Source organism: Xiphias gladius, chromosome 5, assembly GCF_016859285.1.
Source record: "Xiphias gladius isolate SHS-SW01 ecotype Sanya breed wild chromosome 5, ASM1685928v1, whole genome shotgun sequence".
In the NCBI taxonomy this organism is placed as follows: domain Eukaryota; kingdom Metazoa; phylum Chordata; class Actinopteri; order Istiophoriformes; family Xiphiidae; genus Xiphias; species Xiphias gladius.
In genome coordinates this window covers 7291709-7435887 of record NC_053404.1, presented here as the reverse complement: position 1 = coordinate 7435887, position 144179 = coordinate 7291709, and the positions used below count along the sequence as shown (strand labels likewise).

Sequence of the window (144179 nt, the reverse complement as noted above, 5' to 3'; positions counted from 1 at the left end):
AGTGATCACTAAGGGTAGAGACAAGCAATTTAAAACAGAAAGTCTGCATTTTAAAACTTGGGGAATGGGCTTTAAAAGATATAGGTGGTCACCGGGCATGGATGGTCTAATGAAAAGACGCTACTGAGTTGCATTATGGGAAGTGTTTGATCCAGAGTTTTTGACCCATACTGGGGACTAAAAGTAGGGACATCTTGGCTTCTGCTGCAAAGATTTTTTCCATTTTTTTAAGTCTGTCTCTTGTGAGTCTCCCAACTTCATAGAAGTGCAGTACTAAATTGCTGTAGTACCCCCATAATTACGTACAGTATTTCTGCTTGAAGGTTGAAAAATGTCTTTTTAGTAATGTTTTTATTCTTACAACTAAATTATACTGAATCAGCAGGTGTAAGTGACATTGAACAAATCTAGTTACTATTATCTCTTTCAGTGTTTGAAATTGTTCTCATTTTTGGTGACAATGTCACACTGTCAACAAATGTTTTGAGGTATTTGCTGATCCTGCAATATCACTGTTATTTGTTGTTTGTATAACATTTGGGCTGATATGAATCTCTTCTGCTCAAGATGCCCTTTCGTCCTGAGTATAGTATGTCACAAAAATGCTGCTGTTTCCTACAGCAGAAAGATGATAAGTGAACTAATCAGTTAATTCATTTAATTGAGTTCACCAAAAATGAATTTTCTCACTCTCCTTCCATGAGCTGACAAAAACTTCTTTCACTTGCATTATCATGTAGCGGTAATATAATTGTAACAGGAAATAAAGTAAAATGTGATGTTCACTGTGATGGATCACCTATCTAAAGCATGTTTCAAGTCTATGCATGTGTCTGTATTTTCTGACTGTATTGAAATGTGTAAAAAGCAATGGCTGCCTGGCTGTAATACAATAACAAACATTTTAGAGAGCCTGTTTACTACTCTATATCATGCCAATTAATTCATCAGCCATAGAATTTCATTCACATCACATATTCCTGGTCTTTGATAAAATCCAGTCTTGGTATGACTGCAGTGATGTCATTACAATGAGAGATCAATTTCAAGTGAACAACAATATTTTATTAAGGTTAGTGACAGAAAAGACTTATATGAAGGCAGGCGATAGGACAGGATCTCACAGATTCTAGACTCTGGTAGTGGTGGAGTAGAGCCTGGTGGATGATGGAAACTTTCAGCTGAATCTCCATGGACATCCTGGAGGTCATTGTGATGATGGAGAGGTGGTGGGTTATTCAATGGAATGACGGAATAGCAATTATACTTAAAGAACAGCATTCAGAAACTAATTTGCTTGAGGAATGCAGGTAGACAGATCACTGGCCAAATATGGTGACATCAGAATTGTGAATGAAGACACATCTATGCAAGTGTCACATATGCATTTTCTGCTCTGTCTCCTTCAATTCTTATGCCATATGGCAGGTGGCCAACCCAGTGTGTACCTTTACATGGGATCCCACACTAATTATGGAGTGTGAGTGAAAATGTTCAGTGAATGTGTCAACACAAAAAGAACACATTTATTTTCACTGTTTTCCATTTGGTAGTTGAGTGAAAAGTAAATAGAATGTGAAAAGAATAAAAATTCAATAGGAGTTCAGTAAATACATTTGAAGTTGTGATCACTGCACTGCATTTGAAGTGTTACAACACAGTTGGAAGGAAGCAAGGCATTTGAACAATGGGGGAAAAAATTGTAATGAAATTGTGAGCAAGGCATTAACGTGCAAACAATTTGTAGTCACATGAAAGGACTGCATTGCATCTCAAATGATTAAAATATAATTTCTCTTTAACTAAACCACAACCAGCTCAGAGATTGGACCAAAACTGTATAACCAGTCCCCCCTTAGAAAATCAGCTTGGTGGAAAAACTCAGTGATAATTTTTACACAATGTCAACATAGACAAAAATACGGCATTTGTATAAAAGTGAGACATGAACATGAAGAATGACATTTTTACAGACCGGTAGAATCACTTCACTTTCCATGATTATCATACTTTATTTGTATATAGTATTATAATTATATATTGACAGTAAGAGATGTTTATAGCACAATCATCATATACCATATTACCATACCACATACCATATTAAATGTGCACCTGGGGTGTATGTTAATAATTTACAATTATCCTAAACTTGGACTTATCTGATCTCAGTGACTTTGACCATGGCATGATTGTTGGTGCCAGACAGGCTGGTATGAGTATTTCTGAAACTGCTGATCTCCTGGGATTTTCACGCACAACCGTCTCTAGAGTATACTCAGAAGGGTGCGAAAAACAAAAAACATCCAGTGAGTGGCAGTTCTGTGGATGGAAATGCCTTGTTGATGGGAGAGGTCAGAGGTGAATGGCCAGACTGTTTGGAGCTGACAGAAAGTCTGTGGTATCTCAGTTAACTCTTTACAATTGTGGTGACCAGAAAAGCATTTTAGTATGCACAACACATTGCACCTTGAGAAAGATGGGCTGCAGCAGCAGGAGACCACGCTGAGTTCCACTCCTGTCAACCAAGAACAGAAATCTGAGGCTGCAGTGGGCAGAGGCTCACCAACACTGGACAGTTGAAGACCTAGTAGACTTCAGTTAATTATTTGCTAGGTTGAACTTAATGGTAAAACTGTGTGGTGTGGAGGACCAAGCCTAACTGGCCCTTCTGTGGGTTTCCTCTTCTCACCTCACTACTTACAGCATGATAATGGACCATGTCACAAAGCAAAGGTTGTCTCAAACTGGTTACATGAAGATGACTATGAGGTCAGTGTACTTCAGTGGCCAGTCACTAGATCTGAATCCAATACACCACCTTTGGAATGCAGTAGAACGGGAGATTGGAAGCATGAATGTGCAGCTGACAAATCTGCAGAAATTATGGCATGCAATCAAATCAGGCTGTTTTGAGAGCAAAGGGAGGCCCTACCCAATATTACAATGATGTTCCTAATAAACTGCTCGGTGAGTGTACTACAATCATGTCTACCCACAATTCCCTCTCTCAAACACAAAATCAGCCAGTAAAAGGCCTCCAGAACATGACGTGTCATGGCTGCAATGCATCAATGTGTGTACATGTTCTGTTGGGTCTCAGTTCCCAAATAATTTCAGAGAGCTTCAGGGGTGTCCTAAATCAATTAGAAGTGACCAGGAGGTGGCTGTGTTATACCACAAAGTCAGAGGATTCACACTTTTTTACCAAATATCCAATGATAAGTTGATAAAGAGATACGAGGTCTGTCTCAAAACCAACACAGCACGAATAAGATGAAATCGTCCAATACTTGACATGATGGATTCAGCATTAATACAATAAAAATGTTGACATCTAAGTTTGATTCTTCCTAATGTTTAACATAACCACATCAATATAAATTCTAAAGTTTGAGAATATTTGGTGAATATTTGTATTGTTTGTACTGTATTGGCTGTAAAACGAGAAGTAAGATGCCTCTAAATATATAAACTTCCCAATAAATATTTTCTTAAAGTGTAATCATTTTTAGGTTGACCCTTGTGTTTTTTTTTTTTTTTTAAAGGAAAAACAAAAAACAAACAAACACAAAAACAATAATATTTATGAGGCCTGTTCCAAGAAGCAAGTTAATTGAATTGTCTGGATAACTTTGCTAAGTTAAATCTGGGGCAGGTATCTTTTTTTATTTATTTTTTTTTTTTTTTTTTAAAACATCAGTCGTTTTTCTAGATAGGGCAGAGCTCTGGGTTTTGCTCTGCAAAGTTTATCCAGATAGCTCTGTCAAACTGCTTCTTCGAACAAACGCCTAGTTTTTATGTGCTTGTTTACTGCCTGTCACTGTGATCCCACAATCCAAATGCAGATCAGGTTCAGTAAAAACTCTGAAATGCATTTTTGTAAGTTTGTTTGTGTCTATACAATTTAGCCCTATGACAAAATGGTGACATGTCAAAATGATGTGAAGAAGAGCTGAGAAGCAAAACACATATAGTATAAAAATAATTTTAATGAAAACCCATCACACTTAAATCTCATATTACAATCATCATGGAAAATAACACCCAATTCACAACATACTTTGGATTCCATAAGAAGAATAAAAATGGCCAAAACAAAGTCAGAACTTTCACAGTAAGCTTAGTAGGGCTGTTTTGAGTTGACTAGTGAAATTACGATGAGTTAACAGTGCAGGACTTTTTTTGATTAATTCAGAGGGATCAGTATTATATTATGCTGGCAAACTGTACAGTTTAACCAGTAGTGAATCTAAAATGTAGTTTTACCATGTCTTTTTTTCTTTCAAGGAGTCAAGAACTTCCGCCAAAGGGGTGAATAGCACATCTACCCAAACTAATTTGTTTTCTTGATACTACTGGAGTTATCCGCCTTTTCTCAAGACCCTAAAAGCAAATTACTCAAACAATTCAATCTGCATTTAGAAAAAAAGTGTATCAGCCTGTTGGTAGACTGTCTCCCTTGTTTTTGCGCAAGTAATAGCTACTTTAAAACTAAATTCGAGAATAATGAGGATTTTTACGTGTAGCAGTGTAGTGACTTCGTTTCAGAGGACTTATAACAATATTTCACTCAATTATAGGGCATTTTAGAGATGCCTTCCTCAGCGGCACAATTAAGCCTTACACCACTAAGAATACAACTGTACAGTGTCATTGCTTAATCATTAGGAACCACTTCAATTAGGCACATAATTACTAACACTCTGTACAACACACAATACATTTCACTTGAAACTATTTGCAACCAAAAATGCATTAATCCAGGCAGAATAAGCCATGAAAAAAATCAACTGTTTTTATTACAATAGTACTTCGTAAATGCTTTACATGTGCCGAATTGAAAGGTAACCTATATCCTTTATGATAATCCAGCAATTTAAATTTCGCGAGGCACTATTTTATTATAAACAAGAAGGCAGTTAAATTGTATACTTTTTAAAAGGGATTTGGCACAAAGGTGACAATTTTTTTGACAATGGGTACTCGACCGATTCGTCCTGAAGGACAGCACCTACTAAAACGTTCCTAAAACTTGTCCATTTTATAAAACCAACAGCTGCCAGTACACGTGCACCACATATAATATAAACTCATATCTGGGAGCGCAGCTGCTCCAGGTGAGGCAGCAGTTCCTGGGCACTGGGTCTGCAGCGGGCCTCTCCACTCCAGCACAGGCTTAGCAGAGTCCTACAAAGACGTCCTTGCTTCGACAGGAACACCGGATGATCCTGAACAGACGGCCGCAGATTGTGCGCCACAACCGCGTAGAGCACGTGCTGCCTTTCGCCGGTGTAGGGCTGATCTCGGGTGATCAACTGCCAAAACGTAATCCCGAAAGAGAAGATATCCACTTTAGGAGACACCCCCTCGCCCTTCAGCAGCTCAGGGGCTCTGTGCGTGTAAGTACCGCCTATGTGGCTCAGATGGGGGCTGATAGCGCTCGCTTCACACCCACAGTCTAGTTTCAAAGAACAGCCGAAATCGACAATTTTGCAGACGTCGTCACAGGACACCAACACGTTGGCTGGTTTTATGTCCAGATGCACAACGCTGTGGGAGTGAAGGAACTGCAAACCTTGCACAATGTCTGTGGAGTACCTGAGCCACCTGTCCTCCCCCAGAAGCTCTGTACATCCGTAGATGATCTGTTGCAGATTTCTACTCCCAACAAATTCCATCAGTATCGTTCCGATGCTACCTTCATCTCCAAAATCCGCCGGTACACAGGTGGTAGCTGCAATGACTCGCACGATGTTTCTGTGGCGCAGGTGTGCTGCGTTCAGCTCGGCCCAGAAGCTCTGCCGGGACGCCAGCTTGTTCTTGGTGCACTTCTTGACTTTCTTCAGCGCAACGATCTCCCCGAGATACTCTGCCTTGTAGACAGAGCCGAATCCGCCGGAGCCCACAGGCTGCACGGATCGCAGCTCCTTCCAATGGATCACAGAGGACCAGAGCCGGCTGGCGACTCTGCCGTGGAGCCGCTGAACTGGGACTTGTAAGGTGGAGCCGTGGGAGTATTTGGTGAGCGGGCTGCTGCAGGTCCAAATGTCCAGATAGGGGTAGATGTCTTTGGGCAGTAGGCGGGTCACAGGGATCGGAGAAGGCATTGTGCATGTTAGAGACAGTCCGTGCAGCCAGAAGTCTGCCGCTGACAAAGCCTCAAAGTTTTTCAGCATGCACACACACAAAGCCACACTGCCACTTAGTGTTGTGGAGTATGTAATGCTTTCTGTTTGGGTTGAGTGGGTTCATCCTGATGGTTCAACTCAGTTTATGCTATCTACAGTAGGGGAACACGGGTAATATGAGCCACTTTTTGCATTGTTTGAGGTGAAGCACAATAATATTTATTTGTGTCAAAAAGTAAACTACAGCGTGTATGCATGTCATGTGCTAACTAATCAGCAGCTTGCTGGACAATTTTGTGTAGTGCACAGTTTTAGAAGTGGACACAAACTTGATATTGTTTAGCATGAGGCTGGGGGAGGGAGGTCCACTGAGGAACATGTTAACAGCTCAGAGCTTTTGTTTGTCCTTATTGATCTTTTCACTGAGACTTTTCCAGCATGCAGGAATAAATAATTACATTCTAAAAACGACTTAAGTGTAAGACAGGGATGATAACATAGGACAGGACACAATGTGCTGCATCATCTGTCAGTCGGTTCATGATATCACTCTTCTCCTCTGTTCCTTTGCGAATGATCAGTTGACATCCTTGACTGATCCTTGGAACTTCAAAATAAGATTTGAGATTACCATGCATTGTCTCTGTCTAGGACTAAGCTTGTGGCCGGTTGTGTTTAAATTCTAAATTTTCCAAAACTCCACAAATATATGGGGACTTAAAACAGACAGACACCCTGATTGGGTGAGAGAAGCATGAATCAGAAGGCATAGAGACAACAGTGAGAGCAGGAAGGAGAATTACAATAGTTAGCCTACTGAGTAAAATACAGCTTGGCTCAGTTTAAATTTAACGTGGACACGGCTAACTAAGGCTTTGTACACATTAACTGTCAGTCTGGTGACCTGTAATGCTGGACTCCAGACCTCGTTAACTGTGAACAGTGGGTTAGAGTATGAATGGAAATTGTCTCTCCATTTTGATGGGTTTGTTTACCAGTAAATCAAATAAACTAATTACATCAATTTATGAAACGAACATCACAAGAGAATTACTAACTCCAATCCTGTTTTACCTACAACATATTTAAGATGTATCATTCTGAACACTTCCCCAGCACTATTAATATGGCATAGATGTATACAGTATGTGCCAAAGATGTTAATATCATGCTCTTTCTTGTAGGATAGTAAAGAAAACTTAAGACAAAAGCCTGTCACATTAAGGTTGCCTTCCTCACAATGGCAAGTATCCAGTATGAGGTATTCATTATATTTCACACAAGTTATGTTGTCTTATGATCCACCCAGTCTAGAAATATGCATGCTTAATTCATTAATAAACGATTCAGTGAAATCAAGACTTTTTGGATTGGTTCATCTCATATTTCCAAAAACCTCTTCAACTAAAAAACACAAGCTAGGAAAGGAGTCTGTGTGAGTTCCAAATTGTAGAAAAGTGAAGATTTAAATACAGCTTGGTGGATAATGTATGCTACATTCTGATGAGGAAAATTAAATTTAAATGGAAGGATTTTTTAAATTAAGTCTGGTATAATATCTTATAGGTATATAGTATATGGATATATGGTTAAGAGAAACAATGTGCACCTTCAGTCCTTGCAAATTACTTAAATGGTAAGACCTTTTTTATGCTCCATTTTTGTCCAGGCACTATTTAAAACACTTAAATGAGCCACACTGTTGCACTGTGTGACATGTTCCTTCATTACCATGTTTATTTGGACTCAGTCACACATACACCATCCTGCACCAATGACCAATAGCTCGTTTCAGCTTTATGAGTTTTAGCACAGCAGAATTCACTGTCCTTGCAGTGCTCAAGGCTGTAGACATTTTGTTTAAATAGTTTTAGCCAGAAAATCAGAACTAATGTTATGAGTACATTAAATGTTGCATTTACTGACATATTATATCCATTATGTCATATACCTTATAATATTAAAAGTGAGCCCATTTGGCCTGATGTGAATGGAAAGGCTCCAGCGAACCACTGACTTAGACAGAAGCACAGATGCAGACAAAATCATAATAAATTACACATTTTATGGAATGACCAAACAGACAGGCAGTTGCATCCTTCTCTTATGTTTATTAAATGTTCATTGCATTGTGTAAAAACACTGGAGTTGACGACTGCAGCTCTTCTCTCTCATAGCAGCAAGGTATGTAAATCAAATCAGGTTACTCTGCCAAACAATAAATAATCTGCCTCTTTGGATGATGTCAATGTTTAAAAAGCAACGAATAAAAGCTGCAGCATTCATTTTTATTTTACACAACCTATAAACATATACATTTAATTATATATATATGTTTAAGTGAAATACTTTGCCTATATTTATAAAAAAAATATAACAGTAGTTTGTAAAATAGATTTGAAGTAAAATATTGAAAATTAGCAATGAGTCCATCATTGTCACAGGATGGCATTATTGAAATGCAACAGATAACAAAACCAACATGGCTGGAATGCAGTTCATCTCTGAACTTCCTCAGCTCATTTTGAATGGCATCACATGGATTCGTTTTTCTCAGCATCAGGACCAATGTCTTCATCTCTGCTGAGTAACTTCACTCAGCACAATATCCCACCATGATTCAGTTTCCAAATATCAAAACACACAGATGGGGAGGGGGTTGGGGAGCATGTGGGGGACATTACAGGCAAGTCTGTAAAAAGACTAAAAAAGTCACAGTACAATAAAATATATGTAGGTATATAGTACAACCAGGCACACACATGCCAACTGTTCAGCTAAACTGGATACTTTGTTTGTACAAATGATACATTTAAAAACTAGAAAAGAGGTCTGTAGCACCTTAAGGAGCTTTAGAAGTATGTTAGCAGCTTGATCCAATACCAAAATATATTGCAGTATTGCAGTGTTTCTTACATACACATTCAATAAAGTTCACTGGTACCAATGAAGCTTATAAAAAAGTTTGACATGATTTGCTAAAGGTCTGTGCCTCTCACCGAAGAGCATCTCCTGTCTCTAGTCACCACATGACTATGGGACACATTCTGTTTTTCCTATGTCTTTGTCCAGGACAGTTTAGATTTTCTTTAGAATTATGAACTTGACTCTGATACCAGACTCCAAATCTGGTTATACCTGTCCAATGTATAGAGCTTTTTTTCTTTCAATGTTGATCCACAGTTTTTTACTTTTATTCTCCCCTATCAAATCTCTGGATTCTGTCACACAGTTCATGTAAGTCGTACATCAAGTTAAAACTGCAGTTAGCTGACTGTAAAATGTGTGTTCATGCGACAGCTTTGAGACAGAAACCACTTTTTCTTAATGTTACACTGAGGTCAATGGATGATAGAAGAGGACAAAATCAAAAATGGGAGTTACTGAACATATATCTTTTTTCTCTTTTAAACAATTAATTAATTTAAGCCATGACAATATAATTAAGTGCTATATAACTGTCCATTTAAGCTTCATTAATGCCTGTGCTCTCACCTAACCCAGCGGTTGAAAAGTCAAAGAAGGCCCTCTAAAGAGCTATACCCACAAAAATCTGTGTTTACAGTTACATCCTTTGATAAAAGCCCCCTCAGAGAGATACACAGAACACTTGTGCAAGTATAGCAAAAATGACACTTTGATAGGAAAAACACTGTCAACATTGTACCTGTAAAAATAAAACATTTATATTGTATTTACATGTTATTGTTCTCTGAAAGAGCTAAATATATCATCTATAATGTAATAAAGGTTTTAAACAAAACGTATTGTAGGAAATTAAGGCATTCAATCAACAAAGTGCTATTATTACTATATATATATACACATATATACATACATGTATGTGTGTATATATACTGTGTATATATGTGTGTGTGCGTGTATGTATATATATATATATATACACACACACACACACACACCCACACACATAGGGTTAAGAGACACAAAGAGAGAGAGAGGCTTGCTAATTATCTCTTGTAAAGCCCCAAGACTTCACAAGATAAAGTTTCATAAATGCTTTGAAAAATTACACATTCAACTCTAAATTTCACACAACCCAGAAAAATATACTTCTGTTTATGTCTCATCAAGTCCTGTCATTCAGGAAGGAAAGAGAGGAACTTAAGGGGAACTTAACACTTCTTGTTCATCATTATTTTTAAATCCCGGAGCACAAAAAACAAGATGAGTATGTGAGGTAAATGATAACACTATTGGGTTAAATATGCATCAAAAATTTCATGTAACTAAGATGCGCCATCTGTTAACTGCTGTGGTGGAAGGGAAAAGGTGACAAAATTTATGTAAGATGTGAAGTTCACATTTATAGTGTGCAATCCAATGTCTCTTGAATGTATAAAAAGGACAAGTGTCCAAACTTCTGTCTGTTCTACACATAAAATATGCAGTCTTTGTTTTATAGAACAATGTACATAACCTAGTACTAGCTTTGTGTCTTTTTATCCTTCAGTAATGTTGTTGTAGGGCTGGGTATTGAATGAAATGTGTCAATATGATACAAGAGTTTTGATATTGATTCTAAAAATAATACCATTTTTATACAATACTCACTAAGAAATATAAATCTAGTTTTACTACAAAATGTTTTCTTTAACTAAAGGTCTACTTACTATATTTTATATATAATTGTGCACTATTTTAAACAGTATCTCACAGCCTTCATCAGCATATTGAGTTTGCTCAGTTCTTACGGAGTTTGCTCACTTGTTATCATGTGACCAAAGTATGGAACTTTGGTCACATGATAAATTTTAGATGTCAAATGTTGTCCAAAACTCAGCAAAATACAATTAGCTGAAGAAGGCAGTTTGCCAAAACTATATTATGACTGCGCACCTTTCCCATTCTTTTTTTATGTGTGCCTGCAAGCCTGCACCTCACTAAAATAGCTGTGCATTTTCTCTCAGTTTTTATTACAAGTTTGATTTAAATCAGGGACTAGGTCAAATAATAAGTCAACAATATTATATGCTACAAACACATTTCAGTGGATACCGAGGTCCACTTTGCTGGCTAGTGATTGCTAGCACAATACAGTCATAGTCCCATAGCTAGCAACAGCTAGAAAACACAGTAAATGGAATAGGACTGTCAACTAACCCAAACATTTGTGACCTCAGCATTCTGTATATTACTGCATGACTTGGAGCTTTGCTTATTTCCAACAACAGACTACCTCTTTAAATGTATTTTGATGTATTTTCCCAATGGGGTATAAACAAACAAACAAACAAACAAACCAAAACAAAAAATCACAGTGATTTACAGAGTGCTGAGGTCACAAATACGGGTAAACCAAACTATGCCACTTTATATGACCAACACCAGCTGTAGTAACTATTCAATGCAACATTACAGCTGTTAGAAAATCTAAATCGAAACACAGTCAACAGAGGTAATGGCAGTTGCAAATGAAATGTCAAAGCAATGCATCAGTGCTAACTGTAGTTCCCTAATTGATTCAGTTTGGATTTTGTTAGCAAAAATATCTGTTGAAACTTTTCAACTCAATAAATCTGCTTTTTTCAACAAATCATTGAAGGTGTATAATGTTTATACACTCTTAATAAACAATATTCAAAACCAAGACCCTATTTTTAATGGCCATCCAAAAATTCTAGATGTCTTGTGCAACATTCCAGCATATACCTTTGGAAATGTTGGAATCATTACCAAAATCTAGAGGTAATGTTAGAGGATGTTATTGTAATGTTAACCTGTGGAAAACAATGTAAATATATATGTGATGTGCATCTGTTCCAACACAGCCATTATTTGTGCCATTTAAAAAAAAAAAAAAAAGGCCCTTTTGTGTTTCCCACCGATTTTAAATGACAGCAAAGAGCTGATATGGTAAAGTATTTAATTAAAATTAGGGCACAACATCTGCTTACAATGTACACCGATCAGCCACAACATTGCAACTAGTTATCGGTTTTAATGTTGTGGTTGAAAGGTGTATGATTTGAATAAGACTGTGTCCATACTGATCACTGAGCAGTGGAGCAACTGACTTAATTTTGAAAGAAGACAAGTTGAAATGTGCATCTGTGTCTGTATGGACTGATTCGGGCACTTAAGACTGTGCACTGACTGCCCATCTGGGGTGAAATGCAGCTACTGCTCATTTCTTTTCTTCGCTACGTATGACCAAACCACTGTTTCATTAGCAGTAAATGCCATGTTTGGTAGAGTGCAGCTACATACAGTTCAACTTTACCCTAATTTTCTCAGTTAACAAAAGCTTCAGACAATGCTAAGAAGCACTCCTCTTGATAGTTTGTTTGGAGGTAGAAACCCTGACTGAGTGCAGAAAATAGCTAAAATACCATCTTGAGAATTTAAATAAGAATAACAGATTTGTTCATACCAAAACATAATGTCCTTTTAAAAGGTAAATTTGTATTATTAGAATTAAAGTTGTAGTTCACCTAAATCATAAAAAACATATTTTCTCTTCCCTCTAGTGGTATCTATCCGTGTAGATGGTTCTGTTTTTAATTTGCCCAGGTTTTGAGACTTCTACCACCATAGTAGTACAATGATGTTAAATACAATTTTGTTCATGCAGCTTAAAGCATCTAAAATTTTGAAATCATTTGAGAAATTCAACACCAACATGTTTTTCTAGTAAAATGGACCCTGTTACTGAAGATTGTTCACAGAATACACTGTCAGCTGTTTTCACTGATAACTATGACAGCCAGATTTGAAAATGAAAACTGTTCACAGTATTACGATATTGTGTAATGCACAACATCGTACTGTAACCACTTTTCACTTTGTGTGATAGATTACTTTTTTATATGTAATTTTCCAACCCTATCACCAGAAACAACCTTTGATATTATACAATTCTGCAAATCCCCATATTACATTCAATGACCTTTTTTTTTTGTTTTTTTTTACATCTAATACTAACATTTTTAAAATTCTTGCTTTCTACAATCTTTGTGCCAACTTAAGTATGGTTAAGGTTGGGGAAGATCATAGTCACACTTGATTAAAAGGCAAATGTATTTGCAGGTCTGTGACAGAAGGCAAACTCCTGTATCCTGTATGTACGTCTGACACGCCACGTGCCCATCCACTCACTAGACTTCTACACCCATACTTTCTACCTCTCAACATACAAGGCACACTGCTTCCTGCATTGACAATGAATGTAAAATGTGACATGTGGAATCTTCCAATATGTGCAGAGTTCCTATTTGAACAGGTTCCTGGGCTGAATTTTTCAGTGCTTTGAGTCCCTTTCAACTTCCATGTATTGGAGTGGAGGCACAAGTCTCAGAGGCAGATATCTCAAAAACTATGCAAAACACACCCAAAGTATCTACATGGGTAGATACACTACCACTATAGGGGCAGCTGTGAAAACCTGTTTATGTGATTTGTCAGTGAGTGCATGAAGGTGTGTATGTGTGTGTGTGTTTTACTATTCCCAAAGATGTTGAAACTTTCTCCACCAACACATTTAACTGCATTGGAAACTAGAATAGCAGTCAGTAGAGTGCATACCTCCGCCAGTGCTAAATATTGATGAAAATGTCGAAAAATGCCCTCTCTCACAATGTTAAGGAATGTGTTAAAAAAATTCCTGGATCTGCCCCTTTAACCTACCGCACACCATAACTTAATGGGTTCTTCCCTGGGCCATGCCCCATCCCTCCACCAAGTTTGGTGCAGTACTTTTTGTGTAATCCTGCTGAAAAACAAACAAACAAACAGACACGGGTGAAAACATAATCTCCTTTGCGGAGGTAATTATAGTCCTTTAAGGTTTTAAGTAGGAAAGACTACCTAGACAGTTGATCTAAACCTAGTATTCTTTGGCCTAATGAATTTTATTTTTCTTTTATCCAGGGAAGGTTAGCTGTGAACCTCATCCCTTTTCCAGTACTGTCTTGCTTCACATTCATTCAGTTCTACATATTTATACCCGGGAGATACCCATGCGCCACTACAGTCCCTTATTGCCTGTTGGTAAGCTCGTACAGCTACATGCCTTGCTAGAGGGCACCAGAAGCAGTTAAAGGATGGCACAAAGTTGACTGTTTGTGGTCAGGAACACTCCATAAATAGCAGACTCTTTGATTGTATGCTTAGTAGGATTACACTAAAATTAGGCATTTTCACCATATTATCTAACATAATATATTCCTGAAAGGTTTTTAGCTTGTTAGCTCGCACAGCAACATTTTGATCTTAAAAGACCAATTGGGAACTGAATATTTGACTGTAAGGTTCCTTTATATCTTATTAACTGTTAACATAAACATTTCTTTTCATGGAAAATATTTTACAATACGTTATAAGTAAAGTAACACTGGAAGCTACTGAATATGTGAATAGCCCACGTTACAAAACTCAGATGAACCTTATGATTAAGCTTATGATATGATGTTATATTTACTGTAAGGTTGTTGGATATGTAAGTATCATTTTTCAGCCATATAAGTTTTAACATTTGTCTAACCTAGTGTGAGATGGAAATTTTTCATTGTTGTTATCATTAAAGACCAATTACACAAAATCTGTATTTAGATTTGCATGAAAACTAGAATATTACTTAACTATTTCCTTTGTACTCATAATCAGTATTTCAATTACTATTTCAATTATTGTGAAAATGGAAGCGGAGGCACTGTGTCTCCCAGCTCCTTCATGATTTTAGCTTTAAGAAAGTTCATGTTCACAGATTTAATGAGAGTAGTCAAAACCTGTAAGACTAGCATGTGTTTTCTCTTTTAAGGGGTGACTTCCATTTTAATCTAAACATGAAGTAAAGTTGAGCCATGCCAGAGTAAGTAAGAATATGTGGCTGTGGATATTTATTTTCATCATCAAACTGCTGAACTGATTCTGAACAGTAAGATATGTTGGAATTTAGTGGAGCTTACATTATACAGTATGTAATTTATTTCTGCCACCTTTGAAAAACCTTCTACGATACATAAAATACAATGGTACTTGGTACCATATATAAACACTCATGACTCAGATGTAAAATAAACTTTCTGCATCTTTCGCATCTCTTCCCTAGCTAAAAATTTAGTTGCTGTCAAACATTCACAAACAAGGCAGTTCTAAGAAAGCAGTACACTTCTTAGAATCTCCTACTAAATGCACAGGTGCTTGACTACAGACAGGAAGAAAATGATGGACATACTTTGTATATGATTATGTATTTTGCATTAATAACTTCCATCATTATTTAGGGGTGCTTGCTTTCTGGTCTGATATTTTTTTCAATTACTTTGAATAATTAGGACACAAACTAACCTTAGATACATGGAGGATCTTACCTCTCTAACTAGGGATGCTGTGTTTGTGGCGGAGTGGGTATTTTTAGAGGAAACAATTGGAGAAAGGCAGCCCTTTGTGTCAACTCATTCTCTCTGTTGAAAAAGACTGATGATATTTGTGAGATAGATCTTTTTTGAGCTACCTGAACAGTCTAAAGTAATTTCAGCAGCTAGCAGCCAGCTCTGTCTGTGTTTGTTTGGGATAAATAAGAAACAATACAAAAGACACATTTCAGCTTTTATGAAAATATCCCCACTTTTGGAGAATTAAGATAAAACTTGACCAGAAAATCTACCAAATACCAAAATGATATCTAAAATTGTAATACTGTTGCTCAGTAGTTCCTGCTCAGTACCTTGTCTATAATAATGTGGATTAATTTCTGTTTTATGGATTGATCAAAAGGACCAGGCTGATGTTTTTTGCATGTTTTGGCCTATTTACTACTTATCACGCATACTTTAACCTTCTGCTAAAAATCCTTTAGAGCACATTTGAAATGTTTTGATTGAGTTTTGCCACCTTCCAGGAAGCTGTTGGTTTCCTACAATTTCACTTCATATTGGAAATTAACTTTGAAACTGGGTTGTGTAATACAGGCCATTGAACATCAAGTCTGCTTTTGCTGCTGACAAGGTGACATCATTGTACTGCGTGGTACTGTAGTTATAATATACATTGCAGTGATGTTATTGACTAAAACAAAAAGCAGACACGATCACTATAATGGATTACCTGACCCAATTAAGTTGATTTCCATACAGTTTAGAAAGGAATGAAACACAATAGCTGCCTAGAACATTGCATAAATGGTCAGGAGTCCTTTATAGTACATGATGTACACCGATCAGCCACAACATTAAAATCAGTTAGAGTTGTGGCTGAGTGGTGTATTAAATGAATGTAAATGGACAAAAACATACCAAAACTGCAGATTGGTCCTTTAAAATCATACCACAAATAAGAAAGACATTAAAAAAAAGTGAGACATGATGACATCACAAAGTTCAAAGTGCTATACGAAAAACAATATGCATTGCAAAATACGCATACTAAGGTAAACTATTCAAAAGAAAAGAAAATGTCATTGCAATCAAAATACTTTCATTCATCTATGTGAAAATTCCTCAACTCCCAAAAGACTAATTCACGTTTAAACTGTCATAACTCTCGATGCCACTGTTATGCCAGTCCACATTACTGCGGAAAAACAGGTTTTTCCAGTAATGTGTATGTGGCAAGTTTTTGCACTTATGTTAGTGGTGTAGTGCACAGAGCAGTGCTGCACCAAAATTTCTTTGAAATGTGAACCTGAGCTGTGCTGACCTGTGTGAGCACAGCCTATGGCTGAGGGCTACTGCTTGTGCTGTGATTAAAGATTTAAATGTTAATTGTAGCTTGCAGGTCTTTGAAAAAGTCATTTCTTCTGGTAATTACAACAGATCAGGATAAGCTATAAAACTCGCAAACAGCAAAAAAACAGCTTAAAAATTTTTACTTGCATGTGCATGGAGTACAAGAGGATTATTTTTCCGCTATTATGCAAACATGTCATTAAGGAATCATGGTGATTTGCCAAATCAATAAAAAGACTGATAGGTGAAAAGAAGACATCCCAATAGTAACCATTAGAAAGCCAATTAAGCCAACACTTGTGTGGAGAGGTTTTTGTGTGTGTTACTACTCTCAGTGCTGATCATTATGTGTGTGCTGCATGTGTTAGCGCCTACTCATGTTGTCATATTTAAAGGACAGAGATGTTAATATCATGAAAAATGTGTTACTGGCATTTTGTTTGTCTGTTTGTCTGCTGGTGTGGTCGTGTAGCTTGACATGCATTTTAGTATGTGTGTTTTAGAGTGCATCTGTGTGTTAGAGTTGCATTACATACTGGATCACTGAAAAGCTTGGTGGAAGCGGGGCAGTGTGGTGGGCGTGCTCGGGTTGGATATGAAGGAGGAGGGGAGCCCTTGAAGCGGACTCTCTGGAGCCTCTCGGCCTTCAGAGGACTGGGGGGGCAGTTGGACAAGAGGTGTGGGCTCTTCGTTGGGTGGATAGGCAACACCCTGCCCCCCGCTGCCCCCTGCCTGGTTGTATGGAGGCCCATTGAGTGGAAGAAAGTTGAAAAGTTGTGAGAAGTCCATCAGAGAGGAGGATGAGGCCAGAGAGTCACCTTCAGTGGATGCTGCCACGGATGTGGACATTTTGGACAAGGACACCTCCTCCCTTGTTCCCTCCAGCCCGCCCACTTGAGGTTCCAACTCAAGTTTGGAAGAGGAGAGCTGGGGTTCTTGGGCTGCAGAAGATGAGGAAGGCATGCTGCTCTGTAGCTCCATCAGGTAGGTCTCCAGTTCTCCCTTTAGATTCTGTTCCCGCTCCTGTGAGGAGACGGTGTATGAGGTATAGTTGGAGCCTAGTGGGTACTTTAAAGAAAAGGGGTGTGTGGCGGTGGGGAAGGATTCTGTGTCCATGATAGGGCCTGTGTACATGTTGATCTGGTGCGGCCTTGGTGTCAGCGTTCCCGGGAGCTCACCCTTGATACCCCCAGACGCCAAGTCATAGATAATGGGCTCCAGCGAATCAGCTGGCTCAGTTTTTACCCTCAGCAGCTCCTGGGGGTGGCTCTTCTTCATGTGACGTGTCAGATGGTCCTTCCTACCAAAGCGCTGGGCACAGTACTGACAAAGGAAATCCTTGCGTCCGGTGTGCACCACCATGTGGCGTCGCACGTCCTTACGGGTGTAAAATCGTCGCTCACAATGCTCGCAGCGATGCTTTTTCTCTTTGGTCCCGCCAGAGGACTTGCCAGCATGTGTTTTGAGGTGCTCTAGAAGAACTCCGGTGCTGGGGAATGGCTGCAGGCACACTTGGCATGTGAGATCTCCACTGTTGGCCGCGTGGAGGGCGAGGTGGCGTTTGAAGCCCAGCTTGGTGTTGTAGCTCTTACCACACTCCTGACAGGTGAACGCCTCCTTGTACGGGTCATGAGTGTGTAGGTGATTCTTTAAGTGATCCTTGCGGTGGAACATTTTCTCACAGTATGAACACTTGTGGTTTTTTTCTGGCGAGTGAGTTGCCATATGCCTTGGAACACAGACACATTCTATGAGCACTCAGAATTGTTGCAATCATGTTTTAAGTAGGCATGCTTTACATTACACATTAACACAAAACCTGGAAACTAGTATTCATCAACACATCATTCTGACTACTTCAGAGCACTATGTTACCAAAGGTAAAGAGAAAAGCAACATGCTGCAGCCTGCTATGTACTGCTGCTTGTCTGTACCGTAGCAGTTTGTATTTGGAGACGAAAGCCTTGGTGCAGTCAGGGTGGGAGCAGCGGTAGGGTCTTTCTCCTGTGTGAGAATATGAGTGCACCTTCAACTTCTCCAGACTGTTGAAAGCTTTCTGACACTCCGGGCAGGGGAAATTCTTCTTGGGCTTCCCCTCTGCTCTCCCGCGCCTCCCCGTGGGTGGCGTGAGCTTGGCTTTCTCCAAGATGTGGTCACGGTGGCCCTGGGTTCCTGTGGCCATGGCACCCTAAGGCAAACCAGCTACATGGACAGGGGCACAGTGCCCAACTAGTACTGATGCAATTATTATATCCAGTTTTATGTACTCAACACTGCCCGGACTCAGGGCCCTGAGAGAGAGAGAGAGAGAGAGAGAGAGAGAGAAAGAGAGAAAAGATAATGTGAATGGTTTTGTTTCAGGTTGCTGACTGAGTTGCTGGCAGTACAAAAGACATTGAAGCCTAAATCAAAATAAATCAACTAAAAAACTGATCTGAGGCCTGTATCATGAAACAAGTTTAACTTAATCTGGCTCTCTTTGGGTTACCTGTCTTCACTGTGCCTAACATGATACACATAAAAAGTTAAAAGTAATCTAAGGCTGTTTCTGCTGCGATAGTTCAGAGGAGAAAAGAGCAGAGAAGGAAAGTAGTTAATGCCTAATGTGGTTTCTCTGCCCAAAATGTTGAATTTAAAATCTTTAAACTGTGTGCTTATAATGTGAGTTTATTTATTCCACTTATTATCAAAGTCACCTCAAATTAGTCTGAGTTGTAGTGATGCAATAAGAGTGTAAAAGCATCTATGCTGTCAGAAATTAAAGGAAAATGAATAATCATCATTCATTAGTGTGGTAAACTATCTGTCCATTCGTTACAAGTTCTGTTTTTAACCCAGAGTGTAAATGGAAGGTTGGCAAAGTGATTCTTCTGACCAATTAAGTATATATTGCTCTTTATTACTGGCCACCTTATTGTAAACTTATTACTTTTGTCCCTGGGAGGATCTTGTAGGAATGATAATTTTCTGTTTCCAGTGATCTGATTTGTCAGTAGTCAGGCAGTTGGCATGTTCTGATCTGCTCTGGAGCAGGTTAGCCATGCAGCATAGGTTACCATGGTGATCTACCCTGATTAAAAATGAACCAGTTTTATGAACCCTTGTTGTTTCTCAGTAGCTGAAAAATACTCATCGTTGTGATTACTGTATAGCAGTGGCATTCTGTCAGGACAAGCAAGGCAAGAAGTGCTTTCCCAGTTAAAGCTAAATATAGACATCAATTAGAACGATACCAAAGCGGAAGCGATATCTTTCCTTTGCATGTGAGAACAGTATTCTGTCCCATAAAGGATCTGATATTGCCTCTTTGCATTTATCTTGTAATATACTGCCCTCTTGTGGCCACGGTAGGCTATTGTCTTTTGAAGCTAGGTTGACTACCAGCCCTTCCATCTATCATTTATGTCATTTTCGTGGGCGTGGCCATGTCCTTTTGTCAAAGGCTCGGGTTTTGCAAGCAGTGAGGGGAGCAGCATTTTTTGGATGTTTACGCATGTGCATTGTGGATAATCCTTGGATCCTTGATGGGTGTAGTTAGTTCTTCAGTAGTTTCTTAATTTATTTTAATGTGAGTGTGTGCTTGTTTTACTATATTTGCAGGGTCAGAAAACCAGGAGCCCACTATAATTGTGGGGTCTGACAGCTTTGTGGGGACCAAAAATGCTGGACCCCACAAGTTTAAATGGCTGTCAATGATTTTTCCAGTTCCATATAGTAAAACGTGTGTGTGTGTGTGAGTGATATGTATATATATACACATATATACATATATACATACATACATACATTTTCATATACACACACACACACACACACACACACACACACACACACACACACACACACACACACACACACACAGGTATGTTATTTGCATGTCTATTTCAAAAAAGAATCACAATTACAATTATATTCCCATCCCTAAAGAGTCTAAAATATCTGATATCTGTCATCACTGGACTATACCGGTGTGTTTGCATGTTTCCCATCTACTAAAAATCACAGGAGGTTTCCTTGTTGGGGGTGTCTCAGGGTGGGTCCTACACAGCTTGATGTCACATGGTAGTCACTATAAGGTCATGCCATAAGGCCCAATGTATATGGAAAAGAAATAACTGCTGAACTGATGCATGTCCTCAGATAGACGCAAAACCTTGAGGCAAAAGTTTACTGACAAAGTGTAAAAAAATATTGAGGTAGGCTCTTAAATCAAACCAGGAGTTAGCATTCAGTCACAAAATTCAGTGATTCATTGTCAAATTCAGGCAACAATTCCTGTAACTGCTTCACAAAAAACAGAGAGTGGATCAATGCAGTAGGAAGTTTTCAGTATTCATTAACAATATCTTAACATCAACACATTTTATTACTGCCTTAATAACAAAGCAACAGAGTGCTGTCAGAAAAAAGCAAGGCTGCTATCTGTTAGATGAAGGTCAGTGGGAGTGGAACAAAACTCCAAACTACAGTGACTACCATATGTTACACAGTTGCCCCAAAGATACTGAAGCTTGATACACCTAATCCAGCGGTCCTGCAATAAATCCTATCTTCATCAAAGTTTGAGCGCGCAGCGCTTCAACAAAAAATTTAGACGGCATTAGTTTTAGCGAGGTGTACTTTACATAAACAAGACAAGTTCAAAACCTAATATTTGGCTGGACCACCCTTTATCTCTTTGCTTCTCTCCTACTCTCTGTGCTCACATATAAAGTAATTTCATAAAGCTGACTTCCCAATAAAGCTGTTCTCATTTACATGTTTTTCTGTTTCTGTTTTCAGACAATGGAACAATTATGAAATAGTGACTGAAACACGTCCCATTAAGAATACATGTCCATCAGCATTCAATGCCAAGTAATTTCCAAGGTGCTGCTCTGCACTGCTAAAATCCTGATTTTATAACCGTGACATCTACTCACAAAATCACTATACACATGAGTTGAAGACACAAGCTGTGCTCTGATTTTGGCTATATTTACTTATAAAATGATCACTCAGAGAGAAAGTTAGTAGCTCATTCACATCTGTGTCACCTGCTGTGCGGTCAATTGAATTAGATGCATAGGGAGGTGTGCCTTTGGAGGGAAAGCCCAACCTCACGTTTGCGGGCAATAATGGCGACTCTCTTCTACAGAGAGTAGCTCAGGTTGTCCAAAAAGTTGCTAAATTTTGTTGCTAGGTGCTTTTGTGTAGAAAACTTGCTAAAAGGGGGTGAAAAGTCGGTAAATCTGCTTGTAACACTGTTGTAAATGCCCCCTGATGATGCAATAGAAAGTATTTTGCATCTTTTCATTTTGAAAGAGCAATGGCAAGTGGTGTAAATTCAGCACTTAGTCACATGGCATTCAGCTGACCAATGTTGTAACTTTATCACTCAGTCGCGGACATTCGTATTTATAGGGCTGGCCCCACTGTTCCAGTCCAGCCAAAAACTGGCAATTAAAATAAAGCTTTCTTCTCTGTTTCCCTTCATACCTGACTTCAAACAGTTAAAATTGATTTGGCTCAGTTGAGAGCAGTGACAGACTTTCACTGTCTCTGCCCATAATATCAAGGTTTTAGTGGATATTTCCCTTGATGTGAGCTGAAAGTGGAAACACCACCCCTGTGGACTGCATGTATATGAGTAAAAGCAGCTACATGTGGAGTATGTTCAATGGGAATGTCCTGTGTTGTTAGGTTTAGGCTACAAAATGCTTATCATTTAGGGAAGGATGTCAACATTCTCAAGTGACTTTTTCAATATCATACCAATTCCATCATCTTTCCCTAATTTAACCAAGTACTTTGGCCTAAACATAACCATAAACATTTTATAATGCTTTAGTGGAAATTTTAGAAAAACAAATTAAATATGCTGTCAGTGAACATTTAGCAGATACATCTGATAAACATTTTGCAACTTGGCAGATTAATCAACTTTGTTTCCCTAATACGGTGGCATCATGTTTCAATTAAAACATATTTGCTTTGCTGTTGTAGTAAATGGTAGTACGGAAAAACAAAATTTATAGGAGGCAGGGTAGCTGGTGTTGGTTGCACATGATTTAATCACACTACAGTATTTTAGAAGTTGCACCTAGAACCTATACATGTCCTGCTGCCATCAGGTGGTTGGAAGGAATTAAAACAGTTGAAAGGCAAGGCTCTCATACAGCTGCTCTCTGAAAGCAGACGTAAATGGTAAATGGCTGCATTTATATAGCACTTTTATGACAAGTTCGTTACAATTTGCCACCCACCATTCATGCACTGATGGCAGCAAACTATAACACAAGGTGCTGGCCTGTCCATCAGCAGCAATTTGGGTTTTACTATCTTACCCAAAGACACTTCAGCATGTGGAGAGGAGGAGTATGGGATCGAACCACCAACCCTGTGATCAGTGAACAATCAGTGAAGGACCCCTCCTGAGTGACATATCCTGGTAAAAACCATAAGCAGTACTCTTCAGCTCACTGCAGACCGCTTTACTAACATTCTCTAAATAAATCTGGTTGAGGAGTGTAGAGTTAAAACTTTTTCAGCATTATTTTGTAGTTGCTGCACATTTCTGTATACAAATTAGTTGCTGATGAAATAACCAAACATTGATTTGGTAAATGGATTAATTTACTTCGAGCAATGTCTCTCTAAGCTAAATTTCATATTGTGTGGAAATTAATGGATAGCTATGGCTGCCCAGAATGTAGGGAAAAACACACTCAAAATGTAAAAGACTACAGTATGCTTTGTAAAATGGTAGGCTGTGACCAACTGAGAGATGAATATAAAAAAAGCAAGCTTGGTCCATGTAGTTTAGTTGCAGGAATGTAATCTAACCCTATGACACAGCTGATTTGTATCCTTAATTCTGATACACTTGTGCTAATCAACATGTCGAAATTCTTTTATATCTTGTGCACGGTCAACAAGCTAAACACTTTGGCAGGTAGGTCAGACATGACCTACCTACCGAAGGTAGGTTTCTAAAGTTTTAAAAAAAGCTTCCCTAGCTTCTCTAACCTCCTGTCGTGTTCCAGTCATATTTTGTTTATTTCATCTGACTGGCATAAGGCTTCATGATATCCTCCAGATAGATCATAGTAACACAAAAAAGTAATTTTCATTAAATTTTGGGTGCTTTATTTAAATTTTGTCTATCTGTGGTGTTCATGGTCAAAAATTAACAGCCATAGAAAATAAATAGGGGAGACTACAATTAAGAGAAAAGCATAAAAATTTGAGAGTTTAGAAACATGTTCATCCATCAAATGGACAACTTCCATTTGATGGATAGACATGTTCATAATTTCATATGTTGTCATGGGTGATCCGCTTTGACAACAGAGATACCCGAGTTAGCTGTCATCAAAAGGGGTATAGAATAACAGAAGTACCATAATAAAACTTTAGAAACCTAAAGAAACAATCCATAGATATATGAGTATTAAAACTGATGCTGACTGTCACTCTTAAACTGATTGACTGATCTTGATACAGATATTCATTCTAAATAATAATTCAGTCTGAGTTATTAAACTTTTCTGATGCTGAAGTTTTATTTCCATCAGTAAATCTCATCAAAACACTATACTAAACCATTAATTTTTCAAAAGTTACTACTTTAGAAACATTATGTATTACAAGGATCTTAAAATGCTAATTTAAATCTTATTATACATATTATACAATACTTATAAAGTGCAATAAAGCAGCATTTATCATAGTGTTGCAAATCTCCTCTTTGAAATTACTTTTAGTATGCACTTTATGAGCTCAGATTGTCTGACATCCTCAGTAACTTGAGAAGTCGTTGATGGATCCGCAGCAGATTCATTGAAGCTCTGATATTGTTTTATATACAAGAAATAGTCTGTCAAACAATTTTTTCATCCAATAGTGACCATTTACTTATCATGCTCATAATGTCAAATTTTTAAATTACATATACAAAAATGTTTTAATTCCAGACTTTGTGAGGGCCCTCCTGCTAATTTTGTTCCAATATTACCCCCACTATGACAACCCTGGTCATCAAAATGACAAGCTTGCTGTGATTTGAGAGATTTGGGACAAGTGGGTGGAGTGCCTGCCACTCATCTACAATCCCAGTCCAGATATGAAGGTGGATGAACGGTCCCTTTCAATGATTGTTCTCCATTCAAGAAGCATATGCCAAACCTGGGAAATATGAGATCAAGATCTGGGCAGCATGTGACGCCAGGACCAGCTACGCCTGGGACATACAGGTGTACACAGGCAAACTTGGTGGTGCAGCTCCAGAGAAGAAACAGGCAAACTGTGTGGTCCTGGGACATGACATGAGGTCTCCATGGGCACAGCATCATGTGATAATTTCACTACTTCATATGCCCCTGGCCAAGAGCTACTATAGAAAATAACTGACCACGTTGGAGACAGTCGGACGTAAAAAGCCTGAACTTCCTCCTGCACTACTGACCACAGAGGACAGGGCTCAATTTTCATCTAAGTTTGCCTTTACAGAGACATACACACTGTTCAAAGAGAAACATAAATGTCCTTCTGATAAGCACCCTGCACAGAGATGAGAGCACCGAGGAGCACAGAAGCCCAGTGCTTCTTGGACACAATAGAAACAAAGAGGGAGTCGACAACCTTGACAAGGTATGCTACTTTTTATCCCTCAACCATCATTTACTTGTTTTTCTTTTACCACATGTTTTTATGCACACAAATACATTATGTTGAGAGCCTTCTTCACATTGAATTAGGAACAATGTGTAGTTCATTCTATTCATTTGAAAATGCAAATATGTTTTTAGATTAATGAATTGAAGAAATTTCTATGATGTAATATTTTACATGTTACAATGTAAGACATGAAAAATATTTTGTATGTATTGACCATTTTATTGATTGATTGTACAGTTTACTGGCACATACTCATGTAAAGGAATAGCTTTTGATAGTGTTTTTCAACCTCCTAGATGTGTAACCCTACAATATTTTTGTAGTGTGGATGGAGGTGAATCCAGGCTGGAATCAGAAGAAGACATTCAAGAGGAGGCTTTTCCTTGAGGAATAGGGGAAAGCTATGGTGATGCTTCTCTTTCAAATGCGTCAACACTTTCCTCGAACACCAGCATCTACCAGATTGATGAGAGACATACAAGGGCCAATACAAAAGAGACAAAAGGAGGAGGTGCGCGCTCTGTGTACCAAGAGATGCAGAAACTAAGATCATATCCCTAAAATACAACACACATATTTGCAAGGCACAAGCAAAAATCATCCACGAAGCCATGCAACCTCAATCATTTTGTCAATCATGTGCTTGGGTAATTGACTGACAGATTGTGAACCTTGATGCATTTTTTTGTTTTGTTTTTTAGTAACACTGTCATTATTACTGTTGCTGTGTAATATTCAGAATTTTAAATTGTAATTGAATTAAGTTTCTAGGCGTTAATAGTTTTGGACTATTTCTTTATTGGTCTTTAAAATTATAACAGTCAGATTTGACCAGGAACACCACAGGTGCTATTTTTAACCACTGTTTAAAAATATGAGGGGATTCAGCATAAATGTCCTATCTACAGACAAGTGGTCTGTGATATATAGCAGAATATGTTTATTCTGGTATTTACTATAGGTCAAATAATCCATAAATAATATTTATTTTACTCAAAAACAAGTTGTATATGTTCAGCTCAGTGAGGCCTACAAAACTACAAGTTTCATAGAGCAGTGCAAAACTTGTTATAATTTTTAAAAATAAAATGAATGAAATGATCAAACACAACATCAGGTGGTAATTATGTATTATGATAGATTTATAAACAGTTATAATGGGTTGGTGAATTTAGACCGGGAACACAAAACTTGGTAACATGAAACAAACACAAGCCAAGGGTTTACCAGCTTCCACTACAGGCTGAAGAATTTGTCCCAGTCAGCCTTGTTTTAGTATTAGTCTAGAAACTCCTGTTAACTCATATCTGGGATTCCATACATGGACATACGAATTAAAATAAGTTAGCTTGAATTTTTTAATCGTGTATATAGAATCTATAGAATCTATAGAATTTTAGCTCTTGTCTCAACCCAACCAAGTTTAAAACAAACAATTAATTTAATAAAACACAAATAGATGAAACTGTGTTGAATAAACACTGGATATATCCAGTAGAGAGAGACAAAAACAGATAAATAGATCACATCTGCCATCATACATTCTCAGATTATATTATTAATGAAAATTCAAACAATACTAAAAAAATCACACACTGGGAATTAACAGTCGTCAAACATTTACAGGATCTGCATTCATTCTGGGATATCTGTCAAATTTGAAAAATACTAGTTTGTCTATACTGGCACAGCGTTTGAAGTCATACCTATATCCATGCAGCAGATACCACATAATTCTCTCTGCCCTTATTGATTGTGGAAAGGGTTGATTATCTATTACTGTAATTTTTGGTAACTTTAAAGATGAAAGTTGTTAGAGTAATCAGTCTTTGAGCCTTTTGCTATTGAAAGAAAAGTTATCACAAGCACTGCAGTGATTCCTACATTTCTAATAGAAATTAACTAAATTACTGCAAATAATTAGACTGATAACTGCGAACTACTTTGCAATTATTTATACTCATCAGTGCTTGAAATTCTAAAGAGCTTAACTTTTTCACATCAGTAAAAAAAAGTCATGTATTCTTTAGCAAAAATTTAAAATTATTTTATTCTCATTACTAATCCTTAATTTAATAACATTTTGAATATGCATTTTATGATTAATATTTTGTCTTGTTTGTTTTTTTTCTGTTTTTTTATCTATAATTTTAACACACATTAATGATAATTATAATAATATACTGAATACATTCTGTTTGTAGGAACTCAGTTCCATTAGCTCCTTGTCTTAACTTTATGTACAAAAGATACTAATTTATCAAAAGAGATACACCAGAGATACAAACAACTATTAAATGTTTTCCAAATTCTAATTAATTTGATGAAATGTCTTTAAAGTAAAAGTGTACTATAACTCAATGTTACAACAATATAATTAAAAATTCCTATGAGATATATTTTATAAAACCAAGGTTTGGGAGGAGTTGTCCTTTAGCTAAAAACAAATGTTCACAAACAAGTTTTTTTCAGCTCAAAACACAAGTTCATAACAGCAGCATTATATTGCAAATAAAACAATCACGGCAACAATTACTGAGCTCAGGAAGAAAAATAAAACTGCTTCAAACTAGGTGCATTTATATAAAAATGGCGGGCAGAAGGATGATTAGTACAAGCATTATAAAAAGTAATAAATAAATTTCATTGGCTACAAAATTTCCTTTAGTCTCAACAGCATTTAAAGTCCCATGTGAGTGATGTCAGTAACCATTCAATATGCAGAAGACTCAAGACACAAGGGTCAAAATCATGCCATAGCAGTTCCAGAAAAGCTGCAGATTAACTCCATGTCAGGCGTAGAGTTTAGGTATCGTTTAAGGTGTAGGACAGGTGTAAACTGAGGCTGGAGCCAACATTAACAACACACTTCCTCTCAGGAACTGTTTCAATATCAACATCTTTCTAACCACCGACACAAACATACTGGCTACTTAAACACGACAACAAATCTTCAAAGAAGCTTCAGATCTCCAAAGTGTTAAAGCTTTTGAGAACAACCAGCTTATATTTTACACTCAATACACATGACAGGGTCCTATACGTTGTAAGATCAGCAGCTATAGGACCAAATCTGATAAAGAGGAATTACTAACATGCACAGTGCAACCTGCCACACCAATCAAACTGAACACAAGTTGACTTTTGGTCTTAAAAGAAGCTGTCTGTGATGCGTTGGGACGCATTGCTTAATTAGTTTGCCTGAAGTTCCACCTCCATTTTGCTACTTTATTTTAAACAAATTTCTTGCCATTTCTTGTTATTAACCTTCCAGTGAGTCATAGCCAAACTGTCATCCGTATGACACCGTGATCAATACCTGCATTGGATGAAAATGCGATATAGTTTATAGGCTAAAAGTGAAACAGCATGACAAAATGTCACTGTAGCCGCTACATGGTTGCATTTTACGTTATAGTTTTGGAAATGAGATGCTTGAATCGATAAGGAATTGTTGACACTGCTTATGATGAAGTGTGTAGCCTATATTAGGCAAAAATAAATGTGAATGCAGACAGCAGGAAAATTGACATTATTGCTGAATCCAAGTGCGCCTGTTCCTGTCGGTGTTCATAGCACTGCTGTTGTTATTATATTTAAAAAAATAAACTAAGTGTGGAGGCTATGTTCAACTTTTCTCAACTTTCCTTCATTCTACAGTCGTCCGTGGTCTTTAACGTTCACGGACACTCAACGTGACACTAATATGTCCGGTGACATAATTTATTAAATTTTTTTTCAATACTTGCACGTCCCTTGGTTTTCTCTGTGGTCTCAAACGGGGTCTGATTAACACAAACTTTTTCCCCAGCTCACCCCTCTCTCATAATTTAAATAACCCCGATATTTTAATTCAAGAACTGAGTAACCGTTTACTTAATTTACATCAAACTTACCCCGGACGCTTTAACATCCTTTCTGTTGAGTTTTTCTTGACTTTCAACTATTTTCCGAATTTTTAATAATTTTTTTCTCATATTTTTTGCTAGACGCGGCGGGCCTGAAAATTGTTTGCTTTCCCCTCTTTCGAGCAGCCATTGTGTATGCGCTGCGATGCAACCGCACTAGGATTTGGCCACGCCCATTTGAAGTTCCACCTCCTTGCGCTTTTTGATTTGTGTAAGGCGCTGCCACTTCAACTTCAATGTCAGTTACAGTCGCTTTCAATAAAACTCAATTTCTGGACTTGCTAGTTATACTGTCAATCGTTTAAACTTGGTTTAGTCCAATTTACAACGATAGGAAGAACATCATGTCAGCCAAGGAATCCTATTCGCTTGGTTGATTGTCAGTCTACGTTGGTAGTTTTCAGAGGTTCCTATTGGCTAATGTTGCTGTCAGTTGTCGGTGACGGTGTGGGTGATTTTCCTGGTGCGCTGTTGCAACAACGAGAGTGGAGTTGTCTTGAGTATGAAGGGGAGGTTATATCCTATGGCTTGTGTAGCGTTACTAGTTAGCTACGTGTAGTGTAAAGCTGTCCAGTAGCTTTTTGAAGCAAAAGTCTTGGTAGCATGCCAAAGGGATACAGATATCAACATCATTTGGAATACAGGAAGCCTGAATAGGCTTGTCAGTTATCTTGGTCTTTTTCTAAAAAAAACAAAAAACTGGATAACCTTCCCTGGTGAGGATACTAGTCGCAGTCACAATTCATTAGCCTGGATAAACGTTGGCATATGTAAAAGGTAGGCATTGTGTTGCTGTATTTCCATTAACCCCTAACGTTAATCATTCTACCTGAGTGGAAAGCCTCTACAAAGTTTCCCCGTTTGCCGTTTGGTAATATCAATCAAGGTCATCCTGTTACAATGTTGCAAAGTAATATATAGTTGGGGATGAGGAGTTGGGGGTGGAGAGGATGTGTGGGGTTGCTTTGCCACCCACTGTTGAGAAATCTAACAAATGTATACCACTGGTCATTATGAAATAAGATATTTTATACTAAAGGAAGAGCAAGTTTTTCAATCCGGAATACATTTTAAACACCAAGCTGAGGTAATTTTAATAGTTGTAATAATTAAAAAACAAAAAAAACAAAAACCTTTTCAGTTTCATTTTTACTTTTACATCTAAACACAAGGTGGTTATAGGAAAAAGTGTTAATCTGACCAGAAAGTAGTAGTAGTTCAAATAGAATGCTTTTTGTAGTATAACTTTTGTCATCTTCCAGTCGGCACTGTGAATATGATGTATCATAATATAACATACATAGATTTGAAACTTTGAATTTTAGGTTTTGATGTGTTTTCTCTCCATACATGAGTTCACAGCATAGAATATATTGTCGTGGGCCCTTTCATAAATGGAAAGGGATAGAGAAAATTATCACCTTATTTAAATGATCTCTTCCAAAAGTCTAAGTTATCCTAGGAGATTTTTTCCCAGACATGAAATATCTGGACAAATTTGCTCGGAAAACCACAGAACAGAGTATTTGTATTGGTGTGATAGCATTAATGTATGAGGGTGTGGTATAAATTAAACTTTTTGTGCATGGAAATGCAGTTGAAAATACAAAAAAGTCTGGTGGAATGATGCATTTTAAATGTCAAAATTAGAGCCTGACTGATACGGCAGCTGGCTCGAACTCATTGACTGATATTAGCTTATCACAGATACATCAGTATTTGTGTATATGTTGGCTGACAAGTAACAAGAAACTTCAGTACAGAAAAGCCAAAGATATGTTTGAAGTAACAAAAGGGATTACAATAGAGACATGACAAGAAATAAGGGAAGAGATGGGGAATGACATGTAACATTGGTCCTTGGCCAGGTTCGAACCTGGTATCTTGCAGTTCTTAGTCAGCACCCTAAACAAAAGGCCACTAGGGTGTCCCTCAGTTTTTCATTTTTACTAAAGGTTTTATAATAATAAATCTGTGTTTTGTTATCAGGAGGCTAGCTGTAGTTTTCCCACAAATACCTATTTTCGATAATCAGTATATTTTTAAATAAATAAAAATATCCATCCCAGTTCCCCAGAGTCCAAGGTGACATCTTCAAATGTTTTGTTTTGTCCAACCAACATTCCAAAGCCCAAAGATATTCACATTATTGTGATGTAAAACAGAGAAAAGCTGTTTCACCAAGGAGAAACTGACATTAGCAAATATTTAGAATTTGTCCTTTATAAATGACTTAAATAATCAATCAATTATAAAAATGGATGAACATTAATCATGAAGAATATAGAAATGATTAGTTATTTATGCACTAAAAAGGATACCTTATTATTGATTTGGTCCTACAATAAAATAGCAAATTTGTCAGTTCTTATATCTTCTTCCACTATCAACAAAATTATAAATGCACTGGTCTTGATATTCTTGTATTGGTGCATCAGCGGATGGTTTATTTGAATTGGCTTCATTTTGTCTGATGATCAGTAAAGCTTTATTTAGCTTATAAAAATACATTGAGGACACATTTAGAATACAAATATGGTAATATTACCATATTACAGTTGGTATACATATATGAATGTTGCCTTCATAACAACATATCTGCCAATAGAGACTGACCTCTATAAATATTAAAATGAACTAAGCTGTAGAAATCAGAGTAATATTTCACGGTATGCCCTTAAGGGTGCTATATGTACGTTTTTGCTATCTCTACATAGCCAACATTAGCATTAACAGCTGTTTATTCGCCAATCAAGAAGAAATGTTGCGAGTTCAGCATCAAACTTCATTCCTTTACGCGCCAAGAACTGTCTACAGTGGTAGAAAGCAATGCCAGTGTTAATTCTTGTTTTGCATCTATTTCTATCACTTCTTCTACTGAAGTTAGCATGCTAACCAACTAGCCCTGGCCCTTCCTGTCACATAATACCACTTTGCAATTGTGAGTCACAGTTGTGTCCAGTCTGCCCTCAGTCCAACATGTGAGGATGAAGAGGCAGCGCTGCCCAGAGGGCGTATTCTAACCTCTTGTAAATGCAACAATGGCTGAAGCTCTTGGTAAATAAAGAGCAGTTAATGCTAATGCTGGCTATGTAGCAATAAAAAAAAGTTACATATAGCACCCTAAAGGGGCTATATGTAAGTTGTGTTTACAAGAGAAAAGGTTAGAATACTGAGCAGTGTTACTTCTTCATCCTCTCATGGTGGACTCTAGGCAGAATGGACGCTGGAGTGACTTGCTATCGGAAAGTGACGAGATGGGCCGGCTGGGCTGGGGCTCACCAGTTAGCATGCCAACTTCTGTAGAAGAAAACGAGATAGAAATAGAAGCAAACAAAAGTTAACCTTGGTGTTGCTTTACACTGCTGGGGACAGCTCTGGCAAGTAAAAGAAAGGAAGTTTGGTGCTGAACTTACTGAACCATTTTTCTAGACCAGTAAGTAAACAGCTGTTAATGCTAATGTTGGCTCTGTAGCATTACCAAAATACATATAGCTCCTTTAAACTTTAAAGCCCAGTTAACCATGTCATGAATGACTTGTATTACACAGACACACACACAGACACACACACACACACACACACGGATGCACACACACACAGAAAGGTAAAATAGGACCCTACTGAGAAATGTCTGCATGCAAAAACTGAGCCTTTTTATGTTGTCCATCTGTACAGAAATCCAAATGGATATAAATGAACAAAAAGTTCGGAATCAGGACAGTAACCCATGCATTGAAGTAAGCTTACCAACCCTTTACATTTTGCATTGTGTCAAACATCTGCCTGCTGCTGGGATGTGGGGGTGTCTCTAAATTTCTAATCCTGTTCGGTTGTTGGAACTGCTTCTCTTTTTCAGGAAAGTGATGCCTCCCATAAGTGTTTGGGTGCCTACAACTATGATAAGAGCATGTGTTCAACCTATTTCCAGAGATATAAAGACTGTAGGAAATACTGGGTGAGTGTATGTTTTTTCCAGCATCAAAAAAAACAAACTGAGGAAATTGCTAGAAAAAAAATATCAGCAATGTCATTGTGCAGGTTTATGCAGTCTGAGGGCATGCTCATCATGACAGAGACCTGAGCTTTGATTCCCAGTAGCCATACCTTTGACTTGCCTGTGCTCAACTGTTCATGGTTGGGAAGACTCTAAAGCTTCCCCTCTTTAACACTGCAACAGCCACTGGTTGGTCAGGGCATCTGCACAGTGAGGGGCAGAAGTGGGTGAAAAGAAACAGTTAGTGGCAACTATGAGTCATGGAGCTATCGCATTTTGTCTACAGTAGGATCAGCAGTACAGAGGGAACTGGGCAAATTGGTAGAGAACAGAAGAAAATCCACAAAAGTGAAAAGAAAAAGAGCACTCTCCTGTACATTTATTTGGGAAAACAGCAGCTTAAAGTTGATTAAAACCAGTTTATATGGTCTACCATACGTGAGCTGACTGGACTTTAATGAAAAAAGTGGAATTTATGAAATTCCGAATCTGAACCGAGAATTTTATGGCTTCCAAAAACAAATGCCAATCTACTGCCACAACTGAAACTCTGACCAAGACACCCAGCGTGAGCAGAAAAATGCTTATGGATGACAAAATTGCCCAGAATGTAATCTTCACAATAACTATGGCAATAAATGAAAGAACTGATGGCCTACAGGCAAGTATTAATGAGCTAAAAGATATAGTTGAGTATGTGCAACTAAGTTGTGAAAGGAAAAATGGCAAAAAAAAAGTACAAAAGGACCTAAAACTTAATGAGATTGAAAACAAGATCTAAGAACTGTCGAGATATAAAAGATGCCAGGATTTGTGTCTGTTTGGGTTAGCTAAAGAATAAGGAGAAAATGTTGCAGCAGAAGTCATCTCCATTTGCCAGGAAACAGCACCAGAGTATAAAAGCAAACTTCCAGGTGTCATTGACAGTGTCCACCGACTTGCCCATCCCACCAATGATGGACGACTGCAGGGAATCAAAATTCAGATTTCTCTCCAGAAGATGGGATGAGACGAAATCTGCTCTGGCCTCTGGCGGACAAGGCAAAGAAGGATGGCAAAACAGCATTCTTTGTCGGTCCCAAAGCCTTTGTCGTGGAGGCAGGAGGAAGATGGAAGGAAATTCACCTTTCCACTGATGAACTCCAGTCCTAATGGTTATTTTTGAACTGATGTTGACATATTAACGTTTACAACTTTTTCTACAATTTTCCACATACTTAACATGACTACAATACTAAAAATTGTTCTTGAAATGCTAAGTAGGTTCACTTGTGTTTACACTAGTGAAAAAATCTATAAGATTTATAAGCTCCTAATGTTCAAGTTGCACATTCAGGAGGGCACACCAGCCTATTATGTTATTGCTCTCACTTTCTCAGGGTTCAAAGCTGTTAAGCTATTGAATTCAGCATGTCATCCTTGGAAATAATCTCATTCAATGCACGAGGGGGCTAACACAAAATAAAGGCAATTTTTGGAAAACAACTACAGCTCAACTTAAAAAAATAATACAGTTATTACCTCTGTCAAGTAGGTTATGTCTGTTTGTTTGTTTATTTTGTCAGCAGAATAATGCAAAAACTACTGAACCAATTTGCACCAAACTCGACGGAGGGATGGGGCATGGGCCAGGGAAGAACCCATTAAATTGGTGTGTGGATCTGGTTAAAGGGCAGCCAGGAAAAAATATATCTTTATATCTTTATATACTTTAAGTTAGAAGAGCAACGCCAAAAAATCAACAGTATTACAAAATTTAAGATAGAAGGCTTATTAATACGAGATGCATGTGAAGTATCTGCTTCCTCTGAAAATTTCTATAAAAAATGTTGTGACTCAAATGTATCTGCTGATGCAACTGAAAGCTTCATGAGTTAAATAAAGACATGACAAAAATTAGTTATAATCTTAGAAAACAATGCAATGTGCCCAGAACGTCTGAAGACATACAGTAGAAGGTTCTGTAAATAGATTGAAACTTAATAAAATCTCCAGGCAATGATAGATTAACTGCCGAATTACAGATGCAAGAAAAAGTAAGTGAACCCTTTGGAATGATACCATTTTCTGCATTAATTGATCATAAAATGTGATATAATCTTCATTTAAGTCACAAAATACAATGTGCTTAACCTAATAACTCAAATAATTCTAATCTTTCATGTCTTTATTGAACACACCCATTAAACCCTCACAGTGCTGTTGGAAAAAGTAAGTGAACCCTTGGATTTAATAATTGGTCGAACCTCCTTTGGCAACAATAACCTCAAATAAGCGCTTCCAGTAGCTGTGGATCAGACCAGCACAATGTTCAGGAGGAATTTTGGACCATTCTTCCTCACAGAACTGCTTCAGCTCAGCCATATTCTTAGGATTTCTGGTGTGAGCGGCTCTGAGGTCATTCCACAGCATCTCTATTGGGATAAGGTCTAGGCTATGACTGGGCCACTCCAGAAGGTGAATTTTCTTTGAATGAAGTCATTCTGTAGTAGATTTACTTTGATGTTTAGGGTCACTGTCCTGCTGCATCACCCGATTTCTACTGAGCTTCAGCAGGTGGACAGCCACCCTGACATTATTCTGTAGTGTACCTTGATAGACTTGGGAAATCTTTTTCCCCTCTATGATGGAGAGCTGTCCAGGCCCAGAGGCAGCAAAGAAGCTCCAAATCATGATGCTCTCTCCACTGTAGTTCACCGTTGCAGTGATGTTTTCATGTTGGTATGCAGTGCACTTTTTATACCAGACATAGTGCTGTGTGTTCTTCACAAGTAATTCAATCATAGTTTTATCAGTCCATAAAAAATTTTCCCAGTAGTGTTGTTGAGGTTTAAACTGTTCATTGACAACCTTTAGTTGTGCAGTGATGTTTTTTGGAGAGCAGCAGCTTCCTCGTCCTGTCCTGCCATGGACACCATGGTCCATGCAATCATGCACCATGATTTGTGTATGGTAGACTCATGAACATGGATGTTAACCAGCTCCAATGATTCCTTTAAGCCTTTAGCTGTTACCTCATTGATCATTCTGTGTTGTGCCTTTGGTTCCATCTTAACTGGGCAATTAATTCTAGGGAGAGTAGCCACCAAACTAAATAATCTCCATTTATAGACAGTTTGTAGTTTATAGACACAGTAATTAATATCTAAACTCTTTGAGATGACTTTGTAACCCTTTCCAGCTTTATACAAATCAACAATTCTTGATTGTAAGTCTTCTTAGATCTTTCTTTGTGAAGCATGGTTCACATCAGCAGATGCTTCTTATGAACAGCAAACTCAAAATGTTTGAGTGGTTTTTATAAGTCAAAGTAGTTCTCAATGGATACTCTAGAAAATTTAATATTAATAGAGGCCTTACACAAGGCTGTCCTATCTCATCCTACTTTTGTTGATGTAATTAGCTGAGGGTTTCACATACTTTTTCCCAACCTACACTGTAAGTCTTTGAATGATGCATTCAGTATGGCAAGAACAATTGAATTACTTGGTTGTTATTTGTTGAGATAGTTTGCGTTTGTTAATAAATGTAACTTAGATGAAGATCTGACCGTATTTTAAGAACACATTTTTACATAAATGCAGATAGTCCAAAGGGTTCACTTACTTTTTCCTGCCAATGTATGTGGTTCTCCAAACAGTTGTCCCCCCTTTTATATAAAGTTTACATTGAAAGCCTAGAAAATTAAATGCTTCCCCCCACCTTGAGTCATGGACTAATAAAATTTAATACCCAAATCTCAAAAAGACAAATAAAATCTTAATTGCCATCCAATTTGCCTTTTACAAACTGACACTACAAAATAATTGCCTGCCGTGTTGCCAGAAAACTCAAATCAACACTAAATGAAGTCATAGATAAAACTCAGTCTGGCTTTATGACTGCTAGACAAAGAACAATTGATATTAGACTTGTTTGAAATATACTAGATTATTCTGATTTCATAGAAGAGGAAGGATTTATTCTCTTCTTGGATTACTTTGACGTGTTTGATGCTATTGAACATATTTTCATTTTTAAAACATTAGAAATTTTTGAATTCAGGAAAACCTTTAAACAATTAAAATTTTCTATTTTCTATAAAAACAGTAATGCTTCCATTAAATTACTAAATGGGTACTCTAGAAAATTTAATATTAATAGAGGCCTTAGACATGGCTCTCCTATCTCGCCCTATCTATTTTTACTGGCAATGCCAATTTAGTCCACTCATGTTAAAAACAGTAGTGTGATGGACATTTCTGTTTCTGTTTAAGGAGATAAATATGACATTAAAAAAGCACTTGGGGTTATTGATATATTTTCAAATGCCTCTGGTCTGCACTTGAAATGTGAATTTCTCCCTATCAAATTTTGTATGGATACTATAATTTCTGACATTCCTGTTAAAACAATGTGAAATACCTTGGGAATAACTATAACCAAAAATCAAAATACCAGAACGATGGAAAACTTTAACGCTTTGACCAAATTTGTAGATTTAATTTATGTCTACTGAGTGACCTATTAATCTTCTTCACATTGTTAATTACTAAAGTAAACTTAGCAAGATTAGTATACACTGCCTAAGCATAACATGTTCTCAAAAAATGAAAAGAACCAACCAAACCAACTAAAGGTTTAGGCAATAATTTTTGATGCAATCCTAAATGGTGCAGTTAGGTTATTATCTTCTCCAAAACTCAAAGACAGCAAAATTCCATCCTTTGATCCCCGTAACATATAGATTGATGAAGCCTGCCCTTTTATAAGTCTCAAAGCAACCAACAAATGTATTAGAAAGATTATTCTCAAAGTCTTACTTACTATACCAACTTTTGTTTTTCGTTTGGAACAACTGCTATGGAAATACTAACAGGAAATGGTCTTGGATGTTAACAAAAAATGTTTATAAACAAATAAGGTAAAATAAGTTTCTTTTAAAATAATGCATAGATGTTACCCTGTGAAAATGTATTTACCTAGATATAAACTTAATTTGGATACTTGATTTTGTGAAAAATGTGATGAAAATTTAATTCATCTATTGCACTTACACTGAAATCTTTCGGACTGAAATGATGAAATTTATCCAAAGAAGAAGCATTGCTGTAGATTTTAAGGATAACTTATACTGTTTGTATAGCAAATTGTCAAACCAAAAAGCAAACTTCGGTGTATTCAAGGCCATTTAAGTATACACTTGGACACCTTGAATCTTAGTCAGAACTGGAAGGCCATAAAAACTATATGTATATGTGAATAACTGTGTATTGTATTGAGTACCACTCTTTTATTTATTTATTTATTTTTGTGAGGTCTCAATTGGATTGCTCTTATCCCTTTCTCTCTGTATCCTTGCTGTAAAATCCATTTTGTCAATTAAAAAAAAAAGCTCCTCCAGAGCACAGAAGACACTACAAAACTGTTTTAACAGTCCGGAAAGGATTAACCATGACTTGAAAATTGACTTTGACATTGTAAATTTGTAGAGTGTCCCTTTTAATACAAACACGCAAAGCTGCATCTGCTTCCAGTGTGAGTAGACATGTATTTTGTTTAAGGGTTTTTCCTAATGATGGAGACCAATGGTAGCAGCTAGTCCTATGTACAATTTTTTAAATTAAGAACTAAGCCCTTTGTGTTTGTTTCCATGTAGCACAAAATAATGCTGCAGAGGAGAAGACATGGTGTGAGACCTGACATGCCCACTGCTGCAGAGAGGCAGGAGATGCTTTCTGCTATTGGAGGCAAACCATACTGAGAATCAGCAGGGTCACACAGAGACAATGTGAAGACCAGTAGGCCCAGGAAATTAGCTACAGGCCAACTCATTTGGTGATGCTACTACACTGCAGTGGCTGAGTCTATAGTGTGATTGACCTGCTCTCAAGCTCAAGTCATGTTGAAGTGACCATCTGTAGCTGGATGTTATTCTAAAAGAGAAAATATGTGATTGGTCATTTATTGAAGTTATTGCCAATGTGACATGAACTGACACAATATGAAACGAAATAAAGAGCATTTAAAGCATTTTTTGTTTTTGTTTGAAGAAAAAAGTCCTGGGGCCTGTTCCAGAAAGCAGATTTAACAAACTCTGAACCTAACGCTGAACTCTTGAGTATGTTCACTCTGAGTTAAATGTGTGCATGGTATATGAAAAAAAGTCATAATCAATGGAGCTTTGATATGATGGTTCACCATGGCAACGGGTAAATAAAAAGAGAAAAGTCTCCATTTTAATCCAGTGGAGCTAGAAATGAATGTGTCACTGTTACATTAAAATTTTGAGATTCATTTATTTGGCTGTAACCTGTTGGGGCCAAAGTGGTGGTGGCAGCAGAAGATTCAATCAAACAGATATGTCTAGGTTAAAACTGAGTGTAAAATTTTAGATGTCTTTTTTTTTTTTTACACAAAAATGTTGCTAACCACAATATTTTATATATTTTGTTATATTTCAACATTTAGTAAATTTAAACACAGTAACTGAAATGCTATTAAGACAAGTTAGGCCTGTATGCAGCCTCACTGTTGCAAAAAACTCACTTTTAAACTACCTTTGGTCCAGTTTTAAAATCGTAGTCTTTTCAGCCCTATTTATCATCCTCACTCAGAAATACTGACATAATCACCAATATTACATAACTATGACATGAATGTTCCATTAGTGCGACCAATCACAACATGAGAAATGATTATTCAATGATCAGTGTCTTTTGTGTTTACAGCTTCACACAGATTTTTTTATTATTATTTACATTAATTACTACAGTAATGTATTACAAACATTTCAGTGAAGGTTAACTGATTGACAGTTTAACTAATTGATGGCAGATTGATCTGCAGTAAACTTCAGCAAATTAAGGCACTCTGACATGTGCTTTGATATCAATTGTATGAATGAGGAAATTAATTACCATGTGAGACAGCTTCTTCTGGCTCGGCAGGAGGAGACAGAGGGAAACTCAGAGTGTGTTGAATAAAACCTGTCAGCGAGCAGTTAAAATTCGCAGATTACGTTAACACAGTAACTGAACGAGAGTTAAAGGGATCTCTGTTTCTGGAACAGAAAACTCTGAGATTTCCTCAACTTTGGTTTAACAAACTCAGTTTTCACTAAACCCGCTTTGTGGAATGCATCCATTTACATATTTTTAATTGTTACTGTATTACAAAGCCAAATTTTCACTTTAGTTACAACTGCTAAAATCCTGTTTTGTGTAGATTTCATCATGAATATTCAAGGTCCTTAAAAAGTAGACACATGCTTGAACCCACTAGTTTTTCTGTATTATTCACATTGTAGCCTAAAACAATCTGATTAATCTATAAATCATTTCATATAGAAAGACTAAGTCAAACTCAACAACAATGGATTTCAACTCACTAACATGGTGAAGTGTGCAATCTCTGATGGACATCGCCTGTCTATCTTTAATTAAAAAGGAGAATGAGTTTTATATCTACATCATAGTTCCCCTAATGTTTGAATTGCCTCCTCATTCTGTTTTTGTAGATCATATTTCTTGTGATGTTTTTTTTTCCATAATACTCATACTCTACACGAATTCTGTCCCATATCATTCTAAACTGTCAGATCTCAAAGAAAGTTTTGACTCCATTACACACAAGTGAAGACAAGAGAAATCTGAAACCCTGTGTTTTTAGGTTTATGACAGGTAACCTGAACAGAGATACCTCTACCACATACAGTATTAGACCTTTTTTATGTAAATTTTGGACTGGAAGTTAAAACTCTTCCACAAGTCAAAGGCAACATAGGTAACCATGTGGTTGGTATTGCTGTTTGGCATGAAATTCTCCCCTTTTGTTTCCTTGTTAAGCTGCAACGGAGAGATAGAATTTCATAGTAAAAAGACTAACTTCATAAGGTGTCCACATGATTTGTCTAACTAGGAATGCTGAAGCTTTATATTAACTACAGATGAACTTGGGAATGTACACCAACCAAAGAAATGTGAACCTATCCTTTGAAAAACTAACAAGTTCTAAGCACTGTCAAAATGTGTCAAAGTATTCTTCTATAATCATTTGTAATTCATTGTAAAGAAGCAAATTATTTAAACAAAGTATGCTGTTGTCTCATTTTGAAACTTGTACATTATTACTTACAAGTTATAGTGTACATTTTCACACACATTTTCTGTTAACAAACATATATCAAGATTATTGTACAAAATATGGAAGAATCCCAGAACTAGTCCGCCCATTGTTGTATGTGTGTTGTCTGACTGACAGAGTAACCTTTGGACACCCCATGTGTCTGAATTTAAGGAAAATTTAGTTGTTTTTTTTCCCCGACATGATATTATAATGTAGTTTGGTCCTGTATCAGTATTGAATTTAGATAAGAGCTTCAAACTGGCTAAATGTTAGAGATATGGTGAAGTTGCAGCTTTTTGATAGGAATGAAATCCATAGCTACAAAAGCAAGACCATGACTGAACAAATAATAAGATGTTTCCAGTAGTAATACAACAAAGTAAAAAATACCTGCATTCAAAAACTTACTTAAGTAAAAGTAATAAATATTGTTAGCAAAATGCATTTAAATAAAAATACTCATTATGAAGCTGAATGGCCCTTGTCAAGTTACATTATTACATACAATATATTATATTATTGGATTATTATTACTAATTAATTAACGTGAGCAGCATTTTATTCATGTTATAGCTGGTGAAAATGTAGCTAATTTAATCTGCCTCTGATACTGTCCCTTGTTTAATCTGCAGGCTAACTGCTTCACAGCATTCACAGAATCAGTCACAACCCTGACGATAAGGTAGACATTTAAATGCTTTGTTCGAAGAGAAAAAATATTATTTAATCTGTTCAAGGAGTGTAGCCTATACTAATTTATTCAAGTATTTTACTTAAGTGACGTTTTAAAGTATTGATACTTTACGTGAGCATTTCCATTGTGTGCGAATTCATCCACATTAGGGAACATTAGGGAAACATTGTGCTTTCTCTCCCCTACGCTGTAGCGACTCCAGTGATACGAATTTTTCATACAAAACATTGTTTGAACTCATAAAACACATTACCCAAAAGCATGAGACATAATCATAAGACTCAACTCCACCTGGGCCAACTAATATGCGGTTTAACACATTAATAATTAAACATAACGTATGAATATAAGACGCGACCTCTTAATTTAGGAAGTACCGCTACTAATATTTGAGTAAATAATCATACACATTGTTGTGTATGTCTGTTTTCATGTCAACATATTATGCCCTTTGCTGCCCTTCACCAAACCTACCCAAACCCCAACGAGTTACCTTTGCTACGTCTAAACGAAACCCAAACCCTATAACCTCGGAGGGGGGCGCTATGGGAAACATTTTTTCAGCGGTATGAAAATTCCCTGGGGCGGGATTGACAAAAGATCTGATCCAAACTCACGGTCATAGGTAGGTCGTAGCGTCATTAACGTTAGTGTTTATTTGTACTGTTAAGAGAGGTAACTTTCTTGATTTACTTTGCTCGCCAAATGTTATTAATACTACTAATATTACCGACACAGAGAGTCCGCGCCGTGCGCAGAGTAAAGAGGCATACTTTAATAATTCATAGGAGACAAAAAATGATCTGATGAATTAAAGGCACTTCTTGTAAAAATGCAGTGAACATGATGTTATTGATCATAATGTCTCACATGTATCTAAACAGTCTGTCAGTCTAACAGATAAAACTAAGGTAATTCGTATTTACCCGGTGACGGCATTTTATACTGCAAGCTAGCTGGTTGTTACAGTTGATAAATTTAAGTTACATTTGTAGCACTTTGTAATTTTCCTGTAGAGGCGTTCGTAAGTTATTATTTTAGTATACATTAATCCTGACTCTTCTACAACGTTAGATACATCCGAGACAACCTATAACTCAACTTCAATTTTTACTCATTCTGGAACAGCTTCGGGATGTTTGAGCTCATCTTCACCCTTCACACAAATGATTGATATTCAAAACACAGTCATATTGAAGCTTTGAGATTATACTACATTGTTATTGTTAGACTCTAAAAACGCTGAAACAATTAGTCGATTAATCAATGAGTCGATTGATAGAAATTAATCTGCAACAATTAACGAACAAGTGAAAATATAAAAATATTCTCCAGTTTCTCAAATGTGACGATTTGCTGCTTCTCTGTGTTTAATGTTATTTTAAACTGAATGTCTTTGGGTTTTAGACTGCTGGTCAAGCAAAACAAGGAATGAAAATATGTCATCTTGTGCTCTCAGAGTTTATGATGGGCATTTTATTTTGTGACATTTTATAAACTAAGCAGTTGTTTGGAAAACAATATTGACAGATTAATCAACAATGAAAATAATTGTTAGGTGCAGCCCTAATTAATAACTTCATGGACAGATAGGGACGTAGGTCAAATGTAAGAGACAGATTTTGTTCATTTCACTGCACAGCCAAGGTGAGTCACATGATTTGGACTTGGTTCAAGAACTGACTCAAGTACTGGACTTCAAAAAAACAAGAAATACTTGGACTGGACTTTGACTCTAACACCAAAATCTTTACATGGACTTTAGCCTTTTGATTTTTAATGACTTGATATTCTTCCAAAGATCAAAGATGAAAAATTATGTTGTAAGTAAGTGCGAATCAACAGTTCATTTTCCTAACAACAGATATACTCTGAATCAATCCAACCGCATTTTTCAGTGATACCTCAGATCGTCACCTTCAAATGAAAAGACTCTGCTGTGGTTGACAAAAAACAGACTGCAATATGTAAAACAATCAGCTCAAAGATGAAAAATGATTGTAGCTGTGTCATAGACCACAACAAAGCACACCTGACCAGTTTGATTTTAAATGTTAGATGTGAGGTTACTTGAAAGTTACTTGAAAACTTAGAAAAAAACAATTTCTGTATTTTAACTGTACCAACTGCTGCTCAGCTTCAAATTTTGAAATGACATTAAAATCTTAAAGTGACACAATTACTTGTTTAGGACTTGAAACACATTGTTTACGACTTAACGTGAATTTACCTGGTACTTCATAGCAAAGATTTGAGACTTATTTTGTCCCTCCTCTGCTTGAAGGTGAATCAGTGTTTTGATCTGCTTATAGTAAAAGGATGCTGTCTCTAGCTGGTAACATTAGGCTACATCCAAACTCCTCATTATTTTGGGGAATATCAGCTTTTGCTAATCAATAAAATATTCCCACAGATTAGATTTACAGAACTCTTTCATTCCTCAAGATGTCAACATGTTAAAGGAAACAGGTTCTCAGTAGGCCAGGGGCAACTTGATGTGTTGGTTCCGAGACCTGTTTACCTGTGTATGTATATGTAAGACACTGCAGGGAAAAGTCAAGCAATCAAATTGAAGACACTGCAGCTGTTTGTTAGTAATATGTTGTACACTGTATATTGTTAAATATTGTCATGTATGTGAAACAAAGCTTGATTTGTGACACAGGGTTGTAATCTAATGTGTGTGATGCACAAGTCTATGATCAGTCATCTTGTTTGTGCTCATGAAGGTGTCATTGAACATATAGTATGTTTCTGTTAACTATGTCTAACTGAAAAAAGAAACCAATATGAAATGAACACACCTACTGAACATCAAACCATACAACAAATGTCATTCAGAGTTTTTATTGGATTTTCCTCGAATTTCAGTGTTTTCTTAATTTTTCTTAAATTGACTTAACTAGACTGGAGTAAAGAATCAACCCTAGCACACAGTAATTATCACTGTCAGATATACTGTAAACCATATTCATGTTCAGTCTGTTTTGCTTCACAGACCTTCCTGCCCTCAATAACCTTCTCATGGATGAGTATGTTGATCTCTGCTGTTCATTTGGGTAAGATGAAAGTTTCCTTTAACTTTCCCATCTTTCAGTTTAGGATGGACACATTAATGTCTTCAAATCTGCCAACATGTATGCAAAAAAGAGAGTATAGACACAATATAAATGTCTAAACAACTGGATTTTTGAGAATAATAAAAGAAACCTGAAAAATGCCTGAACAGCTAAAAGATATTGTAATGGTAAATTCAGTAATGTTAACATGCAACTACAGCTTGTTATTACAGTTTGTGCTCTCTTTTGCAGACAGGTGGATATATGCTCAAATCGGAGGCTGGTTTCACAAAGATATTTCTGACTGGTCTGTAGTGTTAGGCCTGCCTTGTTTTGTTTGATTTATTTTTAAACCCAGAAGGTTACCCACCCTACCCCCAGGCTAATACACAACTAATACCCATGTTTCCATGGTAACATTCAGTGACACCTGCTGACCAGTAGCATAGAGGGACAAAAAGAGGAAAACATGGCTCATAATTTTTGGTAGGTTAACAATATTTTAGAGCAAGTAATGAGAAAGGAAGGACTTTTTAGAGACCCCAGTAACCTGTTAGAAATATACAGTAGGGAACATTGTCAGGCATTTTAGTTTGCCTGAAGAAACTATCCTGATTTTGACTGATGAGTTAGCAGAAGTACTGAGCCTTGACACATTAAGAAGCCATAGAATGTCAGCTCTGATACAGGTTTACACTGCATTGAGATTTTGTTCTACTGGAAGGGTTTTGTATTGTTACACTCTTCACTAAGTTTTCTCATTAAAATGTCCTTGTAACTGTTGAAATCCTTCATATATGAACATATTCTGCTAGATCGAGTAGAGCTGAGGTGTCAGCCATGTTTCCTTGTTTAAAAAGATTTGACTTTAGCCAGAATTAATGGCCCTACTGAACATAGTGAAAGACTAGACAGCTCTGTGCAATGGATGGATTTAGACTGTCTGTCTGAAGTTTGATCTAAACCATAGTCAAAGTCTATCTATGTGAAATGAGACCTAGATTTGTTCAAAAGATGGCTGCCTTTTAACAGGTGGACGTGATTTAAATAACAATCCTGCAAACTCAAACAGGATAGAAAAGGTGAGAGTTCAGAAACCAGACCCCCTTAGGACAGTCTGGAAGAGTCCTTTGCTAAAACTTTTTACAATTTTTATCATGTAAATGAGGCATTCTGGTGCATCAGAGATGGAAATAGAGGGAAAAGTTACATGTTTAGGTTTATTACTTTTTTAGATTTAAGTTACATTTGTTGAAATTTATAACTCTCCTATAGAGATGTACAGTTTACAGTGATCCTGTCTTTTTCACAATGTTTGATGAATCCGAGAAAACCTATTGGTCAGCTGCCATTGGTATAGACTCAGGAGCAGCCTAAAGTTGTATGAACTAACCTCTGTCCTTCACACAGATGACTGATATTCCAAACGCTGTTATGCTGAAGGTTTGAGATGAAGCTACATTGTTACCTGTATTCAAAGTTGGATTACCAAATGGCCTAAATGGGCAACTGTTTAGGGGCCCCAGATCTCCAAGGGCCCCAGGTTTACTCCTTATCATTTAGGTCCATATAATTTGATTAATCACAGATTTGTTGGAAATCTTTACCACTTGATTTACAATATCAATTATAACAGGTCCTCTGTCCTCCATCTTGTAGCCTTGTTCTTGTAGAGGGACTCTTTGTTGCGATCTACGTATGAAACCTTCTTTGCTTTAGTTTATATCGTTGTTTGTTGTAAAGTTATGTCTTATCAAATTGCTTCCATTTTTTCTGTTTGTCAAGTAATAAACACAGAAAACCTTGGGCAAGGAAGTATTATTCCATCATAGGAGAACTGTAAGGCTGTGGCCATAAATTATTTTCACTGTCAATACATCTGACAATTATTTTCTTTAATAATTGATTGATGTCTTGATTGATTTCTGGAAAATGCCCATTGTTATTCACTGAAGCTCAAATTAACATATTGAAACTTTTTTGCACATTTTGTCTGACTAATGTTAAAAAACCCAAATTGCTGACTTTACTGTCATAGAAAACTGGGAAGTTAGCAAATATTCACATTTTGCTTAAAAAGTTACTTAAATTATTAATCAGTTATCAAAATTGTTGCCAATTAATTTTCTGTCAATCGACTAAAAATGATCATAGATCATTTATAGTCAATTGACAATGGGTCGATTGAGAGAAATGAGTTGATTGACAGAAATGAATCTGCAACAATTTTGAATTTTGTTTGATCAAGTAAAAATGGCAAATTTTCTTTCAAAATTATGATGGGCATTTTACACTATTTTGTGACCTTTTATAGACTAAACATTTAATCAGAAAACAAAAGTCAGAGATAATTTATACATATTGACTAATTATTGACATATTAATTAATAATGTCAGTTGCATCCCTTATCCTAGTACTCATAATTGCACAGATAGATAGAGACTTAGGTCATTTGGAGCAAAGAGACAGATTTGTTTTTTTGTTTTTTACAATCTATATTACAAAGTGTGGTGCAGTATGAGGTCATTGCATGGTGAAGGTGTTGACTCAAGTCACATGACTTGGACTTGAGCCAAGAATCTGATGATTTTAGATTTGACTTCACAAAATCAAGAATGACTTGTATTCAACTTTGACTTTAACAACAAAGACTTGTGATGTTACATGTTTGTTAGCCTTTTCATATCCTCCCCAAGACGAAAGATTAAAAATAATATGACTGTGGCATAACCCCTGCCAATATATCGACTGCACTAACTAGACACAGACTGAGTGATTCTGTTCAACTGCACTATGTTCAAGTGCACGATTTCTTCTTTTATCTGGCCTGAACCTGTCTCTTTCCTAGCACATTTCTTCCTTATTCACTTGTCTCTGCTGCAGTTCAGTTTAAACTCTGTCCTTCTAGTGCAACACACATCACATCATTTGAGGTGCATTAACTGATGGTCATAGTGCACACTGAACACTCCATACAGACAAGAAAAGTAGTCAAGGTACAGTAGCCAGGATGTGCCAATCCAGGGAGTGAATGTGATCAATTTGTTGCCTTTTTATGGAGAGTTGATATCTGCTAAGAAGCTGCTGGTATGTGGGAATCCGCATAAAAAACAAAAAATAAACCAAAAGGGAGTTTGGATGTGCTTCATACACTGCTGGCTACAGCACGTTGAAAAACAGAACCTCTGTGTATTGCAGAGAATGAAGAAGGTTCAACTTTGTGTCACACTGCGTTCAAACATCACGGTTCAAATGGCGCTGTTGTTGGGTCAAATAAGCCAAATGTTAGTTCATTTAAACATTCTGTTGCTTTGGACAAGGTAATTGTTGCTGTCTTTAAACAGAGAGATTTAAAATCACAGCAACTAAAAACAGAAGGGCTTATCTCAGTTTGTATTACTGGCCAAGTATCCAACCAACCATGGTCCATGTTGTATATACATTAAACATTATTTAATGTATATATGTATATATAGAGTCAATGATTGACTGCAGTCAGTCATTATCAGATGGTGAAGTGATAAATTAAGCCATCATAAATAGCTCAGAAAAGAACCACCTGAATACACTTCAGATGTCTAAATCTTCCCCTTTCTGCAGACTTCCTGTGTGGATAGCATCACTAATCCACGCTGCCAAATGCCTCAGGAATGACCATGCCCGTCGGAAGAAGGTCTACAGGCTTTTGCAGAGGAAACTGGTTGGTATTCATGTAATAAAATCAAGGGGTTACAACCATTCATTTCTTATGTCCTATACAAGTTTTAACCATATATCTTTTTGAAATTGAGGCTAATTTAATAATAATAATATTAATAATAATAATCATCATCATCATCATCATCAGCATCATCATCATAATAATGCAAACTTTATAATAATAAAAATGTATTTATATAGCAATATTCAGACAAGTTTCAAAATGCTATACTAGACCATATGGGTCATTTTGGATGGCAACAAATGACTTATTTCAGTGTTAAGTTTGGAGGACTTGTTGCTGGTGGCAAGGACTTTTCATTCACTCTCCTACTCTAGACTTAAAATGATAGATTGATTGCTGTATATATATTGTATATATCCTGTCTGCGATATATTATATATTATACAGTATATACTCCATCTGGCCTTGAATGCCTCATGGTCCCTCAGAAGGAGCAGAAAATGAATGTATGGATGGATAGAAAAAATAAATGCACTGATAAATGACCACTGCTGACTGTGAATTCTAAAGGATTAGTCTTGCATATTCATAGCAACAAGGAATCATGAAATATTGTTTCAGCGTTTCCCTTTTTTTTCTTTATCTTCCCCTCACTTTTATTCCAGATGTTTCACAAAGTCGGTGTAAAGGAGGGGATTCTCTGTCAGCCCACCTATGTTTACCCCGAAGAGGTGAAAATGCTGATACGTTCTGTCTTCCCACAGGGCATCTGTGACTTCCCTGACCCCTGCCATGATCAGGTGAGTGTGAGCTTGTTTCATAATTCATTTTGTCTATGAGATAATTTCAGCTGCATTCAGAAAGTATTCAGACCCCTTCACTTTTTTCACATATTGTTATGTTGCTGCCTTATGCTAAAATTGTTTAAATTATTTTTTTCCTTCATCATTTGACACTGAATACCCCATAATAATAAAGCAAAAATAGAATTTTGGAAATTCTGTTAATCTTTCTGGGTATGATGTGAGCTTTGGCCACCTGGATTTGGGGATTTTCTGCCATTTTGCTCTTCAAATCCTCTCAAGTTCTGTCAGGTTCAATGGGAACCATCGGTGGACAGCCATTTTCAGGTCTTTCCAGAGATGTTTGATTGGGTTGAAGTCTGCATTGTCTTGGCTGTTTGCTTAAGGTCATTGTCCTGTAGGAACTTGAAATGTGGGTCAGGAGCCTCCCATTTCTCTTGATCACCTTTGAGATGTTTCTGCACCTTGATCAGAGTCCACTTGTGGTAAATTCAATTGATTGGACATGATTTGGAAAGGCACACACCTGTCTATATAAGGTCTCAAAGCTGACAATGCGTATCAGAGCAAAAACCAAGCCAAGGGTCAAAGGAACTGCCTGCAGAGTTCAGAGACAGGATTGTGTCTAGTCACAGATTTGGGTAAGGGTACAAAAAATGTATGTTGCTTCGGAGGTTCCCCAGAGCACAGTGGCCTCCATAATTCTTAAATGGGAGAAGTTTGGAACAACCAGGACTCTTCCTAGAGCTGGCTGCCAGGCCAAACAGAGCAATCGATGGAGAAGAGCATTGGTAAGAGAGGTAACCAAGAACCCATATGGTCACTTTGGCTGAGCTCTAGAGATCCTGTGTGGAGAAAGGAGAAACTTCCAGAAGGACAGCCATCACTGCAGTGCTCCACCAATCTGGGCTTTCTGGCTGAGTGGCCAGATGGAAGCCTCTCCTCAGTGAAAGACAAATGAAGCCCTACTTGGAGTTTGCAAAACAGGATCTAAAATACTCTCAGACTGTAAGGAACAAGATTCACCGGTCTGATGAAACCAAGATTGAACTGTTTGGCCTCAATTTTAAGCGTCATGTCTGGAGGAAACCAGGCACCACTCATCACCTGCCCAATATCATCACAACGGGGACTAATAACCCAATATAATAATAAATATAATACCTAATAACCCAACATAAAGTTCTAAGTTATTATTACCTGGCCAGTTTTAATTTGTGCATTTCTTACTAAATTAAAATGATATGCATAGTTGTGCTGAGAGAGTTGTGTGCTTCGGGCATTAATAATTGGAAGCATACTTTTTTAGCATATATGACAACTGTTCATATACAAAGGACATGATGTTAGATATTATAATCCAAAGTGCCACCTCCCATATTTCGTACCCTCTGTGGTGATGGAAGGTTTAAGCACTATACTTGCTCCAATGTTGAGAAGGTGACGGGGGATGGAGGAAGAGAGGGCCTGTCCTCTGCAGTTTCCCTGATGGTCCATATCCCTTGTTGAGGATATATTTGCTTTGTGGTTGAAAAGGTGGCGATGGCTGGGCAAAACATGTCATTGGCGTTGTCAAATGGCCTCGTGCTCTCATCAATGTTATGCTGATTTAGCCGACAGCGTTTCCAGTAGGTTCAGCAGAGAGTACTGGCACCCCAGAACCACCCCCTTGAACGCCTTTTTTTGGATGCTGTTGATTTGCAAGATTTGTTGAATTTTATTTTTCCTTGACACTTCTGGTTGTATTGTTATTCAAGGAAATTAAAAGCAAATCAGATTGTATACATTCTTCAATAATGCAGACAATCACAAAGTTCAGTAAAAAAAAAAAAAAAATATATATATATATATATATATACTGCACAGTCCACATGACTGACTTAGAATGTTTCTGCTACAGGTGCACTGTGGACTTTTTTTGCACCAGTCATGCCCATTCTCCCCCTCTGATGTGCTAGTCAGCTGTGGCAGGTAACCCTCACCAGAAGAATTTTCACCAGGTGAATGTGGACATGAGAAGGTCTATTTAAATAAGAAGATGAGATAATTGAGACTAACAAAACAATGATTCATTCCAACATTTTCTGTATAAATACAAGAGGAATCCTTTATTTGCAAATGATCTGGGAAATAGACCATAGTACTATAACATTATTATTACAAACAAGATTGCGCAGGGTACATAAAAATGAGCATTTTATTAAAAATTGATTTGCTCTGAATCAAATGAATATTTAATACAGTATCATGTAACATTTACTTGGCTATTTAGCTCAATCACAATTGTTTAACATACCTCTCTGCTCTTTTGTTTTACTTCTCGGGGTGGATGAAAGGGTACTGGCTCTTTATCATCTTCTGACCCACTGTGGAATTGCCAGAAGTGAGGTAGTGGAAGGTGTTTTGGCCGCAGCTACAATGATGCTACTGCTGAATGCCATAAATAATGTTTCTATGTGTGTACAATGGAGCGTATAGTGACACATACTGCACATAAGTCATCTTAAGCTTTGGTAAACTTTACTTAGTTATCTCAACGAATGCTACGTTATACTTTGCCAGCTCTGAATACAAATAAGAGCCAGCACTGAACAGCACAATGGTGACTGTTTCACCTGTATACTGCATTGAACTTCAGGGTCCTGCAAAACAGGTTCTGTCGTACATATAGATAGAAGGTTTTAGTTTTTCACCCTCTCGTCCACAATTGTGTTCCAAAGCTGAAATGGACATTGCAGGCATGGGGGTTTTTGACTGTCTGGTGTGGTGCTCTTGGAGTATTCTGGCTTGCAGCAGCAGTGCAGCTCCTGGTAAATTCGCAATGATGTGCATAACTCAATCCAGTGCGCTCTTTGTTTCTGTGATCCTTATACACTGATACAATCCAACTGGACACTATTCATTGTGGACTCCAGTTGTCAAGGTGTGGAGTGGAGTAGACTGGAGAGCAATAAGGAAATATACAACTTTTTTCTCCTTTTTCAATCTCTCTCTTCCTCGCTCTTATTAATATAAATTAAAAACAAACAGATCAACAAAACTTCATATTTGCTATGCACTGAGCATTGTGGCACCCATTCTCAATGGCTTCCTCTTGATCTACTGTAAGCTGGATTGTACATTGTTTGTTCATCGATTTGGCCCAAAGGGTTTGAGAAATGTATAAATGTGAACTTAAAATGTAAATTAAGAGCTTTAGCCACGATGTGGTTTTAATGAATAGAGTCCTTTCCTCTGACAGTGTGGGAAAAACAATAAAAAAACAATTGAAAAATGCAACCAAATTATAACTTCATCTATTTTTACCAATTTAAATGAGCTAATGTATACAGTGTGTACTTGAAAATGAGCTGTGTGATAAAAGTTCTTCTTTGTTTAAGCATTGCTGCATTCAGCCCTTGGTCAGGATGATCATAATTTAATGATGTGTAACTCTGTGTGGTTTCAGGTGGTGTACGTCACTGCACAGGATCTGCACAAAGTTGAAATCAACTAAAGTGTGTGTCTCTTCATTTGCCTTATCCCTGCTTGCATTGATAAAGTACAACTTTATAATAATTTTGTATTGTGGGAAGATTATTTATAGGCAATGTTAGGTTTATTATAAGCATTTTTCAGATATTTGACAGTGACCTGTTGTAGAGTCACTCAAGATAAATAAAAATCTATCATTGGTTGTTCTGCATTATACTACTACTACTACTACTTTCAGGGTTAAATTTTCTCCTTTTTGAATTGCTCCTCTTATTTAATCATCGGTGAGCTCACCGTATTTGGAAGGAAACCATTTAAATTGAAAAGTAGTTCACATTCTGTATGTCACTGCCAGCTACATGTTTCAGTTGTCTGTCTCACATGCATCTGTTGAAAATACCATACTGATACACCACAAAAACACATAATGACACTAAAGTAGATGAAACAACACACTGCAACATCTGACACCACTTTGCACAATCATGTTATAACAGTGTTGTTACAATACAAATGAAAAGTCATCTTTTGAATAATACCTAAAACCTTTTAATGGTCTCGCCGAGTAATGGAAATAGTTATTTTTTTGTAGCTGACCAGTTTTGAATTATGAGCCATCTACCCACTTGTTGCTAACTTGTACATGGGACATTTTGAACAGATTACTCTGACAACAACTTCTGTCCCACATGACATCTGGCACTGGCTCATGGACAACACTGACACTGATTTCAGAACATCTAACCAGAGTCTTCATGTAACAATGAGTCCGTGCTTAACAGAAACAATTCAACACATTAAGATCTCTGCTAGGTAAAGACAGGGTTCGCTGATGAAAACAGTGAGATGCTGTTGAAAGCTCTGGAAAAAGCTAGTAAGTGGAGAATGAATTTAGAGTTTTTTGTCCCACAACATTCATCAGCAGTATTGGTGCAGAATGTGGCGTTAATCCTAATTGTATGTGGGAGAGAAACCACGAGGGGCTCTATGAATGATTAAAAAGGGTCTTAAAGTGAATTCTCAAACAGTATATATCAGCTGCAGATGTGCAGTTGCTTAAACATTCAGACATTCAAATGCGGAGTTGCATAGGTTGAGGTGAAGGTATAGAGAGTTTGTTCAAAAATATATGGAGGAACTATTGATCTAGTTAAGTCAGCATTTTTTAGTTTTAGGAAGCAGGATTGAGTAATACTTACTTTGATGAAATTCACTTTGAAATTAACTTTACAATTAAATGAAAGTTTAAAATTCAGGTGTGGATAACAAAACTGCACTGTTCAGTAATATTCTCAATTCATATTGTTCATTGAGTCACATTGTGTGCCATTTGTCAGTTTGTGTGACTGTGCAACTGTATTGCATTATACTGAGAAGTGTTGCTGTTATTTGGCCTACCCCTATTGATAGACATGGGATGGACAAAATAATAGAGACACCTGTCAGCATAACGCAGCACATTTCAACAGTACCACAAGCTACATCTTCCAAATTGATGACACGGTTGGATCAACACCTCTCTGAAACAGATTAAAAAAAAATCTGCCAACTGAGTGTAGTTTGCTCATATGGAAAAATAAGGGAGATTTCATGTATGTGAATGTGTCAAACGATTCTGCCACCATGGGGCGCTGTAAGACAGCCCTGATATTGTGTATTGGCGACTATATACCGGCGATGAATGCACAAGCAGCAGATGGATTTGAAGGGAGATTCCTGGGACTTTTAATTTGTAAAAAGGCAATTCTTTTACACTGGAAGTGTTCTGGGCTCAAAATCGTGGGTCAATTAAATCTTGGATAAATCTTGGCGATTGGCGTGATGCGATTCGCAACTGACGTCATCAGCGTGCAGTGTCTGGGAAAGAAAAGTTGGTAAGGGAGCTATCAGTATGGGAGACCTTCAAGTTGCCAGGAGGTTCTCTAACACAATTCCGAGGTAGTTCTACGTGAGTTGTGAACTTTCTCGGCGCCACATACAACCTTACAGTAGTGGGGAACGATAATGGATAGCTCGGATACTAGAGACTTAGCCGCAGAGAATGGCGGGTTGGCCTGCAGAGAGGAGCCGAGCAACGGAGGACGGTCGGTGCTCCTTATGTGTCTTACCTATATACCGGAGAGATACAGGACCGCCAAATTCAGCCTGGGAGCCTACCTGCTCTGCTGGGCTCTGTTCAGATGGTACAAGGTGAGATTCTTTCCTCAAATGTCTGGCTGTGAAATTTTAAGTAGTTTCGAGACAAGGTGAAGGCAAAATCCAAGCACGAATCTGTAATCCTAATGATCGGTAGGAGCGTTTACTTTATACAAGACCTTTTCTAGGATATAACTCCGAATTTGGCATATATAAACAACGTTTTGCATTATAATCAAATGAAATACTATAGTAATAGTCCCGATGCAGCTTGATACCACTACCTACTGAATGTAGGAAATTAAACTGTAAAAGTTTGACACTTGGATGGAAGGAAGTAGGCTACTACCTGTGAAGTAGTTGTCGAATTTAAAATGGGCTCATAATGGTCACTAAATGACTATTAACACATTGTTCCTGCCGAGGTGACTAAATTGTGTGACCGATTTGTGTCACCATGTTTTCCTTTTACTTTCTTACCTTTCTACTAGACTTTTTAAAACTACAAAGTTATTTGTGATTTTTTTGAATTAGACACATATATCTATAATATCTATAGCTTGAAATGGCTGGACAGTAAATCAATATTGGGGATGTCAGTGGTATGGTATCTTACTGTGTTATTGTCCTATGACAATAACAATCTGCTGTCCAAATTAGTTATTTAAAGCAAATTGTAATTAAAAACTACTGAAACGACAACATATTGCCCATCCAACATTCAGTGGTGTCTTCAGTTCAGCTTTGGACTATTGGTACAAACACATTAATAAATTATCTTGCCAAAGAACATTTATTTGATTTCTGAAATTTGTCCTGTCTCCGAAGGCATAAACTGTTTCCCACACATCACAAAAAACACAACGAATAACCAAACAACAAAACAAATACTACAGACTTGCAGTATATTATATCAGACATTACAAATAAGTAAGTAACTACAGTGCTAGCAGTGGCTCACTATAGTCAGTGTTGAGTCTACACAGGAACATAGCAGTTAGATCTTGGAAAGGATCCCAGTATATTTGTTTGTGGTGCTAATCAAAGTCATATAATTTCAAAAATGTATACCCAAAGGTAAAAAGGTAGAACACACACAGAGCTTCAGGATAATCATGCTCTGATGAAGCCCAGTAGACCGTAACAGGTGGGCCAGTCATATTCTAGGTTTTGAACTAGTCTTGTTACGTTTGGGTATTCAACGTTAGATTTACACAGGTACACTAAGGCCTACTGAGAACCCAAACTCTGATTTAACCTTTTGGCAGAATGAGGAACAAGAGCTCTTTAATCTGTTCAGTCTAACATGTGGGACTCTAAATCTTCTCTTTGGTGGCAAAAGCTGATGATCTACAAATTAAATGTGAGGGGTCTGATGTAATATTACCAGTTAGAGACAACATCCTTACACAGTTTGAAAACCTAACGCAAGTGTTTGATCCACAATCTTTGCACAGATACGTAGCAGTTTAGCTAGCTGAACAGAGAGACAACTATACCACATTCAGATTCCATACAGCATAACACTCTGTATTATAGTTTAAAAAAATAATAATAGAATAATGGTAGAATCTATGAGTTTGCTCCAAATGAAGTATGTTGTACCTTGCTCAAGATAAAATATGCATAGACTCAATAAATTCTCTCAATTGTACCAAAGTTTCAGTTTCACAATAATGAGTTTACTGTGCATCATTTAATAACAGTTATGAAATGATAAAATACCTTTTAAAGACAGCAAACTGACCTGCTGTTGAATCACTTGCCACATTACACTTGTTGAGGGGAACATTGCCTGAACCTTGCCTGATCAATTATATCAAACACATAGTGCATCATTGCTGTACGAAAATGCTACAAAATGAATTTGCTATATTGGAAGTGCTGCGGGACACTTACGGAAGTGATGGGCTCAATTTGACCTACTGGCTTCACAGTCAGACAAGTGAGAACGATGAGTGAGATGTAAATCAGGGTTCCAAGAGACCTATAGATACCTATAGTGTATTGTAAATCAGTGATTGATGTTTGAAATATTATTTGTAGTATTAAATATTTGTAGCATTGAATTATTAGTTATGAAGGAAATGGATTGGTGTGAAACATTACCATAGGCTATGACATCTTCTGTGATAGCTGGTATCACATTTTGTTGTTATCTTTGTGACTTTCAATTACCAATATAAATACTGATCCATCCATTCGTCCATTTATTTAATTGAATTAGTTATGCAGTAATATAAATATAGCATAGATAAATGCCCCTTATTCACTCGTCCACTCGTAACAGGAGTATACTGGCAGAAATGCAAATCAAAATAAAATAAATAAAATAACATTAACTAACTTAAATTAAACTAATTAAATAACGAATGTCCTAAGAAATGTCTACTATACTGTTGGTAATTCCTAAAATGAATTTTAATATCATACAAGCATACTTTATTAGCATCATGTTATGATACAGGCTAAATTTACAGTAGGGTTAGGCGATGTAATAATGAAACAATATAGATTTGTCTGCTTTCAGAGATTTGTCGCATCATTGATACTGTCGTATCTGTCACCTTAAAGGGGCTGTATGTAAGTTTTTGCTTTTGCTACAGAGGCAATGTTAGCATTAACAGCTGATTACTTACCAGTCTAGAAGACACGTTGTGAGTTCAGGATCAAATTTTATTCCTTTACTTGCCAAGAGCTGTCACCAGCGGTGGAAAGCCATGCCAATGTTTGCTCTTATTTTGCTTCTATTTCTATCACTTCTTTTCTTCCACTGAAGTTAGCATCCTAACCAGCTATGCCATTTTGTCACAAATGGATAGCAAGTCAATGTCGCATCCAGTCTGCCCTCAGTCCAACATGAGAGAATGAGGAAGTAGCGCTGCTCAGAGGGTGTATTCTGACGTATACTTATAGAAATGCAACGATGGCTGAAGCTCTTGGGTGAAGCGACCATCACCACCACCTGCTCCCAGCAAGAAACTACATTTGGCGGCAGAGAAAACCTATATATAGCCCCTTTTAATATCTCTGTTTAGATTAAATCATTGAACATGACTGATTCACGGCAATATTGGATTTTTATATGATTTGTGTAGCAATGTGTTTAAGTACTTGGATTTGTCAAACCTTTCCATGTAGTTATTTGATACATTAACCGTTTATTGATTGATTTTTACAGAAAATTTACTGTCAGATATCAATAAGGCTGTATAAAATTATGCATACTGTGATCGAGGATATTGTCCATATTGTCCACTGCTGTTTTATATCCAGAAATTTTTTTTTGCTGCTTTAGCAGGTGTTACTAAAACTTGAAAAATCATCTTGAAGAAAAAGCCTATAAGTTGATTGGGGTGAACATTTGAAGATAAAATTGTAAATGTACTTGGTCTGCCCTCTATGATATTAGAGAAAACAGACAAATAAACAGGAAAATGTCAAGCTGACTGTGCAAAAGAAAGGTAATGCATCATGCCTGATTGAACAGAATAGAAACACAAAAGTCATCAATTGAGGTGTGTTTAAAGTTTTTTTGCAAAGCATTATTATTTATTTGTGGTATGTTTTAGAACAATGTAAAGCAAATTTACTTAAAATCTGAAGGTACTTTGCATGCCACAGTAGTCCACCCACAATGCAAAAATCGTCAGTCTAGTTCCATGAACACTGAGAGAATACTGATCCTTACATATCAGAGCCTTGGAAAGATTAGTTGCTAAAATCTTTTTTCAAATGTTTCGAATAGCTGACCAAGCACAGACGAGTATGGAGCGGGGATTTCCGATGGAACAGTTATGTTTACGCATTGATCATTAGCTGACTTTTGGTCTTTTCAGTGGAGAAACCTGTTTAGAGCAGGTGAGCTGCATCATGACAAACCGTTTTTTTTGATGCCAAATCAGACCAGTAATGTGACTACCTTACAAGAGTGTGTTGAACTTCGTACATTTACAATGTGTCTGTTGGCTACGTCGCTCAAATATAAAACACAAAATAATTGATTGCATAAGTATTCATCCCTTTTACTGCAGTGTACCTAATCATCACTGGTGCAGCCATTCTAAAGAGGATTTTATACAGCTGCATCTGTAGCTGTATAGCTGTATGGTCCTTTAGATTGCTAGTCATTTTTGTGTCAAAAACTAAATCTCAAAGAAGAATATTCCAAGCAAATTGGAAAAAGTGCTAGCAAGGGAGAATACAACCATTGTGATCACAAACTGTAAAAGAGAAATTAAATTAAGCACTTCAAGGGGAGTCCAAGGGATCCAAAAATACTTTTTACAAGGCCTGTTTTTCATGTTCTGAAGTATGAGTAGTGCTGGCCAAAAATGAACAACCGAGTATTTTCAACCTGTATTTTTGCGAGTTTGATACAAATTGAGTTTATACTGGTAGTACTGTCTCCAGGAAATAGCCAAATGCCCACACTTTAAGTCAGACACTGACAACAGCTCTCTCCTTCTCCCACCTACTTTAAATGTTACCAAACTAGCTGCCAGCCATATAAATGAAAAAATCACAACCCTAAATAACGTTCAAACTCACTTTATTACTGTGTGACAAAGTTTAGCTGCTTTAAGCAGTGCAGGTGGTGACCGATGGACACATTTTCCCGTCGGGGCTTAACGTAGATGTATGCAGTTGCTGCTGTTGACACCGTTCAGTACTACAAACGGTACAAACTTGACTTGGCTGATGCTGACACCAGCTCTTGTAAATGCTCGCTGCACTTGACACTTCCAGTACATGCCAAACTATAGCCCATACGTCAAGGAATGCCGAACAGTGCCAAAGAGACTGCTTGGGAGCTTTGGTGCTCGCCGGATTCGTTCACTTACCAGAGTCAGATAGTAGACTCAGTGCTTGTTAGCTTGTTAGCCGGTGGATATTAATCCTGATTCCTACTGAGACTCACTGCTGCAGTTACATAGCTTTCAGTGCCTGTTAGTATTAATAATTGTTTTGCATGTTGATTTATCAACAACATACTGTATATACAAGTTGGTAGCATAAACACAATTATCACAGTAAGTTAAGTAAAAACAGTTCTTAATTTCGTACGGTATTAGCTTTATGTAGCCTGCTGCTTAATATTTTGGGAGGATAATTATGCGTTTTGTTTTACTGACACTCAATACCGGCATAACATGTTAGTGTGTCCTGCACTCTTGTGGCATGAAAGGTGCACAAGACCCAATACCTGTAAATTCGAAATACTAGAAATATTCAAACTATTTAGACGTTCCCACCCGGCATATGCCAAAGGGAAAAAAACACTCAAACATCCCAGAACTAAGTAGGTGCCCCTAAGTCCTGTAAGGTCATTTTTAATTTTATTTGCACAAGATAGTAACTGGTATGCACAAATTATTATCTTGTGCTCCCAACTCATCTCTTTTTCAGGGAGTTCCTCATACATTCTTTTACATACATTCAATGGTTACCTTCAGTGGCTAAGCAGGAGGAAGAGATGTTTAGGCAAACCCAGTGTAAAATAATGTCAAGGAAGGATGTATAGCGGTGGTTCCACTGGTGTGTACCCATTTTCATAATTTCATCCTTCAGCACCAGTAGCATTGGCATTTTGATGTTTTAGGTGCCGGACCTTTGACATGCCTTAACTGTATTTTAGTTATCAAATGCAAATACAGAAATGGCAGTGCAGGTCTGTCTGATATGCTAAAAGAGAGAACCAGATTACAGGTGGTGGTACATTTTGCAGATATACACTACACTTATAAATTTGATATATGTGCTAATGCAAAATAGTTTTATGCATAATTTGAGGAGATAAGTTGTAAATTCAGAGGTAGAGGCAAGAGGTCCTGACCTGAACTAGCCTGTTGCAGGGTGTATTTAAGAATCTGTCATGAACACTGTAGTGCATCATGAATGTCTGTCATGACTCAATGCACATTGACTTGACAAAACCATTATCGATCTTAATAAGAAAAAGGTGTGTCAGGAAAGGGATTGATCATCAAGCTGAAAAATGTCCATGGACCTGGCACATGTTCTTGTGTTTGCAGTGCTTAATGTAGGGACAAGCAAAGTCATGTCTTGATTCTGCCTCCAGGCTCCTCTCTGCAGCTACATTGGTATAGTGGCTCACATCCGGCCAGACTGATCCACCTCCTCTACGCACTGTTGGATTCCAAGGTTCAGTTCATGAGCGTCTGCAGACATGCAGCCTGTACACTTGTCTTCACTGATATTTCAGATATGGGAATCAGTGGGAATCTAAAAGCTTTTGCTCTTGATTTAAATTGAGGTATTTTTTGTCTCTTCCTTTTTTTCACCTTGTAGAAAAATAAAGGTGTCAGCATGCTCCAAATGAAGTGCTTGTTGAATTGTCAAACATTGACTAAAATGTTCTTCCCACACACTTATCCAATGTTGGATTTAGGGGGGCTGTCTGTGACAATTTTTGTAACTTTCTGAAATCAAATTTCTGCTGATCACTTCATGCAGTGATGTGGAGGTGAGAAAGTAGACAGGATTTCCTCTTCTCTCTTTTTTCATTCCTCACACAACTACTACTACTACGTTTCGTTAATGCAACATGAAGAATGACTTCAAATAAAGATTGTGCAAAATTGTGTGCTTTTATTCCCATTCTAATTATCACATCTTGCACCTCTGATGGCAAGCTTTACTGCCCGCCTTTAAATGTGGCCCCACACATAACTACAGTTTTGCCTTTAGCTGTGTTTGGATGACACGTATGAGCTAGTTTGTGTCGAGAATACCTCTGAGTTTAGGATAGAGTCACATTATTGAAAGTTAATTTTACAGTTGTGAATTTAGTTGTGAATTTAGTTTCATAGTTACTAAACTGAATCATGATTTACAAATTCCAAATTACACTTCAGTTAACTTGCAAACCACTGACACATGAATAACAAGTTTGACCCAGGAGACCCTGCCAGGAGCTATTAGCTCCCAGGATCCCCCAGGATTTCTCATGTGCCCATAGCTAAGGATAGGTCCATTCAAGGTACCCTAGCAACCCAGATCTAGATAAACAGCATAAAATGGATGGACGGAAGGATAGATTTTTTTTTTTTTTTTAAACAACATAACTATAGTAAACCATTTCTTGAACAGTCTAGAATACACTTTTGACAAGAAATTATAAAAACACCAATTTAGGTCACTGTGCTGGTTGGTTTAGCTGACAGCTAACTGATGTTTAGTGTTACAGTTCAGAGGGTTGTGCAACCTGCCTGTTTCCATTGTCTGAGTGTGGTCCACAGGTTTAGGTAGTCCATCCATCACATTTTACTTATTAATCTAATTTTTTTGATTAATTGCTTCATTCACATACAGTAATGCCAGAATTATGATAAATAGCCATCACAATTCAGTAGAACCCAAGATTTTAACTTGAGATATTTTTCTTAATCTGGAAAAGAGCAAAAGAAAAACAAACAAAAAAACTCATAGTCATAAACCATAGCACTGGCTAAAATTGTAAATTGGACCTAATGATGATGCTAGATAAAAAGGGAACATGAATATATGGACCAAATCTTATGGCAATCCACCCAACAGAGACTTTTCAGTCTGGACCAAAATAGTGGACAGACGGATGTTGTTACCCCAAGAGCCATGTCATTGGCTTGGCTAAAAATATTGTATTAGCACTACATCTTAGTCCAGTTAAAGATAATCTATGATTACATTTTATGATTTTTTTCTAAATTAAGATTTAAAACTCTAAGCTTTATTTTGCAGGTGGTGCTCCAATTAATATTTGAATTTCAGTAAGGATAAATTAATTTAAATGTTGATTCAAGCTTTTGCTTTCTATTTAGGTAAATCTTGCATCACGAGTTTGGCTGTTGACCTAAAGTTTTTAGTAGCGTAAGTAGAAATCAAAATAATACCTTCATAAACAAGATCAACTCTGCAATACTTTATTTTTACTCTTTTTTTGAGTCAAAAGATCTTTCTCTAGATCAAAATCCACACAGTACATAATATTAGGAACCTCTTTTGCTTATATTTAGTCACTGCTGTTTTGTGCAGTTCACATCTCCTTTAAGTGTGAAAGTTCATTCTCGACCTGGTTATTATTGATTTGACAAAAAAAAATCTCTCATGTCAAGGTCCATTTACTAGCTTCTTCTGGAGCTTTCAAGCATATGTCACGGTCCTACTCCGTGAATAGAGTTTGCTCAGATGTCATGACAGGATCATAAAAACCACAGTGTACAGGAAACCCAGTTATATAGATCAATAACTCATTTTGAACTCTAACCACCATATACAACATCAAAGGTCAGGGATGAGGAGCCTCCTGTAAATTATCAGGGAGGAGGAGGATAGAAGGGACTTGGAGCCAGTGGGTACAAGGAGTGGATGATGAGACTACTGGCCTTACATAGGACCAGGGAGGACATTGGTACAGTGGCTTCAGAAAGTACTCAGACCCCTTCACTTTTTGCACTCTTTATTGTGTTTTAGATTTAATTATAAATGGATATAATTTCCATGTTTGCCCATCAATCTACACTCAATAACCCATAATAACAAAATGAAAACTGCAATTTTATTAAAAATCAAAAACTTAAATCTCTGATTTACAAAAGTATTCAGACACTTAATTCAGCACTTTGTAGAAGTAGTGAATTAAAGGTCTCAGTAATTTGGCAGCATTTACAGCTTCAAGTCTTCTTGGCTCAAGTCTGTACAAGATGGGCAGTTAATCCCATTCTTCCTGGTAGACCCTCTCAAGCTCCATCAGATTGGATATGAAGCATCTGTGAACTGTAATTTTCAGGTTCACAGATGTTCTATTGGGTTTAGGTCTGGGCCACTCCAGGACAGTCAGAGACTTTGTTCTGAAGTGACTCCAGCATTTTCTTGGCTGTTTTGCTTTGGGTCGTTGTTGTGTTGAAAGGTGAACCATTACCCCAGTCTCAGGTCACATGCACTCTGGAGCAGGTTTTCCTGCTGTGTATTTGGCTGCATTCATCCTTCCTTCAATTCTGACAAGTCTCCCTGCAGCTGAGAGACACCCCCATAGCATGATGCTGCCACCACCATACTCTACCGTAAGGATTGTATTAGCCAGGTGATGAGCAGTACTATGTGTTCACCAGACGTAGTGCTTTTTAGTTCTGTCCAGAGAGTTAAATTTTTGTCTCATCGTACCAGAGAATCTTTTCCTCATGATCTAAGTCCTTTAAATGCCATTTCGCAAACTCCAAGTGGGCTGACATATGCCTTTTACTTAAAGTGGCTACCATAAAGGCCTGATTGATGTAGTATTGCTGAGGTGGTCGTCCTTTCTGCAGGTTCTCGTATCTCTGCAGAGGACTTCTGAAGCTCTTTTAGAGTGACTGTTGGGTTCTTGGTCACCTCCCTAACCATAGCTCTTCTTCCCTGATTACTCAGTTTGGCTGGAGGACCAACTCTAGGAAGAGTCCTGGTGGTTCCAAACTTATGCCATTTCACAATTATTGAAGCCACTGTGCTCCTGGGAACACTCTCATCTTTAGAAATGGGTTTTATATCCTGATTTGTATGGTTTTTGGGACTCCATTACATGGCTGGACTGTCAGAACATATAGACAGGACCCCTTGAGAGGAAAACTTGAGGACTCTGGACAAGAGACTGAATGAACACCAGAAACAGACAACTTCAGTTGTCTGTTTCAAAACCACTCATACTCATCACCATCTCACCATCTGCTAGGAAGACATCAAAGGTCACTAGACACCAGAGTCTTTCTTTGAACTGAGATACCAATAAACAACCTCCTGTTTATCTTTTGACCTAAGTCCCATACTGAGGTCAGGTGATGACAACTGAACCACCTTAGTCTACTCAAACTACTCCATCTGCTAAAGATGACCATTAGATGGGCATTTTTATGAGGGCACTAGATGTTTTCAAAGCAGCTGTGATACCAAGAGGTTGCAAAAGTGACTTATTTAAATGATTACTCCAGCTAAAAACGTGTTTTAGAAAATTAAGCACCCCTGTAGGCTTGAAAGGTAGCTCTGAATAGTTTGTGCCTTGCTTCTTCCAGTGGGGCAACAGCTGTAGTCAGTTTGGTTTCATGGCAAGATGTTGGATAGTTCTGAATGACAGGTGTAAACAGACAAATGTAGAGAGGCTGTGTCTTTACAGTAATATTTTGACACACATATCATTTTGACACACAATGCAGAACATACTAAGGACATAAGTGGACAGAGTAAACAGAAGAGAAATAGAATAGGTTACAGAAGTGGTTTGTAAAGTTTTTATGGATGTTTTGATGCTTTTTATTTGCTATGAAAGTTCACATGGAAAGGATGGAATATTGGAATGTACTGTAACTTCTGTGACTCCAAACAGACTTCATCATTTGATATTCAAAACATCAGTCAATTATTCCTTAAAATATTGATCTTATAAATGTCTGACTAAAATGTTGTGTTCATCCTTTTTTTTCCCCTTTTTTTCTTTTGGTCAGAATCTCAGATGCCGGCCTGCTCCTCTACAGGTAAGGAGGCAATAAAAAATTCTTCTTTTTAACTTCTTTTTGACAAAGGTCTAAAAGGTGATGCTTTTACAGTCATGTTAGCATTATAAGGGTAAGTGGGGTGAATACCTTGGGACCCTGGTCAATCCAGGGTCCTAAAAGCTACCTGCATATAGATACATCAAAAAAAAAAAAGATCCCTAGTCTTATATAACAGCATTTCCACATGGGCATGTTGTTGCCAATTTTAGGCTGGGTTTAACCACACTGACCCACGCTGTTGTGGTCCTGCTTGGTAGCAGGGCTGACCAGGGCCAACCTGAGATGGTCTCCTCTCCTCAACCAAAGCTGTGTCTTGTGCTAAACTCAACATGTGTGTTGGAGAGCAAGCTAGAGAGAAAGCTCTGTTTTTAGAAATCTTTGTTGACCTCTCAGTACTTCTTTAACTTGTAACTGAATTACTGTGTTTTGGAGTTTTAGTGTCACTCCTGTGTTCCTATTTGTACTTTTATCTATCAGCCCCACTGTTTACTGATCACTTTATGGGTTTTATTATCTTGTGAAGTTACTGCTGATCTAAACCAAACATTTCCTGCTTCACATTAAAAGTTTTCCACTGGTGAACGACTGGGAGGCTATTGCCGTGAAGAATCTTTAGAAAATGCAGTGTCACTGAGTTAGAAGAACATTGTCAGCTGCATGTTCTTTAAACAGTCGACATAATCAGCACTAATTGCTCAGCAGATCAGTTTCAAATAGTGCAGGGGGGAAATGGTGAATGAAGCTGTTGATAAAGAGTTGCATGCCCTCTGTTGGTTTTGTGATCCAGCAAACCTCCAACAGTTCTTTGAGGTAAACACCTTTTACGTCGCTGTGATGTCCCATACTCAGCTTGGCTTAGTGTGAATACCATAATAAGTCCACCAATCTAGATAACAATATAGGTCGTTTGTCCCTACCCTCAGATACGATCCACAGTTGGGCCCTCATAAGGTCAGATGGACTTTGTCATAATTGGTTACAATAATAAACACATGGTTAAGTTTGTGGAACGGTCATGGATAATAGAGACAACGCTCACTATTGGTTTAACGTAGGAAAATGAACAGTGGTCTCCTGTGTGAATGTCCGATGTTTTGTCGACCCATGTTAATTTATGTAAATTATGTATTGTTGTAAGGCTACAACAGCAGCATGAACGTACAGCTGACAAATCTGCAGAAATGATGTAATGCAGTCGTGTCAACATGGACCACAATCTCAAAGGAATGTTTCCAACATCTAGTGGAATCTATACGACAAAGAATTTCAGGTTTACCAGGGCCAGCCCTGGTATTCAGAGTTCAGCACTGCAAACTCCATCCATATAGTTCCTGAAAGGTTGGAACGTATTGACTCCCAGTGCAGGGACTTTTTGGGTGACGGTCTGTGGCTGAGGAACAAAATTTAGACCCATTCTTTTCCGCTTTAAACAAAGGTAAGGTTCCTTAGTTTCACAAAAAGTCCTGGAAAGCTTCTGGAGAAGTTCCTGTAGTGAAAACAAGCTTATAGAAATTTTATCGCAATGACAAGCCCCACATCTATGATGCAAGATGCAAAGGTGTCTTTCAGCAGTCCAAAAATTCTGAACCTCCTGTGGCACTAGCAACATTCAAGAGCACTGAAGCTTTTCCAGTATTCTTTAAAAACAGTCTTAGTTCACCTCAATCAGTGTAAAACACTTACTGTGCAAGTTGTCTCCACCTGTGGCTGCTGAAGTGGTTCTTTTGAGTGGCCCAGTTTTAGACTGCAATCCAGCCCTGATACTTAGGGATTAAAGATAGCTAGTGTAGTTAAATTGTACCATCTCTATGGAGGCAGTTATTGTCTTCCAAGTATTCTGAGGTATGATACTGCTATATATTTCAAAAGTGTTATAACGTCATATTTCTAGTTTGGATCCTAAAATCTGCAACCTTTTGTAAAGTTCAGAATTAAAAAGTACCAAAGTTTGGGGATTATTAGGACTCAAGAATAAACAGGACATAAAGGCAACTTTTTATCTAGAGTGGGAATTCAAATCGCAGTGCAAAAACACTGGTGTTTCATTGAAACAACAGATGCTTGTCTGATGGTTCCAGTATGAGAAAAGTTCCTTAGTTCTTATGTTCTTTCTGTAATGCATCACCACGTACCTCAAGTGCTAGCCAGAATTACAAATACAGCTTCCCTAACAGCTTGGGGTTGCTGGACAACCCTCCCTTCCTCTGGCCCTCCTCCCTTCCCTCTCCTCTCTGTTATTGGCTTCTCTTGTGTGGTTGGATTGCATGAGTTTAGGCTGCTGTGAAGAGACAGATATTTCTATGAAGACAGGCCAACACAAGCCACCACAGGGTGTTTCTTAAGGTCTGCTATGGCGCAGGTGAGGCTGTTTCTCTCTATGTAAATGTACAGCACTTATACAGAGCTTTTCTAGTCTTACTGACCACTCAAAGCGCTTTACACTAGTGCCACATTCATGCAGTGCTTTTTCTATACAAACAGTGCTTTTCTATATACATACACACACACACACATTCACACACCGATGATACATCAGAGGCAAATTTTGGGTTCAGTATCTTGACCAAGGACACTTCGACATGCGAACTGGAGGAGTTCGGGATCAAACCACCGACCTTCTGGTTAGTAGATGACCTGCTCACACCATTGAACATGGAAAAAGCTGTGAGGAAGGAGTTCATTTTTTTATGTGTTCTTTTTATGTGACAACAGTAGGAATTTGTTATGTAATGCCTAGCCTCATTAGTTCCAGTCTGTTTGATTTGTGTTGAGTTTGTTTGGCCAGAGCTTCACTGGGTTGTACATACTCTCTGATGGCCATCTGATCTCTGACAGGTCATAAAAACAAAACATTCTGCACCTCTTCTCTTATTCTTATGCTGCTCTTCTTATTCTCTTTTTTGCGGACCAAGGAATTAATCCAGAAATTCATTCTACAGTGGCACTCTTTGTAAACCACTCTGGATTAGGGCCAGGATCCTACCTCAAAGGAGTTCCGAAGTGGGAAGAGCTTGGTTTGGAAGTATTTTTTCTTCACTGTAAATTGCCATTTGAAAGGCTTCTTTTATTGAATGACTGTTGATTCTTTGGAATATAGATTCCATTTGATATGAGCAGGCCTTGTTACTGTAGATGTTGAATTTATACAAAATTGACCTGAAATCTGAAAGTGAACTGGTTTAAACTGCCGAATGTTAATGGTAATGCAACGGAAATTTAAGCTTGATGATTGGATGATTTTTACCAAAGGGTTCTTCAAGGGTGACAGTTGACCTTTTCCCCTCGGTTTTTGGTCCACATGCTTTGATCTTTAAAGAACCAGATTTTCTAAAATGGTTGTTCATGATTCAACCATTTTCATGTCCATTTGAGCCTTGAAGAGCTCTTAGTCATCTAACATTGACTATGATAAAATGAATAGGACTTTTACTTTTAAAACCCTGAATGCCTGAAATACTTTCTCCTACTTTGCATCTCTGTACTGAATCGTATCTGTACCTACCAGTATGGAAAACTGACGGGCACTGAGTTGGTACACAGTGTTTGGTCAGATTCTTGCCATTCCATGCTATGTCCAGGACATGCTGATATTAAAATCTTTCTCATTGTTGTTTCCTGTGAAACATCCTTTGTTTCATGGGAATGAATTAAACAATGGCAATGAGGTTTCCCACTTGAATATTTAGAGAATCTATATTGAAACCAGTGGTGGCAGGCAGTCGCTCCAATTAGCTTCTTTATTTTCCAGCCTCTTTCCTTTCTTTAGCTTCTTTCTTCTCTCTTTCTGAAAAACTCACTGTCAAAATGTGAGCAGATACGTGAAGTGGTCTGTGGTTGTTGAAGTGTGAGAACTTTGCACACAAACAGTCATCAGTAAATTGGTGTCTGGGGCGAACCCATCACATTCCTCTCAGAGTGGTAAGAATGGAGTGGGGTTGGTGGGGTGATGGAGTGATGGGCGTCGTCCAGTGTTTTAGCATACAGTTGCAAAGTTGACATGAGAGATATTCAGGAATTTGTCTCATTTTAAGCGGAGAAAATGGAGTAAGGAAACACTCAACTGCGACATTTCCCGTGCTCCGTCGTTATATCAGTGCCTAGTAGTCCAGAAGTAGTCTTCTAAATTGACTTGTTCCCAATCTCTCTCTTTTTTTTGACCTGTGACTTCCTAACTATTAGAGAACAGTTTGCATAATTCCTTTGATTATTGACTGTTCATTATAACGTCTGAAGTGAGAATTGCTAGGGTATATTCCTTTACAATGTTAATTTAGGCATAAAGACAGTATAATCATAATGTCTTAAAGTTTACAGTGAAGTCTCCTCCTGGCTGTTTAAAACACAACAGCTCTAAGGAACTATTTTGATCATCAACTTGGATTGTGAGCTGATCATCAGTATATTTCTTGCATCCCAATTCCCAATTTAATATAAAGTGTGTTTTACTTGGAGTGGAATTTCATAGCAATCAATTCAAAAGTTGTTCAGAGACTGCACTCTCAGGGGTGTATCCACTGACTGTCAGACTAATTGGCCAACCTACAGTACATTGCCATTCCTAGAGCCAGCTAGCTTGGCTAAACCATACTTGTGCTTCTAATCCGGATAAATCCCAATTTCTTATTTGATCATTCCATGCTCCTTGCTCCTCACTTGATCTGGAAATTGTTCAGTCCATCATCATGAAGGATGTTCTAAATCTTTTATTTCTGTTCTGAGGAGCAAGGATACATCAGACCAGTCTTTTACCAGACTGACAAACCCCTTTATTAGAAATCAGTCAGTGACTGGGCTCTGTAGCTGATCTGACTGCTTTGAAACTGCATCAATGCATCACTGCAGTTTTGTACTGAAGTGGACAGACAAATGGAGATCCAGATTTAACTCAAGCGTAGGCCTATTACTCCTGGGTTTTAGATTTTAATTTGTTTTCTGATTCACCTTCTACTTAAAAATACTGGATTTGCATTGACTGTTGGTCTGATAACTTTATTTAAATCAATCAATAAACACATTTTAATTGTTTATCATCATTTCCATTCAGTCAGATGTGAGACTGAAAATCTCATCCATATAAGGTATTTTTGTCATAACCTGGATTATTAAATAATAAATGTACAATCACAATATCAATAAATGCAGACACCAATTATTGATACATACAAAATATTGTATTTTAAAAATCTGTTGCTGCAAGTAGAAATGATTCTGGTGCATTCAGCATCTGAGCAGTGAAGTACTTTTACATGCTGTGGTTTGACTGATCTGAACACAATATAAATACATAATGTCAGAGAAGCAAGTTCAACTTAGTCTGGCTCTCTTGGGGTTATCTGGCTTCACTGAGCCTAACATTGGCCATCCTGGATAACCGGTATCATGAAGCTGGTTTTCAACTGTTTCTGTTTATTCTGGGCTTATGTATATGGCTACAAGTGCATTCATTTAAAAGGGAGTTGTCAATTAGAAGCAACATCGTCAGAACTATGAATTAAGTACTTAATATTATATTAGTTGAAACAGCTATACCTGCAGGTAAATTTCCGTTATAGTGACAGCAGAAAGTGATATCCAACAAGGTGATAGGTAAACAATATGATTGCATAATTAGAATATGAATAAGAAGCTGTAGAAACACCAGAAATAATGTCTTACTAAAGGAAGGCTAATGATATACTCTAAATAAGTGCAGAAATTATTATAAGGGTCTTTAGTATAGAGTATGTATTTTTTGCTTTTTATTGTCTGATGATCAACAAACTATTATGAATATGTTATGCACATAAAAAAGACAAATAATGTCAGACTGTTTTATGCTGCCAATGCAGAGAGGAGAGGAGAGAGGAGTAGAATGGAGTAGTAGTATGGTGATCCATACTGGTGATCAGTGATTTCAACAGACCCTGCCCATGAGGGACAGACCGCACCACCATTACAAAAGTGGCCCTGCCCCCAGCAACATGTGATGGAACAAGCCCCACCTCTAGCAGCATTAACATGTGATGTGACAGCAATATATATGCCCCACCCACCAATGTGAAGCCAGACCCCAGTGACAGAAACAGGCAGAGGCCACGAAATGATAACTGGCGCTGCCCCCAGCAGCAGCCACATGTGATGGACACGTGATGGAATCAGGCTCTGCTTCCAGCAGCAATATGGCCTGCCCCTTTGACTGAAACAAACCCTTGCGCTTAGTAACAGCAATATGTGATGTGAACGCACCTGCCCCTCAGAAACAGTAACATCTGGTGGAACAGACCCCACCCCCATGACAGCTAACCCTGCCTCCTCCTGACCACGTGCTGAAATGTCTTTGAGCATCCTGACCCCCAAATTGCAGAGGCAGAGGCAAATTGTAAAGTGTTTTATATAAAAGCTCTGTAAATGCAGTCAATTTACCATTTGCACTGTACTTAATAAATCAAAATATAAACCTTGATTAAAAGTAAAAATCTTTAAATAAAACTAAACTTTTTTTTCCCTTTGCATTAAAATAACTTTCTTTACATGAAAGTAGTGTGCCCTCTCAGAGATATTTAGAAAATAAAACCACATAGAAAATGTAGTTTCATAACATTTGTAAGTTGCCAATGTAGTTTATGTACTCTCACCTGTAGTTAACGGGTCATAGAGTCAGAGCATGTGATTGGTAAGTTTACCTGTGAATATGGAGTGCTTGATTTTGCTTGACTATAAACACAAAGTATTGGTAACCATCCTAGTGAAGTTTAATATCGATACACTACCTGGCAATATTAATGTACCCAATAGACCCCCCAAATCAACCACCTTTCCTCATAATTATCATTATATAAAAATATTCTGCATTACTCATTACATGTCAGGAAACCTAACGCTAGCTGGATTAACGACACAACAAACTGTTAGATAATAAAAATGTCATTGTTGACCACTACAGTGCTATTATAGTACCAATTACTGTGATTGTGTGTTCACTCGTCCACCCACCACTCTGACCTCCAGACCCTCTTCACTATACTATATTTACGTATACTCTTTACATTTAAGGCTGCCATTGTCTTTGCCCAGACTGTGCTGATGGACAGAAATGGTATATGGATATAATTTGTAGGAGACTGACTCCTGGAAACGGATGCGGGCATAGTAGAGTAAAGGAGCCATCTTAGGTGAATGAGAGTGAATTAAAGCACGTTCGCTCATTTGTGTATGCGTACTTTCCCAGCTGAGTTTACTTGGCTCCTCTGCTTCCTCCCAGAGTCTGACCACAGTCCTTCCAATTAGAGAGGACCAAATGTCAAAGGTGAAACCAGACTGAGAGCAGAGTTAGCCCACTGGGGCTGAGTTACCCATGCATGGACTCTGGCCTGGCCTTATCCTACCTTTTCTTTATATATTTTGCCCATCCTATTTCTGTGGCATCTATGCTAATGGAATCTAAACAGTGCCAGTCGGAACACAGACTTTCTCTGCATATTTTTGTTTTCCATTTGACTTTAGCATGAAAACCAATATCATGACATTCTTTCTTCTCACACAGCATAATATGAGTGGTGACTCTTCTGTACTATTCAATACAGTGTATGTATTTAGATGAATGTTACATAGAGTAACTGACAAAAACAAGTGCAGAGGGCCTTCTGGATTCTGTTTGAAAGACCAAAAGATCTCACAGCATGTCTCCACTGTCTATAAATATATGTTTAAAGATTAGGTAACAGAGAGGTAGCCAAAAGATAGTCAACAAGAGCACTAGGGCTTGAAAATCAACATCATATGCTGCAATTAGGGGTCTTAAAAGTATTTGTCAGCCAATATTTGTGTACATGAAGCAGATCATGAAGATTTTTCAGTCAAAACTCTTCATGATATCTAACAGTTAACCATTAAAAGTGGAAGTATTATTAAAAAAAATGCCAAAGAGCAACATTGAATAATGTTAAGATTTAGATGCAAGGAAAGGCAGTGGACAGCAACAAACAGCATGAACAATATTTTGAAGATCGGTATTTAATAAAAATAACATGATACTCTGCTACTCTACTACTGCAAGGCAAACTTAAGGAGATTTGTGACTTTCATCTTCTTCGATGTTGCCTGATTTCATGTTGAACAAAACTGTAAAGCTGCTGTGGTCCCAGCAGTTAGTGGAGTACAGGAAGAGTGGTAGCACAGGCACAAATGTCAAAATAAAGGTCGGGAACACTAAAACATAAACTTCTCATGGTCATTTGCTCAGAAAACCAAACTGAAGCTAAAAGTAAAATGTAAAACTGAAGTAGTAGAGAAAGTAGAACTTTTGAAAAAGTTGAACTAAAATAGACGTGCTCATACTAGGATAATTGGCTAGGAATATACTATATTAACATATTTTTTGAAAGTACTGAAGTGTTTAGGTGCCTGACCTGACCTGACCGTTGTTGTATTCTATTCTCCCTGTCTCTCTCTTCCTCTCTATTTGTATCACACCTCATTTCCTTTCACCTCTATGCAATCAGGTACAGTAAAGGTATAAAATGCCCCAACAAAAAATTACAAAAAAGAAAACTACAGATGCGACAAGTAAAGCTCCTTGAATACTCCTCAGCAGAGTACATGGTGTTAATGCCCTCAGGTCTTTTCGTTCTTTTTTTACTTTTTTCATCTGCAATACAGTTTTCTGCTGAAATTCTGTGAGCCAATTATGATTGAAGATATGGTATGAAAATCCAATGTATCAAGTCCTTTTAAAGATAAAAAAGCAGCTTCAGTTTGAGGCAATGGGAACTGAAAGTGGATATAAAGGTTATGGATCATGTCCCTGTCTTACTGTTATTTACAGATTACTTTTGGATTAGTGATGGCAATTTGTTTAATGTTACTGATTTAAAAAATATATGTAATCAAGTATATAGTCAGCCAAAAAAAGATTAAGAAAGAGAGAGTAAGAGTGAATGGCTGAGCGAAATTGACTTTGTTACCTTATTTGAAGTTACACAATTCACTGGAAACCAGTGCATTTACCTGCATTCATATTCAATCCCATCCCAATAATAATATTTTCTCACATGAGATTTTATTACTCATCATACATTATTATGAGAACCTGCTCCCATGTGCATTAGAAAAAAAATGTATATAAAGTTACAGTATCTTAATGTTTACAGCCCTCCTAGATTTACTGAATTTCAGTCAGTCAAAAAGCAACAGAGCAATTAGTATTTGTGGTACATGTACATGTGTTAAACACATGGTATAGACCTCTCTGTGTAGAGATTTTTTTTTTTTTTTCTTTTACTTGATTCCGGTTCAGACAGTGTTGTTGACAGCATGTGGTAGAATCTATCAATAGGTAAGGATAGTTTTTCAGCTCCATCTTAATGCAATACTCATATGTCCATATGTACATTGAAAGAGTGAATGGTCACTGCATCATGTTTCCAGCCATACAAGGATATAAGTGTAAGAGATGGGAGCAGCAGTGGAAGAGGGAATTTCTCTTTCAGTTATTATTTTGGAAAATAACCACTTGATTTGTGTCAGATGTATACGTAAAAACATTTTTGCACTGCAAAAGGACTGTGAATTTTGTCCTCCATCTCTTACAGTGGAGTCTTGCTATGAAGGAATCTCTTCAGACTACAGAGGAAGAATTACATCCACCAATAACTCTTTGAATTTACATATGACATAAGAGTCTTGTATTTTTATAGGAAAATACTGTATCATTTAACCTGACCCAGTATAACTTTTAATGTTGTTGTCAAACTTCATTTATTAAGGGAGTATCATTAAGACATTACAGATAAACAAGATCACATCAAGACAGTTTGGTCAAACAAAACAATTAGCAAATACACACACACACACACACACACACACACACACACACACACACACACACGCACACACACATTAAAACAATCACAAATATTATTGAAATATCAGTAAGAAGAACTTAAATTCAGTTTTTTTGCAGGTCATTCCAAAAGTAAGGTGCATGTTACTAACCCCAGTTCAGATTGTAACTTTAAAGCCAACTTCCTCCTGTGAGCTGGGGTCATTGTTGGACACTTAACTCAACTAAGGACATTCTCCATAATCCAGTGTAGATAGTATAGTGGATTGTATGATTTTTTTCTGTTATTAAAAGAGAAACACACTCTGTTCTTGAACAAGAATCCAATTTGAATTTTCAATTTTTGAGCAAGGTGTTCAATGGGAATTTTGTGAGAGCAATCTGCTGTCTAACCAAATTACTCAGTACTTATGTACTAGTAATTTGTGCTAGTACAGAAGTACTGAGCACTTACTACTTACTACTCTATTACTATGTAATAGAGTACTAGTGCTATACTCTATATTTTTGCTTTTATGAAATACATACACATTTTTCTTTTTCTAGTTTAGAGGAAGCTTTAAACGACAGGTCTGGTGGTCATCCAGACCTATTTTTATCAGAGTAAGTAAACTGACTGTTATTGGAGTTCAAACAGCTATTAGTGCAACACAGCACAGTCAGCAATGAATTCATCAATCATCCTCACCTAAAAGTGCTGCTGGTGGCCTTATAGTCTTCAGACAGTATAGTAGTGGTTGTGCAATCTTAAACCTCTGAGGAGGTACTTGTTACATGTGAAATTCAGCACCTTGTCTGGGTGAAGCCCATTCATTAGATTTGTGATGAAGCTCAGTTTGAAGTGGAACTTGTTTTAGTTTGAACAGAGGGGGTAAACTTGATCCTTTGGCTATGCCAATGGGGACAAGTCCTGACCATTGAAGTTTGCCTAATTGTGTGGTTCCGTGTTTTTATTTTTTATTTTTATTGCTAGCCTAGTTTCTCAGTAGAAGCAAGTCTGCCTGTGAGAAACATCCAGGCTTAACCTTACATGGTGATGTCATGACGTTCTATGTTGTTGTACTGTTGAATTACTTTTGAACCCTTGCAATTTGGGCACTGTATGTTAAAATGGCTGTATCTCACACACAATTCTTGCCATTTTGATATAAACCTACTCACGTTAAAGCTGGGACGTGGCACTTTAATGTAGTATCCATTATTTTAATTCAAACTGAATGTACTGAATTACAGAGCCTGAGAATCAAAAATGTGTAACTGTCTAAATACTTCTGGTCTGGACTGTATACTTAAACTGTTTTGTTGAAATATTTTTTCACTCTAATGATAATACTAGTAACATATCAAACATGTTAATATGTTATTCCCAGCCTAGGGGAAACCTGAGGATTGCGTAAAGTGACTCCCCTCTTTCCCTACTGCCAAGGACCAGTGCCAAAATAGATTGAAGTCCTTACAGAATTGATTTATTTACCAAAAACAGTAGGAAGAGGTGTCAGGGTGAGCACCGTCAAAATAACTAACAGAACGATCTACAACAGTGTTCACTAATTTACCTAATCTACAAAAGAAAATAAAATAAAATACAGGCACCTTACCTGCCTTTTTAACATAAAAAGAAGAAAAGATTGTCAACAAAAAAAAATGCTTCTCACCCCTAAAGCCACCAGGACTGCAATTAGAAGATATTTACACTATTTACAACAAAGATCATTCTGATCAGTCAATCAAGCTAACACTAAATCCATGATCACTTGGCAGAACAGCATTTCACAGTGTGGGTGGGAGTCAGGAAAAAAGGCGACGTGAAGCCGGCATCGTCAGGTACCATTTATAAGTAGGCACCATCAGTCTCAGTCCAATCAGCAGCCGCCACCTACAACTCAACATACTTGAAGAAAAAACAGAACAGGTGAACAGCACCACCCTCAGTCAGGGAGGGAGAACAGCATAAACAGAAAAATACTAAAATACAAAAGGTCATAAAACATGTATAACATCTATAACAATAGCCACGTGTCTTCATTTTCAAGAGTTACTCAGTTGTGTTCCCATAATTAAAGCTAAAGGAATAAATATTCACATATATAATTTTTTTGCACTTCTGGAGTGTTTGTAACTGGCATTTCCTCAGAGCTCTTTCTGGAATTGTGTTCATCATTATGAACCTCTGGTAGCTATGAGAAACTTACTTTCACCTGACAGAAAAGATTATATATTTTTTTTGGTCATGAATATACTGTATCTTTCATTTCGCGGCATTTATGTAGCTGTTCTCTCCTCCAGGGCTATTCTCTTCTTTTAATGGGTTCCTCCACTTTCTATCCCTCTCTCATTTACGTGCATTATATCTGCCCAATGTTGTCTTCGCTTCATGTTTAACACTGGCCTGACACTCTGGGTCAAATAGCTGGTCGGGCCACCAGGAATTCTCCTGGTACCCCTGATAGCCAGTTTGGGGCTGCTTTTCAAGAAAAACAAGAGCGTTGTTTCAGCGAATGCCCAATAATGATGTGTTTACATTCAAGTGTGAAACCCCTCTAGTGGCCTTAGGTAGAGATTTTTTGTCTAAACCAACCTGTTCTGTTCTAGTGGGCATGGACCAAAAACGTGATAGGTTTAATTTGGAGGACTTGTTGGTTGGAAGAGTTCAAGGAGGAGGCAGTATTCCATGTTTTGCTTATCGTAAGTAATTCCATGTGCAGATCCAAACCGACAGTTGTGTGTCCTACTAACAAGTATTGTGTGTGTATCCAAAGCCAGATGCATCTTATTCCTTTGTGTCCTAGAGCTCCACTGCTGTCCAAAAATTAAGCACATCAATGAGCCACACTGTTGCACTGGGTGATGTTCTTTCATTACAATGAACACACATTTTCAGTCCCACATACATCGTCCTGCTGCCCCTAATACTCACTAGAGCACCAGATGTGGATTAATTTGCTGCTGAAAATAGTCCCTTAAAAATACGCGATTTCCTTTGATTTTACATGGTGTAAAAGGCTATGTTATAGTTAAGTAAAAAAAATGATCCTTCCGTATTGTCACAATATCCGCATTACTAATGACTGACTTTTTCCTCGTGTGTACACTGTAGTGGCACAGGTAGTACTGAAAAAATTATTTGTTTTAGGGCTAGGGGATTTAATTACCACTTAAACGTATAGCTGTACCAACTACTAACAGGCCACAATGTACACTGAGCAACAAGAAAAGGATTAAGGCCTTACCTATATCCCAGTGAGCTTGACTAGCTTCCAACAGTTGCTCCACTCTTTCCCTGAAGCACCACTCACCGTCCCTTCGTGATTGGAGCCAGACCTGGCATCCTCTCTTTGTTGCCAGCTATGCACTGAGCTGGTAGTTGGTTTCAATTTTTATAGGTTAAAAAAAAGATATAGCTAGAAACTTAACCAAAATTTCCATCTTGATGTTTGGAAACCAATCAAAATGACAATGTCAACCTATGACCATGACACTGAGTGTCCAGAAAAATAAAAATGCTTAATTGATAATTCAGTGCAAATTGAAGACCTTGTGGTAAATGTTAAAATGTTCAGTATATGTTCAGATGCCTAGTGAAGCCCCTTTTCCACTACAGATCTTATCAACCCGAAACTGGAGCTTTCCATAACCTGAACCTTTTAGAACTTTTAGGGCAAAGGTTGTTATATCTGTCTTGCTTTTTCATTGTATCTATGTCGGTCACTGTTTAAATGAGGGCGGGGCTAAGCCCATCACACAAACACACACACACGCACACACACACACAGCAGAACAGAGGGCACAGCAAGTCTATGACAACAACGCTTGTTAACCATACCTGCAACAGAAACCACCAGTAATGGAGATAGTACAAGCTACACCTGTTGTACAAGGAAGGACTTGCAAAAATGTGACGTCTTCAACCCGCAGTCAACTCGCTGTCCCCTCTTCACCCACTAAACTTGAATTTTTTACTCACCCATAAGGTGCTCGTTATGCTAATAGTGGAGATGTTACAACACAAATGTTTGACCAATCATCTGTAACTTGATTTAGTCCCACCCCTTGAGGGTTGATGAAATTTAGCTCCCGGACAGCTCTCCTGTCTCTAAAACAAACCAAAGCAAACAGTGGAAACAAAAGTAGAACCTAGGACAATTGGTGCAAGTTCAGTTACAGTCAATAAGTTCCTGTGGTAGAAAAATGCTTATTATCCTACTGACTCTGTTCTTTAAAGGCGTTTCATATATTTTGTCCCCCTTATTTATATACATACTGTGGAACAGCCAAAATATTACAAACACCTTTCGGTATACTTCAGTGCAATACAGCAACACAATACCCTGCAGTTGAATAAAGACCTGTCTGACTCAGTGTCAACAACAGTGAAAAATGTAACAAATTTGATACAAAATGTATCACAGAACTGTCGATTGGATTACATTACAGTGTATAGGGTCTTGAATTTTTGGTCACACTGTGAAGCCACAGACAGTGGGTAGTTGTCATGTCTGCATGTTTGTACACTCATTCAACACGTCTATGACATCAATTGTCTTATGAGAGTGAGTCAGGGCTTTAGAGTAGGACCAAGTACTTTGATCCACCTTTAACCCAGATTCTTCCAGCAGCTGAAAATAAAGACAAAGAGACAGGGGTTGGAAGGGCTGGTAGGTGAGCAGAATGGAAAGGGGAGAGCCAAAGAAAGCATTCCTCACAAGAATGAGAAGGATGAAATGAGCCAGTGGGAGCATAATAACCGACTGACTGCTTTTCTGACATGATTCCTTTGTATTCTTTTCATAAATTGGTAACAAGACTTTTCTGTGGAAGATCCTGTCCAGTGAATCCATTGAAAGATCAGACTGAGAATCATCTTTCATGGTTTTAGAGGAACAAAAAATTAAGCAGCATGTTAATGAGCTTTGCTTCAGTGTGTCCCAGCTTTAATGGAGCTTCTCCTCTCACCATCCAGTTGCTCTCAACAATGTCCTGCTGGGACTCACTGTCAGCTCTCATTAGAACTCAGAACATAGTCTGACAAATTTAGAAAGCACACACATGGATTTTTGCTATGACTGACGATGAGTAACTGCACTTTTTAACAGGAGTCTCAATGATCCTTAAGTTTGACAAGGGTCTCAGAATCTCTCCTAGAAATTGTGCAAAAAGTTCAACAAGGATTAAAAACACTACTGTCACAGAGTAATACTGAGAGTTACTCTGTGACGCTTCCCACACTGTGAGATTGTGTCATTGTATAACACTCTCAGCTGCAAAGTAGAAACTATGATGATATATTGTAGTTTTCCTGAAAGGTGCAGTTTAGAGTGTTATACAGTAGGGAAACTCTGAACTAGCAACACTTTTATTTATTTGTATTTGTATTGGCAAACGACCTAGGCCACTGGTCTGGTACCCCAGAGGGTACTTCTTTAGGGCACCGATAGGAGTCTTTTGGCTAGTTACGAAAGTTTTGAAATGCTTTTACTCCTAGACAAATTTTGCATTGTCCTGGCAATGTTTGGCTAGTTAGGATTGATTTCCTACTCTGAGATGCTTGATAAACACAGACCCAGATCCTGCTAATGGATCCCAGTGAAGGCGTCTGGTGGTACATTTCAGCCTCATCAAGATGCATGTCCCTCTCATCAATAATTCAGTTTGAGGAAACAAAGCATAGTGTTAAGTGGCTTCTTGTGGAGAACGGAAGGGGTGGAGAAAAGTGGAGGGGTTCTTTGCATAAGCGCTGATGGTCTTTGAGGTTCACAGAGTTGGCCCACACCTCTGCAGTTCTTGTTATGCTAATTAAGGAGTGGATGCATGATGATTTCCTCCATTAACTGTTGGTTATCCATGAAATATGAAGGGCCCACTGTCGTGGTGCTATTCTTGTTCTCTTTGGATTGAATTAGTATCACTATGGAGGTGTGATAATTAACTGGCGCTGCGGGATGGGTCTTTCATCCCTAAGTTTTGTCTTCTGTAAGTGAAAAGCATGATCAATTGGGTTGAGGTCAGGTGACTGACTTGGCTATTGAAGAATAGTCTATTTCTTTACCTTGAGAGCGCTTGGGTTGCTTTTGCAGTATGTTTTAGGCCCTTATCCATCTGAACCGTGAGGCACCGTGCCGAGTTTTCCAGCATTTGGCAGAATCTGAGCAGATACTAAGCCCTATACATTTCAGAATTCACCCTGCTACTTCTATCAGCAGTCCCATCATCAATAAACAACAGTGACCCAGTTCCATTGGCAGCCCATGCCCATGCCATGACACTGCCTCCACCATGTTTAACAAATTATGTGGTATGCTTTGGATCATGAGCCGTTCCTTTCCTTCTCCATACTCTTCACTTCCCATCATTCTGGTAGAAGTTAATCTTGGTTTCATCTGTCTAAAGAATCTTGTTCCGGAACTGGGCAGGGTTTTTTAGAAGTTTTCTGGCAAAGTCTAATCTGGTCTTTCTGTTCTTGAGTGTTACCAGTGGTTTGCACCTTGTGGTAAAACTTTTATGAATTGCGATCATCCAATTTACTTGTCTTCTATGGTCTTCTAGGCCTTTTGGTGTTGCTGACCTCAGCAGTGCATTCCTTCTTTTTAAGAATGTACCAAATTGTTGATTTGGCCACCCCTAAAGATTCTTCTATCTGTCTGAAAGGTTTGTTTTGTTCTTTCAGCCTAATCATGGCCTCCTTCATTTGCACACCTCTTTGGACTGCATATTAAGATTTCCCATGAACAGTTACCAACACTTGGAATCAACTCCAGACCTTTTATCTGCCTAATTTGTCAGGAAATAACAAGGGGAACAGGCCACACCTGGCCATGAAACTGATCCATCGTAAATTGTTCAATTACTTTTGAGCCTCTGAAAATGAGGGACCATGTATAAAAATAGCCGTAATTCTGAAAGGGTTAATGTGATATTTTTGTTAAACCCCTTGAATTAAAGCTGAAAGTCTACAATTTAGTCACATTTTGATCTTTTCATTTCAAATTCATTGTGCTGGTATACAGAGGCAAAAGTATGAAAAATGTGTCACTGTCCAAATACTTATGCACCTAACTGTAGTGACTCCTTGTTGTCAGATGTTAACAGAGCAGTAGGGTAACACAGTTCATTGAATGGAAAATATGGGTACCTTTCTCTCACAATTGACTGGAAGCCATGCTGCCATTTTTGTGGAGCAGTTTATTTTCTGACAGAGTAGTTATATAAAACTGGATGCTGCAACAAACCGTCCAGGAACAGTGATGGGCTGTGAGGTGATTTTTTCATTGTGGCCATAGGTGGTATTAAAGGCAACATAATTACCATTGGCCCAAAAAGGCTTTTTTCTCATATGCAGTCAATACAAAGGAAACAACTGTAAAATAATGGATTCATTTTTCTATGCATCACAAAAATCCTGAAATGACTCTGTATGGACCTAATGCCTCACATAATGAGTCATTAGGTCCAATATAAGAGCAGTATCAATAAATCATTTTTGTGCGCTGGAAGTCAGCTGGCTCGGACAAGTGAAATCGCTAATATATTGTTCTCAGCTTGTTCAGCCAGAGAAGGATTCTGATGTGTGTGCATGTTTGATGGAAGTCAAATATATTTCCTAAGTAATTGTTATGTTCCTTCTTATTTTCAACCAGAGATGAACTTCCATGCCTTTAATTCAACGTTTAGGCTGGAAAGAATTTTATCTGCCAAATATTGATTTTATTATTCTGTCAGAATACATGAGGCGTCTACACATTTGTTAATTATCAAGATTGCTGGAGTGCAAGCCTTTTTCACCACATCAGCTTCTTTCACGCACGAAACAAAGCAACATCTGAAAACAAGGCATTAATGTGTGAGCTTTTTGGTTTCTTTCTGGTTCCAGTGGAGGCTAAGACATTGTGGCTGGCACAGAGCAGGCAAAGCTTTAACCCTTTTTTTTTCTAATTGTGTGCCTGTGAATTGCCCAAAAAGAAACCTACAGAAGCAGTTAGGGCTAACTGACATGATATAATCAGCCAGACAACCCTGTTGTTCATTAAAAAGACTATTTTCAGTCAGATTCCACCTAACAACCTCCATTGTATTGGAGCTTAAGGTAACCTCCACGTAATGTAACCTGGGATTTGAAAAATATCCAATTCTAGTTTAATATTACAGTTTTGGATGCAAATTAGTTAATTTCCTTTGCAGTCAGTAACATAAAAGATACACCTGCTGCTTCACCAAATAGTGCCCCCAGATCTCCAAATGTCCTCCCAGCTCTCTATCACTTCTGTTTTCAGAAGTAAGGTGGAAGAACATTTTGGGATCCAGGGCACTGTAACAAATTCATGGAGTCAACATTGAAGATCACCATGAGTAGCAGAAACAAATTCTTGCAAAGACACCTATGTAAGGCTGCCATGTTCTATACTAGGGCCAGTACAACAGTACAGTACTGATTATAAAACAGTGCTTATTTAAACAGGTTTTTCTACAATGGCCATTGTAGACCGAACTACACAGTATTAGCCAGACTATGGCCTGACCCAATAGATGTGGGGCTTTGAGAATGCAAATAAGTATTGGGCATGACACTGTATATCACATCGGTTGTCAAAAATGGCTAGCTAAGATTCGTGGAGGTCCAATTTGAAGTCAGTAACTCTCATTTTCTCTTATAGGTCCTCTCAAATTCTGTCAGGTTGGATTTAGAGCACTGGTCAACCATGAGCTTTAGGGATATTGTGACTTGTTCTGATTCCACTGTGGTGTTGTCTTGGCATTGTGATCGTGCTGTGTCCAGGAAGCATTGTGGATGCAACACAATGCTTTCCAAGATGATGCCATTAGCCAGGTTAATGAGCAATATCTGTTTTTGTAGAATGTTGCCCTTGTTCAGTTTTTTCCCCCTCAGACCAGATACTCTTGCTCATGCTGTCTGTCTTTTAAATGACATTTGAGAAATGATGCCTAACTATAGAATGTTTGGGACTGATTGACAATCATTAGTCTAACATGTTCACAAGCTGCTGGTTACATCTAAGAAATAAGAATCTTGCAAATTAGCAGTTTAATCTCTAGCAGTTTGAACATTTTGTCTTATAAGCATAATAATGTACAACCAGATATTTAGTAAATCAGGCACATCATTCATCCCACTTTCAAAAGAAGTTTCAACTGCCATCTGACTGTTAACACATGCTGAATCTCTCTTCTGACAGACACCATCTGTCTGAGCAATCAGGACCAGTTCCGTTCTATCCATCTTTTCTGATGTACCAAATATCTAAATAGGCTATGATTGGCTCTTGAACCACAGCAGTCTTTCTCTCCCTCTGTAATCCTGACAGGCAGCCGGCAGCCCTGCCAAAACAGAGCCATTTATTTCAGGCCTTTTGGGAAGAGACAGGCTGGGCTGCCAGAGAATACCCTGAGAATTTCAAATAATCTTTATTTCAGTCAGGGATCACCCTATTTGTCTGTAAGAGGATCTTAATCAGAACTGATTCTCATACAACATTTTGTTCAGATTCAGAAGTGTATAGTACATTATCCTGCAATTCAGTTGAGCATGCAGTACCCGTAAGGTTTGAATACTGAAAAAAAAAACAACAACTTATATGTGTAAAAAAAAGAAAAGAAAAAAAGAAAATCTAAGCAGTCTTCCTCTCAGGCTCTGAAGGGGGGGCCTATCTTTACGGCGAACCATCAGGGGTGTTGAATCCTTTGTTGTAAATCCTGACTCCTTTTGATTTGAAGACTCTGGTTAAATGTTCTGACGGTTCAGCCATGTAAAGTAGCCATGTAATGCTTCTGGTGGCTCCTTTCCAGTTAGCATTATCTGTCCTGGTCTTAAGACAGGGCAGGTGTCTTAATCATCCACTCATTGTACCTGTTGGCTGAAAGTACCACCTAGGCATGCTGCACCTCCTTCTCTCTATCCTCCTCCTCACTGATAAGATGCTGTACTCTGTGTAGGAGGCCCATCACCACTGATCTTTGATATTGTAAGTGCTGGTTATGCTCCAAACAGCCTTCAGATGAACACAGGTGTCTTGGAATGGCAGCTTACAAACCTCTTCCCGTTGAACGTGATGTGTGGGTTAATGTGTTTAATAAACCCACATATCAAGTGTTGTGGATTAAGCTGTTGATTCGGGATCCATGCAGTTTGGTTAGTGTCATCCATGAACCAGTACCAGATGCCAGGTGAGTTACAAGCTGTTGTCAGGGTTATCTGTTGAAAATGTTCCATGTACAAGTTATATACAATGGGTGAGATTGGTGACTGTTTAAGTAATTGGCATCACTGTGACTGAAGTTCCACACTCAGGTCATGTGAGTTGTTGCTCCATTCACTTAATGAAGATCATGAGATACGGTTGTAAGGTCCAATATCTATGAGTGGACAAACTAGGATTTCCTCCAGCTCACTGTTAAAAACCACCGGTGACCTGTGTTTAGATTTAGAACGATACTGGAATTTGGTGTCTATATAACAAAATCAGGGAATAATTAAAACAGCAGTTTTTTAATTTTACAAAACACAGAAGTTTAGTCAAGATCCGAGCAGAAAGGTTAATCTATTATGCCAAAATCCAGTGTGGGATAGTTCTATGAAGTTAGACAGGGTTAAAGAAGTGGGTCAGAATAACTGAAAAACTTTGTATGAGGAAAGTCATTGAGCTGTTGTCCCCCTTCTCAAAAAACACCCCCAAAACTGCTATAGTACTGCTGTTCAGAACATTAACAGTATATGTGTTGAATGTACAAAACTGAAGCATGGTGATAAGAAGTGGTGTTCATCTCTTAACAGATAAAGCAAAGATGCTGCAGTTCTATATTTGACACAGCAGGGGGTGTTATTTGTCTTTGTTATGTTTGATTTTTCCACATTCTTCCTTGTGTAGTTCCATCTGATCCTAGCTCTGTCTGGCTTTATGTCATACTGTCTGTGTTCTATATTGATTGTTTATGAGTTGTGTATTGTTGGTTTTCCTGAATTATTTGTGGCTGATCTTTATGTTCATTGATGTGTTGGCCTACATGCTGTGAGGCCTGTAAATAAAACACGAGATTCATTTGATTCATTATTCAATGAAGTTGACAGTTAGAGAGGCGGAGCATTGTTTATGTTGCTAAAGTAGAAACAAATAGCATTTAAACGTATTAGAGTCCTGACTCTCAGTCGAGAAGTTTCCTGTGTCTTCATATGTTTGGTACTGCCACAGAGGCCACAGTGTCAAGAGGAAAGTTTAAAATACTTAAGAGAAACACACAACAACATAAATTCTAAAATTTAAGGTCAGTGTTTATTAATAGGCAGCAAAGGTCAGATGTGAGTTATACCCACAGGAAAAACAATTCTTCCTGCCTGTGAAATAAAAAAAAATTAGTAAAAGGAGTCTTTACTAACTAGGAGAGCCTTTGAGAGGATCTTACTGTATTGAAGCACACAGTTTAGTTGCATATTGATGTGATGGAGTAGCACAGGCCCTGCTGGCCTTTTGTTTTCACTCTAAGCCCTTAGTTACAGAACAGTGATGTCATTGTTTCCTCTTAACTGATGTATTATTTATAATGCTGTGTGAGGACCATGCTTGTCTTTTTGTGAATTTACACCCACACGTGATTTATAAAATCTATTTGTGCATTGTGCACTTCCTTGGGTCCTGAGCAATACACCTGCCATTACATAGTTGTAACCCCTAGCAATGCTAGATACCAAGTCCAAACCAATACTTACATATTTAATCGCAATTTTCCTAAACTAGTGCAGTGCTTGGCGCTGATTGCTTGGGTGAGATGTCTGTTTATCCATCTTGCAGCTTTCTTGTCATTTGTGTGCCAATGCTCAAACAAACATTTGATGGAATCAATGAGGTCAAAACCCCATTCAATATGTATGTATAAACCCTAGAATTTACATACCTCAGTGGTGCAACTTGAGGTGATGTTGTTGTTTTTGTGATGTTGCAAGCAGGTACAAAGCCAATCTTAAATTAAAAAAAAACAAAAAACCTTCCTCTCTTTCTATATGGTAATTCAACTTATCTAATAATGTCACTCATGTTTGTAGTTCCATCCATCCAGCCATTTTTGATTGTTGTGAAAGATAGTCGGAACTAACCTGTAGAAAACTGATGTTTGAAGCTTTCTCGAGAACCACTCATCCAAAAAACTTCAGTCGGCACTGCACTTCCTTGGCTCCTCAGCTATACACCCACAGAGTTTGAATCCAATTGGATGAGTCATTGTCAAGAAAATTGAAATACAGACACAAAGACAGAAAGAGAGACAAGAGAAAGGTTCATCCATTTATAGTTAGATGTTGATTAAATTGTATTTATCACTCTCTGTATGTATATATATCTCTCCAAGATATTGAACCCCAAATTACCCAAATGGTGTCGTCGGTAAGACTAGAAAAGTGCTTAACATTATGCATCAATCCATAAAATCCTGCTGTTTTAGCAAATATGTGTTTTGACGTTTTCATGGCTTTACAACCCTTTGCACGTTGTAAGAACAAATTCCATGACGTAGAGAAAACAAAGAGACAGCAAACAGTGGTTACAGTAGCTGCTGCAAAGATGACACGCAGAGAGGACGTGGCGGTTTCCCATAGCCAGCACACCAGCACCAGACAGCGATACTCACAACTCTCCTGCTACTATACCTAACATTACACCAACAACATATCTTGGCAAACTAGAAAGTAAGCTGAATGTCCGTTTAGATTTGTGCTGTGTTGAAAGTAAAATAGAAATGTTAGTAGGTGTGACACTAAGATTGCCATTGTGATTTTTACACAAAAGTGACTATGGTGCTTATTCATACGAGCTCAACAAGTTAAACTGCCATCAGATTATTGTGAAGGGGTGAATGTCTGAAAAGGACTTAAGTCTGCCAGATGCTCTCGGACAGCCTGGAGCATCCTGAAAGTCAGTGTTAACAGCAGGGACGGTGTAAACTCCAGGATGGTGATGGTTTCATTACACACTCTCTGACACAGTAATAGGAGGAAAGATTCATGGGAGCAGCATGTCCTGCAAGAAAATCCGTTACAATGACAAGTGAGCTGTTCATCAGCCTGAGAGAGTCCTGCCCTTGACCCACTTTCACTGCCAAAACCAGTCTCCTTTCACAGCATTAACTAGAGTAACAGTGAGTAACTAAAAGAGAGATGCTACCCAAATTTCCAAACTGTGGAAACTCACCACAGGGGTTTGATCAGGCCTGTTTAATCTTCCTCTTTCTCAGCAGCTTTCAATGACTTTTTTACATTAACAAGTTAAATAATTTATAGATTTAATTAATGAAGTTCACTGAGCGTATGCTTGCAAAAAATACATTGTATAATTCTGTTTTATTATTACATTTTATTACAGTCAGTGATCCATTTCATAATTATCCATGATAGCTGAGCAATACCTTTTTTAAAAGAAAAAAATTGTAAAAATTGGAGTTTTATCACTTACTATAAGTTGATTTATAACTTTGGTTTTCAATGAACTCTATCTCATTATTTAAATGTGCTTTCAGAGGCTTTTCCACCCTGACTGTAACATCAAGCTGCATTGGATTGTTTTGAAATCTTTTACATGAAAATGGTCCAAATTAAATATTGAAAGGGGTCTTCCACCAATTTTACACTTTCATCACAGTTGTATAATTTCTTCTGTGGCTCTCGAGGAGTCTTAAAAAGAAACCTAATGAAGTCACAAGGATCATGTGGTATTGGGGATGAAACTTAAAATTTTGGAAAGGCTGCATTACAAACTTGAGGTGTGGAGTCAAAAAGACGTTGGCATTTGCCAGTCATGGAGGGCATGTATAGTTCATGTGGTTATAAATTTTTGCTGGAGCCATATAGACCCTCCTGGAAAGGGACAGATGATGAAATTTGTATCATTTGGAGCCTCTTGGCTATGGGGACATTGAATTTTAATTTGAGTTAAAGGAAAGATGCTTCAAATTGCAGTATGTAGTTGCTAGTGTTTTTGATGTTTGACCCATAAAGTCACATCACAGGTTGTCATTTGTGATTTTTGGCTTGTTTTATCTAATATGAGCCTATCAGAGAACAGACTGCAAAGATCAACTTTTTGTCTAAACCGTGATGGACAATGAATGATAACCCACATCCCTGAAATATGTTTTAATTTCTGTCTGTGACTTTTTGTTAACCTAAGTGAACTGAACCAGTCAATGCATTGCATGTTGTGGCCTGTTAGTAGCTGGTACTACTGAAAGGCTTTTTGGTATTTAAATTCCCTAAATGTACATCATTTTGACTCATACTACTGACTAAAAGTCAGGATATCTCAGCCTCTGTTGCTTTGACCATTCTTTTTTAAATCTCTTCAGTACCTGGTTTAAGTACAAATGTACAGTTTGCAACATGCTAATTTTTTTCTGTTCATGAAATAAAAGGTAATAGTGCATTAACATTTGAAGAAAGGTTCATTCTTCTTCTTTTCACTTTAAAACAAACAAAATATGCAATTTTCCCAGGTATGGCCAAACCTTTGCATACATTTGTAATGCCTAATAGTATATCATAATATGTTGTATATCAGTATTAGTATACAACCACAGAGCACTTTATTAGGAACACCATAATAATATGGGGTAGGGCCTCATTTTACTCTGAAAACAACCTCAATTCCTCATGGCATGGATTCCACAAGATGTTGGAAACATTCCCTTGAGATTATGATCCATGTTGACATGATTGGATCACTAGTTTCTGCAGATTTGTTGGTTGACATTCATGCTGCGGATATCCTGTTCTACCATCCCAGATGTTGTATAGATGTTCTATTGGATTCGGATCTGGTGACTGGGGAGGGCATTGAAGTACACTGAACTCATTATCGTGTTCATGAAACCAGTTTGAGAGGACTTTTGCTTTGTGATATTGTGTATTATCATGCTGGAAGTGGCCATTCAAAGATGTATAAATTGTGGCCATAAAGGGATGCACATGGTCAGCAAGAATACTCAGGTAGGCTGTGGCTTTCAAACGATGATTGATTGGTATTCAGGGGCCCAAAGTTTGTCAAGAAAACATTCCCCACACCATTATAGCACCACCAGAAGCATAGACTGTACACAATTTAGGTTGAATCCATGGAATCATGCTGTTGATGCCAAATTCTCACCCTACCATCTGTGTGCAGAAATTGAGATTCACTGAACCCAGAAGGTCCTCTAGTGTTGTATCCCATCTGCATTGATGTTCTACATGTTGATCATTCTGAGATGCTTTTCTGGTCACCATAGTTGTAAAGAGTGGTTACCTGAGTTACTGTAGCCTCTCTGTCATCTTGAACCAGTCTGGACATTCTCCTCTCACCTCTCTCATCAACAAGGTGGTTCTATCTGCAGAACTGCTGCTCACTCGATGTGAACATTAATTGAAGCTCCTGACCTGTATCTGCACAATTCCATGCATTGAACTGTGGCCACATGATTGGCTGACTGGACAACTGCATGAATAAGCAGTTGTTCAGGTGTTCCTAATAAAGTGTTCAGTGAGTGCATGTGGATATCAAATGTTGACAAATGTTTTAGTTAAAGCTCCATCCAGCCTGGATGTAAAGTTTCTTATTCAATGGAGGTTCCTAAACATAACAAAGTCTGGAAACCAGTAATCCATAACATCCAGTTTATATCAGAGACAGTTTTATATTCAGCATTACAGATTGTGCTTTGAAGGTTGGAGGCTGATACTACAGCATTGTGATTCAAGCCTGAGCCATGTGAGTGGAGCTGAGAACTGGATTCAAGCAAGTGATCCACACCCTCTTTTTCAGTCCAGTGGGAGCCTAGCGGTCCATGCTGGAGCATTACTGGAGAGGAAGCACATGGGCACACCAACCACTCTTTACGCTGTTTTGATGTTATTTTGTTACAACTTTGAAAGTCAGCTGTAGCGATACACTGTTATAGTAGTTCTATGACAAAGTCAGCAAAAAAATTTTTTGACAAAAGCTGCATCGATGTTTCTATCACATGAAACTAAATATTCCTTGGGTGCAAATTAGCAGTTCTTCGTAGATATTTTGGATCATTTGAGGACAATAATACATATAGCCCAAATGGTAGGAAAGGACAGGATTTTAGTGGGGAAATATATTAAGAAAAAAAAAATGCAGAGTACTTTTATATCTTGAAACACATCTGGAGGAGATAGTTGAACAAACATTCCCCTAATCGGAGCAAATTCACCTCAATGTAGGCCAATTCCACAAAAATCCAGATTTTATACATCAATTTCCAATGCTTTTAACTGCATTCCTTTCTACAATACCTGTGCATGGTAACTATGGTATGGTTAAGGTTAGGGAAAGACGGTGGAAAGATGTCATTAGAGTTATTTTAAATTAGAAGGTTAATTGCAGGCCTGTGGTGGAACGCAAACTCCAATATCCTTCATTAAAGTCAGACATGCTACAAAACTCTACCTCCACACCAATACAATCCACCTCATTTTATAAAGGACACTTCCTGCATTGGCACTGAACACTGGAATTTGATGTAAATTTTGCATTGCAAAATAGTGCAGTATAGAGCTTTGTGGATAGAAAACCAAAATTGAGAAAAGATACATTCAACTAACTTGGCTTAACGTCGATCTACTCTAAAATGGAATAGCAGTGCTGGACACATTATGTAGCCACATTGTTAGACACTTTACCCAGACTTTGCCCTGGAAGCCTTACAGTCCTGTTACCCCTCTGCTTTACCCCAATGAGCACACAAAAATTGGCACTGAACACTGGAATTTGATGTAAATTTTGCATTGCAAAATAGTGCAGTATAGAGCTTTGTGGATAGAAGACCAAAATTGAGAAAAGATGCATTCAACTAACTTGGCTTAACGTCGATCTACTCTAAAATGGAATAGCAGTGCTGGACACATTATGTAGCCACATTGTTAGACACTTTACCCAGACTTTGCCCTGGAAGCCTTACAGTCCTGTTACCCCTCTGCTTTACCCCAATGAGCACACAAAAATTTATTTAACCTAATGGAACATTTGCACGGTCATCAAATTCTATTGTAGAGGAGGCAAAAATACCAACTTTCATCCTCTAACAGTAGCCTTAATAGACAATAATGCTTGCATCATCGTGAGTATGTCATTCAGTACAGACGTTGTTTTGTAATTTATTTTAATTTTATTTTATTCTGAATCTTAAATAAATAAATAAATAAATAAATAAATAAAATCTGCCTCAATCTGGACTGCAGAAGTCGTTCCACTACTGCTACTTTGCCTGTTTGTCAACAACATATGCACATCCATATGCACTTCTGAACCTCTGGTAATTAGCCTTAGTAAGCAGTTACTAGTTGACAACATGCTCGGCTACAATGCAGAGATTTGGAGGGATTTCCTGTAATGTTATATAAAACTAGAAATACACGTTAGGTTTCCTAAGGCAGATACTGATCAGTTGAAACTTCATGTTTTACTAACATTAGATTAAATGGTAAATGGACTGCACTTATATAGCACTTTTCTAGTCTTATTGACCACTCAAAGCACTTTACACTTCTACCACATTCAGCTATTCACACACATTCATACAGCGCTTTTTCTATACAAACAGATTAAAGGGATAGAGAAGCTTGTTTTTGCATATACAGTCCTGGTTGGAATTATTGGCACCCTTGAATATTAAGTACAGAATTTAGAATATCTTTAGAAATAAATGCAAATTAACCAATTTTCTATAAACAGAATATTTAATAGAATGTCCAATGTTTTTGAATAACAACAAAAAGTTTGTTTATAGGTGAAAAAATTAAGCCCATAAATGGTGCAGGTTCTATCATGCTTTGGGGGTGCTTGGCTGCCCCTGCTACTGGAGGCATTTAATGTATTAAAGGAATGATGAAATCAGAAGATTACCAAGGCATTTTAGAGTGAAATGTATTATCCAGTGTCGAAAAACTAGGTTTGAGGCGAAGGTCTGGGGTCTTTCAGCAGGACAGTGACCCAAAGCACACATCCAGCAGCATAAAAGAATGGTTGAAAAGGAAAAGATGGACTGTTGGACTGTTTTAAACTGATCAGGACTGAATCCTGCCCTAAATTCCATTGAAAAACCTCTGCGTAGAGCTGAAATCTGCCATTGCAAAAAGGACTCCTCCAAACTTAAAAGAGCTTGAACACAGCAATGGAAGAATGACAGAAACTACCAGGAGACAGGTGCAAAAAGCTTCTAGATGGCTACAAGAAACGTTTCAACGCTGTCATTGTTGCTGTCATTGTCTGCAACCAAATATTAGTGAAGGGTACTATTAACTGTGTCTGGGGTACATTTTGTGTTTGTATTATTTCAATATTATGCAAGTTTATTTATTTTATTTTATTTTGTTCAGTAGCTTTAGACATTTTTATTAAAATATTTTGATTATACAAAATTGGTTAATTTATTTCTAAAGATATTCTAAATTCTGTATTACTACTACTTAAAATACAGGGGTGCCAATAATTTCAACCAGGACTCCAAAACAAATTAATTGCATTTGAACATTAATGCTAGAGCAGATCAGACTAAAGTGTTAACAAACAGCTCACTACTTACTGCATTCAGGCTGAAAACAGCTCTGCGTTGAAAATACACAAGTATTTGCATTATTGTGCGTGTGTTGCTGCATGTACAGATCAGGTAACAGATCCTTGAGTGTATAGGCCTATCAAATACCAAAACACTGCACAGCAGTTTATAGTGCAATAAGATGGGATTTTACAGCTTTATAAAGCTATCACAGTGAAAATCATTTTATTATCCATGTTGATGATTGCAGTAAGTAAACAGTAAAATACAGCATTAACATTATCAAGTCATCTACACTGTGCATTTGATTGGCCAGTGCAGTCCACTAGATGACATCCAATTGCTTTCCAACTTCTTTGCTGTAAGACCCTGGGTCTTTTTTTTGTTGGAACCCACTCAGCACTGGCATCCCCACTATGCCAATGCAGTGTTTTCATTTTAAATGAATAAGGAGTCTTTTTTACAACCCTATCATCAGTCAGAACATTGATGTTGGACAATTGAACTAAATTGCGCTTGATTAAATCTTGTTCTCTTTTTTTTATGTCTAATACCAAATCTATAATAGTTACAGAGGTGTTTCCGTTGTGGATCTCAGCCTCACTTATACTGTATACAGTGCATTCTTACCCTTATTAATCTACACTCAATACCCCATAATTACAAAGCGAAAACGGGATTTTAGAAATGTTTGCGATTTTATTAAAAAGAAAAAACGGAAATATCACAGTGACAGAAGTATTGAGACCCTTTGCTTTGACATTTTAAATTTAGCTCAGGTGCCTCCCAAATCTGTTGACAATCTTTGAGATGTTTCTATACCTTGATTGGAGTCCAACCTTGGAATCCAATCAAGGTGGACAGTTGATTGAACATGATTTGGAAAGGCACACTCCTGTCTTTATAAGGTCTCACAGCTGACATTACATATCAGAGCAAAAACTAAGCCATAAGTTCAAAGGAACTGCCTTCAGAGCTCAGAGACAAGATTGTGTAGATGCACATATCTGGAAGGCTACACAAAAAATCTGCTAAACTTGAAGGTTCCCAAGAGCACAGTGGCCTCCATAATTCTTAAATGGAAGAAGTCTGGGAAAACCAGGACTCTTCCCAGAGCTGGCTGCCCAGTCTAACTGAGCAACTGGGGGAGAAGGGCCTTGGTAAGAGTGGTGACCAAGAACATCATAGTCACCCTGGTTGAGCTCCAGATATCCTGTGTGGAGCTACAATATGCAAGTTCTGGAAATCAAGCTATTGTTAGCCTGAGGCTTGAAACCAAACCACTCTGCTCCTCCCACACCTCCCTCTCCCTTCTCTTTTATGTTCTGCCCAGCCCTTCACCTACATCCTCATCTTGTACGCCAGGGCTCCCCAATTAGTTTTCCCCAGGGGCCAAATTATGTGAAGCATACCAAGCCAAGGGCCAAAATGTTTGCGTTTACAGGCAGTGATGCCAACGTAGTGTCTTTGTCACAAGCTTTACTGACTTTTCAGACCTCTTTAGCGACTTTTTTTCACAAAAGCACCTAGCGACAAATCTAGCGACTTTTTGGACAAACCTTAGCTAGCTTCCATTGACAAAGGTCGCCAGTATTGCCCTGCAGGTGCGAGGACGGGATTTCCCTCCGCAGGCACACAGCTCTATGCTTCTCATTCGATTGACTGCACGGCAGGTGACACAAACATAAATGAGCTTCTTTCTTAACCTTGTCTTGACATGTTTTGACGTGTTCTTTTTACATCTTAATCAAATCGATAGTATTTTAATTTACAGTTCCCCTTCCCTGCAATACAGAGCCCTGGCACCAGCACAAACATGACTAACAACAGCACCACAGCAAGAGGCACACAGCAGGAACGTAATATCCTGAGGCAAAGATAACTGTCTCAATATTTCTACAAAGGCCTGACATTCCTCTGCATACCATCAATAATATTAATGCTTTTTGTGAACAGGGTACCCATCTGCAAAATGTCCAAATAGCTTTCCAGCTGCTGCAGCTTTTCTGCACCATATTCACCTCAAGAAGAGCCAAGTAAGACTGTGTGCAAGGAATAAGACTGGAGGACATCAGAACCAGCAAACAGAACCACAAAACCAACCATCTAATTAATTACACACACACACACACACACACAGACACACACCGAGACACACCGAGACACACACACACACACACACACACACACACACACACACACACACACACACACACACACACACACACACACCGAGACACACCGAGACACACACACACACACACAAACAGAGACACACACACGCACACACACACACACACACACACACACACACACACACACACACACACACACACAGAGACACACACACACACACACACACACACACACACACACACACACACACACACACACACACACACAGAGACAGAGACAGGAAGAAAAAACAGAGAGAGACAGAGAGAGATTTTCAGTTTTTCACCTTAAATTATGAGTTTAAATACCAAATAACACAACACATCATTATAGTGTTATTAATAGTTGTTATTAGTGCTATTGTTATTAGTATTGTTAATTGTAGTATTGTAGTATTGTATTGTTAATAGTATTATTTACTCTTCTTGTGGCAAACAATAGAATTTGCTTTTATTTTTGCATTATTCTAATCCCTTTTTTATATTATTTAATTGCTGTATTACATTTTACCACCTGCATTTTGTCATGCTCGCAATGCTCCCGCAGACATGGAAACTGCAGCTTTCTCTTGTGAATGTCAGTCTCCAAAATTTTCAGCTTTGACTGGAAAGCTTCAACAGCCTTGTACATGTCTGCATGTCCTCTGAAATTATTGGGCTTTTTGGCTCTGCAGCCTGGATAAAAATGACACAAGCTCATCGCGTAGGTTGCACACCCTCTCCACACAGCCTTTGCTCAGCCAACGAACATCATGTAGCAAAATATTCTTGTGTTCTGCTCTGAAAAGGCGATGTTGCAAACTAAACTCTCCCAAACAAAATTTACTAGTATCGTCGAAGTATCCATCGGCTCTTTCATTTTCCCATACAGTTTAGAACACCAAACTGATTTATGAATAATGCAATGAGTGCTGGGTTAACAGTCTGCGTAGCGGTCCATGCTACGCAGACTGTTAACCCAGCAGACTGTCTGCGTACCAAGCCCTTGTGTTGTTCCACCATCAACGGATGTGATTTTCCTCAAATCCAAGCCATTCTTCTTGAAAAACTGTATCAATTCAAATATGATTTCCCCATTTGTGTGGCCAGGCAGAGGAAGCAAACAAAGTAGCTCTTGCTGAAAGGTCTTCCCATCAAAACATCTTGCGAACACACCTGTTCCATATCTGTTTGGTCACAGGACGAGTCTATGGCTAGTGATATGGATTCTGCTTTCTTCTGCTAAAACTTCTGCTCTTCTTGTTGCCTTGTAGCCGACAATGGCACCTGCTTTAATAGCTCCAAAACCGCTGTCTTGTTTTTCTCATCATGATTCAAAACTTTGCCAACCATATTAATTGTACACGTTTTAATCAACTCATCATTAGCGAATGGCGTCTTAGCTTTAGCAAGGTTCCATGAAACATGCCATGATGCAGCTTTTGTGCTCGCTTGTTCTGATTTTGATTTGCAGATAGTAGAAACAGAGTTCTTGTGTGATGTTATCATATTTGCTGCTTTTTGTGTGCACTTATCTGATTTTGTAGGGTAGTTGGTATTAAAACTTTGATCATGTAGTGTTGAAGTGTTGCTTTAGATTATCTGCTTTGCAGAGAGCTATGGTCTGCATGCATATCAAGCATGTTTGTTTAGCATTGGCATTGTACCCTAAAATGAAACAAAACTCAACAGTCCAGTCAGATTTTAACTGACAGTTTTACTGGTTGACTCTGTGCTTTTTTGTGCAGATCATGTTGTTTTTGGTTTAGGACAGTTATTGATTATCTGTGACTCACTGGTAATTATTCGCTTACTTGACAGGCAGCATAGGTAGTTCAGGAACTTATAGAGCACGCAGTATGTCTTACGTCTAATTGCGTTGTATGGCATAGGTCGGAGATCAAAATGAGATGAGGTCAAAATAAAGTAGATCAGTTGGCACTTTATTTCAGATGTTGTGCACTTTATTTCATGTTATGAAAGGTGCATTGGTGCCAATGGGTAGGCGCTGGCCAGAGATATGGCTCTTGTGTACACTGTCTCAGCTAATGCAGGAATCGAGAGTTTGCTGAGTCAGCCATAAAGACGTCTTCCAGCAGCTAATACTAGCTTGAAGCCTCAGTGGGAGATGTTTTGTAGACCAGAAGTGCATTCACGTATGGATTGACAACCATGAAGTGCCACCCCTGACTTTGGCTGTTTCTGATTGGTTAGTAAGGTGAAAAATCTTTAGAAGTATCTCTGCACAGCTGCCAAACTTTTCAATGAGTTTGGGTTACAGAGGCCTTTGACAGCACCTCTCCACATTAAGATATGATTTGGAGCATATTTCAGTGAATAAAATGAATGGTGTTATCATGTTTACATGTGTGTGAGGAGCTTGTGCAGAAGAAAATGCTGTCCAGAGTCTGCAGTCTGCAGGGAATCACATGTAAATCATTGGCTGCTTCTTTCCCACACTTTGTTATTGGTATGCTAACCCAGACCTGTGGCCTTTTTTTCACTGGTCCCTCCCTTTGTGCCATGTTTCCATGGTACTGTCCTCTGGAGGGGAGACAAGCTAGGGTAAGTGAAAGGACTGTGTGTGTGTGTGTGTGTGTGTGTGTGTGTGTGTGTGTGTGTGTGTGTGTGTGTGTGTGTGTGTGTGTGTTTCTGTCATAGGCTACTTTTGGGGACAAATTTCAGACTGAAGACCATTTAAATGGGGACATGTCCCCAATTGGGAAAAAGCTGAGTGGTTAAGGTTAGGGTAAGGGTTAAAGTTAGGAAAGTAGTGGTTATGGTTAGTGTTAGGGTAAGTCTCGGGGAAATTAATCCATGTTTATTTAATGACCTAAAAATGACCAAGGTCAACGTGTGTGTGCGTGTGTGCGTGCGTGCGTGTGTGTGTGTGTGTGTGTGTGTGTGTGTGTGTGTGTGTGTGTGTGTGTGTGTGTGTGTGTTTGTTTGTGTGTGTGTGTGTTTTACTACCACTTTGAGACACCAAAGTCCAAAATTTTCAAATCATACACATAATGGCTTTAATAACTTGGTTTAAGATGGCTGTGTCTCTGTTTAGAAGGATAGCGCTATCCACTGGTACAGAAGGGATTCATCCCAGGCTGTGAGGCGGTATTTGCTCTCCAGGATCACATGACCAAGCTTGACCCAGGGCTGACATGAGCCAACACTTGATCAGGACACACACACTCACATTGAACAACTACATATATCTGTGAAGTTTGTTTAGAGCAAACATTATTCTGTGCTGAGGAATTGGTTATGTCCTCTTGGTGCTCCTGTTTTTATATCAGCAGTCTGCTTTTTCACTGTAATCTAACATTTGAAATGAATGAAGTGCAGTTCATTAGCCATGCTAGTTTTTGTACTGTTCCTCTGGAGCAAGACACAATATTGTCTCTTTAGGCTTGTGTGAGCCTTTGTTACAAAACTGGAGTGCTCTGTTTTCACTACAGGCTGTGGACAGTTAACAAAGCAAAGGCACACTCAATGGTAAATGTTGACCTTTTCACTGATTCATGTTGCCTAACCTCAGTTCTGCCCACAGATCATAATAAAAGCTTTATTATCTTTTTGAATATGAAATAGTCATGATGAATGAGATGTGACGTCTTGCATCTCCTCATGAAAACAATTGATAGTGTTTTGTGTTTAGTATTGGCAGGTTTAAACTGCTCTCTGCTGGACAAAACTGGAATGCAATATGCCTCTTCCCTTTGTTTTCTGTGTTGTGATTTGATTTTAATGTAGCATGGAAAATTCATGTCACAATGAAAAACAATCCATTAAGCTAGTAAGGACAAAAGGCTAAATAATTGTCATTTAACCTTTTTTTTTAAAATTTAATTATGACAATTAATCAGTGTGTGTTATAATTCACTTTATTTCTGTGTTTAGCTTGTTTTCATTTAGGCATTTAAAATCTTCCATATGCCCATGGGTTTAAGATGCTGACCATCTAATAGTAACGACCCCACTTTGGGTCTGGTCGGACCCCTTTGTTACATGTTATCGCCCACTTCTCTCTGTTCATTTCCTGTAATTTCTCCACTGTAAAGACAAGAAGTGCCCAAGAAACCGAGTCCTCCAACCTAAACACCTATATAGGTTGTTTGTCCCAACCCTCAGATATGACCCATAAGAGCGTACCAGAGGCAGACGTACCAGATCTTCGTCATCATGGTAACGAGAATGATCTGTAGGAGGGTAACAGCAGCAGGCATACATGGGTTAAAATAAGTATTTCCTTAAAGTTAGAGGAATTTCGACATCATGGTTACAATAATAAACACACGGTAAAGGTGGTAGAATGGTCATGGATAAAGGAAACAATGTTGACATGGGAAGCAAGAAGTGGTCTCTTGTATGTAAGTCCTTTTTTTTGGTTTTGTTTCCTCCACTGAGTGGCAAGCTAAAATTACTGTTGGGCAGCTGCATTGTACAAAGTCCGCAAACAACCTCATCTTTATTATGATTTTCCCCCTATGGTGTTGAATCCAAAATGCTTCTGCACATTACTTCTGAAATTGTGCCATGATGGTGTGGTAATGAACTGTTCAGCATGGCTCATGAGTTTCCCCCATTTTACATTAGCCAAGAGAAAAACAACAGCCTGATATACTGATAGGACACCAAGGCATGGAGTGAGTTAGACAGACAGTGCTAAATGGCCTCAAACATACAGTACCTGTGGCATTTCGGTGCTGTAGTCTTATTAAGGACTGATACTGTCGTTGATATATGTACAATAAGCTAATATTGACAGATTTATTGACCAGACTGATTAATCCACTCTGTTTTGAAGAAACATTCACTATTAATAAAAATATTGTTGATAAAAATTATAGCACTTTTAAACAAGTTCCTACTGTAAGTTCTTGAAAGGATAGGACAGTAATTTAATGCAATTCCAGTAGTTTGAAGAGAAAGTAAACCCACCATTAGATTAGATACTAATTGGGATAAATCCATCCAGGTATTCTCGTATGAATCTACAACATGACTGCTGCCTTGTGTGTCCCTGAGCAACAGATTGTGTGTTCTTTGACTCTTTTGAATAATTGAGAGGCGGATGTAAATGGAGACAGCTAGTTGCTGTTCTGAGTTTAAACATCCTTTATCATCAAATCTGAAGGGTTATAAGACGATTAATGTAATTCACAGAAGAAGAAAAAACGTAATCTTTTTTTTTTGTGTGTGTCACAACTCAGTATTAATAGGGCACAAGAGTGATTTCTTTCAGGATTCCAGGCTTTTTACATTGGTTGCACTGGTGCACCAGCACATAATTTAGGTGCACCCAGGATTTTCACATTTTAGTACCGTAACTATGCATTTTAAGCATGACCGTTTTTGGCAGTTTTATCATATCTGAGCCATGGAAATTGAACAAGCCATTCTTGTTCAATTTCCGAAAGGCATATACAGTATTTTGGCCTTTTTATATGTTGTAGGCTCTGGCTGCAGTCAGATGAGGCCATCTCCAGCGAAGGCCTTGTTCATACCAGGCATTATCATGCATCTTGGGTGATTACCTTACCTTAACCAGTAACTAAGTACATTTACTCAAGCACTTTACTTACATACAGTTTTGAGGTACTTGTACTTTACTTGACTATTTCCGTTTTATGCTACTTTATACTTCCAGTCCACTACATTTCAGAGGGAAATGCAGTACTTTTTACTCCACTACATTTATCTGACAGCTTTAGTTGCTAGTTACTATTAAGATGAAGATTTTACACAATGGATAATATAACACACATTTTTAAAGATTAAACCAGTGGTTTCCAACTTTTTGGCTCGTGATGTCTTACAAAAAGCAGTGTGTAGTTGGGGTCACATTTCTGATGTCTGAGTTGTTAACAGCTCCACCAAATAGTGATTTTTCCTCTGTAAACTTCACATGGTTTCATTTCAGTAAATGTTCAAATCCAAACCTATCGAATCTAGTGAATCTAATAATGTCATATGTAATAATATATCAGTCAGAGGGACCAAACCAGTAGTTTTACTTTTATACTTTAACTACTTTCTGTTGCTAATATTTATGTACTTTTACTTAAGTATGATTTTTCATGCTGGACATTTACTCGTAATTTAGTATTTTTACATTGCCGTATAGGTACTTTTATTTATGTAAAGGATCTGAATACTTCTTCCACCATTGATCATAGCGTGGACAGGGGAGACAGGTGGTGGAGCAGTTACCTCTGCTGATGATGTCGGGTCTGGGCTCAGCCTTTCACGGCTTGGGACAGGTGTAAAGGCCACTGCAGCATTTTTTTTGATGAAAAGAAAGTCAATAATTCTCTTCATTTTGAATTACCGGTATGTTTTAAGGTTGTGATGTCACTAGAGGAGAAATACAGGGCGTGGTTTCACGCATAAACACATGCCTTATTTTTTTCCCCACCTGCATTCAGGGAAGAAGAATATCGGGGTCAGAGCTAATTAGAGGCAGAGTAGGGGCAGGTCATCACAGAATGCAGGTGGGGAAAAAAAAACGCTATTCCTGCTACACACATACACACACATATACAGACCTGCTGAATATTAGGTTCACCGGTGCGACCAATGAAAATGTTTAGTTACACTTGACAGATTTTTTGTCGTACGTGCAACCAAAATGATTGCACTCTTGAACCCTTTTTTTTTTTTTAAGGTGTCAAAAGTCAAAAAGGATGGGGATCACGGCCTTAATGACCCATTTATTGTAAAACATACCGGTTGTCTATGAAAAGCTCTTAAAGACACTGAAGACGTTCCCTGAGTTTGTTACAATTACCAAAATGCCCCAACCGTCCCTAAAATTTCCTTCCTGAATTCAACAGTTTATGATTATATACCTGTCTGGTGTAATTGATAATCATTCATTGATTAAGATTTGCTACACAGTACATTTAAAATAATTTTTTTTTACTATATATGAAGAATTTGAGCACACCTAAATTGTCTAAAGGAGGCATGTTCTGTGTAGTATTAATACTGGATCAGTATTGTATTATTTGTGGTAGTATTGATCTGGGATCAGTATAAATACTACAATATATAACTCCCCATTTCTAATCTGTTGTTTGTTGCGCCAAGGGAATGTCAAAGACACCCTAATCTTGCTTCATAAAAATGCTGGAATTGCACAGGCATTACTGAAGATACTCAATATCAAAGAATCAGATTGAATCTTATCAGCCTTCCACTGACTCTTGGTTGATGACTGTTGACCTCTTCCCAGTGGATGCTGTGAGTTGTTTTGATCTGGTGTTCACTGACAGCTGATCAGCCTACTTCTTATTTACTCTATAGGGCACTACATTTACCCTCTACCATTTTATTTGAGTGCCCAAATACTGGGTGTGTAAATTTATCCGTTGTTTAGCGCCCTCAAAAATGGGGCAATGGAATGGATCAATTAATAAATTTGCAAAAATTTCAAAAATTCTGTTTTTGCATTGTCATTATGGGGTATTGAGCGTAGTTTGATGAGGGGAAAAATGCATTTAAAACAATTTATCATAAGGCTGCAACATAAAATGTGAAAAAAGTGAAGGGGTCTGAATACTTTCTAAATGCATGTACACTACACCGCTTTCTGCTAACAATCCCGCAATGCAGTGCACTGCATTGTATAGATGAGAAAATTACCATTGCATGACTCAAAAGATGACAGTGTTAGAGTAAAATGATAATGATAAGTAAGTGTCTGAAGTCTCAATTTACTACTCATTGCCGAGTGAATGAGGGAGGGATTTCGAACACAGCCGTAGTGTTCCACGCATTGGTCATGTTGTACCAGCATAGATCGAAGGGTTTTGAATGGTTTTTGGCAATTGTTGATCCTTTCATGACATCAGGTTAGATTTTCTGACAGTTGAGCACTTTACAGGAATCCCAGTGGGAGGCTTCTGGCAGTCTTTGTTGATTTAGCAGTGTCTGTGCTCGCTCAGATTCGAGTCTTAAAATTCATCTCCCACTCCTTCTACCAATTGACCTTAAGTGCACACTGAACCTGCTGCATTTCCCTCTCTCTATTCTACTCCTTAGTGATAAGATGTTGTGCTCTGTGTAGGAGTGTCCTCACCACTGATCTTTGATGTTGTAATTACAAACTACAAAATGCTGGATAAGTTATCCAAACATCACAGCCCATTAATTCTGATGACAGCCTCTCACCCAGTATTAAAAAACAATTCTGGTACCTCTTATTTCTGTGTCCATAATGCATCCTGATACTTAGGACAGTTGTTGCTTTTGAAATTGATTGGTATGGAAAAATGTATTTAAGGTCCAAAGGATATCATGTGATCTGCAGTTCTGACTTTTGCCACTAATGTTGCCACTTAAGACACCTTAGCATCCCTTGAATTTTTATTTCATGTCAGTTTATCAGCATAACAGTTTCAAGGCATTTGTATCAACAGTGAAATATCCACAGAGCTTTAGTGTACACTGAGGTACCATATCAAATCCCAGGGACTTCCACCACCACCACTACCTCCCCTCCTTTACTCCAAGTAGCCTCCAGAACAGAGATACTCTTCCTCTTCATCTTTGCTGAGATGCAAGACATTGGGTGACAATCTGGGTATGACTTCAGAGAGCAGGCAGAGGGAGGAGGGGCAGTAATGGTGATGGAGGGAGCAGTGTTAGATTGATGAGAGACAGAAGGAGAGGAAAGTGAGAAGGGAAGAGTACTTCTGCCAGCACTAACTCAACATCCTCTGCCAGATCAGAAGCTACTAGAGGTAAGTTCTGTGTATGTGGCCTGCTTTTAAGCTTCGTAAAGCATCATCATAAATAATGAATGCTACCTAAATGTCAGTCACCTGCTATTGTGTTAGTTACACAGAGAATTTGAGATATTTTTTGCTTGTAACTACATCTGAAAAGGTGGAGTAGAGGTAAGGTTCAGCTCTGAGTGTGGTGAGGTGAAGGCTGGGTTAGAATTGGTGCGGCCGAACGAGGAATATTGTATATTGGAAAAGAGAAAGATGAGCCTTGTTTCTGTGTGTGTCTGTGCATATGTGTGGGTTCATTAAAACAGTGTGTATGCTTGTGTGATGTGTATGTGTGAACTCAGTGGAGCCCTGTGGCACAATAGCCAGCTGTTCCCGGGGCCCTGACACATCAGCGTGGCTGCAGCACCCACGTCGACATTCCCTCCATGCTGGGTGTGGGTGGCCTCTCAAGGCCGTCAACAAGAAAAACTGACTGTGTGGAGGATTAGAATGCTGAGGCACCAGTTGGCGCTAGAGAGAGCAAGAGAAAGAATAGAGGGAACAGAGTGGAAAATGAAAACCTAGATCAAAGATTCATCTAAAAGCAGGTATCCTGCATGTGTGTGTTATGTATTGCATGTGTTATTTGTGGTAGGAGTAAAGCCAATCTAAGTTGTGTAAGCAAAAGCAAACTGAGTTTCTCTGCTCAGATTCTCCCTTATCACTTTGTATCACAAGTGTTAATGTTGAGCACAGTTCCTGCAGATGCTTGAAAAGTATTAAAAGTTGATTGTTTTTTTTTTAATGTAAGGTCATAAAGTGTCTTAAAATAGCCTTGATTTTGATTAGGTTTTAAATTTAATTTTTCTAAAGTAATATACACTACATTCAGTTGTTAGATGTGTGTTAATTATCAAACAAGTACCCTGACCTGGAGGTGACTGTTACCTGAAGCACACCTTGCATGAGTGAATCATAGTTTTCTTTTTCATATTCATTTTATAAGGGCTTTACAAATGACGGGAGCATTTTGTAGTGTGTATTAAAGTTCATTCTTTTTTCCAGAGATCGGATAGTCTTCTTGATAATGTTAATTTTTTCAGCTATTTTTAGATTTAGTCTTAGTCTAACTTTAGAGATCAAAACTCCATGTTGATTTTAGTCATATTTAGTCAACCTCATCCTTTCAACTTTTAGTCAGTTTTTAGTCAACTAAAACTCTGGACATTTTGGTCTATATTTAATTAGTCAAATTCATTAGTCTAATATCAGAAACCATGACTTCCAGTTTCAGTTGATCTCTACTTCAAAGGAACAAACAGCAATGGCTGGGCATAAAATAATGAAAATTTATTAACTATTGTCTGCTAACACAGGATAAATGCAATGACTAATAATTACGATGCAAGGTGGAACAAAAGAACAATGTTAACCAGTAGCTGATAAGTGGGTAATGTGATACATTGGGCAAAAGGTGAGAGAGTATTTTTAGGCTATGGCTGATATGGCTATACCACTATACGGATCATAGGACGTCTATAAAGGAAGTTTTTAGGTTTGGAAGATGTTACCAATATTTTGACATCAGTCCAGTCATGAGCAAAATACTATATATAATATATATATATATATATATATATATATATATAGAGAGAGAGAGAGTTAGGCTTCAGTTTGTCTTTGTTTCAACTGACAAATGACGTAATTTCTCTATATTTTTAAATTGTTTAATTTGGAGTCTGTGCGCAAAAAGTAGCATATCTGCCTACTGCCATGGCCCATAAAAACATTAAATACATGTTATATGAACTAATAGCGTTATGGTTGGTAAGAAGGGAACCATATAATCGGGGATTCACCTCAATGCATTGTTCACAAACCTTCAACATAATCCAAGTAGCTGACTAAACACAAATGATTAACAATTTCTAGCATTATCAATAAATGAGCACATCAATAAAATCATCCCACAATAAAAATATGAAAAAATTTTGTCTGATGCCTATTCAATTATATGGAATATGCTTAATTAGACATAGTCACTAGGGGGCAGTATGGTAGAAATTGGTTCAGATCTTGCAACATACACTTCAGCAGTTCTAAGGCCTAAAAACTTGAGAGTTGCATCAAACTACCTGTAAACATTAGAAGAATAACATTAACCTCTCTTACATGGCTTGTATCTGGTCTGTTTTTTTGGATACCACTCCTAGTTTTTCTGTTTCTTTTCTGAAGGGTATTTTGAGTGCAGGGCTCTCCCCTACCTTGCCCAGGAAGGGTAAGCCCTGTTTGGTCTATAAACTCAGACTGTCCGCATGTTGACCTACTTAATGATGTCTCTGGCTTATGTGCGTATACATATAACACCATTCAGCCAAAACATTAAAACCGGTATGTTGTGGCTGATCGGTATAAATACATTTGTAAAGAAAATAATTGGAACCTCTTTGCATACAACACAAGCTAAGTACAAGACAGCTAGCTACTGCCCAATAGAATTTATTCAAGCCCCAAACCAATCTTCTACATAATATGCTGTGCATTTTAATAACCAGTAGATGTCACAAATAGACTACATTTAGCTGCATTTACCCATTCAAAATTGGCAAGATGACTATAAATGTGCAACTAGAGACCATCTTGTGGTGGAATCAAAACAGCCGCGATGCCCGTCAACATGTTGACATTCCGATCCATGAGTACTCAATCATTACTACATTACTGACAGGCATTGTGGATGGGTTAGATCCCATTGCAAGATGATCTGTAGTTTTACCTAATGTCTTAGAGTGGACAGGGATGATTACCAGCTGCAACAGCGTGGCTGGTGTTGTTTTCACCTTGTGAGCCTGTGTGTGTGTGTGTTTGTGTGTGTCATCATGGCAAAATGTGGTCCTGGAGACCCATACTGTAGAGGGAACTACCAAAGAGGTGGTTTTGAGTACTCTGGAAAGTGTTTATATGTCTGTCTGTGTGTGGACAGATTTTGTTACAACGATTATGTCACAACAGTGAAGGATACAGTTACGAACATTTACAGGTGGATAGTTGAGATAAAAATGAAGGGCGTGGTCCAACTCATATAAAACTCATATGGTAATGTAGTAATAACTATTGAGTATTCATGTAATGATGTAGTAATAACTTCTGAGTACTCATGGGTTGGAATGTCAAAAGTTGACGGGTATCATGGGTCGTGGGATCCCATTTGCATTGCAAGATGGTCGGTAGTTGAAACTGGGATACGGTGATCCATGACTTACAATGGGCCAATGGTCCCTTCCATATTTTCAACCCCCCTACAGAACCCTTGCTCAGACCAAACTCATCTTCTAACTATGAATTCAGTTTGATCTCAACTACACACCTTTAAAGTTTTGTGACTATCTTGCTCTGTTTTGATGCTATAGAAGAGATAAAATCCATCCAGACACAGACAGACAGAAAGAAACAAAAACACAGAGCAAAGTACTCAAAACCACCTCAGTGGTCTCTAGGACCGCATTTTGCGATGATGACACACACATACACACATACACAAAGACTCACAAGTAGAAAATAATACCAGTCACACTGTCATGGCTGATAATCAAAGTGGGTCCTGATTTAGCATGGATACCATGTTTAACACTCAAAAGTAAGCAAACTTGTCGTAAGCAAAAGGTTAGCCAACTGAGGCTTAACCCCTATCTGCAAACAATGTAGTATTGCCCCATTGTTGTGAGATGCTAATACATAACATTACACTACAAGTAGTTGGCTTAATATGGCTTTAAAAGTAATGCAAGGTACCAGTGATTTTGTAGCCACGGGTCTTCTCTCCTGACAATACTACGCACCCATTTTTTCTCTCTAAGGCAATGGATATATGGCAACGCACCTGTCTGAGTTGCATGCGCAGCAGTAACTTGAGTGGGGACTAGAGGCGTCTCTGTGTGCACCTGCCTAACTAGCATCTACCGATGGCCTGCCTGTGAGGCATTTAGGGAACATGGGTAAATTGTAGCGCCTTCCACTAGTCTGCATGTGAGGTGTTTAGGAGCCCTGTGTTTTTTCCAACCAAGTCCTGCTGTTGCTTCATATTCTTTTCCTGTATGTTGTTGGAGATCCTACAGTCATAGCGTACTCAAGTACATTGGCATGAAAAAGTTTGTGCACCCCTGGTCAAAATTTCTGTTATTGTGAATAGTTAAGTGAGTAGAAGATGAACTAATCATTCTTTTCAACATTTTAAGCAAGATTAGTGTATTATTTTTGTTTTGTACAATTTTTAGAGTAAAAAAAGGAAAGGAGCACCATACAAAAGTTTGGGCAGCCCAAGAGATTTCAGCTCTCAGATAACTTTTACCAAGGGGTCAGGCCTTAACCCTTCTGTGGTGTTCAGGTCTGTCGGACCCGTCAATATTTGCTAAAAGAAAAATTATGTGATTCAGTATTTTTTCAACCTTAGACTCATTGGCCTTGGCTCATTGTCTGTGAAGAACATATAAAAGAACATATTTTCAAGGACTGCACACTGTACACCCCACCAACACATTTATATTACATATCTGGTGTTCGGGTCCACTGGACCCGAGGCTAATAAAGGTGGGGAAATTGCGTGCATGCGTTGCAATATTGTTACATTTCAAGCACCTAGACCTGTCTGCTCTCACATTCTCACACACTTCACCCTCTGTCTTGCAGGAACCATTTTATAGTTTCTCACACTCTGTCCCAGGTGCAAATTGGGGGCGGGACACAACATATAAATAGCTTTGCCTGTGTGGCTCCTTATCACAATCGATAAAGATGGCGAAAAGATTCTCTGCTCAGAGGGCCGTAGAAATGATTTTTGAAGAGAGAGAAGCTTTGGAAGATAATGAAGAGGAAGATCTTTCAGAATATGAGGATCTGTCAGTTCAGAGATTGACCATCAGCCAGCTCCAAATAAAGCCCGTCAGCAGCCAGCCCCAAGACCAGGCCGTCAGCAGCCAGCCCCAGGACCAGCCCCTCAGTAGCCAGCCACGGGCCCAGCCCCTTAGCAGCCAGCCACAGGACCAGCCCCTTCGGCAGCCAGCAAGTGGAGAAACATGGATCTCAAAAAATGGTGAAATTAAATGGTCTTCTTGCCCAAGGAATGAGCCAACCTGTATGGCTGCCAATTTGATAAAGATGCAACCAGGGCCCACACAGTTACTCGTGCAAGTGATGAAGTCTACTTTTGAAATTTTCATCACGGATGCCATCCAGATTATTCTGGATTGCACAGCGTGTTTTTTGGAGAGAGGATTATCCGCTTTGATAACGGAGATGACAGACCAGCTCGGCAGCAGAGAGACAAGCTAGCTGCCATCAGGACAGTCTGGGACAAATGGGTGCACCGCCTCCCACTATTTTACAACCCTGGGCCTTATGTCACTGTTGATGAGCAGCTGATGCCATTTAGGAGCTGGTGCCCTTTCAGGCAGTACATACCGTCTATACCCGCAAAATACGGAATTAAGATCTGGGCTGCCTGTGATGCTGCTTCATCATATGCATGGAGCTTGGAAGTGTATACAGGAAAGCCAGATGGAGGAGCCCCTGAGAAGAACCAAGGGATGAGAGTTGTCCTGGACATGACACAGGAACTCAGTGGACATAACATCACATGTGATAACTTTTTTACTTTACACAAGCTGGGACAGGAGCTCCTAAAGAGGAAGTTGACGATGGTAGGAACGATAGGGAAAAACAAGCTAGAACCCCCACCTCAGCTGTTGACTACAAAGAACAGGTTTGTTCTTGTTCTTGTAACTGGGATAAAGTAAACATGTTATGTATTTTTTTTTTTTTATTGATTTAAAAACCCAATAATTCGATGGGTCCACCACACCCGCAGATATTGGATGAGTAACAAAAACACGAACACCACACAAGGGTTAATTATCTTGTTACGCCTGTGGCTTGTTCACAGTCATTGTTAGGAAAGGCCAAGTGATGCCAATTTCAAAGCTTTATAAATAAAGCTCTTAAATACTCCCCAAACCTTGTCCCAACAATCAGCAGCCATGGGCTCCTCTAAGCAGCTGTGTAGCAGTCTGAGAATAAAAAAAAAATTGATGCCCACAAAGCACGAGAAGGCTATAAGAAGATAGCAAACTGTTTTCGGGTAGCCATTTCTTCAGCTTGTAATGCAAAGAAATGGCAGTTAACAGAAACAGTGGAGGTCAGTTTGAAGTCTGGAAGACCAAGAAAACATTCTGCGAGAACTGCTCATAGAATTGTTAGAAGGGCAAATCAAAACCCCCGTTTGACTGCAAAAGACCTTTAGGAAGATTTAGCAGACTCTGGAGTTGTGGTGCACTGTACTACTGCACAGTGACACCTGCACATATATGACCTTCATGGAAGAGTCATCAGAAGAAAACCTTTCATGCATCCTCACCACAAAATTCAGCATGAGACGTTTATAAAGGAACATCCAAACAAGCCGGATGCATTTTGGAAGTCCCCTGGACTGATGAAGTTAAATAGAACTTTTTGGCCGCAATGAGCAAAGGTGTGTTTGGAGAAAAAAAGGAGCAGAATGTCATGAAAAGAATACCTCTCTAACTGTGAAACATGGGGCTGGGTCGACCATGATTTGGACTTGTATTGCAGCCAGTGGCAAGGGGACTATTTCTTTGGTATAAAGAAGAATGGATTCAATGAAATACCAGCAAATTCTGGGATCAAATATCACACTGTCTGTAAAAATAGACTACCTCAAGAGGCGCAGGCTGAAGGTTTTGCCATGGCCCTCACAGTCACTTGACCTAAACACCGTTGAAAATCTGTGGATAGACCTCAAAAGAGCAGTGCATGCAAGACTGCCCAAAAATCTCACAGAACTAAAAGCCTTTTGCAAGGAAGAAAGAGCGAATAACCTCCAAAAAGAACTGAAAAACTCTTAGCTAGCTACAAAAAGTGTTTAAAAGCTGTGATACTTGCCAAAGGGGGTATTACTAACTATTGACCATGCAGGGTACGCAAACCTTTGTTTCAGGCCCTTTTCCTTTTTTGTTAATTTGAAACTGTAAAAGATTAAAATAAAAAAGTAATCTTGCTTTAAATATTAAAGAAATGTTTCGTCTTTAACTCTTTCTTTCTTTTTGAAATCAGGTCATCTTTTACTCGCTTAACTGTTCACAGTAACTGTGACTGTGAATTTTTGACCAGGGGCACCGGAACTTTTTCATGCCAATGGACATGCAGTAGCTAGGTCCAGGCTAGCACTTTTGGTGCGTTCATGGGTGTGGTCCCTTTGTGTAGAGTCACCAGGAAGATGATTCGGTTGCATAGGAAGAAAAGTGTGCAGAACCGCCATCCAATCATTGGTCATTTGGATTATGTCATTGTTTGAAAAGCAGTATATTAACGATACATTAACGATATTAACACTACTTCAGCATAGATGGAGTTTCAAATGTCTTCGTGACAGCTGTTTAGGGTTGGGTGAGATGACAGAAATGCGCAACCATCAGCGTTTTTTACACAATTTATTCCCAGGTTTTTTGATATGTCTTTCTCTTTGATATGTCTCTAGTATTAGGTAACTATTAGGTAATGTCCTTCTTACTGATTGCAAAAAAAGTGGGCAGGACAGCATTAAGAAACTATTGAATATTACTGAACACATTTACAGTGCCTTGGTTTGTAAGGTATTTAAATCACTGAATGAGCCAAAAAGAGACCCATCTGTGTATCATCTGGTTTCTTACCTGAAACTTAAAAAAAACCCAATACTTTAACACAAGCTTCACTTGTTGTTCACTGAGTTGTTAATGCACTATGGTGATGATTGCCAAAATATTTACTTAATATTAGTTCTATAGACCTAAGTGGAAACATTCTTCTAATTCAGTTTGCCTGTTTGTGGTTTAGTATTAGTGCTGAATTATAACGGACTTCATACTCCAAGACCTGTGAGTGTGTGCATAGAAGGATTTACTTTACAAGCTCATTTGTGTTTGGTTTGTCTTTACTCTGTCTGAGACTTATGCAGCCCTCTAAGACCACATTCACTTCATCTTAAAGGGCGATACCGCTGAATTTCTTCATTCACATGATTATGCCTCTGCGCCGCGTTTTTTTTCTGGTTGTCCGATTCTCGTGAATGCGATATGGTTACATATGGTCACTTGGAGTCAAGGATGAACTGATTAGACTTTGGTCGCCAAAGGTCAAATGGGAAGGTCACCATAACTAAAGACCTCCAAAATCTAATCAGTTCATCTTAAATGGCAATACCACTGAATTCATTAATTCACATGGTTATTCTCTGTGCTGCATTATGTTTTTCGGGTTGTCCGTCCATCCATCCGTCCGTCTGTCCCTCTGTACGTCCAATTGTGAAAAGTCACTGTGACCTCACGTCTGTCCCACTCTCATGAATGCGATATCTCAGGAATGCCTGGAGTGAATTTCTTAAAATTTGGCACATATGGTCACTTGGACTCAAGGATAAACTGATTCGATTTTGGAGGTTAAAGGTCAAATGAGAAAGTCACCATAAATAAAGAATTTATATGCTAATTATGATAAAATATGCTTAATACCTTTTATTAAATTCCTTCAAGGTCTTCACTACATATATATAATATGAGTCTGGAAAGACATGGATGTAAACTGCAACTTGACTGGTTGGAGGAAACATACAACCGTGAAGCAGTAATTCTAGTTTTTGTCTACAAGACAGTAGAGTTTTATTTACTGCATGAAGCTAGTGGCAAACATCGGCCAGGCAAAGTGACTGTCTGCAGCTTCCTGAAGTTTTGTTGTCACAGTGACACATTGAGGTTGCCAGGTGTGGTACAATTGCGTTTGTACAGAATTCAGCCTGTGCTATAAACTGAAACACTGCACAGAAGTGCAGGATGGATGGAGAAACTGCTGTTTGTCAAGAAATAATTCTAACATGATGCAACTGTGAATGATCAGAGCAGCTGAAAGGATTAGATGATGTGACTTTTTTTGTTTGTTTCACACACCTTGTTGTCCTGCAAATGAGGACATCATATCACAGTTGTTGAAGAATAATCAATAATTTATGTTGTCCCATTTGGAAGTATGTTTACGTGTGTCTACTTTTGCAGTTATTGTTAAAGAAAGCGGAGATAGAGATCAGTTTGTAAATATTCACTGTTTTCAGATTGTTTGTTAGGTAACACATCCTTTGTTACACTGACACTGACTATTAAATATGTGTGTGTCGGTGTGTGTGAGAGTGAGTGTGTTCTAGTGGTATAAACACGTATGTATAAATTATTCAGATAGTCACAGGTAATGCTCTCTGAAGTGATACAAAAAACATCAGAATTGTTGCTGTAATATTCCTGGGGAGACAGGAGCTGACGTGCTGAAGCTAGGGACCGTCTAAAAAGTGAATGCAAATAGCACTTGATTTTTTTGGCTGGACCACAACAGTGGGTCCAGTCTTATAAACGCGAATGACTGTCGCTGACTGAGTGAGTGATGAAGTTACACCATTGGTCAGCTGAATGCCACGTGACTGGGTGATTAAGTTACAACATAGGTTGACCGTTGGAGTGTTGGAGTCTTCCCATTGGCTGTAGCTCTTTAAAATGAATTGGCGCAAACAGTCTGTTCTGCAGCAGGAGAGCGTTTACAGGCAGTGTTGCCAACTTAGTGCCTTTGTCACTAAATTTACCAATTTTTCAGACCCATTTAATGACTTTTTTTTTCTTTCAAAAACAAAAAAACACCTAGTGACAAATCTAGCGACTTTTGGGACAACCCTTAGTTGTCCCAAAGAGAAGAGAGTCGGCAGTATTTCCCTGCGAGATTTATGATGCTATCATAAACGCTTTTAGCACACACACAGCTTTATATTCACCTGGGCCTCTTCCCAATGTATCCCATTGCAATTCTGACTTGTGTTTTTCCACTAACCTCCCGTTCTATTTTCAGTATTGATTTCCACTGTGACCTGTCCAGGGTGTACCTCACATCTCGCCCAATGTCAGCTTGGATTGGCTCCAGGCCCCCCTCATCCCTCAAGGATAGGCAACTATAGTTCAAGGACAGATTGATGGATGGATTTCCACCCTGACCGTTAACAGTTACGCAGATTTTAGTATAGCATCTTCAAATACGTATCATGTTTTATTATGTGATCAATTTAGGTACATAGTTAAACTTCTGTCTTATTTAGATACAGATAGTAGCTTTGTGTCACACCCTTAGTGTGTGTGTGTGTGTGTGTGTGTGTGTCTATATGTGTAGTGTTTGTTTAACACCCCTTTGTTGATTAGATTCACACTTGGCTGCCGGGGCCCCATGGCAACCCTTTCAGCCAGACCACAAACACAAATTTAAGATGACACCCACTCAGTGCCATCTACCGCTCTTCTTTTCATACCAGTTTGATGATATTATATGATGTGATGATGTGCGAGTGTGTTAGTGACATCATGGGTGGTTATGAACTATGTGTTGGCACTTTCACCACATTCCCATCTTTCATTTCAAAGCAGACATTCTGTACACACAGACTGACAATATGTCGATCTCGTGGTGCCTTAGGCTACACATGCTAAGCTGTTTTACAATAAAAAATTCAGCTGATAAATGTTCTTTCATTCATTTCTTTCATTGCTTAAAAGCTAAACAGGGAGCCGGTTTTAAAAGTATTATTTTTTAAATGTTTGAAATTTTACATAACTAACCTATTGATTTCCTGGTTCAGTGACAGCTTTAAAAATGTCAGTAGCTTCTGCATACAGTATTAGTCAAAACCAAGATGGTTTGTCTTTTTTAATTTTACTTTTGACTATCAGAGTTTGCTTTCCTGAGTCCTTATGCTATCATGAATGCCCAATTTGACAACTGGAATTTAAAGATTAACAACCTGGGGCTTCTCAACACCTCTACTTTTAAAAAACAGTGCAAGACTTTGCAGCAAGTTTCTTTGTGTTTACTGTATTTTACAAACAGAACATTTTGGATATGCATCATCAGTATAGGTTCTCATTTTTTTTCAAGTCTTTCTAAATGCAATACTCACATATACATAAGTGCACTGCAACAATTACTATTTGCTTAAATCATCCCTTCTGTCCATATTGGCTGGAAATTCTAAAGCAATTTTAATGTAAGTGATCGGGGACAAATCCACAGTCCTTGTTCTACATAAAAATGCATGCTTAAGTTCAGCTGAAGCTAATATGAGGCTGTAACAGTGTGAGTTACTCAAATCAAATGGGTACTTTCCAAGGCTACAGTCTTAATTATTCAAATTCTCTTCTTTTGTTCCCTGGTTACTGTTTCCTTGCTGAGCGACAGTAGAGAGACAGCATCACAAAGCAGAGGTTTCATACTAATCAGCAACTATTTTGATTATCAATTAATTGCTGCTTTTGTTGCTCATATCTATATTTATATAATTATAAACTGAATATCATTGTATTTTGGACTGTTGGTTGGACAAAACAAGATGTGATATCACAGCTGCTTGAACAATCATGTTCAACAGCAATTCCTGCAATTCCAGGAGGGAAACTGTATCCAAAATTAGTTAGTTAGGAATTTGTCCCCAAAGCAGAGAAGGGAGGAAATAAAATCTAAACCTGCAACAGCAAAGCACATCTTCAGTGTTAAAATCAGAACTGTTCCGATATTTCTACTGGTCCACATTTGTTTTACACTTTAAAGAACTGCTTCTCCACAGTCATGTGCCAGCTACAAGCTCCAAATGATTATCTGTGACACAGCAGTGAAGAGAGGAACATTTACCCTGCACATGACTTACAGGTTTGGCATTATGAGTGATTTTAAAGATTGGACTACATCTAAGCAGTCTTGATAAGATCTTCAAGTTTCTTCTGATTCTAGAAACAAAATGCTCTCTTGCTCTACCATAATTTTTCATGTACTCTTTGCGTCTCTGATCAAATACTGCAGCTGCCTCACACACATTACAGCCACAGCTGCCATATGGAAACAATTTTAATGAAAAAGGAAAAAAGGGAACACTGAAGAGATATCTTTTTAGATGATTTTATTTGCCTGCCGTCATGTTGAATTTCCTGTCAAATGCCAATAAAAGACTGCTTTGTCCTGTTAATTTCGTTTCTTTTGAACACTGTAAATAAATTCTTCATACCTGCTTATGAATAGACAGATAAAGGCAGCAGGTGTTGCTGTTTGGTACGTGAAGATTACTATATGTTAGCTACTCAGAGACGGATGCAGGTGGCACTAACCTTGGTGTTGAATATAGCTGTAGTAGGGTGAAAACCTTGTATCTCCACAGCATCAACATTTCAGGAACTGGATGGCTTATTCCACAATGGAGCATGTTATCCCTCAACTAGTCTGAAATCATTATAGTAACTAAAACTGAGGGTCATTTTTACACCTTACAGGAAAGATATTCAACACCTATATACACCTAAATATGGATTGCCTGTTGCTTGCACCATCGCTCAATGCAGGGCAATTGTGACCTCTTTCTGTCGTGACATTCACTGCCAATGCAGTTATCCATAAAGTGGCCAGTGACATCAGAGAGGGAAAGTGCTGTTATGTGAAGTGCTAGGAAAAAAATGCATGTGTGCAAATTTGATTTATATCTGTGTTTTCATTCAAATTGAACATTACAGAATTTCAAATCCTGAAACAATTATAGAAGTCCACTGACCCCACTGTCTTTTCTGAAACTCTGCAGTGCATTGTTGGTCCTTGTAGAGAAAATCTCTCTGTTACTGTGAGTCACCTGGATCCCACAGACTCTGCCTGCAACAGGGGATAATAACATGGACCATATGCATGTTTGGATAACTGGTGAAGAGTCAGCCACTCCACTATGTGGTAGAAAGGGAACTCTGCTAAGCCTTTAAGCTTCTTTTAGACACTCGACTCTAATTAATTAGCAGAAAATAACACTGGCCACTCTATGAATTGAGCATGTGTGAATTTACCAATGATTACAGTTGTTCTTGTTTGGTCCTGCTGGTTTGGATGGGCAGGCGGGTTCAGGAAATGGTGTTAGGCTGCTCAGTGAGGATTTAAAAATTTTCTGTCATATGTCCACATGAACCAACTAAACCTATTCTTGAATAGACTTTGCTAAAATCACAGTGGTCATCATGCTGTAGTAGGTATCCATATTTTGTATTTTACAACACTAAAGTAAATATTTCATGAACTGGGTACATGATTCATTTTCATTTATTTATTCATTGTGTTATAACATTCAGAAAAAGCACATTTATACTGAAAATGTAATAACTATCTGTATTAACCATTGCAGCTCAGAAAGGGTCATCACTGATATGTGCAGTAGTCAGGTAAAGTGCTTGAACTTGTTAAAATATTAGCCTAATTTGAACCATAACCTAAATTAATTAAAAAAAAAATCATGGACCTTGAGTGGAGATGGTTTTGTCAACTAAGTCTTTTGTTTTAAACTACTTCCATCACTGACTAAAGTGGGTCCATTCAGATACTCTAAAAATGTGGCCCATTGTTTTAACATTAATTATTCCTTACTTAAGCCACTACCTTTCCTGGTGTGCTTTGAAGTCCAGTAATGTCAGTCTTTGTGCCATTCAAAATCCTGCAGGATTCATATTTAACTGTTGAAGTATTTTAACAAGCCGTTCGGGCCATGTAATAGGATCCTGCCATTTTAGTTCCATTATTTGACTGCATTTTAGAAGAAATCATTATAAGGCTTTTCTGCTGGATTACTGCATGATTTTTTGAATCAGGGAGATTACATCTGATGTGGATGTGATGCAGTTTTTTCACTTTAATGTGAACTGACTTTTGATTGTAAAGGGTCCTAGAGGGCCAAAATCATTGCTCATATTTCACGCATACTTTACAGTATATCACATAATAATGATCAATTTGGGTCAGAATGAGAAAGTTTATGTTTGAGTAGGACTAGTTGACAGTGCTTGACTTCAATCCAAAATACGTCATGATCAAATATGGTGGTTTGACAGATAACTTAAATTCATAAGAACCTGTGCTGACCAAGCTCCAGTTTATGTACAACCCATGGAGCTATTTGTTGCCTAATGTGATTTAGGTTGCATTAAGGTTGATTGTCCTTGAGTAGAGTTGCCATGCATACTGCACTGCCTAAAGTTGCAGCTCTGTATTTATAGCAGGTCGTCTTAGTGTCTTTCCTTATTATTGAGACACAGAGATCAATGTGTACCTGCTGTTTTGAAGCTAGCTTAAGCCCTAGACACTGTAGAAGGAACACATCTTTCACATGCAAAGAAAAGGGAAGTTCTGCTTTTTCATGTGTATACAGTTTTCTTTCTGTGAGGCTTTATGTAAAGGCCAGGCACTATAGGTAGATGAAGAAAGGGGTGGATCTGTAATTTAAGACTTGAAGCTCTTAGCAAGCACAGTTAGTGATCATGGAAGATAAACAAAGAGGTGAAGAAAAGTGCAGAGGGAAACTTCAGGCATGTATTGGGAAAGAGGAGACCCTGTGAAATGTGTATGAATTGTGTGGTTATGTGCATCAGCATATGTGTGAGGGACGCCATGGGAGCAGTGCTGAGTTGGTTTGCTGCTCGCCTCTGTGCTCTGGTGCTGGACACAGCTGATACATTCAGGCGCTGGAGAGTAAGTAAAACTATTTGTAGAATTTCAGCAAAGAATTGCATATGCAGCAAAGGCAGTTTGAATTGTGTGTGTGTGTGAGTATGTGCATTGCTTTTAAAAGGGAGAACAACCTGTTGCTTGAGGTCATGAGGTCTTTTTGCTCAAAGCAGCAACAATATGGAGAACATATGCAGTTATTTCTGTTAAGAAACAGTTTTGTTTGATTTCACATTTCCCATGTGTGTTAATGATACAAATCACAACAAAAGCAATTCTTAATATCAGACTGAAATTAAAAATAATCCTTGCTAAGAAATCAATGTATAGCTCCTTGTTTGTATTAATTTGTTTACTTATTTGGTCAAGATTGTAATAACCAACCATTTTTCTGCTGTGAATTTTTGGTTCCAGCTGACTACATCATTACTGTTATTTGACTGGTGCAATATCCACTGTATATGGGTGGGTGTTATAAATGGTTAATTATATCACTTCAGTCCAACAACCTAACAAGCCAATAATCGGCTGGGAGGCCAATGTTGTTTCCTTTCTGTGACCTTAGAACCTAGGATTCTACTCCATGACTCTTTATGATAGTATATGATTTGAATAACAGACATACAGAGTTATAATGTAATAACATGCACGACGAGTAATGTCTTGTGGGAATGAATACTAATGTTAGCAGGTTAGGTTAACTTTGTATCAATCCTCATATAATATACAATACAGAACTTGACAGTGTGTCTCTTACATGGCTCTAAGTTGTCAGTCAACCCCTGCCAGAGGCACTCAGAGGCTCAAGGCTAAGCAGCTGTTTCCACATACATGGATGTGCCTGTAAATTGTACAATGTACTTCATTTACATTATTGCCATCTTTAATAGAGGAAGGTTTGAAAAATCAATACTACACTAAGTGACTTCAGTCAGATGTACTTTTGAATATTGTATATCTTTAGGACTTGTTGATTTGGTTGAATAACTCTGTGGGTTAAAATCAATACTTTAAATATTGCTTTCTAAACGATTGCTCCTTAAGTAGCTCGTCAGTGGCTGTATGAGGATCAGCTTTAAGGTTCTTACTAGAATTCTGCTAAACCCACTGTTATTACTGTGCTGGTTTCTGTCTCACCCTGCTCTTCTTTACTGTCCCCACAGCCTCAGGAAGCCATTGAAGACTTCCCCCACCTCTCTGAAGGATTAAGCTTACAGGAGGGGGATTTGGGTGCAGATTCCGTGGAACGGTGCGAGAGAAGCATAGGAGGTGGTGACACATCTGATGAGTATTTTGACTCCTGCTCATGGCACAGTGACACTCTGTCAGATTTAACTCCAGATGGGGAGGACTGTCTGGTTGCCCTGTTTGGACTGGAGGACGCCTACAATGGTCATCAAGCAACAGGCAGCAGCTTCTGCACTGCACAGAGTAGGAAAAGCCCAGAGAACAATCCAGACCCTAATATTCCCTTAAAGCTCAGTACCAGAGACCTGTGCTCAGTTGAGATCCAACTCCATCCAAGTAAAGAGAAATTAAAACTCGACTTGCACCAAGAACAGTCCAGTTTGCAGGTTGTTTGCACAGAAACTCAACTCAAGGGCTGCACGGATCCATACAGTTTACATGTACTGAGCCAACACAATACAAAGGTAAATACTCCACCAGACACTCAGGAAGTGAAGCTGCATGCACAACCTGAAAAAAGCAATCCCAAGAGACTGGATGAATGTACAGGGTCAGAAACATGCATTATACATACAGATACCACAGAGGACACAATTCTGGAGACACAGCAACAGCAAGAAAGATTAGAAATCTGTAATGTTCACGATGTAGAAGTAGATAATATTGAACTGCTCAGCACATATATTGTAGAAAAAAACACAGGTTTAAATAGATGCAACAATGACTTTAATGGTAGACGTCGTAGACAGAGAGAAAATTTACAACACCAACATATAATCGATGAAGACAAAGACCTACAGGCTATAAAAGTGTACAGCAAGGACAAAGGGGACTTGTGCGAGAGTGTTGGGACATATTGTAATCAAATACATCACAAAATAGAGATTAACTGTAACGACAACACATGCATAGCAGATTCACTTTTCACTGGTGTAATAAATGCACAAAAATCTGACAGTATTTGTACACCAGCACACTCTAAATTTGAGATTAAATGCACAAACTCTCAGTCAATTACAGAAATTGATGTAGCAAGTTCAAACATCACAGAAGCACATGGCACAAATATAAATAATGTAACAAATAGTAAAAAGTCAGAGCTCAGAGACAAACTCAATACACAAGTCAATGTACTGGCACACAGGGTAGACGTTTGCTGTTCACAAACTCAGTGTGAGGAGAGCCCCGAAAGAGAACTGTCAGAGATCCACCCTCAGGTTTGTAATAGTGTAACAATACCCCAGGATAAGGCAAGGGTGTCAGGTGTCTGCTTTCAGGCGCAGCAATGTGGGTGTGCTGGAACTATAACACAGGGGACTATACCACCTGGGACAGTAAATGAAATCTGTTCCTCCATTACATTTTCCACAGAAACCACAGACTCTCTTCCGTTAGATACCTGTGCTACTGAGCTAAGTGTGGTTCCAAAGATTTCTAAACTCGTGTCACCTGTGTTGTTGGCAGACTCAGAAAGGGAGGAGCTCACTGGAAGGGAACTAGATCCAAAACAACCTCAGAGTGCAAGGTTACAACCATTGCTAGTTCAAGGTCGAACCCTGGATTTAATCCTTAATCACTGGGATCAAGGGGGTGCTACAATAGATACACCCTTTTGTAGGCAGCTCCATTCAGTTGACCAGCTCTTGGAGAGAGCACAGTCAGGCTCTATAGATCCAGGGCCTGACTCATCTCAAATCCAGTATGACATTGGTAAGGGGTCTGAGGAATGTCTGCCTCCTCACCCATTCTTGAATAATCTGCTGTTTTTACCTGGCAACCAAGGAGCAGAGGAAACCTCCCCTCTGTTATCGGAGAAGTTTAGAGGACAGAGGGAGGGGCTAGGATCACCCTGCTCTCTTCTCAGGCAAACCAAGGAATGGGAGGGGGAGGGCAGTTATGGTTATCTTGATCAGGAACAAACCGTGGAAGCAATAAGCAAAGTCAGTCTTCCACAGTCACAACTTGGCACAACAGAGCTTTCTGAGCACAGGGAGCTGAGAGTTATTCCCAAAGCAATTACTAGGGATCTTGATGCCTACTTCTTTCCTGAGCATCTGCCTAGTAAGATAGGAGAAACTTCAACACATCCGGCTGCTACTGAGTCCATTCAGAACAGTAGTGGAGAACACCCAAGTGCAGCTCGAAGGGCAATTTCCCAGTCAAACATACAAAGCACTTTCCACACAGTTTCTAGTCATTATAAGCAAATTCAGATGGATCTGAAGATCCCTGAACCTCTCTGTAGCCAGAAAACCTCTCTTTCTCTACTCTCAGACTCCAACAATAACACCAAGGCCAGTATAAAAGGGGTGCAAAGAGGGGAGGTCGTAGGATGTTTCTCTGGGGGACCCCAGAGCAACTACAAAGATAATGAGAACATAATTCGCCCCCAGGAAGATTCTGAGGTGTCTTTGTCTTCACTGGACCACAGATTCAACGAGAGCAGTGAGGAATCTGTGCTAGGGAAAGACTTTGATAGCCACTTCCATTTAAACCTGGTTCATGCAGATGAGCTAGAAAAACTAAAGACAGAAAAAAGCACTGAAGATAACACAGTTGTAGAAAGTCTAGAGCTCAAGTGTGCTAACTCAGAAAAAAATGAAGGCCTTAAGCCCTTACGTTCACAAGTGGACAGTGAGCTTAAAGAGGACAAGCAACCAGGGGATCACAGCTTACCTAACAGAAGAAGAGGCAGCTTATCTGAATCATTGGAGGAATATACACTGGCTGAGAAGTGCAGAGAACATACACAGGTGAGCTTGTTGGCTCCACAGCAGGAGGTGAGGATAGTAAGGTACTCAAATCCTGATGTCAGCGTCAGCCTGCTTGCTGTCAGAAGTTTAGAGCCAATTTGGGAGGCTGAGCGTTCACTGGAAAACTGTGGCACAACAGAGGACAATTTAAAAATAGAAACAAAGAAAGAATATGAGATCATGAGGCCTGCTGATAAAGTCCAGACTGAACAGAAAGAAAAATATTTAACCACTGCTGAGTTAGAACCTGGAGTGAACACATCTACACCTGTCCTATGCACAGGTAGCGAAAAGCACTGTAGACCTATGACTGTTGCCTATGATGCTGTGTGTTACACTTCAGCTAGCAGCAACTGCGATGAATTGGAGCATCCTCACTTTGCTATTTCATACAGAGATGCCAGTCTTCAAAAAATGATCAAGAGAAGCAAAGCGAAAGGCAGCCAGACAGGAAATAGAAGCTCTAAGTTTTCTGTCTTTGCTAAAATGCCTTCTTTTAGGAAGGCTAAGGGCTCAAAGTGCTCTAAAAGTGAGGAGGTGCTCCAGGAGTCATCAGATGGAGGAGGTGAGGGCCCTATGCCTGAGCAAGGGCCAAAGAAAAACAACTCAGATGATGAGGTTTTTGTCAGAGGTGACATCCTCAACCAAACAGTCCACCAAGCATTTTCCCCAGTGCGTCAAGAGATAAAAGAAGAGGACTGCTTCCTCCCCTCTATTCCCGACACTCGCCTTGCCCGTCATCTAGTCAGCCAAGGGAGTAGCGAGGTGGGTAGCAGAGGATCGTGCCCAGACAACCCCCTCCTCAGGCAAGTCCAGTCACCTAATGGGCAAACCTGCAAGAAGAGCAAGACCAATGACAATTTAAACATTTGCATGCGCTTTGCACAAGCACACAAGTCTCTTTCCAGCCTGTTTGAGTCCCGTCTGATGGATAAGGAGAATGAGGAGCAGGCCACTGTGGGCATTGATGTGGATTATGGTAAATCCAAACAATCCTGGAGGAAGTTAAAAAAGGCCAAGGAGGCCGAGCTGCTGAAAAGAACTCTTTCAGTGCCAGATGGGGAATGTAGTGATACTGCTTTTGGGCAGGACTGTGGACACGTTATGTCCTCTCCACTCCTAGACAGACTTAGCAATCCAGGGTCCCCATCCTCCCTCAGAAGCCTTTGCCACACTGATCCCATCACCAAACGGGGAGTTCCACAAGGGGGTGGAAAGGAAAGCCCCCATGGGTGCAAATCTGAGGGCCAGAGAAGAAAGTATTCACCGAATGGTCTACCTACCACACTGCGTGGGTCTGGCCTACCTCCATTTTTAGAGGCCTCCGCTGTTTCACCTTTGAGCCCGAGCTCGTTAGCCACCCTTACTCATCAGCATTCGCCTTTCTGGACTAGATCCCAGCCAGTAGCCAATGATGGCTTGACTGACAGCCCCCTACGGCCAATGAGCCCTAAGCCTAACAGCCCTAGGCCAGCAGCTCAACGCAAAATTTTTCGATGCCCTCACTCATCAAGGTGCAGGTCTGTGTGTCGTATTCTTCTGGGTCAGTCAGTCAGCGTGGAGGGATTGATGGACCCCCCCGAGAGACCCAAGGCCCTAAAACCCTCAACTAGCCCTCTTGATGTCAGCCTCAGCCTTCTGGATGGAGCCGAGCACAGAATAGACAGCCAGTCACACATCGGCCTCTATGCCATTGGCTTCATCAGTGGATTAGAGGTAAGAAAAAATATGATTTCTGTAAAAGAAATGTGTAACAACTTTATAAAAAAAACTATAATCTTAATCATAAATACAAATGTTTTACTGGGATCACATTTAATTTTCTGACGATTTCTGTTTAAATGTTGTAAATGCCCTTAATTCGGATGTTAAACATCACTGTAAAGCTGTGTAGATAAAACTGGCCCTGTTCAGGCTCAATCAAGATGCCAGTGAGGTTCCAGCTCCCTAAAAAAGTGTTTCATCCCCGCCTTCAACCCACACACTAACTCACTTGGAATGACAGGAAAACAAAAAAACAACTCCAGTTAATCTCTTGCTCTACAGTCTGTGGTATTTGTGTGTATGTGTTAATGTGTGTCTCAGGGTGGTTGCCAGTGTATCAATATCTGCCAGTGTCTAGGTTGGGACAGGGAACAAGTCCCTCTTTGTGGTTCTTTGTGCAAGGGATGAAGAGGGGGAGAGAAACAGCAGTGTCAACTCTTGGTCTCCAGCAGTGTGGCAGAGTTATCAGGCTGCCATCATCCTACCTCCCTGCCAGTTCCTACAACAATGTAACACACAGCCAGAACAGGATAACTTGAGAACCACCCCCCCTTGTGGCTAGTATCCCACATGATGCAAAATGGAATATGCCTATAAAGCAGGCTACATCAACACAGAAAGTTAGACACCCACTCAGTACACAATACCTTTAAGCTTTGTGGACTAACCAGACTAATCACACAATCAAAACAAGTTTTGTGGTTATCTTATGTTCACTTGGTCTTTTTGTTCTCTCCTCTGGTCCATTTTAACACCAATGGCATTAACTGACACACTTTTGCAAAGAGGCAATATTCACAAGTCTCACAACGGATACTGGATGTTCAATATGATAAAATTTCCCACTGCTTTGCAATGTGATTTGATAGTTTTTGTAGTTTGGTCGTTAATTTTGTCTGTCTCCGAGTTCCCCAGACTTTATGACATCTCAACACATCATTATAGATAATAAATGAAAAAATGATTAAAATGCAAAACAAAAAGAAAAGAATGAAGTCTAATATGCAGACACTGCATATTAGAGGGGATCTCATTTCATGTTGCATTTGTTTTCATTGTGTGTGCTTCCCTTAATATGTGAGCACTCTGCATGTAAAATATAATAAAATGACAACTAATAGCCAGGACACCGAAACTGTGAAGATGTTGGGATGCCACCTCTATTTCTGCGAATGCTAGTGCTTGTCAAATACATGACCCTGTAATCATTTCACTGTCCATCCTTATCTCATGTTATATACATGCATTCCACTGAAGGTACTGACTGCATACTTGTCATGTATTCAAATTCATGATCACAAACTAGCTGTGCACTGTAGTTTAAGGGGGAGTAGAGTTGGGTTAGAAAAGGTGACTGTGACTAACTAGTTATCTGTGCATTCAAAAGGGCACACAAAACAGTGGTCAACCTGCCAGCCAGTCCAGGACAAGAAAGCTGTTGGAAGTGGAGATTGAAGGGAAGGCCTCTGTCGTTCTTGGAGGGCACAGGACTGGCTGCTGGGTGGATGTGGGCCATGACGGAGGTGGCCAGCAGCGAAGGCAAAACTGTTCAGATGATCTCTGGATTGAAGAGCAAAAGAAATATAAACGCAAATTGGCCAGAGCCATCAGGGGAAGCCTGGGCCAAATCAACACACTGATATCTGAAGAAAGGGATAAAGTAAGATGGGGCCACATTGCTGTGAGCTGCCAAAACAAAGATCTAAACCTTGGAAGTCTTTGTTATCCTCATCTTCTTCCTCCTCTGCCTTGCTTCTGAGTGTCCGTTCTTCCTGGACAGTCTGTTTCTCTCTGGCAACTTCTGACAGTTTTTCTTGGATATTAAGCCTGCACATGTCTGTCCTCACTTTACTTTCTGTTTCATGCATGGCCTAATCTGTTTTTTTTCCAATTTTCTGTGCTTTAATTCATGCATGCCCATTCATCTTGTATTCTTTTCTTTGCAGATCACTCAGTTATATTCAATAACTGATTGTCTTTTACTTGTTCATGTCCAGTTCATCATTAGCAGACCAATGAATGCCAGTGATAATATCAGTGATTGGAATCAGTTTTCTTCCATTCCCACAGACTGATACTGGAGTCACCTCAGGGCCCAAGGCTTTCAGAGGGATGCCCCTCAAGGCTAACTGCTTCTCTCAGAGCACCCCCATCGGTCTTGACTGCTTGGGCTGGAGAAGACGCATCCCCTACGCCTGTAAGTACCCACTCTGGTTCAGCCTTGTACATTTTAGATACTGCACTCTTATTCACATTCACCCAGGGATATTGCATGGTGCACTGGATATTGGAAATATTTGAACCTGTGATATTATGGTTACTAGATGATGTCTCTAACCAAAAGGATGTTTATGTACAGTAATTTCATCACGGTGGGTCTGTATGGCTATGCTTTGGTGTTGAACTCTCCCAGCAGTACAGTAGACCATTCAGAGCTCATGATCATACTGAAGTCTGCTTGAAGTGATACTAAAAACAACAGAGAAATGACTGAGCTTACTTTCAAGAGGTACTTAGTCCCAGTTTCTATCTTATTTCCTTGTTTTATTGTCCCTCTAGTTAATCTAACCTTAGCAGCTGTAGCCATTTAGAGAGGTTGCTTAGTTGACATTATTTGGATAAACTGACCGCATATTCAAAATCTAAATGGTTACTTTCTCGCCTGAAAAAATATCAAAACTTAATAATGGATTAAGTTAGGTACACAGAGACTAATGGACAAGCAAAGTATCTGTAATGTTGTCTCCCATTCACATCAAGCCCATTACTCCTCCTAGCAAAATTCTGAGCATTTCTGGTGTAGAAATTCTTGTTGCTAGTAATGTGTTTTCCCTAGTTGCAGGTGTTTTCATATTTGTTGCATTTTTGGTTTCATAGTGTGTTTCCCTTGAAGTTTGTGCTTTCACTCTTCTAGATGCTTTGACCTTAGAGGCCACCATACATAGGAACAGATTTGATTAGTCAAGGTCGCTAGATTACTATGTGTAAGGATGTAGATTATCTCTGCTTTCTGTAGCTGGCATATGATAGTACTGCTGAGTTTTAGTACCACTACCAAAACAGTATTTTTTTGGATACCTTCCTTAATATAAACAAATTGTGCTAGGATTTTTTTTTTTTTAAATCAACAATAAAGCCATTCTTCTTAAATACATCCCTTCACTTTGTGCATACTTTATTGTGTAATAGATTTAATTTTAAATTGATAAAATTGCCATTTTGCCCTACACTCAATAACCCATAATGATAAAGTGAAAACGTGTTGTTAGGAAAATCTGCAATTTTTTGAAGTATTCAGATCCTTAATTCAGTACCCTTTGGCAGCAGTTACAGCTTGGCGTCTTTTTGGGTATGACTCTACAAGCTTTGCACACCTGAATTTGGGCAGTTTATCCCATTCTTCCTGGCAGTTCCTCTCAAGCTCTGTCAGATTGGATGGGAAGTGTCTATGAACTGCCATCTTCAGGTCTCGCCATAGATGTTCTATGGAGTTCAAATCTGGGCTTTGACTGGGCTACTCAAGGACACTAAGGGGCCTGTCCCGATTTCAGTGTCAGCAGTTCTTGGGTTCTTGGTCACTCCCCTGACCACCCCCATCTTGCCTGGTTACTCATGTTGGCTGGACAGCCAACTATAGGAAGTTTCCTGGTGGTTCCAAACGTCTTCCATTTCACAATTATTGTGACTACTGTGCTCCTGGGAATACTCAAAGCTTTAGAAATGGTTTTATACCCTTGCCGTGATCTATGCCTAACCACAATTTTACAAGTCAACAGACAGTTCCTTGGACTTTAGGCGTGGTCTTTGTCTTGACACCTTGTGAATGGTGGGACCTTATATACACATGCATGTGTCTTTCTGAACCATCAATTCATCAATCCAATCAATTCATTTTGCCACAGGTGGACTCCAATTAAGTTCAAGCCACATCTCAAGGATAATTAAAGCAAACAGGACGCACATAAGTGCAATTTGGAGGGCCAAAGCAAAGGGTCTGAATACTTTTGTAAATGAAAGATTTCAGTCTTTTAGTCCATCCATCCGTCCTTCCCTCCCTTTCTTGTGAACGGGATATCTCAGGGAACACCTTGAGAGAATTTCCTCAAATGTGGCACAAACGCTTGCTTGGACTCAAGGATGAACTCTTCAGGTTTTGGTGGTCAAAGGTCAAGTTTACTGTGACCTCACGTCTTACCCATTCTTGTGAATGTGATATATCAGGAGCATGTAAGGAATTTCATTACATGTGGCACAAACGTCCATTTGGATTCAAGGATGAACTGATTAGAATTAGGAGGACAAAGGTCAAGGTTACTATAACCTCACAAAACATGATTTTGACCATAACTTAGGAATTCATAAACTAATTATAACAAAATTTCACAAAAATGTCAGGATAAAATGATGAAGTGATGACATTTTATATTCAAAATGTCAAAGATCAACTTCACTGTGGCATCATAATGTTCTGCAAAAACACTTTTCTGGCCATTATTTAACGCCATACCTTGGGACCGTATTTCTTGCAATTCAACTGGTTGGCGGAGGCATATAACTGCAAAGCATTAATTCTAGTAATAAATTTGCAAAAATTTCCAATAACATGTTTTCATTATGGATTACTGAGTTCAGATTGATGGGGAGAAAATGGCAATTTTATCCATTTAGAACTAAATGTACAACAAAATAAAGTGTACAAAAGTGAAGGGGTCTGAATACTTTTGTAAATGAAAGATTTCAGTCTTTTAGTCCATCCATCCGTCCTTCCCTCCCTTTCTTGTGAACGGGATATCTCAGGGAACACCTTGAGAGAATTTCCTCAAATGTGGCACAAACGCTTGCTTGGACTCAAGGATGAACTCTTCAGGTTTTGGTGGTCAAAGGTCAAGTTTACTGTGACCTCACGTCTTACCCATTCTTGTGAATGTGATATATCAGGAACGCCTTAAGGGAATTTCATTACATGTGGCACAAACGTCCATTTGGATTCAAGGATGAACTGATTAGAATTAGGAGGACAAAGGTCAAGGTTACTATAACCTCACAAAACATGATTTTGACCATAACTTAGGAATTCATAAACTAATTATAACAAAATTTCACAAAAATGTCAGGATAAAATGATGAAGTGATGACATTTTATATTCAAAATGTCAAAGATCAACTTCACTGTGGCATCATAATGTTCTGCAAAAACACTTTTCTGGCCATTATTTAACGCCATACCTTGGGACCGTATTTCTTGCAATTCAACTGGTTGGCGGAGGCATATAACTGCAAAGCATTAATTCTAGTAATAAATTTGCAAAAATTTCCAATAACATGTTTTCATTATGGATTACTGAGTTCAGATTGATGGGGAGAAAATGGCAATTTTATCCATTTAGAACTAAATGTACAACAAAATAAAGTGTACAAAAAGTGAAGGGGTCTGAATACTTTCTGCAGCAACTGTATTATTTGTCTTATGAAACAATGTCCTAAGGTAACGAGACAAGGAACCTGACCCAACAGGTGCTGATTTGAACATATTGGTAACATTTTGTCCTAATATATCTCTCATGTTGTCCACCATCCCTTTTTTATCGTGGTCTTAAAAAGCAGAAAGCAGCACAAGAATCAAGAAAAAAATAACCCTTTATTAAATGCATTTCTTGAAACTTGATGTATATTACAAACAGGATGAAATCTCATCCTACTGGCAGATTTTTCAAGAAAATTTGATATTGTTAAGATGGGCCTTTTACATATTATTTGTCTTGATTAAAAAGAAAACAATGCAATAGATACAGTTTGGTCAGTACTGGCTTCTGTGTCCAACCCTAAAAAGAATGACTACACTGCTGAAATGCGACTTTTTCTGGCTAACCAACATAACAGTAGCTTTTCCTAGTGGTATGTCAAAGGTACATAATACCTAGTCAAGCAGGACAACTACTGTAATCATAAAGATACCCCAACCATTAACATATCATTTTGAACAAAGATCATAATTAAAGTGTTGTAAAGGGTGTTTTGTTCTCTTTTTATGACTGACAGTTATTTGGCAGCTGTTGATGTGTATAATCGCCTCTCAGAAGGAGCTGTTTAGTGCTTAGGTTCATACTGTAGCATGGCTATTACATCACTAAGCTTATGTTTGCAATCAGTTGCCAGTTTATTAGGTCAACCTAGCTAAAACTAATGCATTCTAATTCAGCAGTCCTGGATAAATTCTACTTTTCGGAAGGTTTAAATGTTCAGTTTTTGTTGAAACTGTTTTAGAGAGGTGTTCATTAGACCTGATGGTCATTTTGAAGGCTGTAGTTTGTATGATTGTTAAATTGTCTTTTGTTGTACTGAAAAAGTTTTTCCAGTATTTGTCCACCCAATCTTTATCAGTGAAGATCGACTAAATATTAGAAAGCTTTAGCTTGGCGAACCTAGTAAACTGGCAACTGATTGTACTGAATATCCTAGGGGTGCAGGAGTATTGACAGAGTAGCCAACAGACTGGTTAACATTTATACGTAGCTGCACTGCTGCAGTGACATTAACCTTACCATTATCATCATTTAGTGACAGTCCACACCTTGATTGTAGCTGAATGCAGGTCAGTGTGAGGTCAGTGGTCTTGCTGCAGATGTCCCAGTGTAATTAGATTCATTTGACTGAATTGGATTGTGGATTTTGAAAGGCTGAATCACAAGACAAGTGCAGTGCCACCTCACTGTGCTGGGCTGCCTTTAACTGAGAACGGGACAAGCGCACACATAATAAAGCCACTTTAATCTTTTACACAATGCTGTGCATTATCATTGTGATCCCCAGTTAAGCAGAGTTAAACTGTGTAGTGCTATATCTTCTTTAAGGTGGTTTCATTGGGCTAAAATCCCTTAGTAATGGTGACCTGATCATGAAAAGTCAGATAGTCAGCTGTTAAGTCAGACAGTTAGCTTCAGGTGTAGTGGATGGCTTTAGATTTAGCCATTGCTTGTTCCTTCAATGTGACATAATTCTGACAGAGCTTAATGGGCAATATGCAGACTTCTACTGTGTGTGTGTGTGTGTGTGTGTGTGTGTGTGTGTGTGTGTGTGTGTGTGTGTGTGTGTGTGTGTGTGTGTGTGTGTACTGTGCCACAGATAACTCTGTCTTGATGCCAGAATCAGCCTTTTTTGGTTACACTCTATCTGCTGCTGTTCCAATGGTGACATTTTTATCCTCTGCACCTTGTATTGTGTGTGTGTGCTGATGGAGCAAAACACTGAACTGATACACAAGCACCAGCTCGCTGTGAGGGTGATTAAACAGCAGGAAGCACAGTCAAAATGGGCCTGAATACAAGGGACTGAGTTATTATTTTAAAATCCAGTAAGGAGATTTAGACTTTAGTCTTGTTTAAAGTGATACATTTATGGATGGTTAATCCAAAATTTAAAAAAAAAAAAAAAAAGATTTGGACATTTGGAGACAGCACAGAACATCTCAGAACATGTTGACATGTTGTCGAGGACAGGTATTTTTTTGCAAGCAAGTAGAAAGAGAAAATTGCATGTCTGAGACACTGTTTCTACAAAGTGATGTTGCTCTGAATTTTATAATGTTTAAATGCTCTGAGCAACACAAACTTAATTCCATCACCTCTATTATGGTGGTGGCAGAAATCTCAGAGACAGAGATCTCAGCACTGATTTTTTTTTTTTAAAGCATAACTTTGAGCAGCTGGAAATCTTGTTTTTGCTGACCTCAGCTGGCTTAACTTTGAAATTGCAGTGATTAGGTCATTAATCAAATGCAAAATTTGAAAACTATTTGATAATTGATTAGCATAGGTAAAAATGACTGTAAGTAGTGGTTCCAGCTTTCCAAATGTGAATATTGGCTGATTTTGACAAGCCCTCTATGACAGTATGTTTATATCTTCAGACAAAACAAGCAATTTGAAGATGACACCTCAGGCTTTGGGAAATTGTGATTTTTCAGCCAGCATCCTCCTCCTCTGCTTTTGTGATTCAATCTTTTTATTTATTTATTTGAATTGGTGTTGTTAACATTCAAATTGTACTATACCGTTATAGTAAAATCTGTGGCTATATACTGAATCCCTCATACTTAAAATTTATTTATTTTTTTTAACATTTGCATCAGACCTCTAAATCTCTTCAAAGCAGACTTCAAATCTGGTCTGTCAAACCATAATTATCTATATCATAGAGTATGTGTATATTGCATCTACATAATACATATAATATACCTCACTCATTACAGTGAGAGAACAAATATGGCTGAAAATGCCCAGAAATTTAATCTGAAAATCTAAATCTGCTCTGTACAGTAACTCACTATAGATGATTTGAAAACTAACATAAAATATGGAGTGTATGTGTGTGTGTGTGTGTGTGTTAGTGCGTGTGTGTGTTTGCGCGCGCTTGTGTGTGTGTGTTTGGGAGGGTGGATATGGGGGATGGGCGGAGAGAGGAGGGAGGACTGGTTTTTCTCAGGCTCTACCTTAATGGATCCTGCACCATTAGTGAGCTGTCCACACTGTCGCTAGCAGGCACACAACATGGTCGAGCTGCAGAAATCCCCCTACAGGACCCCCACTGATGTCAGCCTAGAGAGAGAGAAAGAGAGAGAGAGAGAGAGAGAGAGAGAGAGAGAGAAAAACGGACAGTGTGAGTTATGTGACAAAATGAAGCATTGTGCAAATGGGTAGACAGACCCAGAGAAACAGGAGCAGAGAGGGAGGAGGCAGCTGCTGTATGAGAGGCTATCCAGAGCAGAGAGATGAAGGGAGGAGAGAAGCACTGCTACATCTCTACTGTTCTGTGCATGGGAGGAGGAAGCAGCAAGTTGACAGCTGAAGCTTACCTCAACGAATAGTGCAGAGGATATCAGCCAGGAGGCCACCTCCTCCTCCTCCTCCTCTTCTTCCTCCTTCTCTGCACTCTATCCCTGCTGGAAAATTAAACCACCTGCTCAGCCGCCTCCTCTTTATTTCCACTTACTTCTTCACTGTCCACTTTCATTTCCCCCATTGTTGTCGTCTGCCCAAATTGGGATGCGGACCCAGCAGGGCTCGGAGGGGGGCGTGCCCCTGCCCGGGGGCAGCTGTGGAAGCAGTGGCAGTTCAGGGCTATCGCCGGGGTCTGACTCGGACGGAGGGAGCCCAACAGGCGGAGGGGTGGAAAGCATGGTGGACGGAGGTCTCGGGGTGGGTGGATGTATGGGTGGAGGCGGAGGAGGAGGTAGCTTAGGCGGCACTCTAAGGGGGGTCCTGTCTCGCTATTGGAGCTTGGAGAGTCTGCACTCCACCACAGGTAAGTGCCCTGCACACACAATGCAGGTCAGTGCAGATCTGCCTCAAAATCACTAAATTTCAATATGTAATTTGCAACTTGCAAATATAAAGCCTCCTTTTTCATGCACATGGATGCATAAACTTCACTGTATGTGACCACACATACACACCAGGATACTGACACAACGCCATGAGGCTAGTGTGTTATTCAAGGTTGAATTGGATGTGCAGTGTGTGTTTATGCATGTGTGTGTCATGGTAGCCGGTCAGCTGACACCCGCTTACAGGGTATGTGCTGTGTTGATGTGTTTGGGTGGGTTGGCTACTTGGCTTTCTAGTCATGCAAGAACAGCCAGAAAATATCATCTTATGGTGTGCATGTATATGCTTGTTTCCCAAGGTTTTACTCAGGGTGGCTTTCAGGTAGCATATAAGCAATCCAACGGACCCCCCAACAGCTCTCAGAACTAGGGCTGGGTATCATTTGAAATGTTTGGAAATTAGAGTGTTTTATTATTTTTTTGTGTTTGCTAGTTTGATATTTAAACTATATTTTCAGCCATTTTTGCTTGTTTGTTTAAAAGTGACCTCACAGAGATGACAGGAGGGAATGACATGCAAGAGTCTAACCAGCAATATTGTGATTACATTGTCAGTGTCTGAAACCCCTACGCTACCAGAAAACCCATTTTTCAATACCTTACTTTGAGAAATATAAACATTTTTTTTTGCAGGGGGGCTGACTGATTATTGACTACTGTCTATAATTAAAACCATGATAAATGCTCATGTTGAGTTTCCAGAGGCCATGGATGATATCATCTTATTTATTATTTTGTTTGACCAACAATCCAAAACTCAAAGATATTAAATTTCAAATATGTAAAATAGAAAGATATAAAAGAGCAAATTATTACATTTGAGAAACTGGAGACAGTAAATATTTGACTTTTTTGGCTTAAAATAACTTGAATAATTGATGAGATTTGATACCAAGCCCCATTTAGGTCAATAGACACACCAGCAGTTTTTGCTCATGGACCCCAGCTACCAGTCCTGGTAGTGTTGTATGATTATAGTGTTTCTTTGCTTGTTTGTAGCTTGCTTGTTTATGTATATTAATGTTTATGTATATTTGAATCTCATAATTCATATGCATGCTTTCCACTCACCGGCCCTACCTGTCAGCCTATTTTTCTGTTATTGACCTGGGGCTGTTTTCACTGCAGCATTTCTTATGAAGGACCAGGAATCCTAGAAGAGAAACTGGCTATCAGCTCAGGACTTTGTACAGCTGTGAAATGCAAAGCTGGCAGCAGCAAAATCAGTGGAGGGGAGACATAGTAGCTCATAACACTGTGGCATTTAGCCCGGATCTGCCTCATTGAAATGGCATTACATTAGCTCTCTCATGACCCCCAGTTGTTGTCATTGTGGCTTTGTCTGTCAGGCTGTGTGTTTGTATGTGTGTGTGTTTGCGTGTGTGTGTTAAGCTGTAGTTTTTAACTTGTAAAGGATGAAATGTGTACATTTCAGAGAGGAGGATGAGGAGGGTTGAAGATGTACAGTAGAGTGGGAGGAGGGTCGAATATAGCACTGCATGTTCCCAGTGGAAAATTAGCAAGTGTTTGTTGCTCAGTTGGAGGTGGAAGAACAAGCATATGTGTTGACATGCTCATGTATTTAAATACATTACACAAGATTACAGTACATGCAATGAAATGTGTCACATGCAGTATATGGTGCATATGGTAGTGTCCTTGACCAGATGCTGTTTTTTCTTTTTTGGCAGCTAAAGTCTCTCGTTCTCTCACATAAGCACTCACAAACACAGATGTGAGCACATAACACAGAACTGATGTCCTGTCCCAGTAATTGATGGGGCAAGGATGGAGACTGTCCTCGCCAATAAACAACATAATTAGTCAGTGGTTCAAATGTTTTTCTGGTAAGCAACCTCTTGTGGTCTTTCATGCCAATGATGACAGTGGTCTGTCAGGAGCAAAGACACAAGTATGAACTTATAGCAGCATAAAACCTCAGAGGGATGAGGTCAGAGTGGATGGTTGGGTTAACACAAAGCATATCACTTTGACATCAAATACCACTGTTCACATTCTGTCTCCAGTAGTCAACACTGATTGACGGTTGGTGTCTTTTAACCACTATCTTGATCTTTCCTGAATCCTATCCAAGTAATTTTAAAGGTTCAGCATGATTGAAACAAATTAGTTGGAACAATGTGTCATCTGACCATGTCTAAACGCAAAAGGCAAATATGAATAAATACTGCCAAATTACTGTATGTCGCCCTGCTGGTGCATTTTAGAAGGCAAGTTACAAACAAGATATTTTTGTCATTCAGTTTGGAAGACTTGTTTGTTAAGATACTTGCACCTAAAGCTGTATTTTTATTTATTTTTTTCTGTGTTGTTAATAATCTTCCAATTTGTCACATTTGCCCCAGTAAGGACGACATGGCTGGTTAGTCACTTGGTGTATCCATCCAACACACTAGTCCAGGACAATCTTGACAACAACCGTCCAGATTAAAATTTGTCCTTAATAATCAAGGTCCTTGGAGGATGATTCCATAAAAGTTTAACCCTGATCAAAATGGCCGAGACTGTACCATGACAGTCTTGGTCATGTTGATCAGTCACTTAGTCTAGGTATGTTCTAAACTAAGTGGCTAAATTACAAAATTGTTCAGTACATGTTTGAACAAATCTCTAACCTGCATCCTCTTGATTCACTGTTCTGAATTATCAATGTTACTGACTGTATCAGTACCACAGAAACAATAATACTGTTGCAGCTAGGAGGTTGCTGAGTGGCTGACTTTATACAGTACTATTATAAGCATAGTTTAATAAAGTACTAAACTGAAGGACATTGTCTGAACCAATGACAGACTGAATTTAGCACTAACCTGAAAACAGCAAGAAACAGCCCAGTACAACATTAGTACAGAGTCGTTACGGTTAGCCCATGGGTATTGTAATGTAGCCTCTGGGGAGTGCAAATGGTGCTTACGTTTTGTATTACATATGTGTACAATATTTTGTATGTTCAACAGGAAACATAAAACAAATCACATCTTGTTCACAGAATAATTTCTTTCAGGAATGAACTACCACATGAAACTGAATATTAGTATTAGTTGAATTGCTTTTGTATTACATCCATCAGTTTAGAGTATAGACAGCAACAGAGTGATTTATTAACTCCAGCACAGGGAAGTTTACAAGTAAAACATAATCCCCTAAAAATTTGGGGTATACAGAGCTAGATGAGAGATAAGAGTATCAGCAGCACTCGGCTGTGTTGTTTTTGCCCTTGACTGATAGGAGAGAGAGTTTGGGGTTGAGATTTCCACTGATGGAGATTAGAAGGGAAGTTTAATCTGATTTACGTTGGAGGATTTCTTTTTTCTTTTGGGAGGATCTGGAGCAAATGAAAAGTCTCTCCATTTAGTGCTAGCAAAGTGACAGGAGAATGTTTATCACATGCACAACACTGAGCTCCTCTGACAGATAGGAACATATGCACTCACTCACCCAATGTGACCAGCCATTGCCTTAAAAACAGGAATCAATTCTCCTAGGTACACTTGTGTGCAGTATTTCAAGGTATTTAGCAAGAAGGTTGTTCCAAGCATCTTGGAGAACTTGCCACAGTACTTCTGTGGATTTAAGCTGTCTAAATGGCTTCTATCTTATCATGTAATCTGAAACTGACTCAATGATGTTGAGATCAGGGCTCTGTGGGGCCTATACCATCTGTTGCAGGACTCCTAATTCTTCTCGTAAGTGAATATACTCTAGTACTTTATGACCCTGGCTGTATGTTTAGGGTCATTGTCATGCTGCTGTAGTTTTTTTTTTGGTGTCGTTATTTATAATTCATGGGTTACAGTAAAGATAGCGGCCCTTTTTTGTTTTTCAGATCTTCGTTGTTAATCCTAGTGTCCTATGTTGAATGCAAATGGGCACCAAATAATGTATAAACTATATTGATTCTGTTGGCAACAGGAAGGAGTTGCAAAATCATAAACATAACTTCTCCTTCGCTTACTCCCATCTCTGGATCAACATACAACATATGAATTTTGGCTGCCCAACAGCAATTGTGGTGTCCACTTACAACAAAAAGTGGCACAGCAAAATTAATTAGCAAGTCCTCACAGAAGACATTGTTGCTCATTTGGCAGAACAGGATTATATAAAATGATACGGTGCGAAACAACTAATAAGATATTGTCAAAGGTCAACACTCTTAACATGGCATTATGGTTTGCATGGTCAAAGGTTTGAAATAACATATTAAATTTTAGTTGAAGTTCAAGTTGAACCTTTTGCAAATGCACTCAGAAAATGCACTTTGTATCTGCACGTAATTTCACCAGTTACAAAGATTCATTGAAAATAATACAGTCACAGTTTAACTAACTGCTCACTTTCAGATACACGATATGGCCAAAAGTATGTCGAGGGCTGTACAAAGTATGTGGACACCAGAACATTCCATCCATATATGATAAGCTGCTGCTATAGCAGCCTCCTCTCTTCTGGCGATGACTTTCCATCAGATGTTAGAACCTGGCTGCAGGGATTTGCTCCCATTCAGAAATAAGAGATACACTATTAATGTTTGGTAAAAAGTTCTGGCTCACAGTCATTGTTCCCCTTCATCCCCAAGTTGTTAGACGGGGTTTAGGTTAGTTCTCTGTGGGAAGACTATTTCTTAATGGATTTGGCTTTGTGCATAGTGCAGTTGTCATGTTGAAACAGGGAAAAGGACAAACACAAACTGCTGACACAAAGTTGAAGGACACTATTATCTCAAATAACTTCGTATACTATTGCTTTAAGATTTCCTGTCATTGGAAATGAGGGGCCTAGACCAAACCAGGAAGCACAGACACAGACTAAAAATGCCCTTAAGTAGTCAGGGGTGTCCACACACTTTGGGCCATATAGGGTAAGTAGATTTTAATCCTGAACCTTGAGTCTGTTTCCCCACCCCTTGTTAGAATTGTCATCCATTTACAGCATGTCATTGCTCTCTCCAAGCAATGGTGCATCCCATCCCCTGCAGGGCTCTGTCATGCCTGACCCCAAACCACCATTACTCATCTCACTTCCTCCTCATGCTCTCAGTGCTACATAGCCCAAATAAGAATAAAATTTGTAAAATGATGCCCCAGAGATCATGTGTATAAACATGTCTGTGACTGGCTCATGTTTGTGTTAACACTTGTCTCTGTGTGGGCCCTGTTAATTAAAGCAAGGCCAGCTGGTAGCTTTGCAGCACATTGGGCCACCTGCGAACGCCGACACACACACACACACACACACACACACACACACACACACACACACACACACACACACACACACACACACACACACACACACACACACTGTCAACTGTCCTCATCTGTGTGGCAAGAAACAGTAAGGGGAGGAGGGAAAGATGTCTGAAAGCATCCATCACACAAAATGGGAGGCACAGGGCTCTTTGGGAAATAGGCCGTTGTGGAATAGCCATACAGCCTGTGGCGTCTTAATGTTCTGCCTCCGCTGAAGTAACTCAGTTGAGATGGGACGGTGGAAACAAAGGGCAAAAAAGAGCTACTGCAATGATTTACTTAGTTTTATCCACTAATTTGACTTCTAATCCATTACTATAACGCAGCAGCAGTTTGCATTGGTAGGACATGACCAAAGTAAAACTTTCATGTCACTCAGAGAAATTCATTCACTGCTGGCAAAGAGGTGTATAATTCAGGAAAATCAGATACCATCAAAATGAGTTCCTGAATCATTTCCTTAATGTGGTTTCTGTGGTTGCCATGGCGTTGCATCAAGTTGATAAAAGTTTAACCCGCTGCCATCATATTTGTGTCAGGAAAAAATTGCGCTGGCAGCAACTGCTTATTGTCTGAAAGCACCTTGAATGGTAACATGCCAGGCAAAAAACATTCAAGTTTTTGCATGGCAGATAGGAATGCAGTCCTATCTAACACATTCGTATGTATAAGTATATACACACACACAGTGGGGTCCAAAAGTACACTTTCCCACTGTGTGTGTGTATGTGTGTTTGTTATCATGTCCAAATGTGGTCCTGGAGACACCTACTGTAGTGTGAACTACTACTGAGGCAATTTTGAGTACTTTGGCAGCTGTTTCTATGTCTGTCTGTCTGTCTGTGGACAGATTTTGTAAATGCTATCTCATTGACAACCATGCAAGATACAGTCATAAAACTTTACAGGTGTGTATTTGACATCAACATGAAAGCCGAGTTTGAAGATAGGTGTTGTTGACCCCATGAGTACTGAGTACCCATCTAATAACATAGTAATGACTACTGAGTACTCATGAGTCAGAGCGTCAACAAGTTGATGGGTGTCGAAGCTGGTGTGATCGCAACATCTCTCCTTTTATTTATTCATTTTTTTTCTAAGATGAATCTTTTGGTTTTGCTTTCAATATATTTCGGGTTTTTTTTGTACTCAAATTACAAATTTAATTTTTTTTTTTTTTAAACATAAGATCAATTCTTAAAATACTGTATTTAGGTAGTTAGCAGGCTTTACATTTTTTGGACAGTTACTTTTGTTGGTTAAATTGATCAACGTTGCAGGCAGCAAAATACAGTATGTTAGCTGTAGCTAATTAGCGGCTAAAATTAAACTTTTGCCTCTTGTAATGGTAATATACTATCTGTAAGCTGGTGTCTGTACTCTGTCAAAGATTGTTTGTGAGGGAAAGAAACTTCACTTTAGCGCCACACTCTACAGCCAGGAGTGGACTGTGAGAAACCATCAGCTCATTGTGTTGTCATATTCTTTCAACGGAATCTCCCAGTTAAACATTCATTCATCAGGTAATATTTAATGTGTCATATACATATGTACAAACAAAATTTAATATATTCTGCTTCTCATCTCATTTTCAGGTCAGAGCTTCAGGTTGTGAACATTAATCAGACTGACGCTCAACTATTTCTCTCTTCTCAGCCAAAAGATGATTACAGACCTTTGAGTATTGATTTATAACATAATGTACTTGCAGATTTAAACCAGATCAGATATGCGATTCAAAAGGATTCAAGGTCCATACAGGATTTGAATTAATTTGATAATATGCTGTTGAACCTCCACCCTTGACAGGCTTGACACAAAGAATCACTCTAAATACCAATGAGAATTCACATTGCACAACAATTTGCAGACAGTTTCTGACAATGATCAATACAAAATACAGCTGAAGTCATCCCTGCAGTAAACCCGAGTGTCAAAACAGAAGGATGATCTAAAGTGCTGGGAGCAATTAATTCTGTCTCATAGTGTTGTTGTCTCCAAACAAACCATTACGTCATGTCAGATAAGCTCAGTTTGGTTCATAAAGAGATGGAGTGCTGTGGTGGTTGGTGTTAAGGGGCACATGATGTCATGTAGCAAGCAAAGTAAAAGGTTTTTCCACAAATCAATAGTCTCCAGATATTTTTTTTCAATGATGATAAATTGTATAGTAAATTAAAACTGAAATATTTGTGTGTTTGCATTTCCTTTTCATAATTGTGAGTAATTTGTTGGAAGTGGATTATTGCAACTTCATAAGATCCCTTCCCCCTTCTCTGTTTCTGTCGGGACGAATGTCAGTATATTTTAACACATGTAGAGCATGTGTTATAGGCCTTGCTGTAATGGACCAGTTCAACCTGTGGTGAACTTTTGCAGTTAGGGCAGCATGCCTATATGCACCTCATAATTAAACAACACTATTTATTTTAAACTGGTAAAGACTGATTTTAAAAGCAGTTTTCCATTATGGGTGTGGCAAGTGGGCATGCTGAGGGTGCTGCAGTGCTCCCTATTCTCAGGCATTATAAAAACCAGGAGCATACAGTATTTAAAAAAAGGTAGTTTGAACTTGTGTTCACTGGTTTAGTTGTGAGTAACGTACTGTATATTTAGCGCAGTGTTTGTAAAGGGATAAGACTCTTATTTTAGTTTGATTTATACACATTTTGATAATAAATGAATAATCAGTTATCAAAATTTGTCTCTAGCAGTGGTAATACAAATGCATCAGGACCTTTAGGACTCGTAAAGATGTTTTGCCTTTTATCCGAAAAGGTTCTTCAGCTCTGAATGACTGACAGTGAGTACCAGGCATTTAATTTTGGCAAAGTCATCTTCAAGAAGTCTACAGTTCTAGGAGACTGTCGTCCCAAGCAACACAGCAGCATCAGTTGTTTCAGCAAATGTCTAAAAACCACATATCTTTACATTCAATTAACAAAGCCCTCTATCGTACACAGTTCCGTTAGGAACAAAGGAGAAAGCAGACTGATGTTTTACTAGAGCAACAAGGTCCTCAGAGGGAGGGGGTTGGGTTGGATGGATGGGTCAACAAAACATCAGACTTTAACACGGGAGACTGCTGTTTGTTTCCTGTTACCAGCCAAGAGTCAACATTGGTTTCTTTTAAGCATGAACATGATTATTCCATAACCTCAACCACGTAGTTATTATTGTAATCATAGCAACAAAGGTCTTCTAACCTAAATAAAGTAGTAATTTTAACATAAACCATGATCGTTACCTAAACATAACCAAGTTGTTTTTGTGTGTAAACCTAACCAGACCTTAACCATGGCAATGTAAGATCATAAAACTGACTAATTTTTGCTCCAGTTAATGGTAACAGTTCTGGAAGGCACAGGCAAATGATGTTGTCCTGCCGATATGGACAGCAGATCAGAAATTGCCTCTATGTGTCATTGTGGAGAGAATTTGTAGTTTAATTTGGAAGACTTGTTGACTTCTACATTTCCTACTGACATAGATGACTGACAGTCTTCATAGACATATCAAAATGAATTGATGTCTGTTTGATATTATGATTTTTTTTTTTTTTGATTTTTTTTTTTTTGTGATGTAATTGTTGTTGATGAACTTGCTAAAGGTGGGAGTTTTTCTATTGCTTGTGCACCAGAGGGGTTTCAGAGGGGTTTTCAAGTTTCCCTGAATGAAAATAACCAAAGAGGAAATAAGTTACTTTATGTTCCATTAGTGGTCATCATGTCAGCCAGGCCCTGATGACACAGAGCTTAATTCAGTGCAACCAGATGCAGTAGCTCATTAATAAGAGTGACATTTTTTTAGCCACACTAGTGACATGGCTCCAGGGATGGCAATGCTGGTTTGGTAGTCAGTCAGTCAGTCCACCCCTCTGGTCGAGATTGAAATATCTTTACAACTACTGGATAGATTGTCAGAAAATTTTATGAAGACATCCCTCTCATGATGTATTGTTATCACTTTGGTGATCCCTTAACTTTTAATCTCATGCCATCACGGTGTCAAAATCTGACTCCAATACTTTGGTTTATGACCAAATACCTACAAAACAAATGGCATTCACATCAGCCTCAGCTGTAGTTTGTGTTTAGTCTTAATCAGCTAATGTCAGCATACTAACATGTAAAGTGTAAGATGGTGACC

General features: G+C 38.5%; 5 protein-coding genes across 6 annotated transcripts in view; 3 read left to right on the top strand and 2 right to left on the bottom strand.

Annotated features, from left to right (window-relative positions):
* Positions 1-802, top strand: part of steap2 (STEAP family member 2, metalloreductase) — a 13904-nt gene extending 13102 nt beyond the window's left edge. The window contains exon 5 of the mRNA XM_040126914.1: positions 1-802. This exon is cut by the window's left edge and continues 824 nt beyond it. The gene's annotated coding sequence lies outside the window, so the exon portion shown is untranslated.
* A 3170-nt stretch (positions 803-3972) lies between these two features.
* mos (v-mos Moloney murine sarcoma viral oncogene homolog) lies at positions 3973-6233 on the bottom strand. The gene has a single exon (XM_040127500.1). It carries the CDS (start codon positions 6177-6179, stop codon positions 5094-5096), a length of 1086 nt encoding a protein of 361 aa, XP_039983434.1. The 5' UTR covers positions 6180-6233; the 3' UTR covers positions 3973-5093.
* Positions 6234-15378: 9145 nt separating this feature from the next.
* plag1 (pleiomorphic adenoma gene 1) lies at positions 15379-29487 on the bottom strand. Its single transcript, XM_040126380.1, has 3 exons — positions 29374-29487; positions 18754-19110; positions 15379-18548 (listed from the first exon to the last, which is right to left on the bottom strand). Exons 2-3 carry the CDS (start codon positions 18999-19001, stop codon positions 17360-17362), a joined length of 1437 nt encoding a protein of 478 aa, XP_039982314.1. The 5' UTR covers positions 19002-19110; positions 29374-29487; the 3' UTR covers positions 15379-17359.
* Positions 29488-29819: 332 nt separating this feature from the next.
* On the top strand, positions 29820-39689 carry chchd7 (coiled-coil-helix-coiled-coil-helix domain containing 7). Of its 2 annotated transcripts, XM_040126255.1 has the most exons (4): positions 29820-30162; positions 33064-33125; positions 33245-33343; positions 39021-39688. In XM_040126255.1, the coding sequence occupies exons 2-4, from the start codon at positions 33072-33074 to the stop codon at positions 39123-39125; spliced, it is 258 nt and encodes an 85-aa protein (XP_039982189.1). In that variant the 5' UTR covers positions 29820-30162; positions 33064-33071; the 3' UTR covers positions 39126-39688. The 2 variants fall into 2 exon arrangements, with proteins under 2 accessions (XP_039982189.1, XP_039982190.1); XM_040126256.1 differs by lacking the exon at positions 29820-30162 and having other exon boundaries at positions 33068-33125; positions 39021-39689.
* A 15352-nt stretch (positions 39690-55041) lies between these two features.
* Positions 55042-141683, top strand: LOC120790182. The gene is made up of 7 exons (XM_040127531.1): positions 55042-55373; positions 65795-65824; positions 120834-121194; positions 122323-125327; positions 126763-127035; positions 127446-127572; positions 141626-141683. The coding sequence occupies exons 1-7, from the start codon at positions 55188-55190 to the stop codon at positions 141643-141645; spliced, it is 4002 nt and encodes a 1333-aa protein (XP_039983465.1). The 5' UTR covers positions 55042-55187; the 3' UTR covers positions 141646-141683.
* Positions 141684-144179: the final 2496 nt, after the last annotated feature.

Bases quoted from the DNA above. Each gene is read 5' to 3' on its own strand.
- mos (XM_040127500.1), bottom strand. From the start codon at position 6,179: ATGCTGAAAAACTTTGAGGCTTTGTCAGCGGCAGACTTCTGGCTGCAC.
- LOC120790182 (XM_040127531.1), top strand. From the start codon at position 55,188: ATGGATAGCTCGGATACTAGAGACTTAGCCGCAGAGAATGGCGGGTTG. The intron at 125,328-126,762 runs GTAAGAAAAAAT...TGCATTCAAAAG, and splicing joins GCTTCATCAGTGGATTAGAG to GGCACACAAAACAGTGGTCA. The intron at 127,573-141,625 runs GTAAGTACCCAC...TCTCATTTTCAG, and splicing joins AAGACGCATCCCCTACGCCT to GTCAGAGCTTCAGGTTGTGA.
- plag1 (XM_040126380.1), bottom strand. From the start codon at position 19,001: ATGGCCACAGGAACCCAGGGCCACCGTGACCACATCTTGGAGAAAGCC. The intron at 18,549-18,753 runs GTACAGACAAGC...CTGTGTTCCAAG, and splicing joins TCCAAATACAAACTGCTACG to GCATATGGCAACTCACTCGC.
- chchd7 (XM_040126256.1), top strand. From the start codon at position 33,072: ATGGATATAAATGAACAAAAAGTTCGGAATCAGGACAGTAACCCATGC. The intron at 33,126-33,244 runs GTAAGCTTACCA...TCTCTTTTTCAG, and splicing joins ACAGTAACCCATGCATTGAA to GAAAGTGATGCCTCCCATAA. The intron at 33,344-39,020 runs GTGAGTGTATGT...GTTTCCATGTAG, and splicing joins AAGACTGTAGGAAATACTGG to CACAAAATAATGCTGCAGAG.